A 103,373-nucleotide genomic window follows, 5' to 3' on the forward strand; every position below is an offset into this window, starting at 1 on the left:
AAGAGTATGTTTAGTTTTGTAAGAAACCACCAAACTGTATTCCAAAGTGGCTGGACCATTTTGCAATCCCATCAGCAATGAATGAGAGTTTCCTATTGCCCCACATTTTCTCCAGCATTTGGTATTGTCAGTCTTCCCAACTTGGGCCATTCCAATAGGTGTGTAATGGTATCTAAGTGTTGTTTTAATTTGCATTTACCTGATGACATATGATGTGGAGCATCTTTTCATATGTTTGCTTGTCATCTGTATGTCTCCTTTGGTGAGATGCCTGTTAAGGTCTTTGGCCCATTTTTCAATTGCATTGTTTGTTTTCTTATTGTTGAGTTTTAAGAGTTCTTTGCAGATTTTGGATAACAGTGCTTTATCAGATGTGTCATTTGTAAATATTTTCTCCCAATCTGTGGCTTGTCTTCTCAGTCTCTCGATGTATATTCAACTTTTAAGATTTAATTTAATTGTACAGGTAATACAAAATCTTACCTTCTTTGGGAAAAAAAAAAAAGACACAGAACAAAATCTGCCTTGACTTTTACCCCCCATCTGAGCCCACTCTCGCCATGACCCATGTGTTATGCCTGTTACCTCTCCCAAGTGTATTCTTCCCCACTTTTCTCTTTGTGCTTTTATTTGTACATATTTCTATTCCTATGGGAAATATATAGCTCTATTTTGTGTGCATGTGGTTTACATAAATGCTGGCATATCATACTTATTCTTTGCCAGTCACAGCCATGCTGTGTCTTGAAGATCCAGCCATGTCAGGACCTACACAGCTATCTTGTTCTAAGCATAGCATTGTACTCTGTTAAATGGTATATCACAATTCATTTAGCCTTTTCTTGTTGATGGATACTTGGGTTGCTCCCAATTTTTTCTTTCGTCCCTTTATAAAAATTATTTTTTAAGATTTTGATCAAATTCATGTACATTCATGATATTAAAAATTAAATAATATTACAATGTTTATAGCAAAAGTCAGTGATGCATTCCCCCACCCCACTCCCCAACATGCATATATACACACACCCATCCCTCCGGAGTCCTGCTCCTCCAAGAAAATGCCTTACTACTCTTTCAGCTGTTTCTTCTGGTATTTACCTCCATATTTCTGAATAAGATGCTTATGTGCTATTTCTTGATTTATCAACCTGAGGCATGATCTGCTGCCTTCCTCTTGTAGTAGATGCAAATTTCTTGCCACCCACCTACTTGCCTCCCCTCTTTTTGTCCTTCTTATATAGTTACATACAACTTTCTGGTTAAATCGTATTCTCTGTTTACATTATTGTGACTGTGGAAGTATTTTTTTCCTGCCGAGCTGTGGTTCTCAATGCTAACTGTACTCAGGGAGCTTTAAAATCACCCAGGGAGATTTAAATAATCCTGAAGCCCAACCTGCACCCCAGATCGATTAAGTCAGGCTACCTTCAACTTTTTCCTTCTCAACCTTCCATCAAATATTTTATTTCTGCTCTTATGTTTTCGTTTTTAAATTTTATTTATTTATTTTTGGCTGCATTGGGTCTTTGTTGCTGCACGTGGGCTTTCTCTAGTTGCAGCAAGCGGGGGCTACTCGGGGGCTACTCTTCGTTGCGGTGCGTGGGGTTTCTCATTGAGCCTGGAGCACGGGCTCTAGGTACACGGGCTTCAATAGTTGTGGCTCACGGGCTCTAGAGTTCAGGCTCAGTAGTTGTGGCGCATGGGCTTAGTTGCTCCCCAGCATGTGGAATCTTCCCAGACCAGGGCTCGAACCCCTGTCCCCTGCATTGGCAGGCGGATTCTTAACCACTGCGCCACCAGGGAAGTCCTGCTCTCATGCTTTTAATTTGCAAGAACTCTTTCTTGTTTTCTGATTGCTTCTTGTAGCAGACACTGCTGCCATAAGCCCTTGGCATTCAGCCCTGTGTGCTGCCCAAAGCTCTTTGCTGCAAATATCTATGACGCCTGCCCATGGGCTGTTTTTTTCCAAGTAGCATCCTCAGCCTGAGTGCAGGACAAGTTAGAAGTAATGAAGGTCACTTCCCTCGGAAGCAGTGTGTTCTTATGCACTTGTTGGGATACTTCTGAGGGATGTTCTACACCATCTCCAATAGGTCCCCAGCAAGATGCCCGCAGTAGTAACTGGCTGGAATAACACACCTTTTATTGTCTTCCTTTCTCTTCCTGTCTCACTTCCCAACTCCTCAACCAGTTTTTTCTCGGATTAGCTGCCAAAAATCTCTTGCACTGGAATCATTGTCTCAGATTCTGCTTCTAGGGAAATCCAACCAAGACACTCCTTCTTTTCAATTTAATAGAATCTTATTCATGTTTCATGGATGCAATACCTTTTGTCTCTCTGAGGATATTAATTATAAGTGAGATATAACATTTGTTTAAAAAATTTCACTCTTTCTGCTACATAGAGACTTAGCTTGGCCCGTAATATCTAAAGGTTGATTTTCTTGGGTTTCTCCAGAGATAACACTCCAGTTTCCCACTGTGATGAGGATGTGTGCCCTGCAAGCAGCATCCTTAGAGCCAAGTGGCAGGAGGGACCAGAGTTCTTCCTAGTCAGCATCTGGACTTTCCTATTACATTCCCATTTGTAGTAGAGTGATTCTCCCTACCTTCCGCTGTGTCTGGTGTCCTTAGGTCTGGAGCCTCCCTGGTTCCATTTTTCTGTAGAACGAACTTCTGTCAAGGATGGGAAGGGGTAGTTGCCTGGCTGTATCAGATCTGAAAGGGGCCCTAGGTGGTTATTATTCCAGTTACAATTGCTAAGTAAAAAGCCACCCAAAAGTAATCAAAACAATAGGTATTTTAACCTCTGTCATAGTTTCTGTGACTAAAGAATTTGGGAAAGGCCTTCTGGCTTGAGATCTCTCACGAGGTTACAACCAGAAGGTGATTGAGGCTGGAATAGCAGGGGGCCAGGCATATCTCTCTCTCTGTCTCTCTCTGTCTCTGTCTCTGTCTGTTTTTCCTTCTCTCTCTCCTTAGTCTCAGGTCCACTCCATGGGGTTTGGAGGCTACTTTGAGCTTCCTCACAGCATGGTGGTCTCAGGACAGTCACAGTGCTTACATGGGGGCTTAGGATTCCAGCACCAGAGTTCCAGCTTCGGAAATTACACAGCATCACTTCCACTGCATTCTGCTGTTACAAGCCTGTCCCAATTCAATGCGAGGGGACGGACCTTGGTCACATTGCGGAATCCATGTGGAATGAGAGATACCGCTGTGACCATCTTTGGAAAATACAATGTGCCGCCGTGGTCTCACTGCTTCTCATACACGGTTCCGAGCCATACTTCTGTTGGTAATCCCTCTCCACCTCTGACACATCGTTCTGACTCAGTTCCTGGCCTTTTTGGATTTAGTCCATAAATCTTTCTGCTTCTCATGGGGGGGGCCCCCATGTACATATTTGCAAGCTGGGCAGCACACAGTGGAACCACACCTTACGGGTGCCATTCACCTTGTAAACATTGCCACTTTGTCTATTAAGATCATTTTCCAGCAGATGGCAGTAAAGGGGGGTGGGGGTGGGAAAGAGCATATTCTGTTAATTTCCCACAGATGGAAGTCAAGTATCTAGCGCTACTTCCTCTTCATACAAAGAGGCTGTAAGGCTAGCAGGTAGCCTGGCTGCTTATTGGCACCCCCTTCTGCAGGTATTTTCTGCTTTAACTCACCTGCTCTCCATCTCCTCAAAATGTAGCCCCTCTCGTCTGCTACTGTCCTCTCACCTGTTCTTTTTGGTTCTTTTTTGGGTTGATACCTTTCGGTTAGATACTCTGATTTTGGTAGGGCTTTGGGAGTGGGCAAATACATGTCCTCAATCTATTAACTGAAACGCTTCCAACTTTTCCCTAATATAAATTGCTGCAGTAACACCTCATTGTGCACATAAGCAAATGTTAATATCTCTTTGTATAGTTTACTTTTACAAAAATGGATCATGCTATACACATCGTTGGGCAATTTGCTGTTTTCACTTAATATATTCTGGGCATCTTTCAAGGTCAGTTTATGTAGTTCAACATTTTTCATTATGATAGCCATGTAATGTTCCATGGTAGGGACAGGAAATTTATTTCAGAGGAGAGCAAAGGAAGGAAAAACACCTTTTCATCACTCCTTATACCCCAGGTGGAGGGATGACTCCCCAGAAGGGTGCCCCCAGGTCAGGCAGAGGGTCTGGTGGGTGGGGATGGGGTGTACATAGTTTTAACTGTATCCTTGACTCTATGTGCATAATCATAACCATAGTGTGGACACTTCAGATCCTGTTTTTTCCTCCCTTGGCTTTTTGTTAAAAAACCAGGATTTCTCAACTTTGGCACAATTCACATTGTGACCGGAGAATTCTTTGTTGTGGGCGGGTCTGTGCATTGGAGGATGTGTCACAGCATCCTTGGGCTCCACCCACTAGATGCCAGTAGCATTTCTCCACTCCCCCCCCCACCCAGTTGTGACAAACAAAAATGTCTCCAGGCTTTGCCTCATGTTCTCTGCAGCAAAATCACCCTCAGTTGAAAACTGATCTGAAGTTCTGTTACCAACAAGTGACCCAGTTAGCTGTTTTTGCTTCCTTTGTTTCTGGTAAAACTAGGTATTTATGATTTTCTAGGACAGGACGTATATTCCCACCATACCATTCCCCTGTGTGCCCAAATAGGGGGTGAATTTCTCTTAATTTACTCTCAGATTTTTTCTCAAGTTCATCTGCTGGTTTTCTTTTAAATAACTTGGAGGAACTTTCAAATGTAATGCATATTTCTGGTTAAAAGTTGAAAAATACAAAAAAGCACAGGAAAGAAAATTAAAATTTTCCCTTTAGGCTCCCTCCAGATAATCACTGATAATATAATTTTGGTGATTACTCTTAGAGCCTTCCACTCTTTTTTCTCTCTCTACCTCTGTGTAGAATGTGTGTATGTATATACGCACATAGATGTATATATACATGTATGTATAACATTTTGGGCAAACCCCTCTTTTTCATATAACACTGTAATATCTCTTCTTGCTTTAAGCCCCAGAGTCCTTTGCAATCACCCTCTTGCATCTGGAGAGCTACTCCTTACTGTTCAAGTTCTGATTGTTTATACTGATTAAGGTGATCACTTGTCCATACCATTTTTGAAATACAGCAAATGAACTCTGTTCCCTGTTAAAGTACAACTTTAAGAACATTAAAAACATGACTGGGACAGGAACCAAGATGGCGGAGTAGAAGGACGTGCTCTCACTCCCTCTTGTGAGAACACCAGAATCTCAACTAGCTGCTGGACAATCATCGACAGGAAGACACTGGAACTCGCCAAAAAAGATACCCCACATCAAAAGACAAAGGAGAGCCACAATGAGACGGTAGGAGGGGCGCAATCACAGTAAAATCAAATCCCATAACTGCTGGGTGGGTGACTCACAGACTACAGAATGCTTATACCACAGAAGTCCACCCACTGGAGTGAAGGTTCTGAGCCCCACGTCAGGCTTGCCAACCTGGGGGTCCGGCAACGGGAGGAGGAATTCCTAGAGAATCAGACTTTGAAGCCTAGTGGGATTTGATTGCAGGACTTCGACAGGACTGGGGGAAACAGAGACCCCACTCTTGGAGGGCACACACAAAGGAGTGTGCGCATCGGGACCCAGGGGAAGGAGCAGTGACCCCAGGGGAGACTGAACCAGACCTACCTGCTAGTGTTGGAGGGTCTCCTGCAGAGGCGGGGGGGTGGCTGTGGCTCACCCTGGGGACAAGGACACTGGCAGCAGAAGTTCTGGGAAGTACTCCTTGGCGTGAGCCCTCCCAGAGTCTGTCATTAGCCCCACCAAAGAGCGCAGGTAGGCTCCAGTGTTGGGTTGCCTCAGGCCAAACAACCAGCAGGGAGGGAACCCAGCCCCACCCATCAACAGTCAAGCGGATTAAAGTTTTACTGAGCTCTGCCCACCAGAGCAACAGTCAGCTCTACCCACCACCAGTCCCTCCCATCAGGATACTTACACAAGCCTCTTAAATAGCCTCATCCACCAGAGGGCAGACAGCAGAAGCAAGAAGAACTACAATCCTGCAGCCTGTGGAACAAAAACCACATTCACAGAAAGATAGACAAGATGAGAAGGCAGAAGGCTATGTACCAGATGAAGGAACAAGATAAAACCCCAGAAAAACAACTAAATGAAGTGGAGATAGGCAACCTTCCAGAAAAAGAATTCAGAATAATGATAGTGAAGATGACACAGCACCTTGGAAAAACAATGGAGGTAAAGATCGAGAAGATGCAAGAAACGTTTAACAAAGACCTAGAAGAATTAAAGAACAAACAAACAGAGATGAATAATAACAATAACTGAAATGAAAACTACACTAGAAGGAATCAATAGCAGAATAACTGAGGCAGAAGAACGGATAAGTGACCTGGAAGACAGAGTGGTGGAATTCACTGCTGCAGAACAGAATAAAGAAAAAAGGATGAAAAGAAATGAAGACAGCCTAAGAGACCTCTGGGACAACATTAAACACAACAACATTCGCACTATAGGTGTCCCAGAAGGAGAAGAGAGAGAGAAAGGACCTGAGAAAATATTTGAAGAGATTATAGTTGAAAACTTCCCTAGCATGGGAAAGGAAATAGCCACCCAAGTCCAGGAAGCACAGAGAGTCCCGTACAGGATAAACCCAAGGAGAAACAAGCCGAGACACATAGTAATCAAACTGGCAAAAATTAAAGACAAAGAAAAATTATTGAAAGCAGCAAGGGAAAAATGACAAATAACATACAAGGGAACTCCCATAAGGTTAACAGTTGATTTCTCAGCAGAAATGCTACAAGCGAGAAGGGAGTGGCATGATATACTTAAAGTGATGAAAGGGAAGAACCCACAACCAAGATTACTCTACCCAGCAAGGATCTCATTCAGATTCGATGGAGAAATCAAGAGCTTTACAGACAAGTAAAAGCTAAGAGAATTCAGCACCACCAAACTAGCTCTACAACAAATGCTAAAGGAACTTCTCTAAGTGGGAAACACAAGAGAAGAAAAGGATCTACAAAAACAAACCCAAAACAATTAAGAAAATGGTCATAGGAGCATACATATCGATAATTACCTTAAACGTGAATGGATTAAATGCTCCAACCAAAAGACACAGGCTTGCTGAATGGATACACAAATAAAACCATCTATATGCTGTCTACAAGAGACCCACTTCAGACCTAGGAACACATACAGACTGAAAGTGAGGGGATGGAAAAAGATATTCCATGCGAATGGAAATCAAAAGAAAGCTGGAGTAGCAATACTCATATCAGATAAAATAGACTGTAAAATAAAGAATGTTACAAGAGACAAGGAAGGACACTACATAATAATCAAGGCATCAATCCAAGAAGAAGATATAACAATTATAAATATTTATGCACCCAACATAGGAGCACCTCAATATATAAGGCAGCTGCTACCAGCTCTAAAAGAGGAAATCGACAGTAACACAATAATAGTGGGGGACTTTAACACCTCACTTACACCAATGGACAGATCATCCAAAATGAAAATAAATAAGGAAACAGAAGCTTTAAATGACACAATAGACCAGATAGATTTAATGGATATTTATAGGACATTCCATCCAAAAACAGCAGATTACACTTTCTTCTCAAGTGCTCACGGAACATTCTCCAGGATAGATCACATCTTGGGTCACAAATCAAGCCTCAGTAAATTTAAGAAAATTGAAATCATATCAAGCATCTTTTCTGACCACAACGCAAGATTAGAAATCAATTACAGGGAAAAAAACGTAAAAAACACAAACACATGGAGGCTAAACAATACGTTTCTAAATAACCAAGAGATCAGTGAAGAAATCAAAGAGGAAATCAAAAAACACCTAGAGACAAATGACAATGAAAACACGACCATCCAAAACCTATGGGATGCAGCAAAAGCAGTTCTAAGAGGGAAGTTTATAGCTATACGAGCCTACCGCAAGAAACAAGAAAAACCTCAAATAAACAATCTAACCTTACACCTAAAGGAACTAGAGAAAGAAGAACAAACAAAACCCAAAGTTAGCAGAAGGAAAGAAATCATAAAGATCAGAGCAGAAATAAATGAAATAGAAACAAAGAAAACAATAGCAAAGATCAATAAAACTAAAACATTGTTCTTTGAGAAGATAACCAAAGTTGATAAGCCATCAGCCAGACTCATCAAGAAAAAGAGGGAGAGGACTCAAATCAATAAAACTAGAAATGAAAAAGGAGAAGTTACAACAGACACCGCAGAAATACAAAGCATCCTAAGAGACTACTACAAGCAACTCTATGCCAATAAAATGGACAACCTGGAAGAAATGGACAAATTCTTAGAAAGGTATAACCTTCCAAGACTGACCAGGAAGAAACAGAAAATATGAACAGACCAATCACAAGTAATGAAATTGAAACTGTGATTAAAAATCTTCCAGCAAACAAAAGTCCAGGACCAGATGGCTTCACAGGTGAATTCTATCAAACATTTAGAGAAGAGCTAACACCCATCCTCCTCAAACTCTTCCAAAAAATTGCAGAGGAAGGTACACTCCCAAACTCATTCTATGAGGCCACCATCACCCTGATACCAAAACCAGACAAAGATACTACAGAAAAAGAAAATTACGGACCAATATCACTGATGAATATAGATGCAAAAATCCTCAACAAAATACTAGCAAACAGAATCCAACAACACATTAAAAGGATCATACACCATGATCGAGTGGCATTTATCCCAGGGATGCAAGGATTCTTCAATATACACAAATCAATCAATGTGATACACCTTATTAACAGATTGAAGAAGAAAAACCATATGATCATCTCAACAGATGCAGAAAAAGCTTTTGACAAAATTGAACACCCATTTATGATAAAAACTCTCCAGAAAGTGGGCATAGAGGGAACCTACCTCAACATAATAAAGGCCATATATGACAAACCCACGGCAAACATCATTCTCAATGGTGAAAAACTGAAAGCATTTCCTCTAAGATCAGGAACAAGACAAGGATGTCCACTCTCCCCACTATTATTCAACATAGTTCTGGAAGTCCTAGCCACGGCAATCAGAGAAGAAAAAGAAATAAAAGGAATCCAAATTGGAAAAGAAGAAGTAAAACTCTCCCTGTTTGCAGATGACATGATACTATACATAGAGAATCCTAAAAATGCCACCAGAAAACTACTAGAGCTAATCAATGAATCTGGTAAAGTTGCAGGATACAAAATTAATGCACAGAAATCGCTTGCATTCCTATACACAAATGATGAAAAATCTGAAAGAGAAATTAAGGAAACACTCCCATTTACCACTGCAACAAAAAGAATAAAATACCTAGGAATAAACCTACCTAGGGAGACAAAAGACCTGTATGCAGAAAACTATAAGACACTGATGAAAGAAATTAAAGATGATACCAACAGATGGAGAGATATACCATATTCTTGGATTGGAAGAATCAATATTGTGAAAATGACTATACTACCCAAAGCAATCTACAGATTCAATGCAATCCCTATCAAATTACCAATGGCATTTTTTACAGAACTAGAACAAAAAGTCTTAAAATTTGTATGGAAACACAAAAGACCCCGAATAGCCAAAGCAGTCTTGAGGAAAAAAAGCGGAGCTGGAGGAATCAGACTCCCTGACTTCAGACTATACTACAAAGCTACAGTAATCAAGACAATATGGTACTGGCACAAAAACAGAAACATAGATCAATGGAACAAGATAGAAAGCCCAGAGATAAACCAACGCACCTATGGTCAACTACTCTACGACAAAGGAGGCAAGGATATACAATGGAGAAAAGACAGTCTCTTCAATAAGTGGTGCTGGGAAAACTGGACAACTGCATTTAAAAGAATGAAATTAGAACACTCCCTAACACCATACACAAAAATAAACTCAAAATGGATTCAAGACCTAAATGTAAGACTGGACACTATAAAACTCTTAGAGGAAAACATAGGAACAACACTCCTTGACATAAATCACAGCAAGATCTTTTTTGATCCACCTCCTAGAGTAATGGAAATAAAAACAAAAATAAACAAATGGGACCTAATGAAACTTAAAAGCTTTTGCACAGCAAAGGAAACCATAAACAAAACGAAAAGACAACCCTCAGAATGGGAGAAAATATTTGCAAACGGATCAACAGACAAAGCATTAATCTCCAAAATATATAAACAGCTCATGCAGCTCAATATTAAAGAAACAAACAACCCAATCCAAAAATGGGCAGAAGACCTAAATAGACATTTCTCCAAAGAAGACTTACAGATGGCCAAGAAACACATGAAAAGCTGCTCAACATCACTAATTATTAGAGAAATGCAAATCAAAACTACAATGAGGTATCACCTCACACCAGTTAGAATGGGCATCATCAGAAAATCTACAAACAACAAATGCTGGAGAGGGTGTGGAGTAAAGGGAACCCTCTTGCACTGTTGGTGGGAATGTAAATTGATACAGCCACTATGGAGAACAGTATGGAGGTTCCTTAAAAAACTAAAAATAGAATTACCATATGATCCAGCAGTCCCACTACTGGGCATATACCCAGAGAAAAACATAATTCAAAAAGACACATGCAGGGCTTCCCTGGTGGCGCAGTGGTTGGGGGTCTGCCTGCCGATGCAGGGGACACGGGTTCGGGCCCTGGTCTGGGAGGATCCCACGTGCCGCGGAGCAGCTAGGCCCGTGAGCCACAACTACTGAGCCTGCGCGTCTGGAGCCTGTGCTCCACAACGGGAGAGGCCGCGACAGTCAGAGGCCCGCGCACCACGATGAAGAGTGGCCCCCGCTCGCCGCAGCTGGAGAAAGCCCTCGCGCAGAAACGAAGACCCAACACAGCCAAAAATAAATAAATAAATAAAAAAAAAAAAAAAAAAAAAGACACATGCACCCCAATGTTCATTGCAGCACTATTTACAATAGCCAGGTCATGGAAGCAACCTAAATGCCCATCGACAGACGAATGGATAAAGAAGATGTGGTACATATATACAATGGAATATTACTCAGCCATAAAAAGGAACAAAATTGGGTCATTTGTTGAGACGTGGATGGATCTAGAGACTGTCATACAGAGTGAAGTAAGTCAGAAAGAGAAAAACAAATATCGTATATTAACGCATGTATGTGGAACCTAGAAAAATGGTACAGATGAACCAGTATGCAGAGCAGAAGTTGAGACACAGATGTAGAGAACAAACGTATGGACACCAAAGGGGGAAAGCCGCGGGGGGGGGGGGGGATGGTGGTGTGATGAATTGGGCGATTGGGATTGACATGTATACACTGATGTGTATAAAATTGATGACTAATAAGAACCTGCTGTATAAAATTAAATAAAATTAAATTAAAAAATTAAAAAAAAAACATGACTCTCATACAAATGAGAACGCACCCAAGATATATTTAATTTGTTAATGAGGGAACCAGCAGGACAGTGAAAGATGGTGCAAAGGAGAATTAGAGGAAAAGGGATTATATAGTCCATCAGAAAAGACATGCTTAAATCAGTTTGCTAGTTTAGAGACAACACTAATTACTATTCTACAGGGCAATAAAGCTGTAACGTTTGGGGTTATCTTTTCTACCAGACAAAAATCATTTGCATCTATACCGAGCAAAGTTCTACAAGCTAACACACAACTCTACAGAATCTGGGACCCAAGCAATAGGAAAGTTTATGTCGAACGAAGGTACATCCCCCAGATAATGAAATAATAATTCAGAGGTGGTCTGTTAGACAGTGCTCCAGCATAAGCTGAAAGGAGATGCAGTCCTCCTTTTGCTTTATTTCCAAGTTTGGGATAATTTTTCTTAATATCCCTATTCTTTACTCTGGTTCCCCAAGCAAGTTCTGCACAGTATTTCCCTAAGGGAAAGTGGCCATGGTTTCTGTGGTCCCCTTGGAATCTCTCATCTTCTCATCCTTCCCTCTACCCACATTCTAGGAAGGTGAGATCAGTCCCCAGGGACCTGGGTATTTCCAATGAGCTGCTATATCTGGCAAGGTCTCCTATTCAGTATGGCCCTGCTCCTTCCTTTCTCTCTCTCTCTCCCCTTCCTTTCTTTTTTTTAAAACATATCATCCTATACTTTGATTTAATATGCTGCTTTTTTTTTTCTTTAGGCTGCGCTGCATGGCATGTGGGATCTTAGTTTCCCAACCAGGGATCGAACCCAGGCTCCGGCAGTGAAAGCATGGAGTCCTAACCACTGGTCCACCAAGGAATTCCCTCTTCTTCCTTTCTTACTTACTTGCATTTTAAAAAATATATAACTGCTTTACTGAGGTGTAACTCACTTACCATACACTCATTTAAAGTGTACAATTCCATGTTTTTTGGTTTATTCACAGAGTTGTGAACTAAGTTTTAAAACATTTTCATCACCCCAAAAAGAAACCCTATACCCATTAGCAGTCACTCCCTATTACCTCCCAGCTTCTGGCAAACAGTAACCTACATTCTATCTCTATGTATTTGCCTATTCTTGACATTTTCTATAAATGGAATCATACAACATGTGAATCTTTTGTGTCTGGTTTCTTTCATTTGGCATAATATTTTCAAGGTCCATCCATGTTGTACCATGTATCAGAACTTCATTCCTTTTTATTGCCAAATTGCATTCCCTTGGATAGACATATCACATTTTAATCAGTTGATGAACATATGAGTTGTTTCCACTTTTTGGATCTTATGAAAAATGCTGCTATAAACATTAGTTACAAGTTTTGTGTGGACATATGTTTCGGTTTCTCTTGGGTATATGCCTGGAAGTGGAATTTCTGGAGCATATGGTAACTTTATATCTGACTTTTTAGGAGCTGCCAAGCTGTTTTCTAAAGTGGCTGCACCATTTTACATTCCCACCAGCAGGGTAGGAGGGTTCTGATTTCTCCACATCCTTGTCAACACTTGTTATTATCTGTCTTTTTGATTAAAGCCATCCTAGTATTACCTAACCAAGTTCATTTAAAGCCATCCTAATATTACCTAACCAAGTTCATTTGCCCGACGTGCAAAACACTGAGACGCCGAGTTTTGCAGCTAAGAAAGGGTTTATTTAAGAGGCAGCCAAGTGAGGAGATGGGAGAACAAGTCTCAAATCTGCCTCCTCGAAGTCGAGGGGCTTGGGATATTTATAGGATAAGGAAGTAGGTTGGTCTTAGGAATGGGGAAAGGAGGTAGGGAAAAGGTGAGGTAATCGGTATTCTGCTCAGGCATATCTGAGTTACATGCCTCCTCATGGAAGGCATGTTCAAAAATGGAGGCGCTTAGAGGGGGTGGAAGAGGATTGGATCGGGAGTTTGGGATTAGCAGATGCAAACTATTATATATAGGATGGATAAACAACAAGATCCTATTGTATAGCACAGGGAACTATATTCGATATCCTGTAATAAACCATAATGGAAAAGAAAAAAAGAAAAGAAAAAGAAAAAATGGAGGCATTTAACATGACCTGAGGGTGGAGTTTTCGGCCGTCTGATATCAAAAGGTCACCAAGCGGACACTCACGCATGCCCAGTTGGAGGGTCAGTGGTCCTATCCAGTCTTAACCTGCTCAGCTCTAATTAGACATAGCTGAGTCCGAGTTCCTGGGAAACAGCTCTGGCAAACTTCCTATTGTTTAGGCTATGTGCAACTTGAAGGATATGTAAGGTTTTTTGCAGCAACAGTTAAAACTACCTTGATTAGTGAAGGCAGGTTACAGGTGTAATGGATTTAACTCCTGATTACCCACAGTTTCACCAGTGGGTGTGAAACGGTATCTCATTGTGATTTGTGGCTTTGCTTCTTAAACCAGTCTTTCACAGAAACGAATTTTGCACACAGTCAAGGTCCTCAGCCCAGTGGCCTCAAGGTTTAAGTCTCTCTGGGTGAGTTGAGCCTGATGGATGAGTGAAGACTGCCCTGCTGAGCCATCCCACAGGTGGGGGCTCCCAGAGGGGCAGGGCAGCTAAACCAAGCCCTGCCCATCTTGGGGAAAGCATCTAGAATGCGTGCTTTTCTGGCCAAGTGCGGATCATTTAAATACCCAGGTTGTGTGAGGCAAGGGAGGGGAGGAATGCAGCCTGGTCCTGGGCTGGACCCCTTCCAGGAGGTCCCAGACTTCTGTAAGCTGCCTTTTGACTACTGGCCAGAACAAAATGACCTCCTTCAACACCCTGCCACACCGTCAAGAGATTCCACCACTTTCCCAGAGCTAAGTAAATAAGTTGCTGCCTTTTCAAAAATGTGAATGCTTCTGGGAGGAGTAGGCATCTTGCAAGAAGTCAATACCTTATTGTGAATTAGCTTATCAGATGGTCACCCACATCCTGCAGAGACAGGGCAGAGACAGAGGAAGTGGGAGTTTTGACTCACTGGGAAGGATGGGGGAGGGATGGATTGAAAAGGGGTAGCTCTTACTGAGCCTGCGCGTCTGGAGCCTGTGCTCTGCAACAAGAGAGGCCGCGATAGTGAGAGGCCCGCACACCGCGATGAAGAGTGGCCCCCACTTGCCGCAACTAGAGAAAGCCCTCGCACAGAAAGGAAGACCCAACACAGCCAAAAATAAATAAATAAATAAATAAAAAAGCAAAGGGGTAGCTCTGCTCAAGGGGTAACATTGCAGGAGGCTAGGACAGGGCCAGAGTTGGGATAAGGAGCCTGCTGGGAAAGGTTTCACCTCCATTCATCAACTGATAAACAGTGATCATGATTAGTGTATTATATGCCCCATGTCGTGCACGACATAAGTATTCTATTTTATTTATTTATTCATTTATTAACAAACACTTATGTAGCACTGTGTGCCACCACGGATCTCTCACACTCCACCGGCTACCTCTAATTTATTACAGATTCCATTGGCTCTCCCTGAAAAATGATTTTGGAATCTGACCCTTTCTCACCACCTTCCTAGCCAGGGTGCTCACCCACTGATTTACGGTAGGTCTCTCCCGCTGGTCTCCCGGCTTCCATACTTGCAGTCAGAGCAACCCTTTTAAAACGATGTCTCTCCTGTATTCGAAATGCTCCAGTGGCTTCCTATCTCGGTCACTATAAAAGCCGAAGTCTTTACAATGCAAGGCGCTACCTGAACTAGCCCCTCTTACCTGGCTGACGCCATCTGCCTCCTGGCTCAGCCACGGGACTCCTGCTGTTCCTCAGACACACCTGCGCGCCTCTGCTGGGGCCACTGCAAGGACTGCAGCGTTCTGCCTAGAGCACTCTTCTCCCAGAATCTGCACGGCGCATGCCCTCACTTGCTTCAAGTCTCAGCTTAAAGGTCACCTCCTCAGAGAGGCCTTTCTTACCACTCCCTCCGCCATCAAAAAGAGCCTGCGTATGCCAGATTGCCCACTGTCAGTAAAGAGGGTTACAAATAGAGAGAGGGAGAAAACTAGAATGAATTCTATGGTGTGAGATTGGAATTGGAGATATGCAGTGAACTCAGAGTTTCCAATAAACACAGATAGAGAAATAAACATAGAAGGAAAAAGAAGTCTGTGTGTGTGTGTGTGTGTGTATGTGTGTCTGTACATATATATATACATATTCTCTAGCTCAGTCGACTGGAGAAGGCTTGGGGACAGCAATAGTCCAGAAATAGTGAGCATACCTTGTGTTCAGATCTTGGTTTCTAAATACTCTTCTCCACTGAAAGGATTCAGGACACTTTGGAGAAATGGTTGATTCCAGGCCTGGGGAAGCGAAAGTACAAGACGAACTAGGAACATTTTTTTTGTGCCAAAAAATAAAGTGCTCGAAGGATGATGGAACATTGAGAGGATACAGGAGCCAGCGTGAAGGAGCTCCCGCTAGCCACATAAGGGACAGTTTGAACATCAAAATAACTAATGACAAGAATTGATTATAACTCATTGAATAAAATAGGAATCTATGAGTTCATACCAACATAAAGAAATAAACAGAAAATTTGATGAAGACCGGGATAAGTACACAGTTTTCAGAACACTTCTCCATAAAATACATATTCCTTAAAAAGGTAAAAAGAGTGACTTTACAGTGGAGAAATCTGGCAGACACTACCTTGATAATCAAGTGATTGAAGTTAATATCAAAACCTCAGGTAACAGGATGATAGAAATTGTATGTCACCTGACAGGACGCTACGAGAACATGGAATTATTTCTGTAATATTTCTGCCAAGGATACATAATCTGAATCAAATCATGAAGAGACATGAGGTAACCTCAAACTGAGGGTCAGGCTACAAAAGTACTGGCCTATAATTTTCTAAAAGAAACTGAGGAACTGTTCTAAACTGAGAGAGAGAGTAAAGAGGCACAACTAGCTCTGTGCGGCGATGGGTGCTGCCGAGACTCAGTGTGGTGATCATTTCACAACATACACATGTATGGAATCATTATGTTGTACGCCTGAAACTAACATATGTCAATTATATCTCAATTTAAAAAAAAAAAATGAAACGTGACAACTAAATGCCACTTGTGGTTCTGGAGGGGATCCTTTGGCTCTAAAGGACATTACTGGGGCAAATGGCAAAATTAGAACAGGGTCTAAGGATTACGGTGTCAGCAGAATGACACGATTCTTGCGCTAATTAGGGTGAGTCCAGCAATGCCACTGGTGTCTACTGTGCTTGCCACCAGGGCTGTCTTCTCCCAACCATCTCTCTCACTGTGGTCTATGTCTCCTCCTCCATTTTCTCAGTGAAGGGATTGGTCCCCACTTAGGGTTGTGGAGTTTTGATTTTCTTCTTGGGCTTTGGTTGTGCTTTCTGGGGCTGGCAGGTCATCCACAGGAAATTCTGTTGTACTTTGTGCTCTTGTGAGCAGCGGAGCTGGCAGGCCCCTGCAGTCATAGGGCCGGACCATCACTAGCACTTGGGCTTTCCATGTCATCTTCCAGTCAAACAGGAAGACTTCTGCAAGCATCCAGAAATGATGCACTTCCTAAAACAAAAAGAGCTTCCAAGTGCAACATCTTTTAGTTTAGTTGGTTCTTTGTTGTTATTTTGTATGTTTTTTTTTTGTAATTCCTCTGGGTATATCCCCTAGTATCTGTTCGGGGAAATAAAAAGTATCAAATGTCAGCCTCACAGCCTTCTAAACAGATGCCTTACGAAGAGGAAGAGGGCGGGGCTGGAATCCAGGGGGAAAGCCCAAGGTCCGGAGGAGGGACAGTCCCACTGTATCGTTTTGCCTCCGGCAATCAGAGCAACTGATCCTTCTGGACAGCAATGGCTTTTAGTATAGTACGGAACATTTTTCCTTTTGTGCACTGGCATCCTTCTGATGTATTGAGATGATCTCCAAAGTTCTGACGAAAACTGAGACCTCCAGGAAAATCTACAGACAAGGTTTGGAACTATCTTATGAATCAGTTGGATCTTTGCTGGTCAACCATCATCTATCATGAGCCTAACTAACTAGAAAGCTCATCAGAAGTGACCCAAAGAAGCAGATCTAAAACAACATCTTAATATTTGGGTTTGTGCTGAAATTCTTCAGGATCACTAACAATAAGAACTAACATTAATTGAATATTTATCATGTGCCAGGAATATATTGAGGCAAAGTGAGATTAAGCGATTTATAATCAGAAACACAGCTAGTAAGTTTGAACAAGGGTTTAACCTGGCTGGGAAATGGACCAAGCGGAAAGATCCGGCTGCCAAGCTTTCACACTTGACCACATGCTCCAGTCTACAGCCTCACGAACTGAATGACCAGCACCAAATGCCACCTTATGCTTCTATCAACCATTTTCTTCAATTCTGAGAGGATCCATTACAATCTAGTTAAGGATTAAATCTTACTTGTCAAGACTGCAGTGATGATATTTTTCCCTTTTAAATGTTTATGAAGATATGGCAATAAAACATGAGAATCTGAAAAAAAAAAAAAAAACCCAACACCAGGGACTTCCCTGGCAGTCCAGTGGTTAAGACTTCACCTGCCAATGCAGGGGGTGCAGGTTCGATCCCTGGTCAGGGAACTAAGATCCCACATGCCTCGGGGCCATAAAACCAAAACATAAAACAGAAGCACTATTGTAACAAATTCAGTAAAGACTTTTAAAAAATGGTCCACATCAAAAAAACAAAAAAATCTTAAAAAAAAAAAAAACAAAACACCAACTGTAAAGTGACAAGCAAATATCTGGGATTTCTACTAGTGACATACTTGCAGGGGCCGCTAATACTACTGGCCTTTGTTTGTTTTCATTTTTATTTATTTATTTATTTACTACATCCATAAAGGAAGGAAATGCTCAATTTTATTTAGAGGTTAGTGAATAAAGATGTAATTTTTTTTCACCCAAGGTTATGAACCCAATGAGTTCTAGCCACTGACCCAGGTTAAGGACCCTTGGGTTAGTACGTGGTGAGTCTGAGAGTCCAGAAATGGCTGCAGAAAAGGACCCGCAGAAAAGCCAAGGAGGAAATGATTCAGGCTTAAGTCAGGGCGAACTCTATGGGCATCAAGACAGGAGGGTGGAAGTGAGCTGCCAGCTGGACAGAAAACCAGCTGGACTTGGTGATGGATGGGAAGTGGGAGTTGATGGTGATTGTGGACAATTTGGAAGAGCGATTGGTCTGCCCAGAAGAGGATAAATGTTTGCGAAGTACAATGGTCTTGCCAGGGGCTGTGGTGCCTGTTACTGTAGAGTTCAGCCCACGCCCCTCCAAATGCCCACCTCGGTCTCTCGAGGTGGGTGCAGCTATCAGGGAGATACTGCCTGCCCTTCAAAATAACCCCTCCACCTACCACTCACAACTCCGTGATGAAGGATCCATTCCGCAGGACTTCTGAGTCCAGACCTTCCTTCAAATGCAAATCCCCATTAGAGAGCTGTTATTGACATTTTAGTCTGAATGAGTTTATCTCTTTCCCTGAGAATAATAGGAGAGTTTGAGTTCACTGAGCTTCTCAGAAAAGATGGGTGATGGGGGACAGGGGTGAAAAGTGTGCCCCCTTTTCCAGTCAAACAAGGCTGAATAAAAGAGGACCCCACTGGAACACCAGCAGAAATTTTCTGTTTCTAGTCTGGGCAGGCTGTGCCAAATCTGCTCCTGCCCCTCTATGGGGACACCTGCTGGGTGGAGGGTGGAGTGGGTCACACTTTAAGGATGATAAAGAAAAAAAGAAAGCGTGTTATCCCTAAGCAAGCTGTGGGAATGGACCCAGGTGGAGTGCTGCCAGTGCGGCCCTAATGAACACACTTTATTCACCTGTCTGGAGCCTCAAAGACACACAGAAATGAGAGCCCAGCACTCCCTCTGGATTCCTCTGATTACAGAGAGAATTTAAGACCTTACTCCCCAACCCTCTACAACCTCCCAACTGGTGAAAAGCCCCCACTAACCCATAGGTTGTTGGGAGAAGGGCCAAGATAGTCAACAGCATCTAAACATTGGTTATTTTTTCTGACTACAAAAGAAAAATCAAGTGATTCCCAGACTCAAAGGCACTTAATGTATCTCCTTGCAGTTCTTTTTCTATGCATTTGTTACAAGCCTGAGAACTTATCTACTGAGTATGTATATACACTTTGGTGCAAAGCAAAGCAAAGCAAAAGAACATACATTGTATTATATGTTATTGTATTATATGTTCTTATTGCAGAGGAAAAGGCCTGGAAGGATACACACCAAACTGGGAATGTGGAAGGGAAAGAAGAACACTCTTCTCTTTTAACCTCACTGACTGAGTTTCTTGAAGAATATTTAGTAACTATATTCTACTGTATGAGTTTCTTGTTGCTGTTATAACAAATTACCACAAACTTGGTGGCTTAAAACAACACAGGTTTATTATCTTATAGTTCAAGAGGTCAGAAGTTCGAAATGGGTGTCATTGGACTAAAATCAAGGTGTTGGCAGGGCTGCATTCCTTCTGGAGTTGCTAGGTGAGAATGTTTCCTTACCTTTTCCAGTTTCTGGAGGCTGACTACAATTCTTGGCTCATGGCCCCCTTCCACCTGTAGAGCCAGCAATTGCATCACGCTGACCTCTGCTTCCATCTTCACATCTACTTCATTGGCTCTCCTGCCTCTCTTTCCTTTATCAGGACCCTTGTGATTATATTAAGCCCACCTGGCTAATCCTGGATAATCTCCCCATCTCAAAATCCTTAATTTAATCGCATCTGCAAAGCCTCTTTTTCCATGTAAAGTAATATATTCACATATTCACAGGTCACAGAGATTAGAAAGTAGAGATCTCTGGGGAACAAGGCGGAGACTGTGGCATTATTCTGCTTACCACAATGACTTGTGTAATTTTTTAAAAACCTATTAAAAAACCTCATGTAATAAAATTTTTCTCATCACTAAAAATTCCTGATAATCATAATTTCTAACGATGCCTAATATTTCACTGTAGGGATACACGATTTATTTAACTGGTCCCCCAACTGGGGATATTTAGGTTGTTTAACATTTTCATGATTTTAAAGATGATGATTTTCATGATGAACATCTTTAGGTCTTTGGGGGGATATACTGAATCAGAAATGGGTTAAGGAAATGGACTTGGTGGTCAGAAAGACCAGAGTTCAAATCCAGGCTCTGCCTCAATTATCCATGTCATTGGAGTCTTGGTTTCCACAACTGCAAAAAGGAGATCCTTACAACAGCTCCAAGCTCACTGGATTTTTAAACAGCTTTCTTGAGATATAATTCACATACTATACAATCCACCCAGTTAAGGGGTAAATTCAATGGTTTTTAGCCTCTGGGTTTTTGCAGGATTCAATGATATTGAACACACAAATTGTCACTACCATTAATAACTCTTTGATCATAATTGCCATCATTTTCTTGGGCTAGGTTCTAAGGATCAGCAATATAGCATAAAAGCCTGTAAACCTCTCAAATGTTTTGGACATAGGCCTTGGAAAGATAGAAGGTGTTCTTGTGAGGGTTTTTAAATTATGGGAGGGGGGTTGGGGGTTATTTTTTAGTATCTGGATAGAATTTGGGGGCATAGGAGGAGATGGTATTAAATTCTTGGGCCAGTTGACTCAAGATGCCCTCTTTCATTCTCCCTTGTGTAACCCTGAATTATGCTCCTCCCCAAACCCACACACACAGAGTAATTAGGGGAGGTTGATTCTGGTTCACTGAATGTGTCCCTACCCTGTCTGCCATCCCTGCAGAGCCACTGGCCTGTCCTTCTCCATATCCAAGTGAATCTTACTCCTTCAGTGTAAGCTGCATTGGTACCATCTCCAGTCGCCCATCTTAATTCACACCAAGCACACTGCATGGCAAACTGGCAGGAAGGAGAGGAGGTGGGTCTCTACCAAGTCCATGGAGTGCCTAACCTACCTACCAAGAAACGGCAAAAGAATACTCCATGTGGCCGTGGGAGGACTGACTGCAGGTTTCAGGGCTGAGTTAGCCAAGTGTCAGCCAAATCCAAGGGCATTTTGCACCAGAGTGATGTGTGGGCAAATCCTCAGACATCCCGGCAGGTGTGGGAGCAGGTTATGTGAGATGGGTGTGGGTTAGGTGGTGAGGGATGAGAGAAAGGTGCAGGGAGGGTAGGTGGGGTCAGAGATGGGTGGGGGTGGAGGTAAGGAATGGGACCCCAGCTGGGACTGCACCTAGTAGTTAGACCAGCAGTTTGGAACCCTTTTTGGGCCATGGCCTCCTTTGAGAATCTGATGGATGCTAAGGACAGAATGTACACACACCCACATGCATAAACACACACACATACACACACACACACACATACACACACACACTGACCCACAAATTTGCACAGTGTCAAGGTTTCCTTGAACCTAGGAAGCTCATCCAAGGGCTCAGAATTGAAAACCTCTGGTCTACACTAGTTCACAGGGACTTGTCAGAAAGAAATCCGAAGGCTGCGTTAAGAATTTGAGAACGGGGCTTCCCTGGTGGCGCAGTGGTTGAGAATCTGCCTGCCAATGCAGGGGACACGGGTTCGAGCCCTGGTCCGGGAGGATCCCACATGCCGCGGAGCAACTAGGCCCGTGAGCCACAACTACTGAGCCTGCGCGTCTGGAGCCTGTGCTCCGCAACAAGAGAGGCCGCGATAGGGAGAGGCCCGCGCACCGCGATGAAGAGTGACCCCTGCTTGCCACAACTAGAGAAAGCCCTCGCACAGAAACGAAGACCCAACACAGCCATAAATAAATAAATAAATAAATTTTAAAAAATAAAAAAATTAAAATTAAAAAAAAAAAAAAGAGAATTTGAGAACGTTTGTGTCTTCTCATGCAACAGAGATTTAGGGAGGTCTGCAGGTTTGGGAATTAAATTCCAAAGCCCACTTATTCCATAAATGCTTTATTTATTTTCTTCCAGTTTTTATTTTGAAAATTTTCAAAGTACCAAAAAATTGCAAGCTCATGTAGTCCAATCACATTCTCCAACTGTCAACATTTCTCTCTAATCTCTCCCCTCTCCCTTGCATGCTTGTGCTCTCAGGAACCCATGTTTTTCTGGAGAAGCATTTGAGAGTAAGTTGCAGATATTATGATACTTCATCCCTAAACACTTGGCATATAACTCCTAAGATCAAGCGAGTCTCCTGCCTAACCACAACATAATCCTCACACTCATAAAATTTAACATTGATACAATACTTTTATGTAGTATACATCCTATATTCAAATTTCCCCAGTAGTCCCAATACATAGTATCCTTTTAGCTGTATTCTTTCTCCTTCCCTTCCTCCCTCCGTCTTTCTTTCCTTTCCTTCCTACCTTTTCATTCAGGATAGAATGCAGAATGATACACTTCATTTTGTTATATCTCTCAGGCTCTTTAATCAAGAGCACTACTCCAGAGTTTTGGTTTTTTGTTTTGTTTTCTCTTGTGACACATCTTTTTGAAGAGTCCAGGCTAGTTGTTTTGCAGAATGCTCCCCAGTTTGGATTTGTCTGATTAAAGTTAAAATCTGGGGGCAAATGTTGTGTCCCTTCTTGATGCATGACATCAGAGGGTCAGTTGGTCCCTTACTGATGATGTTAAGTTTGATTCATGATTAGCGTGATGACCTCCAGGTTGCCCTTTGTCATTAATACATGCTCTGTAGGGTAACACTGTATTCATTGAAAGCCTTGAGCTGTGGCAGATGCTGGGTGAGACCGCGGTGAGCATCCAGACTCAGTTTTTGTTCTCATGCTGTTTCTACAGTGGGGGAAACAGACAATAACCTAGGAAACAAATAATTAGAAAATATGCAGTTTTCTGAAGAATGTGGGTGGGTGCTGGGATAGAGCAGTATCAACTCTAACATTTAAAGTGAACTTAAAGGTGAGCCTTGAAGAGGAAAAAGGAGTCAGGCATAGGAAGACGGGAGTGGAGGGGGTGGAGGTGGCCCTGGCCAAGCTTGGAGGGTAGAAAAGAACCGAAAGATGGGCATGTGGTGATCTCAAGGAGAGAAAAGTGATAGGAGAAAGGCCCTGGTCTGATAATAATAATATTGAGCATGTAGTATCTGCTATCTAAGTGTATTACATGGCTTACCTTGTCTAATTTTCCCCATAGCCCTGTGAAGTAGGTGCCATTACTATTTTTATGCTGTAAAATCTACAGCACAGAGAGATTAAGTTATCGGCCCAAGGTCACACAGCTTGTAAGTAGCAGGTCTGGGATTCAGACCTGGGATGGATCTGACTCCACAGTCTGTGCCCTTAACTATATCAAAAAGGAGGAAACACGGTCTCACCTAGAAAACAGAATATGAAAAAGGACTGGAGTCAGAGCAACCTGGGCTGAGTGAGGAAGTTCTGTTGACAAAAAAAAATGTGGGATGGGAAAGCAAGACAAAAGAAAGGCCCAGAAGATCAAAGAGAGAAGAGCGTTCAGGGCTAGAAGACAACAGAATAAAATAGGCCAAAGTTTGGTTGGCTACCCCACCCTCAGTCCATGCCCCTAGCCTGTCCCTGCCGGCAGGACTCTCACAATTCTTCCCCTGCTCTCTGTGGTCCCAAACAAAACCAGGGTACTTACATGGTCTCAAAGTATCTCCCCACAAATTGCTTATTAATTACAAAGGGAAAAATAGGAACTTCACAGTGAGCAACCCGGCTGACTCCAACTTAACGAAGTGACAGAAGTGAACATACAGAGGGTTCTTAGGGAAGGTTCTGGAAGGAAATTTGGGGGAAAGCGTAAAAGAAGGGTTTCGTGAGGAAGGCTCTGGATGAGGAGAGAAGGGGAAGTCTGGAGGTTCAAGAATCTCTGGGTGACAGGGCAGGGTCCATTGGGGGAAGACGGGGTGTCTCTGGGAGGGATGGGGAACTCTCTTGAATAGGAGAGGTTCTGAGAGGTAAGAGTGAGTCATTAGGGAGGGACTCGATGGGAACTTTGGGTGACAAAAAGGTCACAACAGGGTCCGTTTGGGAGGTTGGGCTGGGTAAACTCTGGATGACGAGAGGGTAGAGAGCTTTGGGTAAGGGTCTCTAGGAGAGTCCTAAAAGGGTATACGAGGGGTAAGCCTCTAGGGCAGTAGCCTATGGGTGGACGAGGCTCCGTGATGAGGGCATTAGGCCAGACCGAGGATGGGTAGACTTGGAAGGTAGCCTTGGAGGGCGGGGCCGGGGGCGGGGCCGGACCGCCGGGCGGGTCCCCCCGCGCAGCAGGGGGCGCTGTGAGCCCGGGAGGCCCCGGGCCGGGCGACGGCCGCTCCTAGTGAGCGCGGTCCCTTTTCCGGGTATCCTCCTCCTCCTCCTCCTTCTTCGCCACCACCGCCGCCGCCGCTACCCTTTTCCCGGCCGGCGGCTGCCGCTGCTGGTGCAGCCATCGCCACCGCCGACGCCGCCGCCGCCGCCGCGGGGCCGCGAGCCAAGCGGAGGCCGCCGCGGAGCGCGAGAGCCTCCCGCCCCGCCGCCCCGCCGGCCGCTCCAGGGCCGGGCCGGCTCGGCCGGCGCCCCCCGCGCCCCCAGCCCGCCCGCCCCCGCGGGCCCGGCCTGGCGCGGACGCCCGCAGCCGCGCTCCTCCTCCTCCTCCGGCGGCCCGCTGCCCGCCGCCTCCTCCGCCCGCCGCCCCGCGACCCCCGCCGCGCCGCCGCCGCCTTCGGCGCCCCGCGGCGCCCCCCGGTCCCGCCCGCCATGCCCGGCCCGGCCGCGGGCAGCAGGGCCCGGGTCTACGCCGAGGTGAACAGCCTGAGGAGCCGCGAGTACTGGGACTATGAGGCTCACGTCCCGAGCTGGGGGTAAAGCCGCCGCCGTCCCCCGCCGGGCCTTCTCACCCCCACCCCCGCCCGGCCGCCCCCCGATGCAGACCGCACTCGCTCCCCGCGATCTGTCCCCCAGCGATCTGTCTCCCCGCTGGGCCCGTGCTTCCTCGGGTCTGGGGTGGGCGGCAGACCCCCCCACACACACACTATGTTCTCGTCTTCCTCTCCCCCTTCTCGTTCCTTCCTCTCCGCCGTGCGCACCCCTCTCTCCCGCTCACCCCAGGGAATGCTTTCTTACTGACAAGTGTAGGGGTCCAGAGACCAGAGCCTGGTGCAAGTGAGGGAGCGGCCCTTCTCACGTTTTGGGGTTTTTATTGGGGTGGGAAGTCAGCAGCTGTACTCTTGAGCTATTAAAATTCTCTGCCTTTTTAGTTTTTTGAAATGAGGCTGGGTGCGAGGGAATTTTTTAAAGACGTCCAGATTCTCAAAGGAGGAGCTGCCTACCTTCGGCTTGTGAAGTATAAGGCAGGTGCTGTGGGCAGAGGGGCACTTCGGAGCCTCCAGGATGGTGATTCTTTGCTCACCTCTCTAGATTGGCTCAGACCCGTGCCTTCCTACCTCATCTCCCCCAAGTTAATGAGGGACCAGTTAGGTTCGGATCTGCGTCCAGTGAAGGGAGCCAAGTTTATGTTGTGGCTTTCATTTAGGTAATGAGTCGTGGCATGATGTATATAGACAGTTCCAAGTGCTTGATTAATGGAAGCGGCTGGATGGGGGTGTGTAGTGGGCATAGGCTCAGTTAATCCCAAATGCTGGCATTTATGTGTCCCTCTTTCTTGCCTTTCACAGTAATCAAGATGATTACCAGCTGGTTCGAAAACTCGGTCGGGGAAAGTATAGTGAAGTATTTGAGGCCATTAACATCACCAACAATGAGAGAGTGGTTGTAAAAATTCTCAAGGTGAGTGTCTTATGAGTGGCATTAAAATTTCTTTTTCACAGGTCAGGAGGATATAAACTACGCCAGCCACATTCTAGAATGAGTAGTACAAGCTCTCATTTTGCATATCTTCTGCCTGATGTCTCTCTGCTACTCCTCCCACTCCGTTTTCCTGTGAACTTTCAAGAAAATACGCAGACCTGTTCCAAATCTAAGCATGATAGTTCAGGAACGTTCTTGTTCTGAAATGTAATTACGGGGTCCCAAAGTGCAAATTCCAAAGGGGCTCCATTTGTTACAAAGTAAACAGGTATTCAGGAGCAAGAAGAGCCTTTTCATGAAGATCCCCTCAATCCAGGAGCTCCTTGAGTACTGAGTTTGTTATTCCAGAGAGAAAGTTGGAAACAGAGTAGCTTCAAAGATGAGCTTGAAGCCTGAGTGGAGGGAAACACCTCAGTGGATAATCACTTGTTTTTTCTCCTTTGGTGATAAAAGTTTCAGGTGGGGTGGATATAGTGAGTCAATTGTGTCAGGAAGGTTCATTGTTGCTTATCAGCTAGTAAAAGTGAGGTCGGGAGCAGTGGAGAATACACTTAAAATCACTAAAATAATAATGGGAACAGAACAGCCTGAATCTGGTTTAGCAGCCTAAGTTTCTTAAAGATACACCTTTGTCATCTCTTGAATGAAGGCATGATCTTAATGAGCATGAAGAGTTGGCTAAATTATCTTCAGGTAACTGTGTAGCTTTGATAATGTCTTATAGGGTGTACTAAAAAGTAATTCTTAGAATCTGTGAAGGGTATTCATCATTGCCAGATTATTTAATATGTGTGCATGTCATTTAGTGAAATCTTGAGATGACCAAAGAGTTAGTTAATATAAGCACTTTTACACATACAAGAGTTACATTGTGGCCATTTTGAAGAGGCTTTGTGAATAAGAATGCGGGATTGAAAAGCTGTTTTTGTATCTTAAGTAGAGTTAGGGCAGCTGTGTCCCTATTTAGAAAGAGGGGTCAGGCTTAGACTGTCTGAAAATCACCTTTCCAAAAAGTGATCATCTCTATTACGCAGTACCATCCTGGCCTAGTGATGAAGAGGCAGGATTGCCGTTGAGAGAAATAGGCAAATTATTTGTGCTGTCAGAAACACGGGGGTAAGAAGTGAGGAACTGATTTTAAAGACGTGGAGTTTTTGACTCTTCTCTTCCCTAAATATGAATTGCACCTACAGAGTCACATGATCTTTTTTGTTTGTTTTTCTTCACAAGCATAAATATTGAAAGAAATGTTCTCTTCAGAGAAATCACCTGGCAAAGGCATACAATTTTTTTCTTTATACATTAGCATAAATGTTTTTAATATAAGCTGCTTAAAATTTCTTTAGGAAATTTTAAGCAAGGCATAAATTGAAATTAGGAATATCCACATTCCATTGCTGTACATTCAGAAGAATGAACTGCTGACTCTAAAGCAATTCCAGAAAAATGTCTAAACATTTGTGCGACGGTAACATTTTTAGAGTAAGTGTGCAACTTCCTGTAGTGTCTTTTTTGAAAAGGAACAACATTCAGGTGTACATGTAAATAACAGTACATTCATTTAGGGAAGCATCACGTTACCCTTTAGTCATCCTTGTAGAGAGCTTCATAGCCTCAGTTGCTGGATAGCTTTTCCCCTGCTCTAAAGATTCGGAGGATATGTTTAGGGAACCCAATATGGAAGCTGAAGGTTATTTTTAACCGACAAGAAATGTAGGCACAAAGAAACATATCTCACATCACTATGTTGAAATAACCCTTAGCCAGAACTCCTGTTTGCTATTTCTTCCTGTCTCTTACTGCTCATTTTAGCACTGGGTTATAAGATCTTAACGTTGAGCACAGAGTAAGTTCCAGTGTTCTCGAATAAGACTTGGGAGGCCCCCTTGATGCTCTAGCTAATGAAGTGTTGTTTCTTGTATCTTTTCCACACAAGTTCTTCTCAGAGTGCAGCCTGAACCACCTTGTTTCCACTGGTGAAAACTACACTCACTTTCTGTTTTTCAAAGCCCTGTGACATTTCTGTCCAGATTTTGTTCTGTCTGATGGATGGAGTAAGAAACTATTAATGGTATTGTTGGGTTTTCTCGTTCTGACAGGTTGAATTAAAGTAGATTAAAAGTATTGTTTTTTAAAAAGAATAGGGTCTTTACTCAGTAAAGTGCCCCTATTCAGATAAGTCAAAGTTATGACTAATACCTACTGTTGTGGTGCTTGGCCACAGGAAATTAGTTCCTTAACAGAGTGCCGGTTGCTCATAATTTGAAGGAATCCAGAAAAAGCTTCCTTTTCATCTAGGCGTACTGTATTTCAACTTCAAGAAGGAATTATATATTGATGTGCACATTGTGACTGAGACAGAGGGTACATTCCTTGAGGACAGGGGCTGCCTGCTTTTTTGGCGAACATTCCATCCAGTCCTTTTCAATATATGACAATGGTTGGATGATGAATGACCACAGAGGGATTTTATATCATTTAATTTACATCAGTAGATTTCTCAGTATTTTTGTGATGAGAAGATATTGGGGCTATTAAGAGGTTTTAGGAATTTAGAAATTGGTGAGCAAAATGTTTCTGTCTATGCTGAAGTGAGATCCTGAGTCTGAAATCTTCAAAGAAAACTTTCCAATCAATAGGGAGGTCATATCTTTTTTGACAGAAATTGTTTTGAGGAGAAAAGGCCGAGGATGGGGGGCGGGGGTGGTAAGGGTTAATGTAGCAGGGTAGAAAACCACTTTTGTGCCTGAGGTTTCATCTTGATTTTGAAAAGTCAACTTTTCAGTTCCTTTGTAGACCTCTTAGGAAGGTATAGACAGAAATAAAAACATTTGGCCATTTTGGACAACTTATAGCGCTTTGTGAGTATCACCTATGTATGGATTTCATCTCTTCTTAGAGTCCTTGGGATCCTTCAAATTCAACTGCTATTTTCTAAGTAGAAGTTAAGAGCAATACCAGTTTTTAAAAAACAAATGTGCAGGCTTTTGGACCCATGCTGCAAGGACTGGAAATCCTCATATTAGGCTTCCTGTTGGTAGTCTTATTTTTTTATTTATTTTTTATTTTTTAAAATTATTTATTTGTTTCTGGCTGTGTTGGGTCTTTGTTTCTGTGTGAGGGCTTTCTCCAGTTGCGGCAAGCTGGGGCCGCTGTTCATCGCGGTGCGCAGGCCTCTCACTATCACGGCCTCTCTTGTTGCGGAGCACAAGCTCCAGACGCGCAGGCTCAGTAGTTGTGGCTCACGGGCCTAGTTGCTCCGCGGCATGTGGGATCTTCCCAGACCAGGGCTCGAACCCGTGTCCCCTGCATTGGCAGGCAGATTCTCAACCACTGCGCCACCAGGGAAGCCCGGTAGTCTTATTTTATACAAAGAGCTTGGCTGTCCATTTTTTTCCCCCCAGAAATAATTATCAAGCTTCAAACAAAGAATGATGGTAATACAAGTTTATCTTTTCAGCATGTTTAGCCTACTTGTCTGTAGGTATATTTAAATTTTTGTACTTGCAGGAGGTAGTGTTAAAAGAAGGATGAGATGACTGTTGATTACAGATTTTTTTAGTTACTTCATAGTGGGCTTCCTAGTGGGCGGGTGGCTGTTTAGGTTATATCAAAATGATGTTTGCTCTGTGCTTTCTCCTTTATTTCTACTTCATCAGCTGCTAGGTTTTTTACCCTCCTTTTACTTTATTAGGCAAGTGTGCCAAGACATCATTGTCCTGAAACAAGACATTAATACTAATTTATCTAAATTTTTTGGTGATTTCTAGTTTCTACACACGTCTCATGGTATAAAAAGTGTTAAAAAGAGTATTATTAAAGTATTAAAAATAAAAATTTGGGGACTTCCCTGGTGGTCCAGTGGCTAAGACTCCACGATCCCAATGCAGGGGGTCTGGGTTCGATCCCTGGTCAGGGAACTAGATCCTGCCTACAGCAACAAAGATCCCGCGTGCTGCAACTAAGACCCGGCACAGCCAAATAAATAAATGAATAAATATTAAAAAAAAAAAAATTAAAAATTGTGAACTAGTCAGTGCTGTTTCTAATATTGTGGTTGTGGGGTCAGACATTGAGAGTGTGGTTAACCTGTGAAACAGAGTCACAGGATAGGGGAGTGCAGGTATTATTAGAACCCAGCCTCTTTTTTACAGACCCAGGGGAACGTGCAGTTTGCTCAGGGTTCCATGGCTGGTGGGGGGCAGAAGCACTAGGTTCACGACCTTCGGTCCCTGCCATGGAGTCTTGGTAGATGTGAGGGGCACAAGTAGGACATTTGCTGGATGTTCTGAACTGTACTGGAAAGATGGCCAAACACTCACTGGAAGTCAAATGGAATTAATTTGTTTCCAATGATTTTTGGAGTTATTCTTCTGAAGGGAAATATTTGACATCAGAGGGTTGCTGGTTGAAGTGTGGGATAGATGAAAGCCCAGAGAGCCATAGGGACCCAGACTTGGGTTCTCTGGTTTGTATCCACAGCAGCATGTTTAATGCGTAAGTGAAATGTTACTTTCCTTTCTTGTTTGACACCACAAGAACAAGTGTTTTTATACTTTTTTAACCCATACAGTTCTTCCAAGTCTCATCCTGATTGCTTGCTCAGGGAGCAGAACCAGTAGTAGAAAGGACTACCATCCTCTCCATGAGATTCAGAAGGCCTGCTATGTGCCTCACATTTTTAAATAAAAAATGTTTTTTTAATCTAGAATAAACAGTTCAAGACGTTGATAATGTAATTGAGAAGACGAGAGCTGAAAGATTAGGGGCAAATTTGCTGTGAAGAAATAAACACTGCTCTGCTCAGATAATGTTTATATTTAGGTCAGTCGTAATGGATTTTAGAGATGCTACCAGGGTAATAAAATAAAAGCCATCATCCAGACTGAGCTTTCTTTCTACTCTATCCTACATTCCTGACAACCATTGTTCATTGTAATTGTTTATTGCAGGTGATGAAATTAATCTTAGTGGGGCAGTTGTTGCTTTGGTAGTGGAATAAAAGTAATCCCAGATTTGAAAGTTCTGAGCTATATTCCTGCCTTCCTTGAATTTATCAGTTCAGTTATGCCTGGAAAGAAATTAAAACAGGACTTTGCCTATTAACATTTGCTGGCATTTATTGAGGTCATAATTCTTACGCCTTTGGTAGACATTACTTTGCAAATTCAGTCACAATTAAATGCTGGTAATTGAAATCATTCTCAGATCTGGCTTTTTAAAAATCTGCTGTGAGTAAATAGGACAGATTACTGGCCTTGTCAACTTTTGTCTTTCTAAGCAGCCAATACTAAATTGGTCTTTTGTTTTAAAATGTTTAATGTTGGTGAATAGGGAAAGAGAAAAAGGACCTTACTCTTGGATTACATTGAACAAGGTTCTCCTGAATAGCTGGGACTCTTCGCCTGTGAGCAGAAACATTCTGAAAAAAATCTGTTTTTCTTTCTTTTCAGAGCTCATGCACAGAACATTTTAAATGAGTTTTTCCCCTTTAAATATTCTCTCTAGGTGTGTGCCAAAATTAATTTATTATTGAAACTTGATTTAATACTTTAATTTCTTTTTTAGCTTTTTGCCATTTTATCTACTAGACTTTGAGTTTAAATTTTTTTGTTTTGTTAAACAGCTAAACTGATTCAGTTAGAACCAGATATTCTCTGAATTGGAATAAATGAACCTTAGGTGAGACAGGGACTTTTTCTAGCATGCAGGATGAAATGTGAAATGATGTGATTGTGATGGAAATGTATTCTCCGCTTTAGTGACGGTGAATGAATGCAGACAGTGGGCTAGAGGGTCAGAGCATCCTTATTTCTATAAAAATTCATGGTCTATTTTCCTTCGGATGCAAGGATCCTCCCTTATAAATCCTAACTTTTTCTCTTCAATTCTTTTTATAGACTTTAAATCTTTGCTTTCACTCCCTAGGAGCTCATTGGTTTTTCAGCTTCTGGAGCATCTCTTAGGTTCAGAGGAGTGAGCTTGAGGCTAAAGGGAGTTACCCGTAGCCTGGGTCCTGTAGAGACTTGGTGCCCTTGCTTTGGAGGGGAGTGTCCTGAGCTGTACATCACTCTCCTTTTTCTTACAGTCTCTTTGTCTTTTGTCAGTATGTGAGAACTCCAGCTGCAGTGTGACTCCATTGTGCCGCTTGAGAATTGTCCTGCTGTCCCCAGTCTCTAGTTTGGGAAGTTATTGGACAGGCGACAATTGGGCAAAAAAATATGCTTCACGTGCTCTATAAGTTACCTTAGACATAATGAAAAATATGTTCATCTTAACTGGGTTGTCCAGGAACTGGGTACCTGCCTGATCTGTTGCTGAATAACGGGAGAACAAAGCAAGGCTTTATATGGGGCATTGTCATAGGAGCAACTTATTTAATGGGTTACCCCTGTACTAATTTACTGTTAGAGGGAGAAGAGGGATTTTGGTGAACACAGGCTTCTTCTGGCTGTTGTGTTTTTCTCCCTCTGTTGCCACTCCCACAGATGTGTAACTGCTTTCCAGTAGTGACTCTAGAATTCTAGACTATTGACTCTAGAATTTTCTTACATTGAATATACTGGTATCGTTGGCTAAATTTTTAGATATGATAGCCAGCTTTTATTTTTCTTTTAACTTACTAACAAAATTTCAGACTTACAGAAAAATTGCAAAAATTCCCGTATCTCTCACCCAGATTTCTCAAATATTGACATTTGTTTTATTCTTCTCTCTCACTCTCTCATATATATACACATAGACGTGTATGTGTGTGCATATAAATAATTATATTTCTTTTACATGTCTGAAGTGCCTGAGAGGAAATTGCAGTCGTCCCTAATTTCCTCTGTTTCCTAAAAACAAGAACAATTGCTTACATAACCCACAATGCCATGATCACAAATCAGAAATTAACACTGATGCAGTGCTGTTAATCTACAGCTCTCATTCTCATTTGCCAGTTGTCCTTATAATGTTCTTTATAGCAAAGGAAAATCCCAGACCATGTGTTATATTCAGTTGTCATCTTTTTAAACTGGAATAGTTGTTCAGTCTGTGTGTTTCATGACATTGACATTTTTGAAGCTTATAGGCTACTTATTTTGTAGTATATCCTTCTCTGGCTGTTTTCTGACCAACTTGTACTTCATATTCAAGTGCTTCATTTTCCCAAAATATTGAGCTCTGTAATTATGAAAAAGGGAAGTAAGGAGTAAAATTCCTAAGTGGACGTGGGGAAGAACCACAGTAGCCAGATCTATTCTACTGAAAACCCTGACCAAGTGGAGTGGCCATGATTGTGGCAGCTGGCTTGGAAGAATGCAGCCAGATTCCAGTCTCTCAATTGAGCACCCTCTTACAGGTGATGCAGTTGTTCTGTATTTCATAATCTCTCTGTTTTGTTGTGTGTTCAAAGCTGTAGCTTGGTGACCAACAAGAGGTTTCTCTGGCATGTGTGTATATTACATCTCCCCCCATCCCACCACCACCACCACCACATACACACAAGGCTTTTTCAGTCTTGTTTCGTGGCTAATCCATTGGACTCTCTTTGCCTGTGCTTTTATAACAGTGTCTCAGTGGTGGAATACTCCTTTTCCTCAGTTATGTTTCTTCCATAGCCACACTTGGGAAATGAAAGCGCAGTGGCTAAGAGTGAGGCCTACGGTCAGACTGTCTAGATTTGAATCCTGCCCCCACTTTTTAGAATTAGCTGTGCGACCTTGGGCAAATAGCTCAACTTGCCTGAGTCTACTGCATAGGAATTTTGTGAGGATGAAATATGATTTATTACTAACTAAAATTTTGAAAATAATAAAGCTCACATTTATTGACTGCTTCCTATATGCCAGTCACTGTTTAAGTACTTTATAAGTACTTTATAAAGCATGATTGATTATGATAATGCTTGTTTTTCCAGAACTACTTTTATTCTTCTTCAAACTCTTTAGCCCATTTAAGACAAGAAATAACATGTATAATGCTAGTATTTCTGATTAAGGTTTTTGATTTTTCTGTCCAGCAGATTGAAAGGTTAGTAGGTAGCGGGAGTTTTCAGTCACTGCTGTGTCAGAGGTCAGTTTTCTCCTTTGCTGATCCATCATCTCTTTCTTTAGGAATGGGATCTCTTGGGAAGTTTTACTAGCTCTGAACTGATTTCAGATTCTAGATATTAAGGAAATGGGAGTGCAGACAGGACATGGGAGCCAGCAGCTGGGAAACAAGTTTGTAACTTGATGTCAGTGAACTGGTCTTCGCTCCTAGAAGACAAAATTACATGCAACCCGTTGGAAGAGCAGGTGTCTCACCATTTTGTTTCAGTTTTTCCATTTGTGAGTGCATGATAGACAGCTGTTCAGAGCTATAACATTTTCCATTTGGCAGTTAGTTATCTAGTAAGCATTTTATTTTTAAAGTATGACATGGGTATTCAAAATTTTATATGCCCTAAATGTAACTACTTAAAGATTTGACACATAAGCTATATGAGTCCATGAATTATTTGATTCTTATGAGCAGGCCCATTTTATCTCTTTTTTTTCTTTTATTTTCTTCTAATTTAGACATGGCCTTTTAGCATAACACAGTGTGCAAGATAGTACAATATCCATTTGATATAAACATTGTTTTAAAGTTTTATTTATTAACTTCAAAGGAGTCTTACTTCTGATTACTCTTGTGTATTTAAGCCAGTGAAGAAAAAGAAGATAAAACGAGAGGTTAAGATTCTGGAGAACCTTCGTGGTGGAACAAATATCATTAAGCTGATTGACACTGTGAAGGACCCTGTGGTAGGTGCCTGGTGGTTGCGGGAGAGAGTTTGTGTGTGTGTGTATGCCAATGTCACAAAACCTGAAAATAATGGGAAACATCGTTATAATATAGTGGGAATGATTGTGTTTGTCTTTACTACTAACTGATTTTGAAAACCAGAAAAAATCATGGTGGCCCAATGATAAAATAGCCACCGCCACTTTTATGGAACCTAAAAGTTTATGTAGAAAAAAATCCCTGTCCCAGGTTTATTACCTCATTATTTTGATTTGGCCCACAAACATTTGCTGAATATTTCCTTATGGCCCTGCTTTTCTCCCAACTTTGAAAGCTCGTTACTGCCAATTAACATTATTTTACCTCACTTAAGTAAGCCTGACATTTGAAAATCTGGGTTTATAGAAGGAAATAGGAAGTGTCTCCATGTGGACACTTGCCATAGAGAGCTGAACAGATCACAGCCCCACAGACCCCTTGAGGTCACTATCTTGCTGTTTCTCATACTGGTCTTTAATTCAGCATCCACCATCGGGGCTCACATTGTATATGCAGATGCAATTTAAATATTTTTGTTAAAATGCTTAATTTTTAGCCATTTTAAATGTGCTGTTTAATTTTGTTTTCTCTCCCCCTCGGGAGTAACTTAACCTTAAGTGTTTATGATTAGCCAAGCTTCCCATTCAATTTCTGTTCTTTACCTGTTCTACCTCAACTATTTCCCTGTTCTCCCATGATAGCTTTTTAAGAAGTAGGTCTTTGCTTCTATCTGCTAAAGACATCCTCATAATAATGTAGCTAACATGCACTGAATGCTTACTGTGTGCCAGGCACTGTTCTGAGTGTTTAACGGTATCATGTCGTTTAATCCCCACAACAATTCAGTGGGGTGGGTAACATTATTGTCCACATTGTCACATTGTATAGATAAGAAAACTGAAGTCTGCAGAGGTTAAGTAATTTGCCCAAGATTACACAGTATCATTGAATTGAAAAAAAGAAGAGTTTTTCCTTTTGGACCCTGAAAAGATCGAGAAGGATGGTTGTATGCTGGATTCTATCTGAGGCATTAAAAATGTATCCCAACCTTATCAGCTCAGATTGATTTTACAGTGACTAACTCTGGACTACATAATCCTTGAAAATGGCCTGCAGTGTGGGCCAGTATGTAGTTTTATACCTAGACCATCTTCATTTTGCTTTTTTTTTTTTTTAAGTTAACAGAACTTAATGATTCCTGTCTTACTATTTTTGTAATTTGTTACTTAAAGCATGTATGTGTTTTACATGGTACGTAACGCAAGTAAATCAAGGTGAATGAAAACCAATAGGGAACCCTCATCCCCTAAACTTGTAGGGGGACAGGCTTGCTCCCAGCCTATAGAGAGATCTGGTGGTCTTATTGAAACTTTCAGCATTGGGCTAGTGAGGAATCCTTGCACCAGGTCTGCTGCTTGCTCAAAGACTTGCATGCATGCACTGTGGCCTATTTCCTAGGTAACTTTTACTTGCTTCCTTGAGCAAAACTTCACAGCCGTAAAGATTTCCAAGATGATTTTATTTCTTCCTATAATCCTTTAAGCCCCTGCTTTTCTCTCAATTTTGAAAGCTTGTTACTGCCAGTTAGCATTATTTTACCTTACTTAGGTAAACCTGACTTTTGAATATCTGTATTTACACAAGGAAATATTGAACATTTTGTACTCATTGCATTAAAGATTATAGTACTCAAAAATACTGGATTTTATATGATTTGTGGGGGAAACACATCTTTGTAACGTGAGACATTCTCTAATTGTCCCTAGCCAAGGCAATAATTTCACATTCTACCTTATTGATAATTATAGACTTTTTTGGATCCTAAAAAGACCAGTAATAAATTCCCAAGACCCATGATAATTCTGTAAAATGCATCTGGCTCATTAACCCAAGATGAAAACTAACACTCCTTTTGTAGTTGGCAACCTGGAACACTGAAGAGTATAAATCTTCACATAATGTGCCAGGCCCACTGACAGGTTGGTCAGAGAATACAACTCTTCTTAAAAAACAAAAAGAAAACCTTTATTATGAAATTTTGCAACCATTTGCAAAATAAAATGAATAGTATAATGAACCTCCCTGCCCACATCACCCAACTTCAGCTCACGTTAATCAGCTTGTGGCCAACTTTGTTTCATCTATACCCCACCCACTTCCCACCAACCACCATCCCCAGTTGTTTTGAAGCAAATTCCAAACTTAAAATTTCAAGAGGTTTCTTTCTTAATAGGCTCTCCCTGATGAGTGAATCTCTTTCATCTAAGTGGGATTTGGGGGTAGGCCAATACAACAGAAGCAAATTACATTTATTGTTTGAAACTTACAAAGCATTAATATTCTCTCTTGCAGTCAAAGACACCAGCTTTGGTATTTGAATATATCAATAATACAGATTTTAAGGTGCGTATATACTTTTTCTTTCTGGCATGGGGTTAATGGAGAGTGGGGAGGTGGCGATAAGTACTCTTGATACTCTAGAACACAAGGGGGCCGGGAAAGGTCATTGGTGAGAGCAGGAAATAACATTGGATTCCTTAAAGCATTAGTACAGAATGCAGAAAGTGGTTAGGTTCTTGCACAGGTGAAATTACTCATCACTCTTTGCCTTGCTTACTCTGGGGAGAGCTGCTGGGCTGGGTCTAAGTTAATGCCTCATTTATAATGATCCTGTTGTAGACAGCATAGTTTTAGGTAGGTGTTAACTTTAATTTTCATACAGATCTTATATTACTGATAGGAAGTGATAAATGGATACAGGACTTGTGTGGAAAACAAGTCAGTGTAGTACCTTGGATTCAAGCTGTCAGATGGCATGTGTATTCATGCACACTGTGTACAAAGCAGATGACACAGAGTCACTGTGCTGTAGAAAAGCCCTATTTTGGGTTATTTACATTTCTTATGTTTATAATGCATGTTAATTTAGACTTTAAAGTGTTCCAAAAGTGTGGTTTTAAGCTGGTTTTTCGTGAATTTGTTTTTATTTTTGTTCAAACACTGCAACCTTCTGATAAGGAGCCAGGCATACTGGACATGGTAGAGCATAATATGAAAACCAATATAAAAGCAAATAGTGGTGTTGATTTTTAGGGACATTTAGAGAACTTTTAGGTGAATATAATTCTCTGTCAGTGTATGAAAGGCTTGTGATTTTGTTGTGATGGAAGTTAGGACAAAACCAAATCAGCAGTTGAAAGTTGATGCTATGGGGAGTGATGCTTTTGGGTGAAAATAAAAGAATCTTATCCTCACATTTACTTTTTCTTTGGTAATCACTCTAAAATAATTAGTGAAAATAAGCAAAAATGGATATTATGACTTACAAAACAATAAGCAAGTTTTATATTCAGTACAGTCATCCCTTGGTATCCATAGGGGATTGGTGATTGGTGATTGGTTCTAGGAGCCCCAGGAATACCAAAACCCGAGGACACTCAAGTCCCTTATATATCAATAAAAATGGCATAGTATTTGCATGTAACGTATGCACGTCATCCTGTGTACTTTAAATCATCTCTACACTACTTGTAATACCTAATACAATGTAAATGGTATGTAAATAGTTGGTGGAGCACAGCAAATTCAACTTTATGGAATTTTTTTTTTTTTTTTCAATCCGCAGTTGGTTGAATCCTCAAATATGGAGGGACAATTGGATGGCTTTTCCCACTTGTAACAAGTTTCCTTGTTGATGTGACTCCTTAAAGGTGAACTCTAAAAAGTGGGATGTAAATTTTTTCATTAACTAGCAGGGCAGTGCTTAGCTGGTAGAGTACTGTGCTGATATACGTAACTGATCACACTTTTGCTATGAACAACTGAGGTTTATCAAGATGTCCATGATTGGGAATGTGTTTCTTAAGAAATAAGCTTTAGTGAAACCAAACATTTTCCTAATGCAAAAGTTTAAAAGCTGGTCTTAATGGAACTTCATAGTGAAATCCCTCAGGTTTCAGTGCTTCTGCTTCCTTAATGAATTTTTACCAGTTATCTAGCCACAGATGTAAAAATTTCACTTCAGTATTTTTTATTTTTTTTATTTTTATTTATTTATTTGTTTTTGGCTGCATTTGGTCTTCGTTGCTGTGCATGGGCTTTTCTCTCCAGTTGTGGCAAACGGGGGCTACTCTTCATTGCGGCGCGCAGGCTTCTTATTGCGGTGGCCTCTCTTGTTGCGGAGCACGGGCTCTAGGTGCACGGGCTTCAGTAGTTGTGGCATGTGGGCTCAGTAGTTGTGGCTCATGGGCTCTAGAGTGCAGGCTCAGTAGTTGTGGCGCATGGGCTTAGTTGCTTCGCAGCATGTGGGATCTTCCTGGACCAGGGCTGGAACCCGTGTCCCCTGTATTAGCAGGCGGATTCTTAACCACTGCGCCACCAGGGAAGTCCTTCACTTCAGTATTTTTGTGTTTCTTAAATTGACAGCTGTTCTGTTGATTTAATAACATACAGAGGATCAGTTTTTAATTCTTAGAGAAATCTTACTTCTTACAAAGAGGATGTTTTGATGGCATATATTCTCTAGGAGCTTCCTTTAAAAGGGTCATGGGAAATTGATGTTTTTTGAGGCTTGCATATCTGAAAACATCTTTATTTTATCCTCCCAATTAATACATTTGCCATGATATAGAATTCTAGGTTGTAATTAATAATTTCCTCAGAATTTTGAAGAGATTGTTACCACTATTACCACTGAAGCCATTCTGGTTTCATCTTATATGTAATCTGGGTTTTTTGTTTTTTTCTTCTGAAAGCTTTTAGTATTTTCTCTTTATTCTCAGTCTCTGAAATTTCACAGTGATGTGCTTTCATACAGGTTGCTTTCATCCTTTGTTCTGGGGACTTACTGGGCTTTTTCAGTCTAGAAACCCATGTCCTTCCATTTTGAAAAAATATTTTTAATGTTCTTTTATTTTTTTCCCTTTCTTCTTTGTTCTCACTTTCTAGAACTCATTCGAATGTTAGACTTCATATATTGGCACTCTATTTTCTTCTCTGAATTTTAAAAATAGTATCCTGTTCTTTTATGTTTTATGTAATATGTTCTATTTTCTCACTGAGAATATGTGGGGTTTTTTTCCCCATTATGTTTTCTTCTTCATCTCTTTTTCTGTTTTCCTTCCAAATTCCTTTTGGGGGGGGTGTTTTTGCGTTTTGTCTCTGCTACAGTTGTCTGAAATGTCACAGTTTTTGAATGTCTGCTCCCTCTGTAGAGTAATGAAATTACTGATTACTGATTGTCAGCTCCTGTCTCAAGAATGCAAGCCTGGCTGCCAGCAGCCCTAGTAGCCTCAAGTTGAGGAGAGCTATAGGGAGTGCCACGTGGACTTTCACTTAATTCCCCCTTTTCAGTGTCGTGTTTTTAAACTCATTTTCCTGTTTTCAGCTCAATCTCTTTGCCCTTTTTCAGTGATACCTGGGGTCACCAATTCTTGAGCCTTTCTGTAGTTTTTCATTGTGAAGTGTTTGCTACTGGGCCCCCTCCGCTGGCAGAATGTTGGGAGAATTCTCAGCTTTTTTGGTCTGCTAAGTCAACTGGACATCTGTTTTATAGCTTCAAAGTTTGTTGTCTCTTCCATTCTCTTAGCATTGTGAGTAAATCCCCCTGTTCCTCTTAACGGTTTTTTAAAAATATTTATTTATTTGTTTATTTGGCTGCGTCAGGTCTTAGTTGTGGCATGTGGGATCTTTCGTTGTAGCGCCTGGGCTTCTCTCTAGTTGTGGCACGCGGGCTCAGTAGTTGCAGCACGTGGGCTTAGTTGCCCTTGGCATGTGGGATCTTAGTTCCCCAACCAGAGATCAAACCTGCCTCCCCTGCATTGGAAGGCAGATTCTTAACCACTGGACCACCAGGGAAGTCCGTCTTACAGTTATTTTAGAGGAGCTTTGGGAAGAAACAGAGGTAGGATGGGTTGGTTCTGCCATGTTATTAAACTGTAGGTCCCCTTTGAATGTTCAAACAATGCCATTTTAGTCAACTTAAAATATCTTAAATATCAGGAAGAGCAAATCATAACAGGAAAATTACTTTTTTTTCCAGATAGTATGACAGGCCATAAGTGGGGAAATCAGTTGATTTATTGTCCAGTGTCCTTCAGGCTTATTATTTTGTCCTGTGTCCATCTTATTAGGAAAGGATGTTTTTATTTATTTTTAAAATTTTACTGTTAAGTGTATTAATAACTGGTTTTAAGGTATCATCCAGAGGAGGTTTGTCCCTGGTTTAAATATCAGGGATGAATCGACAGTGACACAGCCTGTTCTTTTCAGTATTTTTTATTGATACAATGGATAATAAATTTTTATCTGTAATTTCTTTTTATTGTAGAGTCTTTCTCATTTTGGTATCAAGGTTATACTGACTTCATAACATAAGTTAGATAGCTTTTCCTTTCTATTCTCTGAAAGTTTATATAAAATAGGGATGATCTAGGTAGTAGGTATCTTCTGAGGTGGGGAGGGGAGACTTTGAACTACACTATCCTTTTTAAAACATACTGTTGGTTAAAGTTTTATCCTGGTTTTCTCTCTTCCTGAGTCTATTTGGATAATTATTCCTAAAGTTGTCTACTTTAAATTATATTTGCATAAAGCTGTTAATAGAATTCTCTTAGGACTTAAAAACTTAATATGTCTCTAATTATGCTTTCCTTTACATTTGTAATATTATTTGTACCTTTACTCTCGTTTCTCTTTTTTTTTTTTTTTTTTTAATCAGTGTTGCTAGAGCTCTCTTATTAATGCTTTCAAAGAATTGCCTTTTGGTTTTGTGCTCAGAGAATTTATGTTAGGATTTCGATTTCATTCTGTTTCTGCTCCTGTCTTAATTATTTTGTTCCAACTTTTCTTCTTTCTTCCTTAATTATTTTCTTTCTTGGGTTTTCACTGTTTTTTCCTGTTAACTTCTTGAGTTGAATTCAGCTCATTTGATTTGTTTCTGTCTTTCTTGATTGGTAGTAAATGTGCTTTAAGTCTATACAACCCCAAGCACCATTGTAGCTACATTCCATGGTTATGTAACTCACTTCTATATAGTTTTCAGATTACAAGTACAGATTCCAAACTTGTGGATTTGGGTTTTTCTCCCCAAATCTTTTACTTTGAAAAATTTAAAATCTACTGAAAATTGGAAAGAGTAGCACAGTTAATACCCTTACATTATCTAGATTTACTAGCTGTTATTATTTTGCCACATTTGTAGTTATTTCTCACCCCTTCCCAACCCTCCCCTCTTTGTCTTTCTTTTTGTTGAAGTCATCCTAAAGTAAGTTGTAATCATCATGATACTTCACTTTTAAATATGCCATCACTGGAACTAGGTAGGACATTTTCCTGTATAACCACAATACTGTTAGTACACTTAAGAAATTTAATATTTATATTATAATGCCATCTAATATATAGTATAGAGTTTATATTCAAAAGTTTCCCAGTAATTATTGTCCTGGGAATGTCCATTCCGGATCCACTTGGTATTTTTTTGTTTATTTTTTTTTTAATGATTCTTTTAGCTGGTTCCTAATTTGATTGCACTGTGTCCAGAAAACATCTGTATAATGTTGATTATTTGGAATTTGTTGATGGTTGCTTTGTGGCTTTGGTACACAGTCATTTTTTTATATCAAGCTTGTTAATTTAAATCTTGTCCAGATCTTCTGTGGCCTTGATAATTTTTTCCCTTGATATTTTATTTTGTGGTAGTGGTACTGGTTTGGTCAGTTTCTCCTTAAAATCATCAGTTATGGTTCGTATATGTCAAAGTGATAATAAAAGATACATGGTGATACTTGGAACAAAAGACAAAATTTGAAAGCAAATGAATAGGAAAAGCCAGTTTCTAAAAGTTGGAATGAATAGTTATAGAAAACTCCCAAACTCAGAATTGTCTCAAGGAAGCTAAGGTACTGTTTTAAGGTAGAAAGAGTTTTTTGTTGAGACATGCTTCTCAGTTTTCTATGCCTTTGGAAAAGTCTCAGTAAAAATAAGTATACATTTTAAGTAAAATATGTATCATTTGGGCATTTAAAAATTGTTTAAGACATCCCAAATGGGCTCCATCTTGAGAAGAAGGTAGACCCATATTAATCTTTGGAAAATTTCATATCATTCACATAGAATTAGGCCTTGACTACCTGGTTATCTTGAGGCCTTGTTAATGCTGTTAGGGTCTGATGTGGAGATGGTGCATTCACAGACTAAATAAAGTTTCCTTAATTGGGGGAACAAAATTTACTTTTATTATAGATCACTGACATTATTTTGTCATTTCTTTGTAAGACATTTTCGGGTGATTTGTAGTAACTTTGATGTTCTTGATTAATGATTTTTTCTGCTTCCTTAAGTTTCTAAAAATGTTGCCCTTGGTTTCATTCTGGATCTTGGGGTTATGTGTAAACAGTGCTATAAAATGGGTGCCTCCTGCATTCAGCACCTTTCACTTTTACTTTATTTCGCACTCGCCCCACTTTTTCTTCTCCCCTACGTGGGGACCACTGGTTTCTGGACATAGACCAAGCTGTGTATGGCAGGGAATATGCAAGCTGTGTGTGCAGCGTGAGAGTTTGCTGTGCTGGTGATTCCCACATCTGGCTGGGAACCTTCTTGAAGTGAGAAGTCCTCCTGAATGACAGTCGTTAGGGATGGGGCCTTGGAATCTAGCTGCACCACGACTGGAGCCTAAAGAACTATCTGTGTGTAGACAGCATGAGTGAGGCCCACTTGTGGCCATTCCTTTCTGGATGTTGGTTTTAGACCAAGAAGGCACTGATTCTTTTGGTCAAATTGCATTTTTCCCATTCTTCTTCTTGGACCTTCTGAGGTTAATTAAAAGTCCCAGGAGAGGGGGCTTCCCTGGTGGCGCAGTGGTTGAGAATCTGCCTGCCAATGCAGGGGACACAGGTTCGAGCTCTGGTCTGGGAAGATTCCACATGCCGCGGAGCAACTAGGCCCGTGAGCCACAACTACTGAGCCTGCGCGTCTGGAGCCTGTGCTCCGCAACAAGAGAGGCCACGATAGTGAGAGGCCCGTGCACTGCGATGAAGAGTGGCCCCCGCTTGCCGCAACTAGAGAGCGCCCTCGCACAGAAACGAAGACCCAACACAGCCATAAATGAATGAATGAATAAATAAATAAACAAACAAACCCAAAGTTTAAAAAAAAAAAAAACGTCCCAGGAGATTTCTACCTTGGGCCCTTTGAATAGTCCTGGAGTATAACTGACTTCTAGGGAAATGCCAGTGTGTTTGAGACTTAGAAACTATTCACCAATCCTAGTTTGGTTCCATTCTCAGCACCTTTGTAATCTTCCGGGAAGTATAGGCTTGTTTTGTTTTTGGTAAGTCACTTACTTTATGAAAACGTAAATAAAACTAACTTCCTGACAACATTTTGCAGTTGGTCGGTTAAGGATGTTCTCCACGTAGCTGACTAAGAAGAATGGAGGAGAAGTGTGCTTCTTGTGAAATTTCCCTTCCTAATTTGTCATGGAATCTTAGTACTTCTGTTTCTTGAGGACAGTTTTAATTTTGTCCCATTGACTAGTGAGCATCGTCAAAGACATTTATTGACTGCCTTCTGTGTACAAGCACAGAATTGCCACACGTGTTATGGGCTATATAAAACATGTTATTCTGCTGTGCAAGGACAGAGTTGCTGTCCACAGACAGAGTTGTACGGTGGACCCTTGACATGCCTGAGGGAAGGAAAGTTCAGAGATCTTTAATCACCAAATCGGTGACTGCCAGCAGCTGTGGCATCCGTTCCTCCCCAGCATGCATATGCCTCGATGTGCAGGGGTGGTGGCGTGGGGCTCTTGGCATGTGGGCAAGGTGAAGAAACCTCTTGTTGTTCACAGCAGAGTGAGAAAGTATCCTGAGAACTTCACCACCAGTACCCGAGTGCAGAACATTAACTCTGGGGACGCTGCTGCTGTCGGTGTCCTGTGAGCGCCCCAGAGAACGGTGAATAGCCTGGGGGTTCAGAGAAGGAAGAGACCACTGTGGGCTCTGTGGCACCCGGATGGGATGGTTATGACTTTACCAGCTAAGGGGGAGGGGCAGGCATTCTAGATTTGGGGGAGGGAAGAACAGAGGTGGCAAAGACAGGTCTCTTTGGTCAGAGTGGGGAACTCCTGGGGGCTGCAGTGAAGAAAGAGCTACAAAGGTTGGAGGAAGCTACTCCCTGGACTCTGGTGAGTCCTGAATTTCAGGCCTGGGTGGTAGAATGTTACAGGTGTAGTTTGGTCTCCTCCTTCCCAGAGCTCCTGAAAAATGAAAGTGAGTATCATCCTGTCACTCAGGACTTTGTAACGTATTAGGCCTAAACGCTATAGTCAGCTAGTGTTTTTTGTGTTACGTAAAATTGATATTGGTTAGAGTAGCTATAAATACTGTGTTGGCAGTCCAAGGACATTTGTTTTTATGCCTTAACACTCACGTGGATGCTTGGGATAGATACCGCATGGTATGAGAGGAAAGCCTTCCGCAGATAAAGGTCCAAATAATAAAATAGCCCATGTTTGTTTTCTGGAAATAGAATATTCTAGCCCTCTGAGGGTTACTAGAAAATGCCCTTTTCACTTTCATTGTCTGTTTATTGACTTGAGGTTCAACTTGGCACAGACTCTGGGAGTGATCTCCTTAACTCTCAGAGGAAGAGCTGATTTGGCACCCGAAGAGATGTTATCTTCGGCCTGTGTCTGTACATACAGACTGTCAGTGTGCTGCTGAGAAGCCTTTTTTGCTATGCAGAGCTGGGGGAGAACAAAACACTTGGGTGTTTAGCTGTTATGCAGTTGAGTCTCTCGGGAGCCGAAGTGGTGGCACGTTCATGCCATTGGGCCTAAACGCGGTTCAGTCCCAAGCAGGGTCAGCCTCCAGTAGTGGAGCAGCTCCAAGCCACCACCAGTATACTGGAAAGTATGTGTTCATTTTCTACAGTGCCATGAGTGAAATCAGACACTCTTACTAAGTTGGAGGGATAATTACTCTTACTGAAAAGGGGAAATTTGAGAAAGAGGCCAGGAGTCCTGGTGTTCGAAAATGTTGGATTCGATTCTTGGTAAATCGGTTGTTTTTCGTAAAAAAAATTTTTTGAACAGGTAGTATGTTTACATGGATCTAAAATATAAAGCGGTACACAGTGAAAAGTCATTCTTGCAGATACAAATATGTATGTGTAGTTTTAGTTTCCCCTCCTTTTTTACACAAACACATTGTATACGCTGTTCTGTGCTCCTTGGAGAGATTCGCTACATGGCTTGAGTCTTCCAGTAAAGAGAGAAACAAAATAGGTTTAATAAAGGTGTACTGATTAATTTTACAGAAGGTGCTGCTTGGACTGATGGGGAAAGAGATTTACTTGGAATTGATTGTCTAAAATAATAATATAGTTTCTGATGGGGGTTTGTGATGATTTAAATGAACCTGGCTGTGTAAATTCTACTCCGTCTCTTAGAAATTGAAATCAAACAAACAAAACTCCCGGTGAGTGGGTCTTTGGATTACCAATTATGAAAACTTACATTGGTATGTCATTTAGGCCTGTAATCATTTTCAGAACTGGTATCCATCCATTCCTCCCTCCCTCCCTTCCTTTTTTCCTTCCTTCCTTCCTTTTTTTTAAACATCTCACTCCACCACTCCTTTTTTTCCCCCCTAAACATTTTACGTCTTTAGCTTCCATCAGTTTTTGCCAATGAAGTGTTCTTTTTTCCAGCCTGGAATTGGTTTTGAGGGAGTGGAGGTTATAGATTTTTTTTTGAAGTCTCTTGCCGTCTCCAAATGCTATAGCAGTTCATTTTCCTTGGGTTTCATGAACAGACTGTCTTGCCATCATTTTACCATGTGGGCTGATGAAGTTTTTCAGATTCTGCTGTCTGCTCAGAACTTGGTTCTCTAAAGTAAACTGTGGTGCTGCAGTGGGGTTAGTTTGTTTGAAGTTCAGTAAGAATATGAGGACAATTTGGACTTCATAATAATGTAATTGTGGGTGTTGAAGTCATGGAGCATTACACAGGTTTTTAGAAGATCCAAGTTGGTGTAAATGGTTTTTTTCTTCTCCCCTTGGAATTCCTTTCGTTTTTTCTTCTGAAGACCGAAGTGTTAGACCCTTGTCTTTAGTCTTTGTCCTCATTTGTTCCAGATCAGGTAGTAAAAAGTTCTGGGATTCTTCAGTGACTTAGGCACTAAGTTTACAGAGAATAATGACCAACTTTGGATAACAAGATGCAATAAGACTAAATTAACTTAATGTTTTCTGAAATCTGTTTCAGCAACTCTACCAGATCCTGACAGACTTTGATATCCGGTTTTATATGTATGAACTACTTAAAGTAAGTGACAGTCATAAACCGTGAAATTTTTCAGGATTATTCATTAAAGAAGTTTTCGAGAGGACACAGAGACCTCAAGAATATTTCTTGATACCCAGAGAATTTAGTGGTGTTTTTTGGTTTGGGGTGGGGGGTTAACTTACATTGAGGCCTCCATTGTGGAATCTTTCATAGAAACTTCAGTGGAACTGAGAAAAATGGCTAAGTTAGTGGTACTGGGGACATTATACCAGAGTTTAGAACATAACTCTGGTTGGTCCTTGTTTTTTTGTTTACTGTTTTTCGTTTTGTTTTGTTTTTGCTGCTTAATTAATACTTACCACTAGTTTTCATTACATAACAAATCACCCCAAACTTAGTGACTTTTTAAAAATGATTTATTATTTCCCATAATTCAGTGGGTTGGCTGAGTGAGTCTTTTGGTCTGGGTCAACTTGACTAGGGCAAGATGGTCCAGGATGGCCTCATTCACGTATCTGGGATGGCAGCTGGAATAGCTGAGGTCTCATTCTCCAGAAGGATGGTCTGGGCTGCTTCCCATGGTGGTCTCATCAGGTCCTAAGAGCAATAGAGGGCAAACCTCGATATATGTAAGCACTCTTCAAGCCTCTGCTTGTGTCACGTTTGCTGATGCCCTATTGTCCAAAGCAAGTCACGTGGCCAAACCTAGAATCAAAGGGTGGAGAAGTAGACTCCACTTTTCACGGGCAGAGCATTGAAGTCACATCGTGGAAGGACATGCATACAGGGATGGTGGGCATTTTACGGCCATCCTTTTCTTGCCACTTCTCATAGTCCCCTTCTTGTATGAGATAACCCACCCGTTTAACCCCGGCTGGTTAACCTTAACATGCAAGGAGAGGTGATGGGTGGACCTTCTAGGAGACTGAAATTTTCAAGTGTTATTGATTGACAGAGGAGTGATCTTTTCTAATTTGGTTAGATAAACGCTTAAGTAAAGAATTCTAAAAAGGTTTTTAAAATGGAATACAGTGTTTTTTTAGGGTCATGGATCACTAAGAATCTAATGAAAGCTATGAACCCCACCCCCCGCCCCACGCTGCCAATGCATGTAAAAATATACATACAGCATTACATAAAGTTATAGGGTGGAATGGTTGGGTCTCAATTTAAGAACTTCTAAAAGAATATAGATGTGTCTAAGGTATTTGGTATTATTGAAGAAAATTGTCAGGATGGAGTTTTGATGGGATTATGAACAGCTGCTCGAAGAAAATACAAGTTAAATCAAGGCTTAGGCTTTAAGGAATGGGAATTTGAAGGACTAGCTTTATGTGAAGTCAGTGTGTTTTCTTACAAGCACTTACACAAACTACTTATCATTCGAGCCAAGGTGGTGGATTCACTCTTATGGCGAATGGGTCTTTCTTTGTCATTAAGATCAGAAAGATGAAGAAAGTAGAGCTTGGTTTATCACACCTTTCTACCTTTCTTCATATCCCCTCCAGGCTAGAATGGAAGGCCTTGGTGGGCAGAGGTTTGCAGTGCTGTGAACTGTCAGGCTAGTCTTTTTCCTAGGGCTTCTCAGAAAATCCCAGGCATTCACTCCGTGAGAGCAGCAATCCAAATCTCACAGTTGGTTATTTTTTTTTAAGTAAGGTATTAAGATTTTGTGGTTAGCTAGCACACCAAAGGTAAGATATATAACCTAGTGCAGTTGTCCTTAGATCAGGTAACAGCATCGCAGTGATACAGGCTGGTCATTCCGATGGCAGTGTCTGATGTCCTCTCTGCCTTCTGGGGATAGCAGCTATGCGGTGGGGCATACTTTGTGCTAATGAGGCAGAGCCCCAGATGAAAGTTGAAAAACCTCTTTCATGCTTAATGATCAGAAACAATCAGATTTTTAAATTGAAATAATTCCCCCAAGGAATTTAAAAGCAGTCAGTAACTCCACAGGGAATCTGACTAGTGGCAAAAGAATTTATTCCCTTACTGTATTTGTCCAGCCTCTGCTTTCGTCAGGTATTTTTCACACCTCAGGTACTGTGGTCCTAATTAGTTTATTCCTTTGGACAAAGACCAGGCAAAATAACAGAATCAACACTTGCTAAATATTCTCATAGAAAAGAAAAGAAAAAAAAAACAGGGATGGGAGAGAGGAAATGTAGGTGGAATGTAGAAAATGCAGAAGAAACTAGGCTGAGGGCTGCAGAGTGATTGCTCAGTGACTCGCTGAGGCTTCCCACCAAGTCTGAGCTCCTGATTCAGATTTAGGAAGGTGTGTCCTCAGGAGCCGTGGTTCTCTACAGCACTGCCACAGAGCCACTGTGGAATCTTGCTACAACTGTTGGTATAAAACAAGACAAAGAGAAAAATTAAATTGAAGTAGAACCTACATAGATGAAATGAATAAATCCTAAGGGTATAGTTTTTTGATTTTACTTAAGTGTGAAACCTTCACCCACATTGACACAGAACTATGCTGTCCAATACAGTAGCTACTTTCCGGAGGTAGCTATTTAAATTAAGTAAAATAAAAAATTCAGTTCCTTAGTCACACTAGTCACATTTCAAGCATTTGATGGCCTCATGTGGCTGGTGGCTGCCATATAGGACAGTGCAAATATAGACTGTTTCTCTCCTTGCATAGATTATATTCTCACCTCTACCACCATAGTTTAGTTTTGCCTGTTCTTGACCTTCATATGAAAAGCATTGTACACTGTATACTCTTTTGTGTCTGGGGAAAGCAAAATTTGCTTATTCTTGGAATGCTGGTTCTATGGATCATTCTCTGGCTTATATATTCCCTCCCACTTAAAGATGCCTGGTACAGTGCCCTTTCTAGTCTAGTCCAGTGATTCTCCACCAGGTTAACTTTGTCCCTCAGAGGACATTTGGCAATGTCTGGAACCATTTTTGGTTGTCACAGTTGGAGGGGCACTACTGGGCATCTCATGGGTGGAGGCCTGGGATTCTGCTAAACATCCTATAATACACAGGACCACTCCCCACAGCAAAGAATTATCTGGTCCCAGATGTCAACAGTGCTGACATCGAGAAACCCTAATCTTGTCCCATGGAAAACTCCACCTTGCAAGAGCTCTCAGTGTTAAGCACATAGTAGGTACCATACGATTATGGGTTGCTGTCATTATTCAAGGAGTATATTATGGGCTTCATGTAGGCTTCAAGTGCTTTTTAAGACAAGCCAAAGGGCCCAACATTGAAATTTATGAAAATAGTTACTGTGTTAGAAAAGGGAGATTTAGGAGCAAAGTTTTATATTGTTTAAAACAAAAAACAAACTTAACCCAAATAAGAAATGGGTGAAAGATCTGAATCAACATTTGTCCAAAGAAGATATGGGATGGCCCAAAAGTATATGAAAAGATGTGCAACTTGATCACTCATTAGGGAAATACAAATCAAAACCACAGTGATATTCCTCATCAAACCCACTAGAACAGCTGTAATCAGAAAGATAATAACAAGTGTTAACAAGAATGTAGAGAAACTGGAACCCTCTCATGGTGCTGATGGGAATGTAAAATGGTGCAGCCAGTTTGGAAAACAATTACGCAGATTCTTTAAAAGTTTAATGTAAACGTACATACAACGTAGCACTTGACCCGTAGGAATCTACCCAAGAGAAATGAAAATGTGTGTCCTCTTAAAGACTTGTACATGAATGTTCATAAGTAGCATGAGTCACAATAGCCAGAAAGTTAAAACAAACCAAATGTCTATCAACTAGTATACTTATACAATGGAATACTACTCAGCAAGGAAAAAAGCAACATGGATGAATCTTAGTATGCTGCGCAAAAGAAGATAAAATACTGTGTGTTGTGTTATTTCATTTGATGACTGTCCAGAAGAGGCAAATCTGTAGCAACAGGTGGTAGAGCAGTGGTTGGGAGGAGAGGGGAAGGAAGGAAGGAAGGAAGGAAGGAGGTAGCAGGTAGATGGGGTTGGGGGCTGACTGCAGGCAGGCTTAAGCGAAATTCTTGGGATGATGAAGAAGTTCTAAAAATGAATTGTGGTAATGGTGGCACAGCTTGAGGAATTTACTAAAAAATCATTGACTTGTAGAGTCATAACATAATTCTTAAAGACCAACTGGCTCGGGGATTATTTTTAAGGAAAATACTAATATTAGAATATATGTTAATCTAGAAAACCCACATAGGACACTTACCTAAAAGACAAGTCATATTGCAGATATATTTGGATGTCATTCTTCATGTCCACATGTACTCTTTTCATGTCGTTGAACTCATATGAGAAGTGACTCCAGTGTGGTTCCTAGATCTGGTTTTAAACACATCAAATTAGACCAACAGATTAATGTATGATTTCTAAATCCAGGTGGCTGATGTATTGCTACCAGCTACAAGTAGGAGAGGAGTGCCTAAAGAAGTATATCATTCCCCCTTTTTAAGAAACCTTCATCATAGCCCTTGGTGTCCTCTCCACAGCCCCCTTTCTACCAGCTGCCAGTGCATAGTGTGCTCAGAGAGGAAGGGGTGCCTTCTGAAGCATGTTTTTTCTCTTTTGTTACAGATAGTAAGGCTGCCCCTTGAGAGGCTGTATTCAGATCAAGCTGTCACAAACAAATAAGAATATGCTTGCAGATGCTGAAAATCAAATCTTGCAGTAATACAATATGCCAATTCTTAAAATGTTAACAGAATTCTCAGTTTAACAGTTTCAAAGATGATATTAAGGGCAAGAATTTCACATCTATGGTAGCACTTACAGAAGGGCATTTATAAATATGATGTCCATCCCTATGAAGCTTACAAATTTGACAATGCTCAATAAAAGCTTTCAGAATCAAAAAAAAAATAAAAAGAATATGCTTGCATTGGGGGGTGGTAGAGGGTTTGCTTACTTTTCTCTGTGCTTTCTTATCTAATAGGCTCTGGATTACTGCCACAGCAAGGGAATCATGCACAGGGATGTGAAACCTCACAATGTCATGATAGATCACCAACAGAAAAAGGTACGATTACAGCCAGGCAGTGAAAAGCCTTTCATTGGAAGGCCTAGGGCCAGTCAAAACTCTGGCCAGTACCTAGGTAGTTTCTGAAGACCCATGCTGTTTTCTTTGGCAGACTTGTGATATTGTTATTTCTCTAGTCTCCATTGTTGGTTTCTACTTCGCATAAGCATAGTACACAAGAAGAGTAGACAGCTGACCCTGACTGTAGTCACTTGTTTACTTTGGTCATGATTTTCTGGAGGGCCTCAAGACAGAAACTACAGCTGGTGATTTTTACTTCCTTTCTTAATGACCCTCAGACCAATCTGCCTGGCCTTAAAAGTATACCTGGGTCCCTCCAATTTTCTATTTTCAGTTCTGATTGTCCCTGACTGGTGAGTAAATGAATCAGCTAGTGTTAGATTAATGAAAAGCTAGAGCAATGCTTGAATCCTGGAGTGGGGCACATGTCCCCAACCTTTTCTGTTATGACTAGAGCTTATAATGAAAGCTATCAGTAATGAGGGGGTATGTTAACACATGCAGCTGGTATGGAGGCAGAAGACAAGCTTAAGCTTTATTGATCTAGAGAGAATGATAAGCCAGGATAATTAAAATTTTAAAAAAGAAAAAGTAAATAAGATTCCAAGTGCTCTGCTCTAGAAATGACCTCTTAGCAGTTGCTGAAAAGTGTATCTTTTTAGCCAGTGCACTTGCTAACATTTTTTATGTGGCCAAATAATTGTTATCTAATTAGATGTGGCCTTGTTGTAAGACACAGGCATCTGGAGACACTCCTTTCACATGTTTTATTTCTGTCGTTCTTATAGCTGCGACTGATAGACTGGGGTCTGGCGGAATTCTATCATCCTGCCCAGGAGTACAATGTCCGCGTAGCCTCCAGGTACTTCAAGGGACCAGAGCTCCTTGTGGACTATCAGGTAAAATGTTAGTGAAGCACCTCTGGGTTCTTTTTACCTTTGCTTAGGGCTTTTCCTGGCTTTTTCTTTTTCCTGGTTTTTATTTAGTCAATTTGGATACATTTAAAATCCAGCCTTTGATACAAAAGGTATCCAGGATCATTGTAGATGATCTTGGTTCCTGGGGAGACAATTTAGAAAAAAACAGCTACAGAACTGGGCCTACATACCATCCACGACCTCACTACTTTTTGGGAAAAGGTTTGCCACCTTTTGGGTACCATTCCCAGGAATCTGTCGCCTGGCTCAAGAAGTTAGACTCTGGACTTCCCTGGTGGCGCAGTGGTTAAGAATCCACCTGCCAATGCAGGGGACAAGGGTTCCATCCCTGGTTTGTGAAGATCCCACATGCCGTGAAGCAACTAAGCCCGTGTGCCACAACCACTGAGCCTGCGCTCTAGAGCTCATGAGCCACAGCTACTGAGCCCACGTGCCACAACTACTGAAGTCCGCGCACCTAGAGCCTGTGCTCCGCAACAAGAGAAGCCACCACAGTGTGAGGCCCGCGTACGAAAACGAAGAGTAGCCCCCACTCGCTGCAACTAGAGAAAGCCCGCGCACAGCAACGAAGACCCAGTGCAGCCAATAAATAAATAAAATAAAATAAAATAAAATCCAGTCTTTATTCTACCCCAAAATGATAATTATGGACTTTTCTCAGCTACTTTTTTTTTTTTGGCTTTGAATTTTAAAATATCTGAAGAGGTCAACTGAAGACTAGAAACCTAGAAACTCAGATCAGAAAAATGACATTTGTAACACCCTTGACTGACTGGTTGTCTTTATTTCCTCAGATGTATGATTATAGCCTGGATATGTGGAGTTTGGGCTGTATGTTAGCGAGCATGATCTTTCGAAAGGAGCCCTTCTTTCATGGACAGGATAACTATGACCAGGTAAGCAAACATCATCTGGCTCCTATCCATTTGGGGGCAGATGCCAAGAAAATAGCATCTTGATAGGGATGCTGTTGTTGAGCCACTAAATATCATCCAGTATCTGCATATAAGCTTTTCTTCAGGGTAAAGAGTTTCACAAAATCTTGTCTGTGGTCCCCAAAGATAGAGACAGATAGTGCTGCGTTATGCCCAACTTCCAAATTGTGTCTATGAGGAAGTCAGGTACCTCCTTGTCTAATAAAACAAGATTCTAGTCATTAAGGACTTCACTGGTGGTGCAGTGGTTAAGAATCCGCCTGCCAATACAGGGTACACGGGTTTGAGCCCTGGTCCGGGAAGATCCCACATGCTGTGGAGCAACTAAGCCCATGTGCCACAACTACTGAGCCTGCACTCTAGAGCCCGAGAGCCACAACTACTGAAGCCCATGTGCCTAGAGCCCATGCTCCGCAACAAGAGAAGCCACCGCAATGAGAAGCTCATGCACTGCAATGAAGAGTAGCTCCCGCTCGCCGCAACTAGAGAAAGCCCGAGCACAGCAACAAAGACCCAACGCAGCCAAAAATAAATAATAAATAAATAAATAAATTTATTAAAAAAGATTCTAGTCATTAGGTTTTTTGTCCCCATAATCATCAGCCTGTAGAATATTATTGTCATAAGTTGTGTTATCATTTTAAAGGCATTTTGGAAATTTGCATTCATGTGAACTTCATATCTGTGAGTCTGCTGCCTGCCCGCCTCGGGCTCAGATCTGTATCTGTTCCCTGGAAATTTAGTGATGTGGAAGTCTCCTAATTCTTTGGTCCAGCATCCCCACGGGCTTGCAGTGAGTTCTGTGCTCAGTAATTTGGTCAGTTTGTTTTGTGTTTCAGCTTGTTCGCATTGCCAAGGTTCTGGGTACAGATGAGCTGTATGGGTATCTGAAGAAGTATCACATAGACCTAGATCCACACTTCAACGATATCCTGGGACAGTAAGTAAGAAAGAGAAAGAAAGAGGGTCTTAATTTACCCCATTTCAGAAGTGAAAAGGTTAGCTGAAATCACTTTCTAAAGCTCTTTCTCCTTTCTAATTATATCAAAATTGAAATATTCTTTTTTTTCCCCATATATATTTTTTAACTTGAGAAATTTGGGCATTGTTTACATGTGTCTTCTAATCATTTTACTTCTCTAAGAGATAACCTGTTTATCAATAGAAAATGGAAGACAAAATCATGCTACAGAAAAAAGCTTTCTGGAACAGCATATGGCTTATTTTAATGGAAAATCTTAGAAAGCTGTGATTCTTCTTTGAATAAGAGATTTGTAGTTTCTTGTTCTGTGTAATGGAGTTTCTGTAAGGGAGCAAATTTTAAAGCATATTCTCAGATACAGTACAGTAGTGTTGAAAAGTAGATGTTGTGTTGACAATTTTCAGACAGTAATTTTTATGGAACCTCCATGTTTCTGAGGCTAGCTCTTTAAATATATCTGCTGAACAATAAAGATTACTTAGCTACCTCCGTGCCTCACCCAGAATTGACTAAAAGCCTGGGGCGTAAAAAATTATCTAGAAAGGTTCTACAAATTTTAAATCAGATGCAGACATTTTAATTAATTCTACGTGTCAGTCACAGAGCACTGTTTTGTTTGAGGATGCTGTGATCATAACTATGGGGCCGGGGGGTGGGGGACAAGTAACAATAAGAATGAGATTTAATGAGCTTGTAATCAGCGCAGTGTTCTAAGACTTTGTTGGCTTTTAGCCTGATATGTAAGGATTCTTGTTGAATTTAATCTCAGAATACCAATGCTTTCCTTTTCTTCTCAGACATTCACGGAAACGCTGGGAAAATTTTATCCATAGTGAGAACAGACACCTCGTCAGCCCTGAGGCCCTAGATCTTCTGGACAAACTTCTGCGATATGACCATCAACAGAGACTGACTGCCAAAGAGGCCATGGAGCACCCATACTTCTGTGAGTTTCCAGGGGCCTGATTTGTCGAAGGGAAATTCTTCTACTCTTTATCTTTGAGGCCAGACAAGAGAATTCTGGGTATTTGGATGAATCATGCTTGGGATTTGGCCTCATTAGTTCGACTCTTGAAACAGCTCTGCAGATCTGTTTCTAGATGCCCAAAGGTGTTTGCTTGTTCACTGCTGTATTTCCCTTGAATCTGGTCTGTTTGACCATTGCCCATGACCCTGAGTTGATAGATGACAAGTATCTTAAGTTTTGTTTTCAAATATATACATTTGTGTGGAAACCTAATCAAAGATTTTTTTCCCCCTCAAAAAAAAAAGTGATTTGTTGAAAGTAGTAAGGTGACCATAGCATATTTTTAAAGAAGGAAATAAGATAAATAAATACAAGGAATTTGAGGAAAGGAAAGCAGGTATGGAAGGACCTCACTAAAATCCTATCTGAATTACAGACTTCTTAGGTCTCACTTTAAAGTATGTGTGTATATTCAGTTTATGTGGTTGCTTATCGGTCTGCATGCATATGGTTCTCCCCACTGATAAAGTATGTCCCAGACTTTCCTCTCATTATAGGCAGTGTGAGGTCATTTAGTCCAGTCACAGAGGAGACTGAGAGTGAGGGAGGTTAAGTGATCTGTCTCAATTTTCTGTCTGAAGTGAGATGAGAACTTTCAGCCTATCTCTTGCTTGACCAATACGCTCTTTCCTTCTCCTTTTTTTCCTCTCTGGAGATTAACTAAATCTTGCCTGAAGAATACATTGCTCTGTGGTCTTGAGCCTGGTAACCCGTAAGCATTAGTAGACAGCAGATTTAAAAGGTGTTACCCTTCCAGACCTCAGACAAGTGTAAATGGATGTCTTTCTGTCACGGAAGGCTATTTTTACACTCTGAGTTTGACTGAATTAAGAACACTGATGTTTATATTATGCAAATCATGATCTGTCTACTTTTCCGAATACATATTATACTTCTATAAAAAAATTTTTATACTGTTGCTTAAAATCGATAGTTCTTCTAATAGCTCCTTTTATTCACCCTTTCCTCCGAAGTGTTTATTATCTATCGCACATACTTTGAAGAAATGGGAGTTGGATATGATGTTAGTATTCAAGGAAAAACAACACATAAGAAAATCAGTAGAAATTTTGAACAGTGGGAAATGGGTGTTTCTCTGCCTCTCTTTTCCCTTAGTCTTAGCAGTTGAACTTGTACTCTGAAGAGGTATACGAGTTGATTGTGAGAGCATTTCCCCCTGATCATTTCTCAGTGTCTGTAATTTCTGTTGCCCTCCTGACCCTGACTTCCTGGTAGCCTGTGTCTCTATCTCAACTGTGGAAGAAGGTTGGGTCTGTTATGGTGTTCTCCCCTGGCACTGGCCAGCCCTGCCTCTGCTGACTGTCCTCCTGTTTTCTTGCAGACCCCGTGGTGAAGGAGCAGTCCCAGCCTTGTGCAGATAATGCTGTACTTTCCAGTGGTCTCACGGCGGCCCGATGAAGACTGGAAAGCGACGGGTAATGCGGCATTGATGCTTGCCAATAAAACCAACCAACCAAACACAAACCTTGAAGGAAAACTACAGTGTGATAAAAAGAAATTCTAGCCATTCCTTCTAAACGCAAAGAAGAGTAAAGACCTAAAAGTGTCAAAAAGAAAGAAACTCCCCAGCACTAGTCTACAGGGAACTGCTGTTCGGCAGCCTGACGATGCACATAGTTGGGTATCTGAGGGGACTTTCCCTTTGGAATGCATGGGAGATGAGAGACTCGGAGTTGTTGTACATTTACCTTTATTTAACAGGAGACCACTGTTGAATTAACCTGTTCAAGTCAACAAGCTCTGAATATCTGACTTCCTATCTATTCCACTGTGGTCTGGGTTTCCTTTGGTGAGATTCAGGCTCAAGTTTTAGCAAAATGTCAGCAGTCTATAGTGACACACCAGCCTCATTCACGAAAAGGAGATACTAAAACAGTGACAGTATTTTTTTCTAAGCTCTTTTACAAATTCATGTTTTATGTTTTTTTTTTTTTTTTTAATGACATGAGCTCTCTGGGAAATGTACCTCATCCCTGCAGTTTTCTTCTAAGTGTATTCATTTGGGAGCAAACTGCAGTCACTCTCACAGGAGTCCCCTTTGATGTCAGGAGGCATCACTTTAAACCTTCTGATGCCATGGACAGGTCCATCTGTCTCATCAAAAGTTGGATGCTAAGTGCATAACTTGGAGCTCAGTGTAACCTTCGTTGATTTGCCTAACCATAAAATCTTGTTGCTATTTTTTTCATGTAGCTTTTTTTTTCCAGCCTCTTAAGGAAAACTTCATTTCCCAGCACATCCCTGTGTGTGCACCTATTTTAACGCACGTCTCTGAAACAAAGACTTTTTGTTCACAACCATAACTAAAGCTGGAAAGTCAGTCTTCAGGGAGGTCAGGGAGGGAGAAAGAAAAGCGTCCTTATTAGAATTTATTCAGGAAAGACGGATTGGGTGGGAAAAAAGTACTCCCCTCCCATGCTTTACCCCTTTTTATCCCCATGAGAAACAGTTTCCCTCTGTAATCAGGGTAATCTGCATTTTTAAGCTCTGATAGGTAATACATGAATGTGTTGGCAGAGATAAGTCTTTCTCACGTGCAGGGACTGGAGTTGTGTGGGCAGGGCCACCCACCGATAACCCAAGAGAGAGTAGCATACAAGCGACTTGGGGAAAGGAGTGGAGCTGCTGGGGCAAGTATCAAAGCTTGGGATCCATTGTGCTAGCCTTCACGTTAGCAAAGGAAGCTATATTTTGTTTAAGAAAATTAAAAAAAAAAAGAGCTGATGTCACTCTGGGGACTTGTCATCAACATAGTTTGCAAGCAGTCCCCTGACCCCAGCTGCAGGGCCATGCTACAGCTATGGGGACCTCTCACACTAGGCTGGAGCTCAAGGTGTCTACCACCACATCACACTTTAGGATTTCTTTATTACTATTTAATAATGCCATACATTTTTATAAGGTTAGGTTGTTTGAAAACATCTGTTTACATTCCATATCCCAATAAAATCGTATTGGTATTGGTAGCAGGTCCTATCTCTAAATGTAGATGCTATTTTTGTCGTTTAGGTCAGTGGGAACTTCAAATAAAACAAGATCCCAAAGCCAGGAAATGCATTCAGTTAAGGTTCTCATACCAATGCTACCTGCCTTCATTGCACATTCTGTATATTAATGTATACATTTGTTCTACCTGAAAATCAAAAACAAGACAGGAGCTCTTGGGTGAACCTATATTGATATGTCAGGCAGCAAAACTCAGTGCTCTGGATTATCGAAAGCCTTCTAATGTGCCCTTCTAGGCAACACCGAACTGTTGGTTATTATTTATCAGGGAAATGTGCCACTGTGTGTCTTTCCTGCCCCACCCATCTCCTCCTTTGTCACCCATTCCCTCCCCCCACCCTTCTTTTTTTTTTTTTTTTTAAATTGCCGGTCTGGACCAGGCAGAGGAAGCCTACTGGAGGGTGTTGGTGGAGTAGTAACCCCGTTTCTTTCTCTTGGGTCCCCACAGAGGCAGTAGAAGCAGCGGAGAAGAGTCAGGTGACTTGACTACTGTCTCTCCTCTGGTCATGATGTAGTAGATGCAAACACAGCTCACCTGCCTGTCCTTGGGTTTTGTGACTGCAGCTTGGCAAAGGAGTAATTCTTCCATTTTATGTGTACAGTTTACTTTTCCACCACCTATACTTTTTACCTCTCTTCATGCCTTAGACATATAGCATAACTGAGTTTAAAATGCTCACTCCTTTCTGAGTCTGGTCTTTTTTTTTTTTTTTTTTAATGTGGGATCTTCCCGGACCAGGGCTCGAACCCGTGTCCCCTGCATTAGCAGGTGGATTCTTAACCACTGCGCCACCAGGGAAGCCCCTGAGTCTGGTCTTGACACCCAACTTCTGGCTGACTGACTGTGGGTGGTTCTTTCCCAAACTGAACTGAGTCTCGTCCAGACCTTTCCTCTTTTACCTATCTCCAGAACCATTTTGTGTCCAGATGGACCTAGCTCCCCTGAGATTTTAGAGTATTTACCTGGGTTAGGAGGCAGTCTTGGAGAGTTCCAAAAGAGGGATGAGAGCGTGCGTGTGTGTGAGTGAGTCTAATCTTACATTTAGACAAAGCTGTGGTAGATTTACCCACCCAATATCCTTTTCAGTTAGCATATTATTTCTTAAATTCATCTCAGTAATTTTCATTAGACATTTTGTTTGCTTCATTACCTTGTAACAGGTTAAAAGTGCCTATGATAAGGACCTATTATTTCCTAAAGAAAAGCAAAAAAATGTGGGGAACAGGGTAGTGTTACACTGTCATCTCAGGTACTGCCTGTGTTCAAGAACATAGACCCGGTATGGTGAGAACGGAAGGTTCCCGTGCCAAATACAGATCGGTGTATCAGAGGATGTTGGCCACAGGTGAGCATAACTGCAAGGTTTTGCTTCAGCTGAGAAATCCCATGGCGAGAGCAGAACTGATGAAGTGCAAATACTTTCATCAGGTTTGCTTGCAGTTCACTCTCCCCGTGATCCTATCAGCTGGCCTGCCCCTGTCCTATCCTAGCCCCGTGGTAAGTGACCAGGTGGGAGCAGCCAATGAGTGTATAATGCAGACCAAGCATTCCCGGGTCATCTTACCACTTAGAGGAGTGCCAGAGCCAGTTCTGTGAGGCACGTGAACCTCAGTCACTCTGCTGGGTCTCCTCACAGGCATTCTCCAGCACGTTGGTACTCACGAGGCTCAAAGCATATGTATTCCCGTGCAGAGAAGGAAGGTGCTCTCCAACTGATTGATTAGAGGAGACGGAAGAGCTTATAATCCTTGGGGGCAGGGAGAGAGGACAGGAGAGGGGGCTGTTAAAAGAAGAAAGGGAATCAGTAAAAACAGTTGAAAGGTAGATCTTGAGGTGGCGGGACATGACTTCTTGAGGGAAGAAAGCAAGGGAGCACAAAGTTCAAGTTCTGGAACGTGCCCTGAGTTCTGGAACGCCCCCAGGATTGGTTCCAGTGGGACTGCAAGGTGGTGCTCTTGAGGCAGATGCTGAGTCCCAGAGAGAGCCAGCCCATGGCCATGGGTCTCAGTCTGCGTCTACTCAGGGAAATGACTTAGCCTCTCCCAGGTGCTGCTTTGATGAGGATGGAAGCAAAATTATTTTGGGACACAAACAATTGGAAGAATCTTTATATATGCATTGAAACGGATCTGAGAGAGCCCCGTTGACAGTCTCCTTTAATGCCAGTTCAGATTAATGATTCGTTTAGGAATCTGTGTTACTGCATGAGCACTCACAGGAAAAAGCAATCTTCCCTCCTACAAATTAACAGGAGTGGATAGTAACTGATCAGAGTCAAGGCCATTGAGATATAAACCCGAAAGCAAAAGCAGGGTCCATATGAGCACACAAGAAGCCAAAGTTTGTCAGTGAGCTTAATAAATCTAAGACTGAGTGACATCTTGCCATTAAAACTAACCCCAGGGTAGGGATGAGGGGAGGGGAGGTGGCGAGGAAACATCTGGCTTAAGAAAACCAGTAATAACATATGCTTTGGAGCTACGTGAATGTGTCAGTGAAAATGACCCCAACCAGGTATTGTAGAGGCAGGGGGAAGTGATGTTATGGGATTATACAGGTGATGCATACTTTTGTGTAGAGAATCAACAATGTGCTACAAATGTGATACTTAATCCTGAACTGCATGTATTGGGGATTGTTTTTTTTTTTTTTTTTAATTCATTGAATCAATAAATTAACAGTTTTTCACTTGCTGGCTTTTCTTGCTGTAAATGGTGACTAAGAGGTTGGGACAGAAATCTTGACACCCAGTGGAAAGCTTGGATAAATCTTCAAGAAGCATGGAGCCGACTATTTTCTTCTGTTTGCAGAAAAGCAACACTGCCTGGGTTGTGATCCTTTACTAATGACTACTTCAGACACAATTGACCACCTCTTTGTATCACTGGATGACTGATGTATGATTTATGTGCTGCTGCCCTTTAGAGGAAAGAAAAATGCCATGTTAAATCCTGTTTTCATAAATAAAAATGTTGATAATCACCAGCATGTTGAGAATCACCAGCCTTCCCAAGTGGGAGACAAGCCACTGCTATGAGGACCTTAAACTTGTATTTCCTGTCTCTTGGGGGAGAGGAAGAATAAACCTTGAACTGTGAAGTTGTGTGGGTGGGTGGCTGCAGTTAATCACCTTGGTGTGAAGACTTGACTTGAGCAGAAGTGGTGGGACTAGGGTGGTGTGGGGGTTGTTTCTTGGTACTTGCTTCTGAATTGTACCACTCAGAACCTGTCAATCCTGCTTGGGATTGACCATTTCATTGCACAACTTTACCTTGTGGCAGAGTGTTCTGCATTTAGGAAAACCTCTCCCCAGCCCCGTTTCTTGCAACACAAGCGGGCACACGCCACTGTTTGGCAGATGGTGGAGTCTTTCATCAGTGCGCTTGCTTCTCACTGATCCCTCTGTGGAGTGGGATGCTTGAAAATCATCTGCTGAAGAGTCATTTCTTAACCTTACGCACCATGCAGCCTTTCTCAGATACTAAGCAGTAGAACCCTTCCTGTACCCAAAGAAAGTTTGGGTCATGAAATGTTTCTGTGTGACCGCTTCCCAAATACATTGTCCTTTCTGTCAGTACCCTGCTGTGGCACCATTCTGAGCTGCTGCTTCTAGAGTTCTGCTGGCATCTTACGACCCACTCCACTGTGCTGGACATGGAAGGAGGAATGAGGTTTTCAGGCCATGCCAGACAGCTCCTTCCAGGGGGGAGTTAAAAATATTTGAGCTCTGTTTTTGCTCTTTATTAGTGAACTGGGCCCTTTCTCTCTAAATACAGTCATCTGATTCTTGGTCCCAAGACATAAGTAAGTTGGTCAGGTCTGATGGATATCTGGAGCTGGGCTGCTGAACCTGTAGCTTGGCTTACACAGAATAGACAAGAGACTTTGGCGCTTCTAGATCAGCATCCTGGACCCGAGAAAAGGGGAGGGACTCGGTCCGGTAAGGCTGGGACCAAGACTGCCTCTGTAAGTGGTGATCAGAAGAGGAAGAAAAAGGGTACTATTTGAAACCTGAAACCAGTCAGTTCTTACCTGGTTTTCCACAAAGTGCCATGGGAAAGTCAGGCTTGTATACCATTCCCAGTGCTCCCCAAGAGAAGGGAGCCACAGGCCAGTGGAGGCCTGTCCTCACTCCAGGTCAGAATGATTAATGCCATCTTTCCCCTCCTCCCATCTCTCTCCCCAGGTCTGTTGCGGTTCCTCCCACTTTTCCATAAGCAGAACAAGAACCAAATCAAACGTCTTAACGTGTGTAGAGAGATCACGTTCCGTGAGCAGACACAAAACGGTGGCAGGTTTGGCGAGCACGAACTAGACCAACCGAAGGGCAGCCCACCACCGTATATCAAACCTCACTTCTGAATGTAAAAGGTTCACACGCCTTTGGCTTCCTGTTGACTTCCTCCTGACCCAGAAAGCATGGGAAATGTGAAGGGTATGCGAAATGGTTGTTGGTTACTGTTGCTCCCCCGCGCACCTGGCTCGTCCCCGTGGCCGCCTGTTTTTTCCAGCAGACCATGTTAACTAGCTGACCACAGACTCCAGTGGGGGCACGGGGCGTATATGGCATGATGGGCGGTTACATATTATAATTTTAAAAGTATATATTATTGAATAAAAGGTTTTAAAAGAAATGTATGGAGAGTTTTCAGTGCGGAAGGGGCCATTAAACGAGACCTGTGGCCACAGAGAACAGAGAGAAGAGCATTTGAGCCAGGTTCTAGCCAGAGGGAAGAGGGCCAGTCCCAGAGGTGAGGAGGGCCGTTTCCAGGACGCTCTTGACAGAGATGAGAAGTTGAAGAGGTATGTGAACCAGCCCTGGCAATGGGGGACCGCAGGTGATTCCAGCAGACTTGGCGAGCCAGGAGAGCCAGGCCTCGGCCTCACCTTGAACGCGTTCGTCTCCCTGGACCCCTCCTTCCAAAGCAGGTGAGTCAACCAACCATTTAGGCGGTAGGTAAATGTCACCTCTAGCGAACTCAGGAAGCTGCCTTAGCCCATTCTTTGCTTTCCCTTTGCGCATCACCGTGTTCCATTCCACCTCCCAATCCTGCCCACCACCCCGCCATGCCCCCTTCCGAAAAGCATCTTACCTTGGAGGCTGGTTGAGTCTGCTGCCCAGAGGCAGGGGAAGGGGTTGGGTCTGGGGTTCACATTATCCCGAAGCTCCCATGAATGGGAGGAGAAGCAGCCCAGTCACAGGTGAAGGAAGGTGGAATAGAAGCACCAGGTGTGTCTGTTAAGTGAGAAAACGAAACCTGTTTTACAAATGAGATTCCCTGGCGCCCTCAGTCCTCTCCCAGGACAGCTGTGCCACAGGGAGGTGAAAGCAACAACCTGGTGGCTGCCCAGCCTTGTGTCTGGCTGAGGCCTGCGTCCTCCCACCGCCTGTAAAGCAGAAGCGGCGGGCAGACCCGACACCTGGGCAGCTAGACGGGGCGCCCGCTAGTTCTCCACAAAAGCCACTGGTCTGCCCAACGTCCCGTCTCCTGTCTTCTCTGCTGCTTGTCCTGAACAGGTGACTATGGGAACCCAGGTGTGGACGCTCACAGTTTTTGAAGCAATTATAGGGGGAAAGCAAAGAGGTCCCTCAGGGCCACCATGGCGTCAGTGTCCCTTGGACCAGATCCTGTTGTATCCAAGCCATTCCTCAGGTGTGGGAGCTCAAGACTGTGCCTGCCCCCAGACACCAGTGAGTGAGGGCCCGCAGGCCCCCAACCAGCTGACAGGACACCGAACGCTGGACTTGGTCCTTTCCAGCTCCATCACTGGCCTCGTATTCTCAAGCGGTCTCTCTCATGAGGCCCTTTTTGACTCAAGGCTCTGTAAACTTCTTTTGGTCTCCCACGTGTCTGAGACAGCATCTCAATACCTTGTTTTAATGAGCATGTCCCTGAAACTCTTATGAACGTGGTACTTCATATGTGTGTGTTACTCTACATAGCATGTTACCACCATGTTGACCCGCTGGCGTTCGAGGGCCTTCCCCGACAGGGAGGGTCTCTTCAGAGCACATACACGGTCGATTGGCTTGGGAGTTCTTTAGATGCCATGCAGAACTGAAACGCTAGCTTTATCCAATTTCCCTTCTCAACCAGTGGGAAAGTCTTATTTTCCAGAAACCTCTCAACCAAGATAAACTTGGGTTTTGTGGATGATAATTGTTGGGTAGGAGAGTGCTCAGTTGTAGGAAGAAGGTGAAGGAGGAGTTTTTGCTTAGGTTGTTTTGGCCTTGAGAGGAGACAAGGAACCCACTAACCCAAGAACAGTCTGAAGCTCATCCACAACGTGCTTGGAAATTCAGAACATCAATTCACATCTTTCAGTAGTCCTGCTTGTATTGCGGTTGTTTAAAGTAATATTTATTGACTTTTCCTGATTACCAAAGTAATATATATGTTCATGGCAAAAAATTCAAATGTTACATAAAAGTAAATAATGACAGCCTCACCCTAACCACATACCCACACATCCAAAAACTCTTTCCTCCCTTGGAGGAAACCAGAGTTAAATTTGGCATGTATTTTTCGACTATTTTCTATGCATTTACTAACATTTTAAAATTATAATGATTTTTATTTGACAGGTAGTCAGATTTTGCATTCTTTTTCTGCAACTTGTGCTTTCACTTAGTTGGGAAAATTTTACTGTTATCATGTATAGATCTACCCCACCCCTTTTCATGGCTGTATAGCATTCCATTGTGTAATGTACCACAGTTGAAGCAATCCCTTATGGATAGACGCTTACCAGTATTGTTGCAATGAACAAATTTGCACATACATTCTTACACAGTCTGTACGTTTGTGAGATAAAATCTTTTCAAAAAAAGAATTACTGTGCCATATGCTTTTTTTCTTTTTTCCTTTTTTTAGGAAAGGCATTGTAATTCAGAGAAAGTAGTCTTCCATTGCTTTCTCTCACTGGTGTAGGTTGGCACCATGATGCCTTTAGCTATGGAATTCTTGTGGGGCTCTGTCAGGCACTTGGGGCATGGTGTCCAAGGTCTATGAGCTTTCCAGGGACCTACAGAATATTTGAGACTTGAAAGAAGGCTGTTGGCTCTAACATAAGAAAGTTGCAAAATAAAAATTCAGTAAATGTAAGTAAATGTCTCTCCAATCCTGTGAACTGAGAATTCCAAAAAAATTACAGGGAAAAAAAGTTATCTTGAATATGAAAAATGGCTGCCTTTTAATGTTTGAAATGCTATGGGGATGCCTTCAAAAGTAACCATGCAAAGGGCTGGTAAATGTTTTAAAATAGCCCTGGCCTGAATGGTCTGGGTGGTGGAATGGATGAGCAACTCATTGCAGAATATTCTACAAACTTTTAAAATAACGTGCATCTCAAATGCATTGTGCTAAGTGAAGAAGCCAGTCTCAAAAGGCTGGATGATTCTATTTATATAACATTCAGGGAAAGGCAAAGCTGTGGGGATGGAGAACAGACCCGTAGTTGTCAAGGGTTAAGGTTGGGGGCTGGGGGGTTTGACTACAAAGGATAGCATAAGGGAATTTGGGGGTGATGGAGCTGTTCTGCATTCTAAATGTGGCAATGGTTATATGACTTCGTACCTTTCTCAAAACTATACCAAAGGGACTTCTCTAGTGGCGCAGTGGTTAAGAATCCGCCTGCCAATGTAGGGAACACGGGTTCGAGCCCTGGTCTGGGAAGATCCCACATGCCGTGGAGCAACTAAGCCCGTGCACCACAACTACTGATGCTGCACTCTAGAGCCTGCGAGCCACAACTACTGAGCCTGAGTGCCACAACTACTGAGCCCACGTGCCACAACTACTGAAGCCCAAGCGCCTAGAGCCAGTGCTCTGCAACAAGAGAAGCCACCGCAATGAGAAGCCTGCACACCGCAGCAAAGAGTAGCCCCTGCTCGCCGCAACTATAGAAAGCCGGAGTGCAGCAATGAAGACCCAACACAGCCAAAAATTAAAAATAAATAAATTTATTTAAAAAAAATTATACCAAAAGGAGTATATTTTACTGTATTTAAGTTTAAAAATAAATTTTAAAAATAACAATAACATGCAGGGTCCCAACACAGTCCCCTTTGAACTTCACTCTCAGATTAGCAGGAGCTTCATCTGCCCGCCACTGGCTCTTTTAACGATGTCTTTGGATATAACCACTGAGCTGGGATTCAGCGGTCCTCCGTCTGCTAGCTGAGCACCCCAGTCATTTGGGCAGTCTTCCATCTTTGTTCCCAGCTAAGGGTGATTCTCTAGGCACAACCCCTCACCTCATTCCTATATCTCCCCATTCCCATCAGCAGGGAGGGGTGAAGAATAATCTCTGCCTTACAGTGTGTGGCAAGTCCCTTGTGTCCTTTAGTGGCCAGGTGCTTGGAGTTTCTGGTCTCAGACTGACATAAACAGATGCTGTCCACTGGATTTTAGCAAGTAACCAGGGCTTTTGTGCTCTAAAAGGGATTCTTGGAGTTCTGGGTGTTTTATATAATATCTTAGTTATTAAAGCTGTACGTTTTGGGATTTCCCTGGTGGCGCAGTGGTTGAGAATCTGCCTGCCAATGCAGGGGACACGGCTTCGAGCACTGGTCCAGGAAGATCCCACATGCCGTGGAGCAACTAAGCCCTTGAGCCACAACTACTTAGCCCGTGTGCCTAGAGCCCATGCTCTGCAACGAGAAGCCACCGCAGTGAGAAACCCACGCACCACAACGAAGAGTAGCCCCCACTCACTGCAACTAGAGAAAGCCTGCACGCAGCAACGAAGACCCAAAGCAGCCATAAATAAATAAATAAATAAATAAATAAATAAATAAATAAATTTATTTTTAAAAAAAGAAAGAAGCTGTACGTTTAAAAATCTAATTTGTCTTGTGTCTACAAATCTTGTTATAACTACAAACTGGTTGGTTTTGTACGTAAATTTAAACATTTATTTTGGTTAATCTTTGATGCTCACTTAATTCAAAACTTAATGGGTTAAACCATAAACATTGCTCACATACTTAATCTAGTTTCCTTAGACAATTTCAAAGTAAACCACATTTTTAGTCTGTTTGATTTGCTCAAACACTTCCAATAGCTAATATGAAAGACCTAAAATCTGCTGAAATCTTCCTAAGCATTCATATACTAACATATCTAAGTCTAAACTCATAGATTTAATCAATCAAACGTTGTTTACAAACTTAATTAAATTTTCTTAGCACTTTAAAACTAAAATTGCAGACCTAATTTCAAATTCCTTTAAGCATTTCAAATTAAATTCAAAGTACCATATCCTCTAATCCTCTAAATGAGTTAACTATTTCAAATATCTTAAATAACAAAATATCACAATAATCAAACTTATTCCTCTGTTTGACATGGATTACTGATATTATGAATTTGATTTACTTCCCATAGTCTCTGTGTGTATTTTGACACTTATCCCACCAAGGTGAGATATTCTATCTAAACGCAGGACTGTGATTCGTTCATGGTCAGAGATTCTGGGCCAGGCACAGAATTGCTTGCTGCTTCTGCAATGGTTCTACCCAAACTGCAGGTTAACAAACTAAGCCCCTTCTTTTTTTTTTTTCTTGGCTGCGTTGGGTCTTTGCGCGCGGGCTTTCTCGTTGTGTCACGCAGGGGCTATTCTTCATTGCGGTGCGGTGGCTTCTTTTATTGCGGAGCATGGGCTCTAGGCGCTCAGGCTTCTGTAGTTGCAGCACGCAGGCTCAGTAGTTGCAGCACGCGGGCCCTAGAATGCGCAGGCTTCAGTAGTTGTGGCTCGCGGGCTGTAGAGCGCAGGCTCAGTAGTTGTGGCACACGGGCTTAGTTGCTCTGCAGCGTGTGGGATCTTCCCAGACCAGGGCTCGAACCCGTGTCCCCTGCATTGGCAGGTGGATTCTTAACCGCTGCGCCACCCGGAAAGTCCCCATCTATTGTTGATGGACATTTGAGTTGTTTCTAGTTTAGGGCTATTATAAATGACATTGCTAAGAACATTTCTGTACATGTCTTTTATGGACATAAACAAGCATTTCTGTTTGGTACCCAGCATTAGAATTTCTCAGTCACAGAGTATATATATGTCTAGATTCAGTAGACATTATCAAACAGTTTTCCAAAGTGGCTGAACCAATTTATACTTCCATCAAGAAGGTATGAATGTGGGCTTCCCTGGTGGTGCAGTGGTTGAGAATCCGCCTGCCAATGCAGGGGACACGGGTTCGATCCCTGGTCTGGGAAGATCCCACATGCCGTGGAGCGACTAAGCCCGTGCGCCACAACTACTGAGCCTGCACACCACAACTACTGAGCCTGCGTGCTGCAACTACTGAAGTCCGCGCGCCTAGAGACCGTGCTCCACAACAAGAGAAGCCACTGCAATGAGAAGCCCACGCACTGCAACGAAGAGTAACCCCTGCTCGCTGCAACCAGAGGAAGCCCGCGTGCAGCAACAAAGACCCAACGCAGCCAGAAATAAATAAATTTATATAAAAAAAAAAGTATGAATGTGCCAGTTGCTCCACATCCTCCCTATCAGTGGGTATTGTCAGTCCTTTTAATTTTAGCCATTCTGGTTGATCTGCAGCAGTGTCTCATGATTTAAATTTGCATTTTCCTGATGACAAGATATGGTGAGCATCTTTCCATATGCTTATCGGTCATTTGAATATTTTCTTTTGTTTTTCAAAATTGGGTTTTCTGTCTTTTTCTTATTAATTTGTGGGAGTTCTTTATATATTCTGGATAAAAGATTTTTTTTGTCTGGTGTATGTATTGCACATACGTCCTCCCAGATCGTGATATGCCTTTTCACTTTCTTAATCTTGTCTTTTAATTAACAGACTTTTAAAATTATAATGACATTCAACTTATTAATATTTTCTTTTATGTTAGTACATTTTGTGTCCTATTTAAGAAATCTTTGTCTACCTCAAGGTCTTGAAGATAGTTCTAAGGTTGTTGTTTTTAAATTAAGACCTTATTTTTGGAGCAGTTTTAGGTTCACAGTAAAATTGAGGGGAAGGTACACATTTTCTATATATTTCCTGCCCCCACACATGCATGGCCTCCATTATCAACATCCCCCACTAGAGTGGTACATTTGTCACAATTAATGAGCCTACACTGACACATGATAATCACCCAAAGTCCATAGTTTATATTAGAGTTCACTCTTTGTGTTTTACATTCTATGGGTTTGGACAAATGTATAGTGACATGTATCCATCATTATGGTATCATACAGGATGTTTTCACTGCGCTAAAAATCCTCTGTGCTCTGACTATTCATCGTTCCCCACCCCCCTACCCCTGGAAAGCACTGATGTTTTTATTGACTCCATGCCTTTTCTAGAATGTCATATAGTAGAAATTATACAGTATGTAGCCTTTTCGTATTGGCTTCTCTCACTTAGTAACATGCATTTAAGTTTCCTCCATGTCTTTTCATGGCTCGATAGCTCATTTCTTTTATAGTGCTGAATAATATTCCACTGTCTGGGTGTACCAGTTTATTTAGCTGTTCACCTACTGAAGGATGTCTTGGTCACTCACAAGTTTTGGCAATTTTGACTAATCCGCTATAAACATCTGTGTACTGGTGTTGATATGGACATAAGTTTTCAACTCCTTTGGGTAAATACCAAGGAGTGGCGTTGCTGAATCCTATTAAGAGTATATTTAGTTTTGTAATAAATCTCCAAGCTGTCTTCCAAAGTCACTGTACAATTTGCATTCCCACCAGCAATGAATTCCTGTTCCTGTTGTTCCACATCCTAACCAGCATTTGGTGTTGTCTGCGTTCAAGAGAGCAGAATTTTAAAATCCTGCAATAGACTCAGGTGCACAAGAAAATCTAATGTACAGTAATTATGTTTCCCCCTAGGATATTTTGAAAAATTTAATAACCTTAAGGGATAAATTGTTCACTGACCTGAATTATACAGAGTCCTCAGAAATCATCCAAAAATAACAGCTTTGTATAAACATTTTTGACTTTCTGCTGTAATAAGATCCATATTTTTCCTTCTGTCTGGAAATTCTGGTTGGACTGTTCACGGCATTGCCATGAGGATTAAATGATTTAATAAAGGCTAAGGCACTCTATTATATGCCTGACACAAAATAAATGCTCAGTTGATGTTAGGAATTATTAGTTATTACAATGATGACATTAGTTGTTACAGTGAAGTTAGCTGCAAACTCCTTTTCTGTCAGCCACAATACCCAACACAGGCCTGAACACAGAGTAATATCCAGGTAAATGCTCAGTGAGTGACTGGTGTCCAACATTTGGGATTTCTTCCACACTTGAAATACCATAGCTTATTTTATGTCTTTTAAAAAATGTTCTAGGGCTTCCCTGGTGGCGCAGTGGTTAAGAATCGGCCTGCCAATGCCGGAGACATGGGTTCGAGCCGTGGTCTGGGAAGATCCCGCATGCCATGGAGCAACTAAGACTGTGTGCCACAACTACTGAGCCTGCGCTCTAGAGCCTATGAGCCACAACTACTGAGCCCACGTGCCACAGCTAGTGAGCCTGTGCACCTACAGCCTGTGCTCCACAACAGGAGAAGCTACCACAAGGAGAAGTCCCTGCACCGGGACGAAGAAGATTAGCCCCTGCTTGCCGCAACTAGAGAAAGCCCATGAGCAGCAATGAAGACCCAACTCAGCCAAAAATAAAAATAAATTTATAAAAAAAAAAATTCTAAGAATTGATTTTTTAAAAAAACCAGCTGTTTATTCAACTCAACCAACTCAACTTTATTTTAATTGCATTAATTTCTGCTTTTATCCTGATGTTCAGGCCTTGTTTTCTAATCATGCATTTAAGGCGATAAATTTTCCTCCAGGTATTGCTTTGACTTCATCCCACAAGTTATGTGGAGTATTCATAACGATCCTGTCAATAATTAAAGCAATGATGCCTGTAAGGCATTTAGCACAGTTACTGCGCAATACTGGTTAGCTGCTTTAACCTTATCCAGTACTCGGCCAACAAGTATTTATTTGTCATTCGCAGGACACCAGGTAAGCTTATCCGAGCCACCTTCCGTGCCCTTCCTCACTTTTCTTTTGCCTTTGTAACTCCTCCTAGCCCCTTAGGGGGCGGGGCCTGGTCTTCACGCGCTTTGACCCCACCCCCGCCAGGTTTCCATGACACCACGTAGCTGCTAACAACATATTCTATAATCCTGTCTCCTTCCGCTTTCTAGAAGCAGCTATGGGACAACGATGGGAAAATAGTCCCTTGGCAAAGGAGTTCTTTTCACGAGGAGGCGGAACTAGGGCGGGGCTTAAGAGCGGAAGGAACAGGAAGTCTGTGAGTCCTGTGGCGGGATTGGGCTCAGCGCTCTCAGGGGGCGGGCTCAAGTGGGCGGAGGGATCCATCGCAGGCGGCGGGAGGCCGCCGCCTCCATTTAAGGAGGGGAGAACGGCGCGGGCGGCAGTTGCTGTGGTTTCTGGGTTTAGGTGGCGTAGTTCTTCTAGGAGCTGAAGTTCACGGACGCAGCGTCCCGCGTCCAAGTCCAGCTGTCTGTGGCTACCGATTGGGAGGTCAGGAGCGCAGCGTCCCTTCTTCGGACCAGGGCCGGCCCCCTGTTTTGCCTTCGCCACTTGGTGCCCATATTTAGGTCGGCTTCGGAGCGGCTGAGGAGAAGGCCGCGGGCGAGATGTTCAAGAACACGTTCCAGAGCGGCTTCCTTTCTATCCTCTACAGCATTGGCAGCAAGCCCCTGCAAATCTGGGACAAAAAGGTCAGGGGCTGGGGGCGGCGGCGGGGCGGGGGCCCGGGGCTGGGCCCGGGGTAGCGGGTAGTTGTGTCGAACTAGGGCCTGGGGGAGGCCGGGCGGTCTCTGCTATCCCCTGTCCCCAGCCTGGCGTGACTGAGGCGCCATGTGGGGGCGTCGTGTAAGCAGCGGGGGATGCATTGTGGGGTGGGCGTGCCTGGGGTTTAAGTGTTCTGCGGCAGTAGTGTGGTTAGGATAGTGGTCCCTCGCCGCAGACTTGACTGGGCCAGTCGGTTCTTCAGCCTCAGTGTCCGCATCTATGTGGTGGGGTCGATAGTGCCCGTCTCACGGCATGAAAAGCGTTAACTCACGTGAGGTTGCTTCGGGAACGCGCAGATGAAAGGAACCGCTGTTCACTGATTGCACAAATATTTACTGATATCCTGTGTTGTACCAGGCACTGTGCTGGCCACTAGACACAGAGCCTTTGTTCCAGGCCCCCTTATAGAGGCACAGCCAGAACTCAGTTATGTTTGGGTTTCATTCATTTGCTCCCTTCCTCCCACTGATCCCAACCAAGCCAGAATTCGGTGGCCTTTGGCACCTGCTCCACACTCACTGTGACTTGGGGTCTGTACTCTGCTTTCAGTGGCTGATCTCCATCAGGGAAATTGCAAAATGGTGATAAAGTGTTGTCTGTGTTAACAAGCTGAACGCCAAGTACAAGCCTCATCATCTTTATTCAGGCGTCCACTCGATGATAACTTTCACTGACTGGGAGATGGTGACCCTGTCCACTTTTTGGAGATGTTGATTGGGGGCATGTGTGCCTAGCAATCTATGAGTTGGTCTGTATTTAATTACTTTGATATTTCCTTTCTCATGCGAATTCCCAGTCATCTGTACCCTTTTTTGAATATAAGTTAATATAAAGCACTGTACATTGAGAAGACAGGTGATTTAGGGTATAACCTTAGTACTTCAGTCCTTCGGGGAAAATGGAGAGAGGTGGTATGTTGAATGCTGTTTTTATAGAGAAGAATGTAGGATAATGTAAATAAGCAGTTCATTGGTAATGAGGCCAAGAATTTTGGATATCATCTCAGAACAATTCCCTGTCTTCCCTTATCCACAGATGAAGGTTTGGGGCCACATAGAGAGATTAGGAGAGAACATGGACAGCCTTCTGCCTGTTGCCACTAGGGAATTCTGCTTTCTGAGAGCAGCTTTGGGGATGGTGTGTTCACAATGTCATTTTTATAAGATAGTTGAAAGATCTGAATTTAATGAGTTTGGCCTTACGCATGTGTGAGAAATCTGACCAGCTCTCCTCTTTCACAGTGATTCTGTCCACAAACTAGAGCTAATGCCAAGAGTTACTTACTACCCAAGAGAGCAGCTCCTTAACTGTTTTCCTACATTTTACTGAGTTTTTCAGTTCCATGGTTTTGTTCAAATTGGAATAAAAAACACTTTAAACTCCGAAATTGTACCTCTACAAAGAGAACCCGGAATGAGTGTACCTGGGAACTTTGTAAAGATGATGGCTTCTCAGCTGTGGCTTGACTTAATTTTGGACTGTCCAAAGGCAAGGAGAGAGTGGATTGTATGCCAGTTGAACTTGGGATTGTAACCAAAGTGTCGATATGAGGCAATTGATATAGAGAATGGGGCTTGATCTAGGAGGAGAGGTTTTCAGAGCAGGTCAGAGAACTTACCAACACAAAGAATTCCAGTGGTAGAGAGGCCTCAGCATTTCTATCAGGTGAAACTTTTATCAGAGTTGCCCCATTTTAACCCTTCCGGGCTTGATCTTTTGTAGTGTGTTTTATTTTTCAAATGCAGCTTTTTGAGTAGTCAACATGTTTGCACACGGAATATAAAAGCAAAGTAACCATGGTGCACTGTGTCCCTTAACAACGCCACTAGAGGTCGGATGGTACCCTAATGACATAAACCTGTGTGAAAACATTGTTAGATCAACTGGCGGGGTTACATGGAGTAAATTAAGTGGACATTTTGGCAAAGAAAACCTTTAGAGGAACATTCATTTTAAGCAAAATTCTCATAATAGTAAAAGTGCATTATATGTTTCTACTCTTCTTGTTTAGACTAGATTGAAAAGTGTTTATCTGTGAATTTTTCCCCCTTGAGGCAAGAGAAGGAAAGGGAGGAAAAAACGGAAAGTTTGGGGCCAGATCCATAGGCTTTGGTGTATGTGTTCCTTTACTCATTTGTATTATAAAGTCCTCAGAAAGTGTTGGGAATCCAGTCCAGAAGGGGAAACACTGGGAACTGATACTCTTATCAAAGATTTATTGAGCAACAGCTAAGTGACAGGCATTGTGTAGATTTGGGGAGATACAAAGTTAGGGAAGAGAAGACATTTTCCCCATTCCCATGATTCCAAATAAGGAGAAGTTGTAATAAGGGCAAAGTTTGATGGAGGGAGGGAAGGACTGTCCACATTTATCTAGAAATGACCCTGCCCTCTGCTAGTAGGTACATATTGGCTATAAGTGCCTGTTTTTAGTTGTTACATATTTTGATTTCACAAAATTTTACTATTCTCCTTCCTTAGTGTATGGAGAGAGAATTTCTGTTATTTGTTTACGGTGAAGAGCAGTCTTGGAAAACTTAGGTTTGGCTTCATTTAGGCTCTGTGCCTCCTTATGAATATGAGGAGTGAATGCCATATTCATAATAACATTTAATTTGCAAATTTATTTTGGGGGTGTGGCTACATTTGCAATACCTGCATTTATCTGACACTCTGAAGTTCTCAGCACCTCCCCCCATCTCATCCTTCAAATCTCAGCTTAAGTTCCCAATGAAATAATGTTTATATCTCCTTTGTGCTCCTGTGGCGCTCTATATCACGCTGAATGGCAGTTGCCTATTTATTGTATATCTCCCACTAGACTACAGGTTCCTTAAGGGGAAGAATAGTATCTTACCTTGAAACCCCAGTGCCAGAGTGTGGTCAGACACCTTGGATTTGCGTCCTGGCTCTGTCATATGTCCTGTGCTGTGTAACCTTGGGCAAGTACTCAACTACTCAGTTCTCTCATCTTGTAATCCACCTCCTTCTCATGGTTATGGAGATTAAATGAAGATGTATATAAATGCTTAGCAACAGTTATGGCACACAGTATTAAGTAGGGCAGGGAACTGAGGCATTTGCTCAAGAGTAAGTGAAAAATTTATAACTGAGCCCGATATTCAGATGCCTAGGAATAGGAAGTACAGTAACTCCAGACTTCTGAAATGAGAATAATTTAGTCAGTGTACCATGGCTTTCCCAATCCAAAACCGTAACATGGCTCTAAGGCCACACAGACTGTGGTCTGGTACCTGCTTAACTAGTTCTCCAGGCTGACGTCCCACAGGATCCCCCTTCTAGTATTGACCTCCTACTGAACTGAAAGAAGTCTGTTCTCTCCCCGCTTTAGGCTTTTGTACTTGCCGGCCCCTCTGCTGGGACCCACTCCTACCCCTCTTCGTTAGTCTCTACGTCTCAGCGCAAAGGTACTTCCTCAGGTTAAGTTAATTTATATCCACTTATAGAACCTCTACTTCCTTCTCATCATACTTGAAATTAGCTTCTCAAGATCTGTATTCCTGGCTGGACGGTAAGCTTCCTGATAGAGACCTTTGTAATTTTTCAAACCAAGAGTTTAGCAGAAATTAGGGATTTCTTAATGCTCCGTTAACTTCTGGGATCAGCAAATACTACATTATTAAAGGACTTTTTATGTTTAATGTAAACATTACTTCTGGTTTGTAAAGAAAATACCAGGAGGTTCTTTTCCCACTTATGCCTGTGTAAAACATGTGACTTTCAGACTTTACTGGTAATACCCTAAAAGTCTACTACATGAGACTGTTAATTCATACAAGCTTCTCTTTCTTTCTGCTGCTGATCCTCCCCATTCCCAAACGAAATATTAGAACCAGAGTTTTTGTGGTTGTTGCTGGAAAATATTAGAGTCCCATTCCCAGTTCCTAATTTTAAAAATGAACAAAGTCTCTCTCCAGAAAAAAAGTTCCCACACCCTAACTTTTAATTAGCAAACCTTGTTGGTACATGTTAAATTTCTAGTAGTAGAATTGAGAGCATTTGGACATGAAAGTACTAAAACTATTTTTTTCAGATTATCCCTGGGTCAATCTGAGGATGTTATTCATTTTTCCAAAAAATAACTTTTACTATAATTGGGCAAAGGCCTGGGTTTTAGTTACACTTGCCCTTTCAAGGCATTCTTAGGAAGAGCCTGGTTAGCAATACATATTATTGTCCTTACTTTAACTAAAGGGCTGTTTGTAAATGTCCAAAGTTGCCTGTCTGCTGTTTGGATAGTCCCTGTTAAGTGCCGCAAAGGGTGAGAAGCCTTTAACCCACTGGAGCCTATAAGGCCCAGGCCTTGAGACAGAGCTATGCCCAGCTCTCCCCACAGAGGTCTCCCTCTGCCTGTTTTCTGACTTAGAGCCCAGCCCCTAGCTCAGGGCAGAAACTTTCCTGCTGAAATGGACAGCTCTAAAGGCTTAATGTAAATTGGAACATGTGTCATTAAGACTAGGATGCCAGATGGCTGAGGGCTCAGCTGTCTGCCAGGATAAGTGGGTGGAGCCACAAAAAAGAAAGGTGGGAGTAGGGAACGGATACAACTCGTGTTATTTTTAAAGCACTTGATGAAATATAGAGCATTGGCCAGCTTCCTCCCTATCCCAGTAGTATTTCCCCCCTCAGCTTTGACCCTCCTCCCTGGGGCTTACATTGGGGGAAAAAAAAAATCAGTGTTCTTTATTAGTTGTCCCAGCAACCATGGAAAGCCTGGGAGAGTGATTGCAAAAAAGGGCTTGAAGATTCCCTTCTTGGTGCCTGCAGGGGCTGAGAACCATTCTGATTGTTAATTGCCAGTAGCCTGGGTTCTGAAGCTTCTAAATTAACTCCACCTCATAGTTGGGGCCCGTGGGGGGTGGGGGGAGGAGTTCATGAAATTAAAAATTGTAAGATTGGCTTTATTTATTATCATTATTTTGGAGGAATAAAACACTCATAGGCCACACTACAGGAATGTGTCATGAAATTAAAAAAATTAGCAAGTCAAAAACAATAGGCACTTTCTAATTTAGAGAGGGAAGTAAAATAAAACCTACTTCCACCATGTGCAATAAATGCTGACCAGTTCATCTTATCTTCATTTCAAAGCCAGGCCTGCCTAGTGGCCTCTGAACTGGAAGAAGCTAAGGAAAGGAAGTTGATGCTTTCTGAGTCCATGTGTCTTGTTATACATGTTTGTCAGAAGCTGGACTGGGGAGGGGCTTGCTTCCTGGAAGACCTTTACAACTTAAGGCAGTGACAGCCAGATTGCCAGGGTGGTTGGGAGGCCTTGCCCCAAATTGTCCACCTGTCTTTCTCCTTTGATCGTAGTTTTAGAGCCTAGAGAGAGGTTTGGGGACATTTCCCACCCATATCTCTGGTTAATTGCACCCCCGGCCTCACTCCACTCTTCTTTCAGTGAATTTGTATTTACAGCCCTTTGAACTTAATAAAGAATAAAAATCATAATTCACTAAGAAATCAACTTAATTTGATTTTAAAGCTCTGGCAGCTTGTGATATGAGAATACTTTTCTTCTTTGAGGACTGAACTTTCTCCTTGGGCAAAGCTCTATTTAGACTGTTCTCGCCACTAGGCAGGTTAAAACTCTAGAGAGACTGTTGGGCATTCCTTTGAAAAAGCTGCCTTTTCCCCCTCTGGGTTCTCGTGTTTTACGGGCTACGTTAATTAATTTTGTAAGAATTAAGTTTGTGAGTGTGGTAGTTTGTTGTGAAAGAAATTTCTCTTAAGAAGTTACTGACAGTCCAACTGAAAGTTAGTTTGCCCCTGGGACAGAAGTGTAAGAATACACAAAGTCTGTTTTGGCTTTTAGTCTGTTGGCTTCTGTGTGCAGTGTAAGGCATTGTTTTCTTCTGTAAAGACCTGAGTAGTCACATTTACTGGAGTGCTATAAACTTTGAGATGGGCAGAAGGCAAATGTCCTAACATTTCCTCCCTGTGAAATCTGGCTGGGTTTTCTAGAGCTGAGGGAGGCTTCCTGTGACTGTGGTCAGAGAGACCTTCCAGGATGTAAGATCTGAGGTCCCACTTACAATGTTGGATAAATTGCAACGTGTTGCCTTTTAGCAGTAGTAGTCTTTGGACCCTAATTACTTAATCCTTTAAATTTAACCATCTGGTTTGTTGCATTTGGTACCTTTTTAAGAAAGAATGAAGTTATAGAGAATAATTAGTGGTATGTTATAAAATTAGTGTTTGCATCTTGTTGGGATACTGTCAGCTCTTATCAATGTGCCTGCAACATATTACATGGAAAAATTTCTTGATGAATTCCTCCTTTACCAAGAAGTCTGCATGATTTTCCACAGCAGCTGTGGGCTAGCAAATAGAAGGGGAATATTGCCGCTTTGGGAGCATTTATATGGGGAATGAGGTGGGCAGTGTTGGCATGTGCTACAAGTCTTTTGTGATCCAAGTCTTTGTGCTTTTAATCTCCCTTGGAAAGAGGCCCAGAATTCAAAGCAGGAGGGCATTGGATGTCGCCAGCTTTGTTTGAGAAGCACTTCAGTGTGATGTTTGTGACTTGAGAATCCAGAAATGCTACGCTGGCAGAGATCTGGGGCCCATCCACCCAGCATTCTGTCTCTGACAATGGGTACCATAGGATGATTTGTGGGAAGGCATTCTTTATGCTGGTAACCTCACTGGCTTTGTGATATACCCTAGGATCTCTGGCTTCCCATAATAGCCCATGGTGGATATGTTATCCAGGAATTTTTAAAAAATCCTTGAATCTCTTCATATGTGCCAACTCTTAGGGTGACAAATTCCAGAAGTCAGCAAATATTTGAATGCTTAGTTTATGCCTAGCAGAGTACTAAGCATTATAGAACATATAAATGATGTTTAATACTTGGTCCTTATCCTTCAGCTTATACTTTTTTGAGGAGACAAGACTCAGTTGCATCTGGCAGAAGAAGATGGGCAGTGATATCAGGTGTTACCTGGGGAATACCACGCACACCACAAGTGGATCAAATTAACAGGAACAGAGCACACAGAGGCTGATGTCTAAAGACAGAATGCCATATTATTAATAATTGTGTTGAACAATACAACTATCAGACTCAACGCTGTATTCTCTCCCCATATGCAAGTCTCATGGAAAGCCACATGATGAGTTGTTGAATATGACAGCACAGGCAGCCCTTTTCACTATACCTAGAAAAAGACCACATGCTTGTCATTCTGATGCATCTGGTTCTAAACCTGGTTGATCTTTTTCATGTGTTAATACATTCAGCCCTAACAGTCCAGCCCTGTCTCAGAAGTGCCTTTGCATGTCTCTGCTCTGTCCATATAAGGTGCTTGGGTGTAATGCTTCAAGATAATTGTGCTTTCCTAAATATGTTTTGAGAGGAGGAATCCGTATCGAATATTGATTCCTCTCCATCATATTCCTCCTACATGTTGCGGCAAACAATGCAAAACAATGTAGGATGAAGTGCTAAATTATATAGTCTAGGCTACATGAGCAAGAAAAATGAATCAGAGAGAAGAGAGGTCAGTGTAGACTGAAAATGCTAAAGAAGGCTTCTGTGTGTGGCACAGATGGGGCTTGAATTCATACTTGAAAAAGTAGAAACTTGGGGAATAGAAGATAAGGAAGCATGAAGTAGGAGTAAACCTGGGGTAGTAATACGTTCGTTTTTTGGTTGCTACCCTCCCTCTCAGTGACACTCAGCATTTGGCCTTTCTGGCCAGAGAACTATGTGAGGCAGTGTAGGGCAGTGGAAAGCCTTGTCGTTAATCCTGCCCCTCTTACTTAGGGTGTGTCATCTGCACTCCCTGAGTGTCAGTGTCCACGTCTGTAAAGTGGAAACAACACCAACGACCTTGCAATTTTTGTTGTTGTTGTTAGGACTGAGCTCGTTGTTGTTAGGAATGTTCCTAGTGTATAGTAGACGCTTGGTAAACGTTGGCTGAATCTAAATTGAGTTGATTTCTTTGGGAAGAAATTTGTCCTGATTTATAGATTGCCAAATTGCCTGCAATTCCTGTGGTGGTTGATTGGGCCCTGTATAGAGGTAATAGCATGGCTTACTTTCACATAAGCTTTAACATATGGTGTCACAGACTTCTGTGTTATGCCCCTTGGGCTACTGTGGTTTTCTTTAAAGCAGGGCTCCCCAACCCCCGGGCCACAGACCGGTACTGGTCCGCTGCCTGTTTGGAACCGGGCCGCACAGCAGGAGTTAAGTGGCGGGTGAGCCGGCGAAGCTTCATCTGCCACTCTGCATCGCTCGCATTATCGCCTGAGCCGTCATATCCCACCCCACCCCCAACCCCGGTCCGTGGAAAAATTGTCTTCCACACAACCGGTCCCTGGTGCTAAAGAGGTTGGGGACCGCTGCTTTAAATAGTCCTATTCAGCCTTCAAAATCTTAACAGAGTTATTTGTCGATATTTCAGTACTAACCAGTTTAATTTCCTCCCTTGTAGGTACGGAATGGCCACATCAAAAGAATCACTGATAATGACATCCAGTCCCTGGTGCTAGAGATTGAAGGAACAAATGTCAGGTAGGTTGCCACTATGTTCTCCCAGAGACACGGAATGCCAGGAGGTAGTACATCATAGAGGTTAATGGCATGGACTGCAGAGTCAGACTGCCTGGTGTGGATCCAGCTCTGCTACTTAGAGCTCACCTTGGGCAAGTTACTTAATCCCCCAGGCTTTAGTTTCCTCACCTGTGAAATAGGGATAATAACAGTACATCTTCCTTGTAGAATTATTGTGAAGATTAAATAAGTGAATGTGTATAAAACACTTAAAACCTGCTTAGCACTTAGTCAGTGCTGTATAAGTCTTAGTTATTACTATTTAACTCAGATGTGTTTATGTGGAGGTATGGGTTTACAGTAATCATCCAGTGGGTGGCCAGGGTAGTTTTCAGTGTTACAATGGTCTTAGTTTTGGTTTTCTATCATTTGATAGTTTCTTAGACCAGAATTAAATCTTTTTTCACTGGAAGAACTTCCAGATCCACGGGTCTGGCTTTGTTTTTCAGATATTTTATTGTTGATGTCTAGTGCTATGTTAAGCTTTTGTTTCAGAGTCCAGCATTTTTTTTAACGCATTAGCTTAACTTAAGGGTTGAGGGATCATTGGATGACATATCTGGATCTTTTAGATCTGCCTTCCAATTTATCCTCTTGGACTGAGTGTTATTGCTGTGCATACCACAGAGGAAAAGACAAGTAGTGTGTTTATTGGTGTTTCCTCTTTCTACAGCACCACATATATCACATGTCCTGCAGACCCAAAGAAAACATTGGGAATTAAACTTCCCTTCCTTGTCATGATTATCAAAAACCTGAAGAAATATTTTACCTTTGAAGTACAGGTAAGTATGTGCACATGAATCTCTACACTCTTGGCTATACCAAAGAGGTGTCCTGTCAATTTATAGGAAAAAAGTGGCCGCAGGAAAGTATCTTTATCCTTTTGTATGTATTCTTTTCTGCCTCTGCTGTACACTTGATGCAACCATTATTATTATGGCATAATTTTGGTATTATTAATCAAAGTTTAATGCCAAGTTTTAAAAGAAGCAGTAAGCATCTAGAAAATCTAATCAGTAGCTACAGGAGTTCAAAGCTTGAGGGTTAGAGTAGTGTCCATTTGGGAAGTTACTGTTTAACACTGGGCTATTGTTGGTCTCAAGTCTAGCTTTTTTAATTTTTCAAAGGGAAGAATGTTTATGGAATCATGCTATGGTCTTGGGGGCCTGATGCATGTGTCATATGTCATAAGCAGCTGGTGTTGTCTTGGCAACAGACAAGATAAACTAGCTACTTCCGGGCCGTCTGCATCCAATGTGACCTGTATCTGGTTTGTTTATTCTCCCTTGGGTCTCAGCCTTGGGAAACCAGGCTGTGGGAGTTTCAGGTCCTTGTCTTATCAGGGTTGTTTGCTTCTTCCAAGATGGAGTTAATGTGATTCTTCTCTATATTTCATAGGTACTAGATGACAAGAATGTGCGTCGGCGGTTTCGGGCAAGTAACTACCAGAGCACCACCAGGGTCAAACCCTTCATCTGTACCATGCCCATGCGGCTGGATGACGGCTGGAACCAGATTCAGTTCAACCTGTCAGACTTCACTCGGCGGGCATATGGCACAAATTACATTGAGACCCTCAGGGTGCAGGTACTGGCTCCTTTTCCAGATGGAGCCCCAAATGGGAGAGGGGTCTAGGCTCTGTTTGTTACTGGCTTGTGACCCAGGTGACAGAACAGTGTGGGTTTCAGGCTAAAGTTCCCAAGTCACTGTCCAGGGGGCTTTCACCTCAGAGAGCCCCAGGACCTACTCAGGAATCTGCTCAGATACAGTGGGAGAATACAGCAAGTAAAATCTCCCTCTTGTCAGAATCTACCTCTAAGCCACGCTGAGGAGATGCCAAAGAGGTGAAGCTTTGACAACACCATGCGGGGGGCTCGAGGAAAATCAGGAAAAGAGGAAGGACAGTCATATTTTGTGTCTTATTTTAAGAGACTTATTTTAAGTCTTGCATCCACAGATCCATGCAAACTGTCGCATCCGACGGGTTTACTTCTCAGACAGACTCTACTCAGAAGACGAACTGCCAGCAGAGTTCAAACTGTATCTCCCAGTTCAGAATAAGGCAAAGGTAAGCCAGCTTTCCTCAGAGGAAGACCAGACAGTGAGTTGGAGAAGCTGTGTCCCTGGAAAGTGCTCTGTTCTACAAGTTCAGCTGCAGAGCCTCTCTCTGTTGACATGGAGTATGGAGGACTTTTACATCATAAGGTCTTAGGTCTTCCACCACCAGCACTGAATCAGGAATGATCCCATGAAATGTTCTGTTACTGCTGTCTCACCTCCATGAAGTGATACTGTCCCTCCTGGGGGGCATCCTGCTGCTTTCTGCTCCCAGGCCTTCCTTGCAGAATATCTTCATCTGGACCTCTTCATCAGCCCCAAATTACTATCAGCTGATCTGTCCCCTCTGACACGACGATGGGTGCTTACATGCCTGCCCACTGGTGACACATATGCATCTCCCCACAGTCCAGCATCCCCTTGAGTGTCACTAGAGGTAGGGGGTCAGTGGCACTGACCGTCTGTTTTCTAATAACTTAAACTGATGCCTTTATTCTACTTTTTTTTCTTTCCCCTCCAGCAATAACTCGAATGCAACTCAAGGGATAGACCCTGGATGTGACTCTTAGTTTAAAAAGGAAACTATCTGGAGGACAATGCAAAAAACAAATATTTATATTAGTTCACTGTGCTGCGGTTCTTTTGCCTACTCCTTGGCGTCCCTGGTCGTGGCTACCAGTGACCGTGCCGTGCATTGTAAGTACAGTGGGGGATAAGCTGTCCTTTGATACATGAATGCCAGAGTTTATCTTGCTGCCTGCCTCGGTGTGTGGGGAGATACATTTACCATGAACTTACAGAATTAAAGATGTCCCGTAAAGGCAATTTCAGACCGATATTTCTTCCTATGGTTTGTTCTTTGTTTTATATATTATCTAAATATATGTATATGCTGTGTAATACTCGTAATCCGGAAATGAATAAAATGTTATATTCTTGGTTTGTAAATTCGTTCTTAGTTTGTGTCTTTTTTAATGGTGACATTTCTCTTTCTTTATGGTATGAAAATAGAACTCTTTCCAAAGAACATCCCATACATTCATGCTGTGAAATAGCTTACAATAAGCACTTGAAGAACAAGACATCTATAGATACTGATTTAGAACAACTTCCAAGATAAACTAAATGGAAAGAAACGGAATAGTGTATCACCAGTAGAATCATCTTACTGAGGGGTGGGTCCCAAGTGGAGTTAGATAAAATGGCATATATTCCAGATTGCTCTTAGACACCTTAGGAAGACACCTTATAGACACCTTAGGAAGGTGTCTTGTTGGAGCCTCACTTGCCCTTTTGTAACGATCAGCACATCTAGTGTTCCTCAGCACTGGAACAGATCACCATCTCCCTATTTGAGCTCCAGATGAAGTACATGCCTTGAATTTAGGGACTTGAAGGAAAAATGTTTCTTTAAACACTGGACTCACTTGAGAGAACTGAAATCTTGGCACCACTCTCCCTGCTCACGCTTATTCTGGGGCATGTGCTTGGTTAGTGAAATGACCCTGGCACAAATAGTTAAATTTACAAAAGTTAAACACTTAACATGATACAACTCTATGTAATATTTCTGGAGGGAAAACAATTTGGGGGCGGATAAGAGCATATGTAGATACACCTAGATGATCTCATAGGACACATAAGATTACTTCTGGAGAGAATGGTTGTATCATTTACATACTTTTTTTGTACTATAGACATTTTCTTTGAAAGGTAATATTTATGTGATAAGAATTTCAAAGTCAAAAAAGAACAAAAGGCCATCCTGGATACTGTGCTCTCCCCGACACTCCCTCTGGATTTGGTTTCATCCCACAGGATGAGGCTGGAATTGTGGGCACTGGCTGTTTTGACTTTGACTGGAGGTAAAAACACAGTGCTGAATTCGTCATTGCTGTTGCTGCCTCCTGAGAAGTTCAGTGGCAAGGAGCACTGTTCTCCCGCATCCTTATCCTCCAGAGTGTGCTCTGGGTAAGCATGACGGAATCTCTGAGGAGGGCAGGGCTGCAGTGGGCGGAGGGCTGGAGGGAAAGCCGCTCCACTGCTGCCTTAGACACTCACTGAGTTCTCATTTCTCCTCACAGTCGTCGGGACCTGGCACTTAGGTGGGTTCAGTCAGGATGACTTTGCCTTTCTCTTCCTGCTAACAGCTGGACTGGAGCCGCCTTCGCCATGGATGCTGCCCTTCTCCTTGGAGAGTCACCATCGTTCAGCATCGCAGAGCACCCATCAGCCCAGGTGACAGCCTGCTCTCTCAGGGCCAACTCCAGTCACATCTGAATATTGGCCCGCTTCTCCATCCTGAAACACATTAGCATTCCCGTTGTGAGGCTCCGTGTGTCTGTCTCCCGAGCTTTCTGGGTTACAGAGGGGTCCTCAGAAATGGGTGGGGGTGGATGGTCAGGGACTTCAACAGAGCTTCTTGTCTCTGGCCACTGTGTGGTGAAATCTTCCCTCCAATCTGGAGTCTGTTGTGGGATGAAAGATGCTTTTGTGGAGGCGAGAAAACCCGGTTAACTTTTCATCTCTCTCCGGTGCCAGGACATCAGTGGAGTGCTCCTGGAAGTCCAGAGCAATACAGTAATGCACTCTCCTCCACACAGAGCCCCTTTCACCCCGCGGCACTTGTCAGACTATGTATGGGGATTACCTCACCACCCTCTTTGGGGTATAAGGCGGCAGCTGTTGACTTCCCAGATGCTTCACATATCCATCCGAGAGGAAGTGAGGGGGCGTTGAGGGTGGTGGGATGTATTATCTAAGCTGGACCCAGGCCAACGTGAATTGTGGTACCAACGACTGCATGGCCCCTGCCCTCAGCTTTCCAGCTCACCAGGAAGATGACGACGACTAATTATGAGGCCAAGGGAAGGAGGAAGGAAAGGTCAGGCTGCAGGGCCTGGAGGCCTCCTCCTTCATGGAGCTGGAGCCAGAGTGACCTTAGATTGAGGAAATTGCAGCAGGCAGAGTTGGTTACCCAGCTCCTCAGAAGTCACGGTGTGTTTTAGGAGGCGTTGTCTTCCAAATGAGAGTGTTAGTTAATTGGCATGAACTTGAGGGGACATGGCATGCAGTCATTCTCAGCAGGGCCCATCTTGGGGGAGAGCAGATCCACTATGGCCCTTATTTGCAACCAGCACATTGATTGCTTCCCCTGCAACCAAGCCAATAAGACTGACCGTGCCAGTCCAGCCCCCTCCCGGGGCATTTCTTAAGGAGGCAAGAATGCCAGAGAACAACCCCCAAGCTGATTTCCCTAGATCCTTGGCAGCTTTAGCCAAAAGCCTCAAGTGTCAGGAATTCACTGGAAAAGATCTTGGAGCCCTTCTTGTCTGAGCCCTCCCTTCTTCCATTTTACTGATGAGGCCACTATAGCCCAGAGAGACTCGGGCCAGCCCCTGTCAGAGTGGCAGGAGTAGAACAAGGATGAGAGGACCACCTGATGGGAGTCATATGCCATCCCTGTCCTCCCTTGTGCTGACGTCCCCCTGCTTCCTATGTGGTGGCTGTTTCCTTTTTGTAGAGGCATTGACAGGTCAGATAATGTCTGCCTGGGAGGCTGGGCCAGGCCAGACGTGGCTGCTCAAGACGACTAGACTCAGCTCTGCCCCTGCAGCAAGGGCTTGCCTGGTTTGTCGCTTCATGGTTGCACATTAGCTGAACTTCAGGGCCTGAGGCTGAGGATAGAAAGCTGTGGGGCAAAGATTTGTGTTTAACTAATGGATCATAAAAGTAACATAGGCTCATGGGAAACTCAAACTGTACAAAGAATGTAAAGTAAGATAAAGCCCCTGTTCCCATTCCTGAACTGAAAGTATTTGAATGGGCCAGGCCAAGTTTGTTTTGTTTTGTTTTTAAATTTATTTTTATATAGCAGGTTCTTGTTAGTCATCCATTTTATACACATCAGCGTATACATGTCAATCCCAATCTCCCAATTCATCACACCACCCCCCCACCACCTGCTTTCCCCCCTTGGTGTCCATACGTTTGTTCTCTACATCTGTGTCTCTATTTCTGCCTTGCAAACCGGTTCATCTGTACCATTTTTCTAGATTCCACATATATGCGTTAATATACGATATTTGTTTTTCTCTTTCTGACTTCCTGCACTCTGTATGACAGTCTCTCGGTCCATCCACGTCTCTACAGATAACCCAATTTCGTTCCTTTTTATGGCTGAATAATATTCCATTGTATATATGTACCACATCTTTATCCATTCGTCTGTTGATGGGCATTTAGGTTGCTTCCATGACCTGGCTATTGTAAATAGTGCTGCAATGAACATTGTGGTACATGACTCTTCTTGAATTATGGTTTTCTCAGGGTATATGCCCAATAGTGGGATTGCTGGGTCATATGGTAATTCTATTTTTAGTTTCCCCAGGCCAGGTTTTAACTACTTTACATGTATTTGTTTTACTGAATTACCACAACACTGAAACAAGAACTATTATTGTCATTTTACTGATGAGAAAACCAAGGCACAGAGATTAATGTGCCCAAGCTCACACAGTGGTGGTAGAAGCAGGTTTCAAACTCAGGCTGTTTAACTCCTGTGCTAGGCTCTTAAATCACGTGACTTCTTTGACCCGCTGTTTCCTCCTCGACAAAATTAGCCTCATGATAAAACACAAGAAACTTACCACAGAGCTGGGCTGGAAGAAATGTCCGTCTGGAATGATAGATTAGATCATTTGTATTATCTTCACCCAGTGGAATACTGTACAGTGATGAAAAAGGGGCAAATTACAGCTAGGTGCAAGAAAAGAGGAACCACACAACCATAATGCAGTGAAAACAGCAAGGCATAATATAGTAGAGATGATTCCACTTCTGTACAATTTTTAAATAGACAAAACAATATATTGTTTAGGATGCATTTATAAACGACAGTCTATACAGTAGTCCCCCTTTATCTGCAGTTTTGCTTTTCCTGGTTTCAGTTCCCTGTAGTCAGCTGCAGTCCAATAATTTTAAATGGAAAATTCCAGAAATAATTCATAAGTTTAAAATTGTGCTGCATTCTGAGTAGCATGATGAAATCTCGTGCTGCCCTACCTGGGATCCCCAACCATCAACATGGTTTGCTCTTAACACCCCACCATTGACATTGTCATGGCTCGATGACGCAAGATCACCTGATGCAGATGATCTCCACCTGACATTGTCAGAAGTTCAGTAGTAGCCTAATGCTATGTCACCCACCTCACTTCATCTCATCATGTAGGCATTTTATCATCTCACATTGCAAGAAGAAGGGTGAGTATAGTACAATAAGATATTTTGAGAGAGACCACATTCACATAAATTTTATTACAGTGTATCATTATAATTGTTCTATTTTATTATTAGTTACTGTTGTTAATCTCTTACTGTGCCTAATTTATAAATTACACTTTATCATAGGCATGTATATATCGGAAAAAAGTAGTATATATAGGGTTTGGTACTATCTGCGGTTTCAGGCATCCACCGGGGGTCTTGGAACGTATCCCTTTGGGGACCACTCTAGTGACAGGCGGAGGGCGGAGTATCTGAAAACTCAGGAGTGCGCTTTTGCCTAGAGGTGGGGTTGGGGATGGGGATACAAGTGTTGGGAGAGGCACTTTGGGGGCGTCCAAGGACCATCAGTGCTTTATTTCTTAACCTGGGCAGTGTTTGCACGTGGACGTTTGCTTCATTACTATTTGAATTACACACACGGTTGAATATATTCTTCCGATTATGTTTCTCAATTAAAAAAAGAGTCAAATTTAGATTACTTAGCCCTGATCTATTAAAATGCAGGCTCTTGGGGCCCAGCTCATTAAAATGCAGATTCTCTTTCAGGAGATCTAAATCTGGCCCAGAAATCTGCATGTTAACATCGTCCCCTGGTGAGTTTTGGTGTTTCTGTCACTTGAAGCTGCTCCAAGTTGGAGCGCGCAAGAGTTGATGTGATACCTCTTGAGTGCTGAGAAGCCAGATGCCGGGAGGGAAGGAGAGTGTAAAGCAACCCACCCTGGCACGTTTGCAGATAGCAACCCCACTACCTCTGAAATCCTTAAGTTCCCTTTATACAAAATTCTAGTGTGTAACTTACATCTCTGTACCTTTTCCGTAACCTGAAAATATGGAGTCCTGTAATGCAAATCATGAGCACCCCTGGGCTGCAATAGAGGCCCTCCAAATTGTAAATCCATAAGTCATTGAGCATCTGGACGGAGCATGAGCCTTGGAAAAATTGTGCTTCTTGGTATCCATGGTGTCTGAAGCAAAGCAAAACAGTGTGCAAGGGTGGGATATGGAAACACATTGGACAGAACCCCTTAGCAAAGGGTGTAAAATGTCACTGAGAGCCTCTGCTGTTTTATTGCATGAGGGTAATAAATATTAATAAGGGCTTTCATAAATTCTCTCATCCCATGGGTTTCCCCCAACCCTTTTTTCCATAAAGTCTTAAGTTGTGAATCCTCCTGGTATTTGGGAGGAAATACAGTAAAATCAGGAAATACAGTAGAATCACTACACATACACACACACACACTAGCCTTTGGGTTCCAAGTCACCCTCAAAGCCGCCTCCCCTCCTCCAGGGCTGTCCTCATGTTCACTTGAAGCCTAAAGCATACTTGCAAGCCTGGGGCCTCTCTTCTTGGTGTTGGAAACTGACCTAAGCCAACATGTCAGTCCTGGTGACTCTCGGGAGCCTGTATCAGAGGTAGTGGAAAGCTGAGTTCTCTCCCCTCCAAGCTGGCTACCCCGTGGTGTGCTACGAAAGCACGTCTCAGGACACAAGTACAAAACTGACAAGTGAGCATGCAAAAAAGACTCCTGGCACCCGTTCCTAAAGCTCGGTGAAGTGTCCGCTTGCTCTCTCTTGGTGCGCTTCTGTGGGGAACGTGAGGATATGTGGACAGTAGGATCACATGGGGATTCTCTGCTAAGTGTGTGGGCAGGAGGAGGGATGAGCTGCCGGTCCTGAGTTCCAGACTATACCGTTCTGAAGGTCTTAGGTGGCTGGGTTTGCCAAGTTCTTATGCCCCATTTTATTTTATTTTTTTATTTTACTATTATTTTTTTATTTATTTAATTTTTTTTAATTTTTGGTTGCGTTGAGTCTTCGTTTCTGTGCGAGGGCTTTCTCTAGTTGCGGCAAGCGGGGGCCACTCTTCATCGCGGTGTGCGGGCCTCTCACTATCGCGGCCTCTCTTGTTGTGGAGCACAGGCTCCAGACGCGCAGGCTCAGTAATTGTGGCTCACGGGCCTAGTTGCTCCGCGGCATATGGGATCTTCCCAAACCAGGGCTTGAACCCGTGTCCCCTGCATTGGCAGGCAGATTCTCAACCACTGCGCCACCAGGGAAGCCCTTATGCCCCATTTTAATGGGGACAGAGATACCTGTAAAATGTTCAGTCGCATATTTTGGAATTGACTCATTTCTCCAGTGGAAAGATATTTCTTTTTTTTTGGCCATGTGTGGATCTTATTTATTTCTTATGGAATGGTATTTCTGATATCCCTGCACTACTTGTAGGGAGTGAATATTCATTCCCAAGGGTTGTGCTCACTTTGGTCCGTGTGCTGGCAGTTGAGTGGGGGAGGGGAGATGCTCTACACCCAAAGCTCTACACCAGTCCTCACGCCCAGGAAATCCCAGCAACCTCAAGTAAGAGAAATGGAGAAGCTGGAGCTTCCTTAGGCAGCTGAGCCTCAGAGGGGCCACTGGCCTTCCCTGTGGGATTTGGACATTAGCTTTGTCCCATTCTACTCCCCTTGCCCGAGGAAACTGTTGAGGCCTGAAGGGTGCTTCAGGGCATCACCCATTCCCCAGGAGGCTGAGCTCAGCTGGTGTGGGGACCCATGGTGGCTGCCACCCTCCCCTCCCGTTGGTGGCTCCATGGGCCTCAGAGGCACCAGTTTCCTGCCTTATTTGTGAAACCATATAAAAGAAAAAATTTGTTTCTTTCTCTACTCACACAATATTTCTGACACCAACCAATTTTCCAACACCAGTTGGGTGTCCTACCATTCAGTTCTGATACTATCTACCTGGCGTTAGCATCAGATTCCACAGGTTAAGGGCTCAGTTCCACAAGACTTCCCACCCCGCAACTCAGAGGGCAATTGCAAGTAGTGGGTCCTCAGGTTACCCACACTTCTGTCTGACTGAGCTACAAATTGGGAATTCTCCTGACCCACTCCTCAGGTTTGATAATTTGCTGTGATGGCTCACCCCTGTGGAGTTGGGGTGCACCACCTTCCCAGTACACTGGATGTGTTCACCAGTCTAAAAGCTCCCCAAACCCTGTACTTCAGGGATTTTTATGGAGGCTTCATCATGTAGGTGTGATTCATGATTAACTCAGTCTCTACCCCCTCTCTCCTCCCCAGAGGATGGGGAGGGGGGCTGAAAGTTCCGAGCTTCTGATTATGGCTTGATCTTTCAGGTAACAGCTCCCATCCAGGAACCCACCAAGAGTCACTTCATTAGAACAAAAGACATTCCTATCACCCAGAAAATTCCAAGGAGTTTAGACCTCTGTGTCAGGAACTGAGGTCAAAGACCAAATATCAGAACAAAAGGTGTTCCTGGCACCCTTATTGCTTAGGAAATTACAAAGGTTTTAGGAGCTCTGGCCAGGAGCTGGGGATAAAGACCAAAATAGGTATTTCTTCCTATATCGCAATATCGCACTGTAACAAGGAAGGAGTTCAGGGCTGTGCGAATCCTCGTGGAGACGAAGGGAGCCAGGCTGCAGTTTCCTAGGTTGGCAGACCTGTAGAAAGTGAAGTGGATTGAAAATTCGTGCTAATATGGTAACCACTAGCCACCTGTGTCTATTTAAATTAAATGTTAATTAATTTTAAATAAATTTAAAATTCGGTTCTTCTCTCATACTAGCCACGTTTCAAGTGCTCTGTAGCTACATGTGGCTAATGGCCACCATGTTGGGCAGTGCAGATACAGGAAGTTTTGATTGGACAGTGCTGTCTTAAATGCTTGCATTAAACAAAATAAGATTTTATCACCACTACCAAAAAATGTTTAATGTAATATAATCACTTCCTTAAAAATGGATCTGAGCAGGCTTTTCAGACATTAATGTGCATAGGAGTCATCTAGGGATTTTGTTAAAATGCAGGTTCTGATCCAGCAGATCTGGTATGAGGCCCTAAGTTCAGCATTTCTAATAAGGTCACAGGTTGTGCTAATGCTTCCGATCCATGGACCACCCTTTGACCTGCAAGGGATTGTAGGATTAGTTACAAACACTTAGGGTGCGTTTTAGGTGATGAGCCTCGGGAGTGGGATGCAAGTTCAAAATTATATGAGTGATGAGCATCATTTCACTCCTGACCTTGGTCCCTGACCTTAGCCACTGTGTAACCTCATTCAGACATGAAAGGCTGAGGGTGGGAGGGCGTGGGAGGGCGAAGTGCCACCTGCCAGACGAAGGTGTATTGACACGCCAGCTCTCTCTCTCGAGTTTGCTTAGGGAGGGGCTAGCCTGAAAGCGTGGCTTTGAGAGCCCTTGTGACCAAGACCTGCAGGGAGAAAGCAACGATCTGTCAGGCTGCCTCAGGAAAGGGACGCAGGGACAATGGGGTGTCTGCAGAGGGAGGAGGAGCCGCAGGTGGGAGTGGGGGGCCGAGGTGAACTTCGAGTGGCCCCAGGGCAGAGTGGCACAGGTACAGAGGGGGCCGTCCAGAGAGAGAAGCAGCAGCCCCAAAAGTAGTGGGGAAATGTGCACTGAGGCTGGCGCTCATGTGACACAGCCCTGCCTTGGGGACTCAGAGCTCTCTCGGGGCCCTCCCCAGCCCAGTCACACCTCCCCTTGTCCTTTGGCTGAGCTGGGCTTGGCTGAGGTGTCACTGCTCAGAGTGAGGCCTATCCAGCTCAGTTCAACTCCGGGGTCCAAGAGAGCCCCCCATCTCCTCCAGCTGAGGGTGGCTCTGCCCTCTCACTGAGTCGCCCTCACCAGGGGGTCTGTTCCTGGGAGAAGTACCGTTAGAGGTGGTTGTGTGAGCAGGTAAAAGGTGTAACTTCCAGTCTCTGCGTTTTGTTGGAGGCGCGGGGGGGGATCGAGGAAGGCTCTGTGGAGGAGGACTTTGTGTGGCCAGGAGGCCAAAGGAGGAAAGGCGGTCCAGGCGGAGGGAACAGTGGGAGCAAAGGCCCAGAAGTGGGAACTCCAGCTTCCTGCTGCAATGACAGCATGCAGTTCCTTTACGCCTGACTTGCAAGCAGCAACCTCAGGCTGGGGGCCCAGTCCTGGCCACAGGTGGGCTGGGCTGGGGGCCCAGTCCTGGCCACAGGTGGGCTGGGCTGGGGGAGGCAGCCGTCCTTCAGCTCCCTTCTTTCACCTCCTGCTCCTGGGGAAGAGGACTTCACTCCGGGGGGAAGGCAACCCTGGATGCTGGATGCCGGGGTGGGGCAGGCCCCTCACACCACGCCCCCGGCCCCGGCCTCCAGCTCGGTGGGTGGGGTTCCATTCCCCACGCCTAATCCCTTGCAGCTGTTGTCCCCCCCCAGGAAAGACAGTTGTGCTGGAGGGAAGGGAAATAGTTATTTTGAGTTGGTCACTGGCTTCTGACCAGGAGAGGTAGATGGCCCTGTCCGGGCCTGGCAGTGGGGTGGGTGAGCAGGACCAGAGCCACGATTAATTACAGGGGGTGTTGGGGAGGAGGACATGGTCCCCACCAAGATGGGGGCCGTAGAGGAGAGTGATGGACCAGGGAGGAAGCAGGCCCCAGACGGGGGATGCAAAAACGGAGCCCATGTCCTGAGTGTACTCTGGATTTGGCTGGAGAGGATGGGGAAGGTGGACACAGCCTCCCCAAAATAGGCCCCTGTGCCACAGGAGTCCCTGTGACCGAGATGGGGGCTGTGGGGGGAGAGGTCTCCCACTGAATGAGCTTTCTGTAAGGGACTGGGCTGGCTGGTCACCGTCCCCTCTCTTCCAGGCAGGCCCTCTCCAGCACTGCCCTCCCAGCAGAAAGCAAGTCTGGTGGAGACCAGATGCTCTGGGGCATCTGCCCTACCCGCCTGCGGGGTCATTGTAGGGCAGTGAGATGAATGGATGTGCCCACTCTGGGCCTGGAAAAGCCAAGTGGCCAGTGATTAAGCCCTCCCCTGTAGCGTGTGCCAGTGTGGGCTTGAATCCTGGCTCTATTGCTTACCGGCGCTGCAAACTCAGCTACAGTTCACCTCACTGGGCCTTCCCATTTTACAGCAACAGGAATTACAGTAGCGATGTGCACCTCATAGTGCTGTGGCTGGGGTTCGCTGAGAGAATGAGGGGACCGTGCTTAGGGCAAGACCCAGCACTCCGGGCGGGAGTTGTCAGGGTGACGGTCTTTGTCCTCGGTTCATCAGCCTCATGGGTGTCATTGTGGCTGGCCTCCTTCTGGCCCAGGTGTGTCTGCCTGCTTAGAGAGGTTCCATGGAGAGGAGAAATGAAAACATCTTCATCAGGGAGGAAGACGGAGGCTTCCAGAAATGTGGGGAGGAGAGAGGAGCCCATTCGACTGTGTGCCCGAGAGGCCAGAGCCCACATCCGTTTTCTTCCCTGCCGTATCCTCAGCACCTAGGACAGTGCCCGGCACAGGTTTAGTGCTCAGAGCAAATTTTTTGCATAAAGGAATGAACAGATTTTTTAGTGAATTATTGGCTGCCTGGGATGTGGACCCTGGGCCCCTGGCTGAAGGCAACTGGATGATGAATTCTTGGGCTGGCCAGTGACCCAGGACATGGCCATCAGGTCCCTCTGTCTGGAATCTGAACAGGGAAATAGAGCCCCTGTTAGCAGTAGGGGCTAGGGAAATGGAAGTGAGAAGTGGGCCCAACAGAGCAGGGGTGGAGTCAGCCCTTCCATGAGGGAGGCGACCCTTGGGGAGAGAGTGGTACCTCCTCCCTCTCCCAGGTATTCCTCCATCTCCTCAGCCACCTTAAGTGGCCAGAGTGGGGAAGTTCGAAAGAGAAGAAGGCAGTGCTCCCTGGGGACTACCCCCCATCCTAGAGACCCTCCATCATGAGGAGCTCATTCCCCTCATTCACAGTCCCCTTCACTGAGCAAACACTGAGCTCCTGCTGTGTACGGGCCATAGTGCTGGGATCTGGGGCTGAACCACAGCCCTACAGAGTGGCTTCTACGATGGGTAGAAACACAGAGAGGGCCTCATAGCCCCGGCTTCATGGGGGCAGAAGGAGAGGGAGCACTTCTTGGAGGAAGCTGTGTCTACTGTTTGTACGGAGAGCTGAGGGATGGGCACAGGTTGGCCAGGAAAGAGAAAGGGGCGATGACCTTCCAGGCAGAAGGGACAGCATGGGCGAAGACTGGATAGAGCCTGGCCAGTTTGAGGAACTGCGAGAAGTTCCACGTGGCTGGGGTGGGGTGAGAGATGGGGCAAGAGGGCGCACTGGATGGGGTCTCCACTCCGGGGTCCGAGCCTGCCTGTGCCAGAGCATCCGACCCGGCACTGTGACGGACAGCTGCACCTGAGCGGCTTGTCCTCGAAGCAGAGCCAAGTGCGAGGCCTGGGGTGGGAAGAGCTGGGCCCCGTCTCTTTCTGCCCCAGGCCTTCACTGCTCCTCCCTGGGACGATTTCCCCATCTGCACAGTGAAGGACCCAGCTTGCTGTCCCCTAAGGCCCTGTCTCTGGCTCGGAGGGGCCTTGGGGGACACTGTTGGCTCATGGGGATGGAGTGGTAAGATGAAGGGGGGCAGGAAGGCAGTCTGGAGGGGTCAGGCAGCCCCACGTTTGGCCTTTATAAGGAAGTCCCTTTTTCAGGGACCTCTGTTAGCATCACTCAGGTCCTTGGATCAGGATTGAAAGAGATGGATTCCAATGGCTCCTGGCCTGAAAGGCTTTGCTCTTCCCTGGGGAGACTGTCCCCATCCACAGAGCAGGCCCCAGGCCCCAGGCCCCCTGGCCCTCCACTCCCTGATTTTTGGTGTTTCTGTCACTTGAAGCTGCTCCAAGTTGGAGCGCGCAAGAGTTGATGTGATACCTCTTGAGTGCTGAGAAGCCAGCACCTAGGGGCAACCCTGGGCTGCCTGGCTTTTCAGGGATGGCTGACTCATGGCTTTGGCAGCCCCGAGCTCAGCCTTTTCCTCCAGCCGGGGACTGAGGGAACCAAGCCTTTCTCTGGAGTCCTTCCCACCCCTAGCTTCCTGCCAGCTTCAGGCCTTTGCAGAGGGGTCTGTGGCTTTACAGTCCGGTCCCAGGAGCCCTTTCTGCACATTTTCCCCTGTGGTCCTCACAGACACACCTGCCGAGCAGGTGTTACTGCCCCACTTTACACAGGGTGGGAGAGGTGGGGGGGCACTAAATTTCCAGAAGCAGTAGGAGCCCTGCCTAATGATGCACAGCTGGGCAGGGTCAGACTTGCAGGGGTGAGGTGCAGGGGAGTGGTGGAGCTGCTCCCCTGTTCTCACAGGCACAGAGCTCTGCTTGAGGACCTGGCATTGGGCCCCCGTTGGACCTGTAAGGGAGGGATTGGGCCGTCCGAACATTCTCTGAGGGCTGAGCCCTTCTCTCTGCCCTTCTTTCCTTGGGGTCCCTCCAGGCAGGGTCCCAGTGCGTGAGGGTGGCTGTCACAGGGAGATAGGGAACTATGGGTTAAAGGCATGGCTTTTGGGGTCAGAAAGCCTTGAATCTGAATCCCAGTTCCACTTTTTAAAAAAATATTATTTATTTATTTGTATTGGCTGCACCGTGTCTTAGTTGCAGCGTGTGGACTCAGCTGCATCATGTGGACTTCTTAGTTGCCGTACGTGGGCTCTTAGTTGTGGCATGCGGGATCTAGTTCCCCAACCAGGGATCGAACCTGGGGCCCCTGCATTGGGAGTGTGGAGTCTTACCCACTGGACCACCAGGGAAGTCCCTCAGTTCCACTTCTTTTTCACTACATAACTTGAGAAGTATCCCTCAGTTCCGGATCGAGAACCATTGTGCCTCCCTCTCAGGGTAGGAGAAAGGGGAAGTGAAATGATCTATACCTTCATTCAAAGAAATATTCATTGAGCACTTACTGTGTGTCAGGCACTGGGACAAGAGATAAATGAAAAATGAATGTAAGTTTCCTCACCAAACTCACATTCCAGCTGGGGAGACTGACAAAAAAAAAAAAAATACAGACATAACAAATGACGTGGTAGGCTGGAAGGTGAGGAGGTGGGATAAGGGGAAGTAGAGCTAGCCCAGAGGGGCAGAGGAGGAGAGGTCAAAGTGGGCGTCTCTGAGGTGATGAGCAGTGCAGACACAGGGAACAGTGTTCTAGGTGGAAGGAACAGCATTGCAAAGTTCCTGCCTGGGCTGTGCAAAGTGACTCAAGAAGCAGTGAAAGCAGAGTGGGTGAGAGGTAGAGTAGGTGAGAATGTGGTCAGTGAGACTGGGTGGCAGGAGAGCTGCCCCTCCTCTGTGACCAATTCCACAGGAATTCACTCCTCCGCAGCTGTGAAAGGTCAGGGCCTATGTGGACACAGGACACGACAGCTCTAACCTCGCTTCCGCATGCTGCAGTTTGAGTGTCTCCTCTCTCTTTTCCTGCCATCACATGGCTTCTTCCTCAGGTCCTTGGGCCCAGAGGCCTCCCCCAGTATGGCCTGTGACCCTCCTCCCCGCAGGACAGAGAGCCCCCCAGCTGCCTGTTACTGCCTCCTGTTTGGGGAGGGCACTGTGTCTGCTCTGGCCAGTCTCAGGGAGCATCACAAAGACTCCTTTCACCAGAGGGCATTGTAGGGGGACTGGGAGGGGATGCGGTGCCCTCCTGCCCGTGGGCATAAAGACCCCCTTTCTCTTCTGCTGCGTCAGCCCTCTCTCGGCTGGCAGGCAGGGGGGCCGCATGCAGGGAGATTCTTGTCTTCCTTTTAAAGTACAGGCGAGACTGGGGCCAGGCCAGACAATGGTGGTGATTTACAATCTGCTGGGCTGCTGGGCTGTAGGGCTGCCTGCTGGGGTGGCACTGACCAGCCAGGAGTGCCTGGCATAGGGAGCCCTGCCCTGCTGAGTCTGGGCCTGCCCGCTTAGGACCCCACAGTGGGAGCCCCGACTTACAAGCTGTAAAGTGCAGGGGTTGTGCTGGTAATTTCAGAGCCCCCGAGCTCTGCTTTTCTGGGGTGCTGCCTCAACTGGCCTCATCTTGGGTCTGTTAGCTCCTGGCTAGTCTTTACCTCGATTTCTCAGCCCTAACCCATGTCAGGTCCCTCGCACTGCAGCTCCGACATTCTGTGCTGGACAGAGGCCTCCCTTTGGAGGGAGACAGGCAGGAAGTGGGGAGCATGCAGGGGCTGCACAGGTATGGTGAGAGCCTGGGGGAGCACTGGGGGAGGAGGGGCAGGCTGAGGAGCTGGTGGAACAGCTTGGGGAGATGCCTGCAGGACAGCTGGATCCGTGGCAGGGGAGTGCTGGAAAGTCAAGGGGAGAGAGGGACGGGGAGGGGGGAGCAAAGGAGGGAGAGAGGAGAAGAGAGAGGGGAAGAAGCAGCAAAGGAGAAAGCCAAGGAAAGTGAAAGTGAGAGAGCGCCCAGGACAGAGAGGGAGAGACACGCACACACAAGAGAGAAAAGAGAGAACAAGAAGTGATTCAGAGGAAGAGAGAGGGAGGACACACAGGAGGGGGGAAAGCGGGGGTGGGGGAGGGGGAGAGTAGGGAGGAAAGAAAGGATGAGGGAGAGCTAGGCCAGAGCCACGCGGAGCAGAGAGCAGAGCAGGTGAAAAGCCAGAGAACTTCTCCCCAGTCCTCACCGGCCTCGCCTTCTCACTGCCCGGCCCACGCCCTGCACCCTCACCCCAGGCCTTGCTGGCCAGGCAGGGAGGCAGGGGCATGGCAGTTGCTAGTCTGTCCTCCACCGGGGATGATCCGGCTGGACATAAGCAGGAACTTTTTGATGAAGAGCAGAACAGGCCCCCAAGGGAAGTGCCCCCCTCATTGGAGTCCTGGCCTTTCTGAGGCAGAGGACTGACCATCATGACCCCTCAAAGGGTGTGGGCTGCACCGTTTTATTCTGACTTGACCCAATGTGGAGGAGGGTGGTTTTCTGACCGTCTGCCTCGGTTTCCCTCTATGAGGCAGAGAGGTGGTCAGGGGTCTGGGCTCCCGGATGGGGTTGGGGCCAGGCTCTGGGGCCAAGCTGGGCTGGTGAAGTCACAATGCATCTGCCCAGGTGGGTCTTGGGACCGTCTCCTTTCCACCCCCAGCCTTTGTTCCAGGAAAAGGCAGCTGGGGGAGGGGGTGGAAGGCAGAAGTGTTTCCAGGGAAAAATGGATCCTTCCATGGAACAGGCAGCCACTTCACCCCTCCATCCCCATCCTATCCCCCTCCTGCCACCAGCGCCATTCCTTCCTTCCTCCCCTCCTGGCAGGAGGAGCCCAGCAGTGGGAAACACCATGCTCTGCTCCCGTCTCCCACCTCAGCAGTGCTGAGCCCAGGGTGGCCTTGCAGAGGGGGCGGGGGTGCATGTGAGTGTGTGTGCGTGTGAGTGTACACGTGTGCACACACGCACGGCCTGGCCAGCATCGCCTGCAGCCATGGAGGTGGGAGAGGCAGGGTGCATCAAAGGGAGAGGCAGCCTGAACTGAGCACCTGGAGCCTCAGTTTTGTCATCTGAAGTATGGGCACTAGCCTTGTCCTGCTTCCCTAACAGGGCTGATGTAGGGATGACAGAGCCACGGTGGGGTAGCGGGAACATGTCCCTGAGGGCCCTGGGTACCCGTTGCCCTCATGCCGACCCTTGAGGCAGGTGCTGATATTACTGTCCCCCTTTCCCAGTGAGGAGCCTGAGGCTCGGAGATGTAAATGGCCCACAGGGGGCAAGTGGCTGCCCTGAGACTGGAGCCCAGGTCTGACTGATGCAGCTATTGACAAGGTCCCTGGGTGCCTCTTCCTCCATCCTGGGCTTTGAGGCTCCTTGTCCCACCCCTTGAAGAGCTGCCTCTCCCCAGGGACCGGGGGCCCTTCCTGACTTAGGGACTTTCGGCAGGTTGTTCCAGCCCAAAGAATCCCCGCATGCCACCTGGTCCAACTCGTTGTCATTAATTTGAGGAGCCTGAGGCCCAGGGGCCCAGAGCTTCAGGTTGCAAAGCACAGGGGGCGGAGCTGGGATTCCAGCTTCCTGCCTGGTGGTCCCCACTGTGGGCTGTTTTTCTCTCTTCCTTCCTTTAAGCATGAACCGGTTCCTGGAGGGGTTATCAACACAGGCGCACTCCCCTTCCTCACTCTCTTCTGCCTGGCCCAAACCCCACCACATTTCCCTGCCCTCCCCAAACACAGGGCTCAGCAGGGTAGGGATGCTGAGTGAAGCCTCTGGACACCCTTCCTGGTCCCACCCCTTTCCAGCACGTGAACTCCTCCTCCCGCAGGCTGCTCAAAGGGAGCCAGCTCTTCTCCAGACCCCAGCTCTGTACCCTGACCCCCTCGTCATGGCCTAAACACCATGGCCTTTGGTTGGATGACTGAGGCCCCTGAGACCAGCTCCTTGGTTGGTCAGCCTGGGGACCACCCTCACCACCGCCACTACCACCATCAGGGGACAGGAAGCAGCCAGAACCGGGCCCCTTCCCCAGTATCACCTTTTTCCTGAGTCCAAGTCTGGGGAGGCTTCCAAGAGGAGGAGGGATTTAGGGAGCTGCTTACCCATCTAGAAGTGACTTGTGTAGGGATGGTGCCCAAGGCAGAGAGAGGAGTGGAAGGTGGACAGGGCTGGGGAGAGGTCCAGAACATCCTTGGCACAGAGGCCTGCGGCCCTCCTAGAGCCTGCTGGACGCACAGCCGGGCCGACCAACACGACCCAGGGGAGGGAGGTGGGACGCAGCCAGAGGAGATGAGGCCCAGGGGCACAGACACCAGGCCTGCTGGGAAGGCACTGGGGCAGGGGGTGACCCCCACATACCCGGGCTCAGGCCACAGAGTCAGTACCAGCCCTGAAGCTGCTGCCCTCCCTGAGTTCAGCAGTATGTCACCTGTCACGTCTGTCTTTGGGTGCCCAGTTCTGGGCTCTGGGGTGCCTCAGATGCCACACCTGCTGTGGGCAGCTCCCACTTGGTGGGATACTCCCTGCTGCAGGCGCTGTTCATGTCCGCCCAGATCCCCGGGCTGGTGCTCCCATCCCTGAGCTGCTGTGCTGTTGGCTGCTCTCAGCTCACCCCCTCCAGGGGCTGCCCTTGGCTGACGGGAGCCGCATCACCTGGAGATGCTCGGGAGGTTATGAGCAGTGACTGACCAACATGGGCGGTTAGCAGGCAGGTCCCTTGGCCTCTGGAGTCCACAATGTCTTTGGTACCGTTCACAATCTGGAGTCCTCGGGGATCAGGCTGAGGCAAGATTTCTCCTGAAACCACACCCTGTTTGGCGTCTTTCTCTGCCCTATTCTCTGCTTCCCTCACTTTCACATGGATTGAGGATCTCAGTAAACCACTTGCATAAAAATTGCATCTCAGGCTCTGCTTCTAGAGAACTTGATCTCAGATACCCACAGAATTGACCTGGTGGCCTCTCCTATAGAATGGTACCAGGGCTGGGGAAGGGGAATATGGGGGGCCAGTCTTAGGGGCACAGGAAAGCCTCCCTGAAGAGGTGACATTAGAATCAGGGCCTTGAAGGTTGAGTAAGAATTGTTGAGCTGAACAGTGTCTGCTTCATTTGATAAATCTTGCCTGATTAAATTGCTCAGGACATGAGAGGCCAGAGGCACAACAAAAGCAAAGGCCCTGGGGCAGGAAAAGGCAGGTCATGTTCAAAGGAGAGAGTGGACCTGTGGCTGGAGCGGTGGGGCGTGGCAGCGAGGTAGGAGATGAGACAAGAAAGGAAGTTAGGGCCTGGGCAGAGGGCTGCCGTCACCATGCTGCATGCTCACGTCACCCAGCCCCGCACAGCGCTCATGGCTGATGGACTGTCAGACTCTTGCTGAGCCCAGATAGAGCCTCAGAAGCCTCATGCTGTGCCTGGCAGGCTCTATCAATCTACTGAATTAGCACGTGAGGTGACACCCATTTACTGTCCCTACCCCAGAGAAAGGCCAGGCTGGGCCGTCATGGGATGTGTGGGCCAAGCCCAGAGGCCTGTGGAGAATGGCCCGAGTACAGTAGGGACCTCCCCAGGGAAGCGGCCATTGTGGCCCATAAATAGGTTAGGTGGCCAGGAAACAGGAAATCCTGACAATACAATGAAGCCTGGGGCACAGGGGTTTCCTCCGGGCTGAGGGCTGGACCGAGGATGCTTCTTAGGCCAAAGGCCTTGCTGAAGCAAGACACCCTGACCACTGGCCTCAAATGCCTGACTTTTCCCACAGTCCTCAGGGGGACTCTGGGAACCACCCTCCCCCGACCCGGCCCAGCCAAGGGCAGCTCAGGACAGGCCAGCACATGTCAGGACTGGCAGTGGAACCCCGAGGGAAGAGGGGTGACCAGCTCGCTCCCAGCTGAGCTTGGAACCAGGTGGTGGTGATGGGAGCAGCTGGGGCAGCCAGACCAGGGGCCAGAGGCCAGGCCAGGGGGACTCCCTCAGGATCAGAAGGTACTTCTGCCAGGCGCTCTGACCCAAGGAGCCGGCACGTCTCTAAGCCGGTGTCGGTGGGCCTGTCTCTGCCCTGGGCTCCGCAAGGGCATAGCAAGCACCAGGCTGACCCTACCTGGACCCCAACAATGGAGGAAAATGAGTCCCTCATTAGAGAACCAGGCAGCCTATAAAACCACATCCCAGAAGAATTTTATTAAGAAAAGCAAATAACAAAACA

General features: G+C 44.1%; 2 protein-coding genes across 5 annotated transcripts; both read left to right on the forward strand.

Moving 5' to 3' along the window:
• The first annotated feature begins 25,090 nt into the window (after positions 1 to 25,090).
• On the forward strand, positions 25,091 to 63,834 carry CSNK2A2 (casein kinase 2 alpha 2). 4 transcript variants are annotated; one of them, XM_068527824.1, is made up of 12 exons: positions 25,091 to 25,227; positions 26,041 to 26,152; positions 34,846 to 34,947; positions 37,319 to 37,369; positions 47,238 to 47,297; positions 52,186 to 52,269; positions 53,079 to 53,189; positions 54,023 to 54,124; positions 55,003 to 55,103; positions 55,943 to 56,091; positions 57,515 to 57,608; positions 63,387 to 63,834. In XM_068527824.1, exons 1-11 carry the CDS (start codon positions 25,124 to 25,126, stop codon positions 57,589 to 57,591), a joined length of 1,053 nt encoding a protein of 350 aa, XP_068383925.1. In that variant the 5' UTR covers positions 25,091 to 25,123; the 3' UTR covers positions 57,592 to 57,608; positions 63,387 to 63,834. The 4 variants fall into 4 exon arrangements, with proteins under 4 accessions (XP_068383925.1, XP_068383926.1, XP_068383924.1 ...); XM_068527825.1 differs by lacking the exon at positions 63,387 to 63,834 and adding an exon at positions 59,648 to 61,888; XM_068527823.1 differs by lacking the exon at positions 63,387 to 63,834 and having other exon boundaries at positions 57,515 to 61,888.
• An 8,754-nt stretch (positions 63,835 to 72,588) lies between these two features.
• CFAP20 (cilia and flagella associated protein 20) lies at positions 72,589 to 84,564 on the forward strand. The gene is made up of 6 exons (XM_068527759.1): positions 72,589 to 72,935; positions 81,475 to 81,554; positions 82,267 to 82,378; positions 82,995 to 83,183; positions 83,554 to 83,664; positions 84,175 to 84,564. The coding sequence occupies exons 1-6, from the start codon at positions 72,852 to 72,854 to the stop codon at positions 84,178 to 84,180; spliced, it is 582 nt and encodes a 193-aa protein (XP_068383860.1). The 5' UTR covers positions 72,589 to 72,851; the 3' UTR covers positions 84,181 to 84,564.
• Positions 84,565 to 103,373: the final 18,809 nt, after the last annotated feature.

The sequence above is a fragment of the Eschrichtius robustus genome, chromosome 19, assembly GCF_028021215.1.
Source record: "Eschrichtius robustus isolate mEscRob2 chromosome 19, mEscRob2.pri, whole genome shotgun sequence".
NCBI classification, from domain to species: Eukaryota; Metazoa; Chordata; class Mammalia; order Artiodactyla; family Eschrichtiidae; genus Eschrichtius; species Eschrichtius robustus.

Excerpts from the sequence above, each read along its gene's own strand:
- CFAP20 (XM_068527759.1), top strand. The coding sequence starts at position 72,852 with ATGTTCAAGAACACGTTCCAGAGCGGCTTCCTTTCTATCCTCTACAGC. Across the intron at positions 72,936-81,474 it reads TGCAAATCTGGGACAAAAAG|GTACGGAATGGCCACATCAA; the intron begins GTCAGGGGCTGG and ends CCTCCCTTGTAG. Across the intron at positions 83,184-83,553 it reads TTGAGACCCTCAGGGTGCAG|ATCCATGCAAACTGTCGCAT; the intron begins GTACTGGCTCCT and ends TTGCATCCACAG.
- CSNK2A2 (XM_068527824.1), top strand. The coding sequence starts at position 25,124 with ATGCCCGGCCCGGCCGCGGGCAGCAGGGCCCGGGTCTACGCCGAGGTG. Across the intron at positions 26,153-34,845 it reads TGGTTGTAAAAATTCTCAAG|CCAGTGAAGAAAAAGAAGAT; the intron begins GTGAGTGTCTTA and ends TGTGTATTTAAG. Across the intron at positions 37,370-47,237 it reads TCAATAATACAGATTTTAAG|CAACTCTACCAGATCCTGAC; the intron begins GTGCGTATATAC and ends AATCTGTTTCAG.